General features: G+C 39.5%; 1 protein-coding gene across 1 annotated transcript; it reads right to left on the reverse strand.

Annotated features, from left to right (window-relative positions):
• Positions 1 to 36,507: 36,507 nt before the first annotated feature.
• Plppr4 (phospholipid phosphatase related 4) lies at positions 36,508 to 78,239 on the reverse strand. Its single transcript, NM_177664.5, has 7 exons — positions 77,387 to 78,239; positions 52,769 to 52,954; positions 49,011 to 49,140; positions 45,554 to 45,749; positions 44,048 to 44,105; positions 43,153 to 43,326; positions 36,508 to 40,600 (listed from the first exon to the last, which is right to left on the reverse strand). The coding sequence occupies exons 1-7, from the start codon at positions 77,609 to 77,611 to the stop codon at positions 39,269 to 39,271; spliced, it is 2,301 nt and encodes a 766-aa protein (NP_808332.3). The 5' UTR covers positions 77,612 to 78,239; the 3' UTR covers positions 36,508 to 39,268.
• Between the last annotated feature and the right edge of the window lie 65,940 nt (positions 78,240 to 144,179).

Raw genomic sequence — 144,179 nt, forward strand, 5'->3', positions numbered from 1 at the left:
AGAGCAGCCAGTCAGTGAATTCTGGTAAAGCAAATGGGAGTCTTTGGATCTAAGGCTTTGCCATGCTGCCTGAGCAGTGTCAGAGCAAACTGTGACAGACTGAGAGCTCCAGGGAAGTTCAATCTACAACAGTGACATATTTTTGATGCCTAATTTCTACAACTAACCATTACAGATATTAAGGGTTCTTTTCTCCAGGCTCACAATCCACTCCTTTAGTAATTGCTTTTCGGATAATTTGTTCAAATGAAATACAAGTGTGGGTGGAACACGTTCTGTTCTAGGTGTGTATTCTTGCTTGAACAGGCCAAGAAAGGGAAAGCATCGCTGAGCATTGATTTTTGATGTGATTTTTTTTCTTAATAGTATTGATAACAATTATGTATTTTTTAAATCATTGTTAATTGAAGGCATAACAAATATAGCTGCCTGAGAAAATGATTGTATTTCTTTAGCCTCAGAAATATGTATTTAATTACTAAGCTATCAAGCATCAGGAATAATCACTTCATAATACAGTGTAATTGGATTTTGCCTTTGTTATAACAGAAGACATTTTGATTAGTACAGGACACAATTATTTCAGTTCTTAGGCATTTGATAAGGTCAGCTCATGCTTTTAAATGCAAAGCAGCTTAAATGTCTGGCAGGCATTAAATGCCTGATATACATTTCATTACATGGACTCCTCTGAAAGAAATGCAAAAATGTAATGGAACACAGTACCAAGTGGAATAAAATCAACATACTTTCTTGCACAGTCTTACGTGATTATAAGGATTGTCAAGAAATGTCAAAAAGAGTGAGTAATATAAAGCTAAGCTGGTAGGAATAATTCCTATGCTAACACCCTGTGGGGGATATATAACTGCCTTATCTTTTCATATAAAGAAAACAAAGAATACAATTTATTAATTTGTGCCACGAATCTGCATGTGATGTATAATATCAATAATAGTGGCAATCAGCTTTTCTTTGTTTTCAGTTTTTAATTGAAAATAGAGTCTTCTATCCTACAATGTATCTCATACAGTTTCTCTTCCCTCTGCTCCCCCACCCCCATCCCAGATCCCTCCATTACCTTCCCTCTCTCTGAGATGCAACCCCTCCTTCACTTTAGACAAGAGCAGGCTTCCAAGAGACAACACCAAGGCATGACAAGATACAATAAGACAAGGCGAAAGTTTACTGGGACTGGACAGGGCAGCTCAATAGGAGGAAGAGCATCCCAAGAGCGGGCTGTAGGAGTCTTGTAAATGCCAAGCTCACAGCTAACACACACAGAGAACCTAGTGCAGACCCATACAGGCTGGTGTTTGTACCTCAGCCTTTGTAAGCCCATGTGAGCCCTGCTTAGTTGATTCAGTGAGCCTGTTGAGCTCTGACTCCTATAATCTTTCCTCCCCATCTTCCCATACCTGAACCCAGAGCTCCAAGGGAAAGGACCCAGCAGAGAGCTCCAATTTTGACTCTCTCTCCACAGTCTGGCTGTAGCTTTCTGCATCTGCTCCCTTCTGCTGGTGGATGAAGTCTCTGATGATGACTAGACAAGGCACCAGATAGTAGAATATCATTAGTGATCATTTTATTGATTTTTAAAATTTTTATTATTATTTATTTATTTTTAGTTGTGTTTTGTTCTACTCTAGGTTTCTGAACTGCCTAGTCTCTGCTATTTGGTATTCCAGGTAGTGCAGGCCATAGGCTCCCTCTCATGGTCTGGGCCACATGTTAGACCAGAATACAATCAACTTTCCCAAAGAAGAGAAAAGGGGAACATGTTCAGGTATTGGAGGGTAGGGACCAGGAATGAAGCCCTAAGGGCCAGAAGAATGAATGGAAATATACAACCTTGGGAGGTGGGAGGCAGGGGGACCCTCTAGAATGTGCTAGAGACCCGGGAGGTGAGAGTCTCTCAGGATTTAAAGGGAGGGACCTTAGATGAAATGCCCAACAGTGGGGAGAGGGAACTTGTAGAGTCCACCTCCAGTAGAAAGACAGAGCATTAAGTGGAGGGATGGGATTGCCATCACACAGTCAAGAACTCTGACCCAGAGTTGTTCCCATCTAAAAGAACTGCAGGGACAAAATTGGAGAAGAGACTGAGGGAAAGGAGGTCCAGTGACTGGTCCAAATTTGGACCCATCTCAAGGAGAGGCTTCAAAGCCTGACTCTATTATTGATGCTATGGTGTACTTACAGACAGCAGCCTAGCATGAATGCCCTCTGAGAGTACCAACAAGCAGCTGACTGAGATAGAAGCAGATATTACACCCAGCCAGTGGTCTGAAGTCAGTAACCCCTGTGGATGAATTAGGGAAAGGCTAGAAGAAATTGAGGAGAAGGGCGACCCTACAGGAAGACCAGTGGTCTCAATAAACCTGGACCCCTAAGATCTCTCTCACACTGAGACACCATCCAGGCAGCATACACTAGCTGGTCCAAGGCCCCCAACACATGTACATCAGAGGACTGACTGTTCTGACCTCAATGCCAGAAGACCCACCCAACCCAAACCCTTGAGTGATTTGAGGCCCCAGGGAATGAGGAAGCCTGGCTGGTTGGGGTGTGTGTGTGTGTGTGTGTGTGTGTGTGTGTGTGTGTGTGTGAACATTCTCTTAGAGATGGGGGAAGAGGAATGGGATGAGTAACCATCAGAGGGTGACCCCAGAAGGAGATAACAATTGGACTCTAAAAAAGACTAAAGATTAATAATAGTAATAATAATAAATAATAGTAATAATAAGAGAAGATAAAAGCCCAACTAGTATTCAGATGATGTTGACACTTTATTTCAAAATTTTTTGTAGAAAGTAATTTTTTTTCTGTAATCCTATGTCTGAGACATCCACAGGGATCCCTGGTTCTGCGTATAGTGGAAAAAAATCTACCCTAAATTAAGCAATTGAGTGTGAAAACAGTAAGGTGAGAATCGCGCATAACTTGAGACTGCTGTACATAGGGAAGCAGGCTACCCGGGCCTGATCTGGGGCACAAGTCCCTTCCTCTCGACTCGAGCCCCGGGCTTCCTTGCCAGCAGAGTCTTGCCCAACACCCGCAAGGGCCCACACGGGACTCCCCACGGGATCCTAAGACCTCTGGTGAGTGGAACACAGCGCCTGCCCCAATCCAATCGCGCGGAACTTGAGACTGCTGTACATAGGGAAGCAGGCTACCCGGGCCTGATCTGGGGCACAAGTCCCTTCCGCTCGACTCGAGACTCGAGCCCCGGGCTACCTTGCCAGCAGAGTCTTGCCCAACACCCGCAAGGGCCCACACGGGACTCCCCACGGGACCCTAAGACCTTTGGTGAGTGGAACACAGCGCCTGCCCCAATCCAATCTCGCGGAACTTGAGACTGCTGTACATAGGGAAGCAGGCTACCCGGGCCTGATCTGGGGCACAAGTCCCTTCTGCTCGACTCGAGACTCGAGCCCCGGGCTACCTTGCCAGCAGAGTCTTGCCCAACACCCGCAAGGGCCCACACGGGACTCCCCACGGGACCCTAAGACCTCTGGTGAGTGGAACACAGCGCCTGCCCCAATCCAATCGCGCGGAACTTGAGACTGCTGTACATAGGGAAGCAGGCTACCCGGGCCTGATCTGGGGCACAAGTCCCTTCCGCTCGACTCGAGACTCGAGCCCCGGGCTACCTTGCCAGCAGAGTCTTGCCCAACACCCGCCAGGGCCCACACGGGACTCCCCACGGGACCCTAAGACCTCTGGTGAGTGGAACACAGCGCCTGCCCCAATCCAATCGCGCGGAACTTGAGACTGCGGTACATAGGGAAGCAGGCTACCCGGGCTTGATCTGGGGCACAAACCCCTTCCACTCCACTCGAGCCCCGGGCTACCTTGCCAGCTGAGTCGCCTGACACCCGCAAGGGCCCACACAGGATTCCACACGTGATCCTAAGACCTCTAGTGAGTGGAACACAACTTCTGCCAGGAGTCTGGTTCGAACACCAGATATCTGGGTACCTGCCTTGCAAGAAGAGAGCTTGCCTGCAGAGAATACTCTGCCCACTGAAACTAAGGAGAGCGCTACCCTCCAGGTCTGCTCATAGAGGCTAACAGAGTCACCTGAAGAACAAGCTCTTAACAGTGACAACTAAAACAGCTAGCTTCAGAGATTACCAGATGGCGAAAGGCAAACGTAAGAATCCTACTAACAGAAATCAAGACCACTCACCATCATCAGAACGCAGCACTCCCACCCCACCTAGTCCTGGGCACCCCAACACAACCGAAAGTCTAGACCCAGATTTAAAAACATTTCTCATGATGATGATAGAGGACATCAAGAAGGACTTTCATCAGTCACTTAAAGAATTACAGGAGAGCACTGCTAAAGAGTTACAGGCCCTTAAAGAAAAGCAGGAAAACACAGCCAAACAGGTAGAAATCATTAAAGAAAAACAGGAAAACACATCCAAACAGGTGATGGAAATGAACAAAACCATATTAGAACTAAAAGGGGAAGTAGACACAATAAAGAAAACCCAAAGCGAGGCAACGCTGGAGATAGAAACCCTAGGAAAGAGATCTGGAACCATAGATGCGAGCATCAGCAACAGAATACAAGAAATGGAAGAGAGAATCTCAGGTGCAGAAGATTCCATAGAGAACATCGACACAACAGTCAAAGAAAATACAAAATGCAAAAGGATCCTAACTCAAAACATCCAGGTAATCCAGGACACAATGAGAAGACCAAACCTACGGATAATAGGAATTGATGAGAATGAAGATTTTCAACTTAAAGGGCCAGCTAATATCTTCAACAAAATAATAGAAGAAAACTTCCCAAACATAAAAAAAGAGATGCCCATGATCATACAAGAAGCCTACAGAACTCCAAATAGACTGGACCAGAAAAGAAATTCCTCCCGACACATAATAATCAGAACAACAAATGCACTAAATAAAGATAGAATATTAAAAGCAGTAAGAGAGAAAGGTCAAGTAACATATAAAGGAAGGCCTATCAGAATTACACCAGACTTTTCACCAGAGACTATGAAAGCCAGAAGAGCCTGGACAGATGTTATACAGACACTAAGAGAACACAAATGCCAGCCCAGGCTACTATACCCGGCCAAACTCTCAATTACCATAGATGGAGAAACCAAAGTATTCCACGACAAAAACAAATTCACACAATATCTTTCCACGAATCCAGCCCTTCAAAGGATAATAACAGAAAAGAAGCAATACAAGGACGGAAATCACGCCCTAGAACAACCAAGAAAGTAATCATTCAACAAACCAAAAAGAAGACAGCCACAAGAACAGAATGCCAACTCTAACAACAAAAATAAAAGGGAGCAACAATTACTTCTCCTTAATATCTCTTAATATCAATGGACTCAATTCCCCAATAAAAAGACATAGACTAACAGACTGGCTACACAAACAGGACCCAACATTCTGCTGCTTACAGGAAACCCATCTCAGGGAAAAAGACAGACACTACCTCAGAGTGAAAGGCTGGAAAACAATTTTCCAAGCAAATGGACTGAAGAAACAAGCTGGAGTAGCCATTTTAATATCGGATAAAATCGACTTCCAACCCAAAGTTATCAAAAAAGACAAGGAGGGACACTTCATACTCATCAAAGGTAAAATCCTCCAAGAGGAACTCTCAATTCTGAATATCTACGCACCAAATGCAAGGGCAGCCACATTCATTAGAGACACTTTAGTAAAGCTCAAAGCATACATTGCACCTCACACAATAATAGTGGGAGACTTCAACACACCACTTTCTTCAAAGGACAGATCGTGGAAACAGAAACTAAACAGGGACACAGTGAAACTAACAGAAGTTATGAGACAAATGGACCTGAGAGATATCTACAGAACATTTTATCCTAAAACAAAAGGATATACCTTCTTCTCAGCACCTCACGGGATCTTCTCCAAAATTGACCATATAATTGGTCACAAAACAGGCCTCAATAGATACAAAAATATTGAAATTGTCCCATGTATCCTATCAGACCACCATGGCCTAAGACTGATCTTCAATAACAACATAAATAATGGAAAGCCAACATTCACGTGGAAACTGAATAACACTCTTCTCAATGATACCTTGGTCAAGGAAGGAATAAAGAAAGAAATTAAAGACTTTTTAGAGTTTAATGAAAATGAAGCCACAACGTACCCAAACCTATGGGACACAATGAAAGCATTTCTAAGAGGGAAACTCATAGCTCTGAGTGCCTCCAAGAAGAAACGGGAGACAGCACATACTAGCAGCTTGACAACACATCTAAAAGCCCTAGAAAAAAAGGAAGCAAATTCACCCAAGAGGAGTAGACGGCAGGAAATAATCAAACTCAGGGGTGAAATCAACCAAGTGGAAACAAAAAGAACTATTCAAAGAATTAACCAAACGAGGAGTTGGTTCTTTGAGAAAATCAACAAGATAGATAAACCCTTAGCTAGACTCACTAAAGGGCACAGGGACAAAATCCTAATTAACAAAATCAGAAATGAAAAGGGAGACATAACAACAGATCCTGAAGAAATCCAAAACACCATCAGATCCTTCTACAAAAGGCTATACTCAACAAAACTGGAAAACCTGGACGAAATGGACAAATTTCTGGACAGATACCAGGTACCAAAGTTGAATCAGGATCAAGTTGACCATCTAAACAGTCCCATATCACCAAAAGAAATAGAAGCAGTTATTAATAGTCTCCCAACCAAAAAAAGCCCAGGACCAGATGGGTTTAGTGCAGAGTTCTATCAGACCTTCAAAGAAGATCTAATTCCAATTCTGCACAAACTATTTCACAAAATAGAAGTAGAAGGTACTCTACCCAACTCATTTTATGAAGCCACTATTACTCTGATACCTAAACCACAGAAAGATCCAACAAAGATAGAGAACTTCAGACCAATTTCTCTTATGAATATCGATGCAAAAATCCTCAATAAAATTCTCGCTAACCGAATCCAAGAACACATTAAAGCAATCATCCATCCTGACCAAGTAGGTTTTATTCCAGGGATGCAGGGATGGTTTAATATACGAAAATCCATCAATGTAATCCATTATATAAACAAACTCAAAGACAAAAACCACATGATCATCTCGTTAGATGCAGAAAAAGCATTTGACAAGATCCAACACCCATTCATGATAAAAGTTTTGGAAAGATCAGGAATTCAAGGCCCATACCTAAACATGATAAAAGCAATCTACAGCAAACCAGTAGCCAACATCAAAGTAAATGGAGAGAAGCTGGAAGCAATCCCACTAAAATCAGGGACTAGACAAGGCTGCCCACTTTCTCCCTACCTTTTCAACATAGTACTTGAAGTATTAGCCAGAGCAATTCGACAACAAAAGGAGATCAAGGGGATACAAATTGGAAAGGAGGAAGTCAAAATATCACTTTTTGCAGATGATATGATAGTATATATAAGTGACCCTAAAAATTCTACCAGAGAACTCCTAAACCTGATAAACAGCTTCGGTGAAGTAGCTGGATATAAAATAAACTCAAACAAGTCAATGGCCTTTCTCTATACAAAGAATAAACAGGCTGAGAAAGAAATTAGGGAAACAACACCCTTCTCAATAGTCACAAATAATATAAAATATCTTGGCGTGACTCTAACTAAGGAAGTGAAAGATCTGTATGATAAAAACTTCAAATCTCTGAAGAAAGAAATTAAGGAAGATCTCAGAAGATGGAAAGATCTCCCATGCTCATGGATTGGCAGGATCAACATTGTAAAAATGGCTATCTTGCCAAAAGCAATCTACAGATTCAATGCAATCCCCATCAAAATTCCAACTCAATTCTTCAACGAATTGGAAGGAGCAATTTGCAAATTTGTCTGGAATAACAAAAAACCTAGGATAGCAAAAAGTCTTCTCAAGGATAAAAGAACTTCTGGCGGAATCACCATGCCTGACCTAAAGTTTTACTACAGAGCAATTGTGATAAAAACTGCATGGTACTGGTATAGAGACAGACAAGTAGACCAATGGAATAGAATTGAAGACCCAGAAATGAACCCACACACCTATGGTCACTTGATCTTCGACAAGGGAGCTAAAACCATCCAGTGGAAGAAAGACAGCATTTTCAACAATTGGTGCTGGCACAACTGGTTGTTATCGTGTAGAAGAATGCGAATCGATCCATACTTATCTCCTTGTACTAAGGTCAAATCTAAGTGGATCAAGGAACTTCACATAAAAGCAGAGACACTGAAACTTATAGAGGAGAAAGTGGGGAAAAGCCTTGAAGATATGGGCACAGGGGAAAAATTCCTGAACAGAACAGCAATGGCTTGTGCTGTAAGATGGAGAATTGACAAATGGGACCTAATGAAACTCCAAAGTTTCTGCAAGGCAAAAGACACCGTCAATAAGACAAAAAGACCACCAACAGATTGGGAAAGGATCTTTACCTATCCTAAATCAGATAGGGGACTAATATCCAACATATATAAAGAACTCAAGAAGGTGGACTTCAGAAAATCAAATAACCCCATTAAAAAATGGGGCTCAGAACTGAACAAAGAATTCTCACCTGAGGAATACCGAATGGCAGAGAAGCACTTGAAAAAATGTTCAACATCCTTAATCATCAGGGAAATGCAAATCAAAACAACCCTGAGATTCCACCTCACACCAGTCAGAATGGCTAAGATCAAAAATTCAGGTGACAGCAGATGCTGGCGTGGATGTGGAGAAAGAGGAACACTCCTCCATTGTTGGTGGGAATGCAGGCTTGTACAACCACTCTGGAAATCAGTCTGGCGGTTCCTCAGAAAACTGGACATAGTACTACCGGAGGATCCAGCAATACCTCTCCTGGGCATATATCCAGAAGATGCCCCAACAGGTAAGAAGGACACATGCTCCACTATGTTCATAGCAGCCTTATTTATAATAGCCAGAAGCTGGAAAGAACCTAGATGCCCCTCAACAGAGGAATGGATACAGAAAATGTGGTACATCTACACAATGGAGTACTACTCAGCTATTAAAAAGAATGAATTTATGAAATTCCTAGCCAAATGGATGGACCTGGAGGGCATCATCCTGAGTGAGGTAACACATTCACAAAGAAACTCACACAATATGTATTCACTGATAAGTGGATATTAGCCCCAAACCTAGGATACCCAAGATATATAATTTGCTAAACACATGAAACTCAAGAAGAATGAAGACTGAAGTGTGGACACTATGCCCCTCCTTAGATTTGGGAACAAAACACCCATGGAAGGAGTTACAGAGACAAAGTTTGGAGCTGAGATGAAAGGATGGACCATGTAGAGACTGCCATATCCAGGGATCCACCCCATCATCAGCATCCAAACGCTGACACCATTGCATACACTAGCAAGATTTTATTGAAAGGACCCAGATGTAGCAGTCTCTTGTGAGACTATGCCGGGGCCTAGCAAACACAGAAGTGGATGCTCACAGTCAGCTAATGGATGGATCATAGGGCTCCCAATGGAGGAGCTAGAGAAAGTAGCCAAGGAGCTAAAGGGATCTGCAACCCTATAGGTGGAACAACATTATGAACTAACCAGTACCCCGGAGCTCTTGACTCTAGCTGCATATATATCAAAAGATGGCCTAGTCGGCCATCACTGGGAAGAGAGGCCCATTGGACTTGCAAACTTTATATGCCCCAGTACAGGGGAACACCAGGGCCAAAAAGGGGGAGTGGGTGGGCAGGGGAGTGGGGGTGGGTGGATATGGGGGACTTTTGGTATAGCATTGGAAATGTAAATGAGTTAAATACCTAATAAAAAATGGAAAAAAAAAAGAGCAAAAAAAAAAAAAAAAAAAAAGAAAACAGTAAGGTGAGACATGGCATAGAGTATAGTCATTTCAAACTCGGATAAAATGTCTCAGGCTCCAATGACACAATGAGCTTTTTGTTTGCTAATAAAGTGTGACCTGGGCAGTAAAGGAAAACCAGTGAATCTACTGACCAAGAGGCTCAGTGCTAAAGGCACTTTTTGTCGAGACTGATGCCCTGAGTTCCATTCCTGGGAGCCACATGATGGAAGGAGAGAACTGATTTCTGAAAGCTGTTCTCTGACCTCTACACACATGCTGTGACATGCATGTTCCCAGATACATAATCATACACACAGTAAACAAACAAACAAACAAATATAATACCCTTATATGTAAAGGAGATAAAATGTATATTAGGAAAGACAAGAGTCCTTTAATGTATCTTTGCATAGTGATACTGGACAAGACTAGCAGGGCAGATGGCAAAATGCAAAATAAACATGCCAGTACTGACAGTAATGAATAATCAGTAAACGGGACTGAAAATTTATCATTTATCACTTGTAAAGAAATTACATAATTCTAGACTCTTTATGACACACACACACACAAGATTGCCTGTCATTGTTGAACATAAAACTGAGCATACACCTTCATGTTCCGTGGGAAACCTAATGCTGTATAGACATAAATTGCAAAGCAGACAGTAAGACCGAATACAAGCAGTAATGGAGAGCTAGTGAAACTTTAAGATGGTTTTAATGTTCTTCAGAAGAGCAATTAAACGGAATCCCAATATATTCAGCAAATACATTAAAACATCCTCATTAACTGTTATCAGTGTGGAAATGGGAAAATAAATGAACAGACCGTAACATGGAGTCTAAAAATAAGTCCATGCACACTTGAGACTTAATGTATGGCGAGTAGGAGAAAGCTAAGTGCTGACATCCCACTGAATTTCCATAAAGAGATGTAAGAATAAATTGCAATAGATCTAAAACTCCTTTAGAGGCTAAAGTGAAGTAAAGTCTATCTAAATAAGAGACATAAAATTCGGTGTGAGGATAGCCGTGGGGCACAGAGGAGAAACTGGGCAAGGGGAACAGAGTGGGGTTTGACTGAAACACATGGAATGCATGCACGAAGTTTCCAAAGAGTAAAAATAATAATAAAAGCCCGCAAGCAGCTGAAAGACTTGGATGCAGATATTTACACCCAACCAATGGACAGAGGTTGCTAAACCCTGTGGTTGAGTTAGAAAAAAACTAAAAGAAGCTGAGGAGGAGGCTGACCCCATAGGAGGACCAGAAGTCTCAATTAACTTGGACCCCTGATATCTCTCAGACACTGGGCCACCAACTAGGCAGCATACACCAGCTGATATGAGGCCCAGACACATATAGAGCAGAGGACTGTCGGGTCTGGGTTCAGTCAGAGAAGATGCACCTAACCCTCAAGAGACTGGAGGCCCCAGGGAGTGGGGAGGTCTGGCGGGGTGGGATGTGGGGATTGGGGGGTGGAGGGTGGGGACATCCTAGTGGGGGGAGGGAGGAAGTATGGGATGTGGAACAGTCAGAGGGTGAACTAGGAGGGGAATAAAATCCGAATTGTAAAAAAAAGACTAAATAAAAATTAAAAAACACAACAAACAAACAAACCAAAAAAAACAAATGTAGGCAAACACTATCTAAATTTTGAAGTAGCAGAGGCTTCCTGGGGAAAATATAGACTCAGAAGCTGCAGAGCCAGGACTGACTGATTCAGTTAACTTTGTGAATCCCAAAACTCTGAAATGGGGCTGAGGGGAGGGGGGCTGCGACTCAGTGGTTAAGAGTGCTCGCTGCCCTTCCTGAAGACCTGAGTTCAGTTTCCAGAAGTCATGATATGAAAAAGTTAAAAGATAGGGATGGACTAAGGGAAATCCATATCCCAACTCCAACTCACATAATGTGCCTCTTGAAAGAGGCAGCAGAGATGCACAGCGGGTTGGAGTTTGTATGTAGATAATCAATGCTATTTTAAAAGATTTCACATGCTTTTCAGTGACAGCTAAACTTAAAGCGTGTCCCCACTCCACATTTCTCTTCTTAAAAGCTTCACTTCTCCTTTCTTGGCACATGTGCTTGCAGCCTGCACCTACATGAATTCTCAATCTTACTCTTCTATTTTTACATTCTGACAGGTATAAAATATCTGTTTCTTTAAACCTTGATTCATCTGTTATTTTTTTTTTACAGCAATTTCCCTCCCTATTGCAGAAGGGTGTTTAAAATTGAACTTTCATATGCCTGCTATTATAAAATATCTATTTATAGGTAGGGAACTGGCAGAGTTACCATAGAAACTAAAACAGCAATCAATTCAGAAACCATGCAAGTGTAAGGAAAGATATATTATAAATAGAATGCAACAAAACAAAAAATACCTCATAATTATTAGAAAATGCAAAACTAAGAATATTTTACAAGGTGAAAATGGTAAGAGAGCAGTTGGCAATTATAGGTTATTGAGTAGTACAGACCTGGGTGACTAATAAAATTATGCATGCTCTCTCTAATTGCTGGGGGGGCCACTGCATGATCCTTACTTTAAGAAAACCAGCTAAATATAAAATTCCAGTGTGCTCTGAGACAGTCCTATATGTGAAGGTATATAATCTGCTACTCTTCTCTCTAAGTCCCAAATATCAGATCTCTTTCAAATGCAATGGTCAAATCATTTTAGCTTGTTATAATTATTGACTTGAATTCATTCCTAAAATGATGCAGTGACCACCACCTAGAGTTGGCATTTGAACACACTGAATAAGATGCAGAGAGACTTATCCAAGCTATAGAATCTATGAACGATTAATTGTTGAAGGTGTTGTAGGCTGATTTATTTGGTGCAACAATGCTGTCATTCCTCATGACAGTGTCCTCAACTTGGAAGAATCTAGAATGTCCTGGGAGATTATATCCTTGGATGTCTGTGCAGGATTATATGTTAGTTATATGTTAATTATACATTAATTGATGTGGGAGGAGCCATCTAAATTAGGAGCAGAGTCATGTCCTGCATAGGAGTTCCAGGACGATCTCGGAGACAGAGTGGAGCCCTTGCTTTCTTTCGTCCCTATTTTCTGAGTATGGATGAACTGTGATCTCCAAGCCTTTCCTACCTGCTGCCAAGTTTTCTGCACAATGACAGGCTGTGTCTCCTGAAACTGTAAGCCAAGTTAAGCCTTAAATGAAGTGAGAATAAATTCTGTATGAGAGAACACCCTGCTAGGGTATCCTGCCATGGTGACAAGAAAGTACCTATGCATTCCTGCAATTCATGCTCATCACTGCACAAAGAGTTAAAGCTATTTCTGGTGAGCATAAAAATTAGTTTTCACTTTTAGAAATATGCTTTAAATTATGAAAAGAAAAATGTGTTCTGTTAATAATGCTTTTATGAGTCAGTTCTTTTTATCTATGAATCTTTTGTGCTCTAAGATAGACTTGTGTGGTTGCATGAAAGGAATGTCACCGAGTTGTGTTTCTTGGTTAGTACATTGTATCAGCTATATCTTAAATTCAATGCAACCTGCATTTACTCTATCTAAATCAATGAGTAACTGTGTTTTTTTCAAGCAACAAAGAAAGTTTATAATTACTGTGGAGGACAATGTAATTTATGTTTCTATAAATATTCTCCTGTTTAATTAAAAGCTTCTTGAAAGCTGGCATGCAAGAAAGTGATTGCTTTCATATATTTTTATGAAAGAAAAGAAAAATGATTAGCATGCAAGAGACACATATTAAACATGCCAGGTGTCTGAAATGGTGCAGAATAGAGTTAGAGCTCAATATAGACTTATTCATTTGCAGGAAGCAAAGTCCTCACCTCCCCAGAGAAAGTAGAAGAGGTAACTAGGGAGCTATTACCTTTACTAATTGCCTCTATTCAAGAAAAGGTGACTTACTTTTAGCAGGGGACTTACTTGGGGACGTAAAGTTCTTGTCTGTTTAACACCCCATGAGAACCAACAGAGAACACAAATGATAGAACTCATGGCAGCAAGAAAAAGAACAGTGGATGTCAAGAGCAGCCGATGAAAATCTTTCGATAGTGAATTTAAAAAGCTAAGTTGGAAATAAGGGGAAGCATTTCTTTCATCCTATTTGAAATCTTATTTCGAATGTAACAGTGACTGAAGTGAGAATAAACTCTGCATGGCAGCATGAATCCATATGAAATCAGCCCCCTGCTGTCAGCTGTACAAAGGAAATAAAACCTTGTTAACCTCCTACAAGCTACAATCAGACCCTTTATTGGTCAATAGCCACCGCTCAGGGGTTACATTTATTCTTGTTTGTTAATACCCTGGGATCCTTTGGCTATTGTTTACATTTACATGAGTAAAAGCATGCTAATGCCACAGAAACTATTTCAGGGCTTGCTCCTTTCACTGGATGCTTTGGGGACGCACACTCACCTCTTGCATGTATCTGTTGATCATAGTTATCACTGTATTGTGCCTAATTGTGCTCCGGTCAGTTCATTTTGTTTCCCACAAGTACTACAATTCTGAGTGAGTTGTCAATATATAATGGTAAGGAACACAATATGGAAGTGGGCTGAAGAGTCATAAGGTATATGTACACTCAGCTCCAGCAAGTACAGGAAACAGTTCTACAAAATGGTTGCACACCTCTTGAATGTCCATCAACAGCATGAGAATTCTGGCCAGTCCCCATCCTCGCACCACTTATCTATCTATCTATCTATCTATCTATCTGTCTGTCTGTCTGTCTGTCTGTCTGTCTGTCTGTCTATCTATCTATCTATCTATCTATCTATCTATCTATCTATCTATCTATCTATCTATCTATCTATTGTCTTTTTCATTCAGCCATGGTGGTGAGTATGTATAGTTAATGCTTATTGTAATCTCTATTGAGTAATTTGCAATGAAATTGAGGACTTTCATAAATTTGGTAGATACTTGGATGGAGACATGCAAGATGGAGTATGTACTGAGTATAGTATGTGCCGGATATAGTTATTGCTTCATAAGAAAACACTGTGATACAATCTATGTTTTACTAACTGTACACACACACATTACTTTCAATTTTTAAATAAATTTTGTTCTTTTGACAACTTCACACAATCATATATAATTCATTCCAATTACCCTCTCTCTACCTTTTCTTATCTTCTTTATTCTTGGTAACTTCTCCTCTTTCCTACAAATCTTTTTACCATAATCACATAACTTTTTGTTTTGTTTTATGAGTTTAACCTGTCCTATCTATTGGAACCTGGTGTGCTCACTAGCAGGTATACAAATGGACACTGTGCATACCTCCTAGAATCTGTAAGTTATCAGTATTTCAGCAATAAGTGATAGAACCCCATGGCCCCTCCCCCCTCATCCACCCATAGCTGATTGTGGTTTCTAGTGATGGTTATTCATCTACCCATACAATAACCATTGCTCCAGGCTGTCATCACTATTTGAACAGGAAGTGTGTTGTGGTTAGCACTGCATTTCTAGGGTCTGACGCTGGCTTTGCATATATTCTTTTAAATGTGGATATCTAGCAGAATACATTTCCTTTTTAAATATTGCCTCACTGATTCATGTTAGTTTGAGTGGATTTTATTTTTAATTATCATTTAATAATTGTTTTCTAAGTTCCTTTTCCATTTTTTTTGTTGTTATGATGGTTGTTTCAAAGAAAACTAATTAGGTTTTAAAACACTGTGGCTTTCATAGATATCTTACTGATATTTGAAAAAATGAAGTACAACTGAAACAAGAAAAGATGTGATTCTTTTCCTTTAATGCTTATAAAAAACAGCAAGATGGCTCAGGAGGTAGGGTGCTCATCATATGAGCTGGAGCCCCAAGACTCAGATGGTGGAAGGAGAGAGTTGAGCCCTATAAGCTGTCCTCTGTCCTCCACAGGCATGCTATGGCATGCACATGTGACATCCTCCAAATAAATAAATGTAATAAAAAATTAAGTCACAAAATTTGTTTTAGGACTTAGTAGTTTTTCCTAGTGAGTGTTTCTTCATGTACTTACAAAGAATATATATGTGTAGTGTATAGGTGTGTTAGGTCAAGTTTCCATAGTGTTCATTTAAAAATTTACATCCACTTATGAAGTGTTAACATCTCCATCTTTGAGTTTGCATTGTTAAGGTTTACTTTAAATATTTTGGTGTTCTCTGACTAAGCATACATGTGCACAGAATCATGTCTTCTCAATTCATCTGGTCTCCTTGATCTATTTGTGTTGATATCAGCACCCATAGTTATGATCTCTTATGTTAGTCAAATTTTCTATCATTGATATGGAGAGTGTGAAACCATTTTGACATTGTTCTGACATCCAATATGAGAAATTGCATTTTTAAAATTCAGTCTATATATGGTAGGCTTTTACTGAACTATGGTATGGGCTCCTGTCCCCATCTGTGTTGAGTGCTTTCCAGGGACACACCTTTTACTGTAAAGAGCCCCAGTTGTGGCATCTCAAGGACAAAGACTGTCTTCTTTGGAATTAAAAAGGGCAGTCAAACAGGAAAGAAATCTACTCATTAAAATTGGCAATGTGAATATCTAAGTGCAGGATGGAAGAATATAATTGGTCTAATTACTGGAAATTTCTATGTCTTCTTGAGAAATGTCTTTTTGAGTTTATTGCCTATCTTTAAGTCATGGTTTTGGTCCATTTGTTGTTCCACTGAGACTTTCTGGTTTCCTATGTCTTCTGGATAACAATCTTTTGTCAGATCTATATTGTATAAGCAATTTTATCCATTCTGTAGGATGTCTCTTTAATCCATCCATTACTTTATTTGCTATTTATAAGTGATTTTGTTTTTTATTAAATTTTGACAATGGTGGCAATACAAGCTGGGGAAAGCTGGTGGAGTGATGTGAGGGTTGAACAATGGCTTCTAGGCTATGGCTTGACAGGAATAAGAAGTTCTCGTGTAAGTGCTATTGCCCTACAGGGGACCTTAGATAGTGTAATATAGGTTTCAAAATGCTAGAAGAAAAGTTCTGAATGTTTGCACTATTAAGTAACCATAAGGGGCTCTCGCAATGTATCAGCCAGTAAATTGATTATGACTCAAGCGTGAGATTCTGAATTCAGGTCCCTAGCCTTTAATTAAAAAGCTGAGTACTCTTGAGCTGTGTTTGACTGACATCACTGGGAGGTCTAGTTTTTTTTTTTTTCCTGGGGGGAGGGGGATAGGTTGGGCAGGGTAGATCTAGAGGAGAGAGTAGGTGCCAGGGAACTAGGAGGGATGGAGGGAGGGGAAGGTGTGGTCAGATTGTACTGTATGAGAGAATACATAAAAATTAAAAAGCAAAAGCTGGGCATAGCAGGGTTTGTGTCTTCAATTTCAGCAGCAGGGAAGCAAAAACAGGAGGGTGCCTAGAGGTCACTAGCCAGGGAACTGAGCTGGATTGACAAGGTCCAATGACAGTGAGAGACCTTATCTCACAAAATAACAGGAAAAGAAACAGAAGATGCTTGACATTGAGTATATATACATATGTGTGTGTGTGTATATGCTCACATATATGCGTGTACACCTGTATGTGCGCGCGCGCGCACACACACACACACACACACACACACACAGAACTCTAAACATTTAAAGAGAAAATTACACTTAGTTTAAACATTACCTATATTGTATACATGTATTGAAATATGACATGATGCTCCATAACATTGAATGGTTTTTGTGATGCAGGTTTTTAAACGTCATTCTTCTTTAGAACCCTGTGAGGCAGCCCCCTGGCCAACTAGGTACCCTGAAGAATACTAGGGAGGTCATGAAGAAGGAAGTGACAGAGACAGAGGCTTCTTACAAATTGAACATGGAGAGAGAGAAAAAGAAAAATTCAATTAGCAGAAGTCTAAAATTTACATAAAAGATTCTTCTTCCTAAAATACTTTTCTTTCTTCTTAGCCCTTAAAACAGTACAGATGTGTCTTGCTTCCTTATACTCTCTATGAGAAATTATATGTAAGTTACAAGTGCTAGTCTAGATTGAATTTCTTACTATAATTTATCTATTGATATTAAGGTAACTAATGACAATTATTCTATTTTTTTTAGGTTATCTAAAGTGTTTTACAGTAAGATGGGCTACAGAGTCATTCATTAAGAAAAAAAAACCACCTTGTATTGCATTAATTTTCTCATAGTTTTCATATTTTCTCTGATTTTTCTTTATTCTATTCCAATTGTATCAACCCAAGTTAAAAATAGAATTACCTTTCTCATTCAAAATTTTTTCAAAGCATATATACCCCATACAAGATTTTTTTTACCACTATTACCTATGTTAAGTTTTTTTCAAGATGAGTTTGGAAAATGTAATTAAATTAGGCAAATGCATTACTTTTAACACCACTGTTGTGAGTTCACCTTACCTGGAGGCTGTACTCTAGCCTAGAAGTTTTTTTTTTTTCCATTGCCACCTGAGTTCCCATGGAAACCAGCCTCTTGGCACACACACACTCTCTCTCTTTTCACTTTAGATACAGGTTACAAAGTCAATGTCCAGGAAGAAACATGAAATATTCATAAAGCCATTGCTCAGCAGCTTCAATTTACAGCTGTGTGCCTTCTCTTAAAGATTATGCACACACTCAGAAATCCCCACAGTATGAATTTACATATTTCCCCAAGCCTCCCTCACCAGAGCTGAAGAAAAAAATTCTCCTCAATGATTCAGCGAAGATGATCTGAGCTTGTGTAGAAGTAGATCAGAGAGGTCATCAGAGGTCATAGTAAATGTGTACTCATGAGAACACTGAAGACCTGGGGCAGAGGTCCAACCATGTTCCTGGTATCCGTCAACAAAGTTAAAAAGTCAGTTCAGTGCATTACCTGGCTAATTATGGATTTTAATTAGGTCACCCCACCAAAATACACATTTAAAGGACTCCAAACAAATTAATGTGTTTGTTTATTTTGATTTTTTTTCCTAAATGGGAGAAAATTAATTCTGGTTACCTCTTAAGTTCAAACTAGACTCAGAAAAAGGCCTGTTGCTCAGGGACTAAACCATCAACCAAAGACTGTACCTGGAGGGATCTGTGGCTCCAGATACATATGTAGCAGAGGATGGCCTTATCTGACATCAGTGGGAGGGGAGGTCTTTGGTCCTGTATTGGTTTGATGCCCCAGCAGAGAGGGATGCTAGAGCAGTGAGGCAGGAGTGGGTGAGTGGATGGGGAGCACCATAACAAACCGGAGGGGGGATGGGGTGAGGGGTTTGTGGAGGGGTAACCTGGAAGGGTTATATTAGAAAAAGACAAAGAGAAAGAAAAAGACTCTGTTGATTTGTAAGCCACTTATATGACTATGAGGTAGAACAAGAGGGGTACATGGGATGCCTTAGAGGGAGAAAAGGGAAGATAAGAATGATGTAATTATATATAGTTTATATAACCTCAAAAAAAACCCAAAAGAAATAATTTTGAAAGAACAAATTTGAAACAAAAGAAATGTTAAGGCCCCAAGTGAGGATGTCTCAATCCCACTTGAGAGGGAGAAGAAAGGAATCAGGGTGGGGCTGGGGCAGAGAGGAGATAGGGAGAGGACAAGGGGGAACATGATCAGCTATTGGGCAGGTAAGAAACAGGTAACCTCGGGAGGTAGGAGGTGGGGTGACCCTCTAGGATGTACCAGAGACCTGGGAGGTGAGAAGCTCTCAGGTCTCAAAGGGAGGGACCTTAGATGAAATGCCCAACAGTGGGGAAAGGGAACTTGTAGAGTTCACCTCCAGTAGAAGGATAGGGCATCAAGTGGAGGGATGGGGTTGACATCCCACAGTCAAAAACTCTGACCCAGAATTGTTGCTGTCTAAAAGAACTGCAGGGACAAAAGTGGAGAAGGGAATGAGGGAAAGAAGGTCCAGTGACATGCCCAAATTGTTATCCAGCTCAAGGGGAGGCTCCAAGGCCTGGCACTATTACTGATGCTAAGGTGTGCTTACAGACAGGAGCCTAGCATGGCTGCCCTCTGAGAGGCCCAACAAGCAGCTGAAAGAATCACATGCAGATACTTACACCCAACCAATGGACAAAAGCTGGGGACCCCGGTCAGGGGCGGGGGAAAGGAGGTATGGGATGAGGAATGGACCTGGAGGGGCAGACCTGGAAGGGGATAATGACTGGACCGTAAAAAATGATTAAAGAATAATAATTAAAAATAAATAAATAAGATTGTTTTGACAGTTTGGAAAAAAAAGACATATCACCTCCATTTGGATGGAGGGAGAAACTCAATGGCAGGATGTTAGAAATGAATAAGGACATAAAACAAATGGAATCAAGTGGGTACTTAAGTGTGGCAGTAAACTATCAGTAGGGGTTTTTAAAGTAAGCTACTAATGAGATAAACAACTTGTGTTTTTGTGTTTACTTATTTTGCTGTTGATTAGGAATTTCCCCCCTTCCCATTTCCTCACACAGAAGGTCCCTCCCTCCCTCTGCCCTCTTCTTTCTTCTCCCTCATCCTCACTTGGGTTCTTATTTTCTAAGCAGAATGACTACTGCATTGTTGAGAGGACTAAGTCAAATCTCATGGATGACCTTGGGCTCCTTCAATGCCTGCACCCTATGAAGGACAACAGAAATATTGCAAAGAATGGAACATAGCTCCTGTCCTTATGGTGAGGAGGCAAGGTTGATTTTGGCCAACGGTTTTAGTCATTTGTCACTGTTATTTCTTTGGGCCTGTGGGAACATTGTGCATCTCCATGGGAACACATGGTCAAGCAGGTCATGCTCTCCTTCCTCAAGAAGGGAGGGAGAGCAGGGCAGGGTGTGGGAGAGGGCCAAGTGTCCCAGGATCTTCTTGGAGGTCATGCTTTCAGTGATGTTACTTCTTTCTGTCTGGCCAAAGCTCCTAAATGTTTCACTGCCTCTCAAGAGTACCAGAGGCTTCAGACCAAGCATTTATGAGACATTCAATATCCAAACCAGACTATGCAGAAATGAAAATTCAGATAGCTAGAAGAGAGAAGATTATGCTGGAGGCCAATAGTCAATCTAGGACTTGAATCTCAACCTTCAGACTTTACTTCAAGCTTTTACTGATGCTATCAGATAATCATTAAGTAGGCTTATGCACTGATTTAAAGATATGTACAAACATACTTATACCATTTTCTATAAATTCCATGTTATAATTTTGAAGAATCAAATTATCCAAGCTATTTGAAACCATTACACTAAGTGAAATTAGCTGTAAGAAAAATCTGCATGATCTCACTTATATTTAAAAATTCCTAAAAGATAGAATTTAAATGTTCTGACTTATGAGGGTAGGGGAGTGGGGGTGGGTGGGTATGGGGGACTTTTGGTATAGCATTGGAAATGTAAATGAGCTAAATACCTAATAAAAATGGAAAAAAAGAGAAAAATTCTAAGTAGGAGAGGTTAACCAGCTTGACTGAATAATACAAAATATATTCATGCCAAAATATGAAACTATACCTCCTGGTTAGACACAATAACAAATTTGTTAACTTAAAATAATAAAATATTTAATTAGCTGCTGCTGTGATAAGTGGGGTTCTGTGTACAGCATAGGGGAGGCATTTCTGCTTTCATAATGTCTAGGAAGCTCTTGGTGCCTTTTTCAAGAAAGGAGGAAGGAAAGAAAAAAGAGAGAAGACATAGGATCCAAAGTCACAAGTCTACCAGACTGAAATGTTGAGATAAATGTGGTTGTAACCAAGCCCAGAAATCATGTAGCCCAAATTGGAGCAGGAGGTTGCAGGGTGGTGAGAGAGTTCTTAGGAACAGAACTGCCTGGCTGGATTTGAAATGTCTGATCATTGGGAAGAACAATTGCTGGAAATCTGACAGATATCAGAACATTCGGGGAAAATTACAAATTGGCACTTAAAATAAGTAAGCGAAGAAAAAGAGCATCCATAAAGCTTTGCAACAGTAAAAGGAAAAGTAGGTATGCACATTCCTGATGTCAAGACAAATAGCATTACATTAAGATATAAAGATACGAAACAGTCATAGCCATTGCTCACCCAGAAGTGGAGGAGCCACATTGATGTAAGGCACACCAGAGATACAGCTCCCACCTTGGAACTTGGAGTTACAAACTGGTCAGTCTGGAGTCTGACTGATTTGAGCACTGACTATTGGTCTAACTTCAATTCTTGTTGCAGCATGGTCACCAGAGGCTTTGACCAGGACAGTTTTAGGGGAATGGCAGGGAAGAATCAGTAGGAACAGATCTCAGATTAAATGGAGAGGAATCAGAGTAGGCAAATGTACACAGTCTATCAAGGTGTTCTAGCAAATATTTGTTAAAGTTTGACTAATGATGAGATTATATTTATTAGGGCTCAAATTAATGATTAAGAAAAATTAAAAATAAATTTATATGAAGGATATACTTAAGTTTATCTTTGCATGCTCTTTAAATGTTAACCTAACTGAGACTCAAGAAAGTAAACAAACCTTACAAATTATGAAAAGCAGAAAATTTCAAAGTTCACAAGGACCCTCTCAAGAATATAAAGGCAGCAACCCACTACAGGGGAGGGGAGACACTCTGACCACGATACACGACCATTCTGCCATTGCAGAACCATCTCTTTAAAGTCACAGTTATATTCCACACCTGCAGCATGGTTATCACTAGTTTCTTGCAACTATTCATTGTTCTTAGCTCTGTAATCTTTATCTCATTGAGAATACTGGTATCACCTGAATTGGTTGCCCATTGCAGTAAGATCAGCCCTGAAAATAAATATTTAAAGTAAAAAAAAAAAACCCATACATGTAACATTATACCTACAGAACAGGTTATATTTAAGAATGTGTCTATATGTATACATACCTATGCGCACGCAATAACAATTAGTGAAAACTCAGTCATGAATTGGAAGGAGAGTGGGGTTTGAAGTGGGCAAAGGGAAGGGGGAAGTGTAACTATATTGGAATCTTAAAAGTAAGTAAAATATTGTACAGGAAGATAAAAAATCAAGAGTAGAGATTCAGAAAGATATATACCATGTTTAAATTTCAATTCTGTCTCTTCCTATATGCATGTGAAGTTTTCAGCTGCCTTATTTTTGCCTATAACGAGACAAAATACCCCCAGAACAATTGTTAGAGGGAAAGAATGTAGGGTCAACAAGTGAGCCCTGTCCCATAGAGTAGGAAACAGAATTGGGCAGTTCCTTACTTGAAGACTAAACAAGTAAATTGGATTGTCACAACTTCATTGACCCCACAAGTAGACAGTGAAACATAGTGGGTCTGTAGACAGCATGTTACTTTACTCACAGAGCATCAGCTGGTAACACTTCTTGCCTGCAAGACTCGGAAGGTGAAACAATGGTCTGCAATGGGGCTGCCACTCTAGAACACTCCGTGCACTTTCTAGAAAGCAACAAGAAAGCCATTTCTCTTCTAGTTGGAGGGGGCGCTGCCAGGGTGTCCATGTGCTAGTCACCTTGAACTGCTTGATACCCTGTGTAACAAGATTAGGCAACGTTCTTTTCTATATAATATCTCCTGATTATGGTTTCCCTCCTTTTACTCTTCTCGGTTCCTCCCCACCTCCCCTGCCCTGATACATTAGGAGCCTGCAAAGATGGCTGGTTTCAGAATGTGCTATGAAGTTGTCATAATCCGATCAGGATGACAACCAGCACAAGATTCACACAGCATGTTGAGTACCTCAACTAAATCTATATTGGTAGCTAGGAACACTAGAAAGTATATAAGGAATATATATTTTGATATTGCACTATTTTGCAATTTCTCCCTTTTGCATGATAGCTTAGTGGGTTATGAAATTGTGGGTAGACAATACGTTTACCTATTTATACTTATTTATTTTACTTTAAATATTTATTTTAAATAATATTTTATTATTATTTGATAGTTTTCATATTCTGTATTTTGGCCATAGTCACATCCTTCCCAACTTCTCCCTCTCAGAGCATGCCTTTCTAGCTTTATGTGTTTTTTTGTCCTCTTTTTTTTTTTTTTTTTTTGAATAACCCACTAAGTCCAACTTGTGCTGCCCATATTCTCATGGGTGTGAGGTCCACATGGAACATGGACATATTAAAGAAATGACTCTTCTTTCCCCAGAAGCCATCAATTGCCAGTAGCTTGGATAGGGCTGGATTTCTCTAGGCTGTTCCACCTGCATGGTAGACTATTTACTGCCTTGATCTTGTCTGTGTCCTGTATAACTGCAGCTGCTGTGAGTTCTCAAGTGTCTTTTCCACAAGACCGAAGACACTGCTTTGCTATGGCACTCCCTGACTTCTATTATCACAGTTCTCTGTTCTCTTTGCTCCAATGATTTCAGAGCCACAGTCATCCTTCTGAAGAATTTTCTGTGGAACTGTTTAGTTTTTAAAAGAAAAGTACTTCACTTTCATTCTTGAGTGGGCAAGAGCATTGAGTCAACTAATTGCAGTATTCTGCAACAAAATGTTCACTGTGAAGTAAGACGTTTGAGGGTCAGACTTTAAAATGCCCTTGCTTTGAGTCACATACACTAAATTTATGTCCCACAGTAGTTAACATTCCTATTCAATTTCTTCAAAATGTAGGCACCACCTTCTCCTGGAGAAGGCCTGAGGAGGGCTCATGCACCAAGAGAAATGGTGAGAGAGGAAAGAGAGTAACACACACACTTTCTTCAAGGCCACTTGTGTGACTCCCAGGCCCTCTCAGAGCATCTCCAAGGCATTTGCCTCTCAGGTTTTTCCTTCTCTTTAAGGTCATATTTCTGTGGGCATCTGTGCTTCTTTATTTTGTACCCTAAATATTATTTATATTTATTTATTTTTCTTTCACTTTAAAACATTTATTTTAACCATGGTATTGTTATTAATTCTTTGATACTTTCATAAATGTATTTTGGCCATATTCTCATCTCCTCACCCCATTTTCCCCTCCCAGAGCATGCCCAAGTATAGTACTCTACACTCTCAAATAAAATATTTTCTAAAATAGCCATCTACTGTTACCTTTGCCCACTTTCCATTCCTTTCCATGTAAATATAGGGTTTTTTTTCTTTCCCACAATTTTTTTCTTTTTAGAGTTTGAGAAGGGAGAGGAGTTACACCCATGATTGATGGGTGTATTTAACTTGACATTTTTATATTCAGTTTTAAGTGAAGACATTGAAATAAAGACACAGTGCATATGAACACCGGCTGTATACTGGATGGCAGAATATGAACCTTAGAATCATGGATCTGTGTTGTTGTACACTATGTGATTCACAAGTGCGACTATGGTCGGATGGCTGCTCCTATGGAGAAGAACAGCTTGAGAGCCACACATGGCACGCTCTGAGCATTTGGAGGCCAGAATAACTTGCCAGTTATTTGACATTTAAGCTACATGTTTGCATGTATATATAAAATATGATTCTCCTGGGTGTGCATGCTTAGATGATTGTACTGATTCATAGACCACTGAAAAAGTGAGAGATGAACTGTGATCAAATGATCCAAATTTACTTTTCCTAGCTATTTTTGACATATTTTAGAGTCTCCATGATATAAAGAGTTATTTTAGGGAAAATGAGCTTAATTGCTTACATAGTTTGGTACCAATTTTACACTATAGAATAAGGGTAACATTGTATAGGCTTAGGAAAGAAATGATATTTTGGAGTCTGTAAGGAGGTACAAGCTGCACATCTTTGAATCCAAAGCTTGGGATGCAGAGGTAAAGTTTAGAGATTCAAGGGCCAACTACAACATGGCAAATTTGAAGCTAGCTCAGGGCTACAAGAAACTGTCTCAATACCATCTTCCTGCCACCAAAAATATGTAATTTACAAGCAAAACATATGTTAAACATATATTTCTATAAGAGAAATAATTTCTGATCAAATCAGTTAGCATATGTTGTTATGTTTTTGGTGAGAATTAGGGTTATTTTGAGAACTCTATCAAGTAATGAAATTTGTTACAAAGATTACTATTTCTTAACTGAATAAATTAAAATTACAGAGAAATTACCTCACTGAATCCACAGTTTCATTTGTTATTCTGCACCATAATATATAGACTTTTATGCCTTTGTTACATTGTGTAAGAGTATGTTTTATGTGTGTGAATTTCCTAAGTATCTAAAATATTTTAACTATACACTATCTTATCTAGATCACAAATACTAAACTGTTTATACTATTCATAGAGTTTAAAATCAGAATTCCTAGTTCTTCTGAGGGCTGAAGTAGAAAGGACTTAAATCTTTCTCTTTGGATTGGAGATGACCATTTTCTTTCTGTGTTTTCCACATCATCATCCCCTGAGATATATCTGTGTCCAAATTTTTCATCATTAAACTGTACTAGGCCTCTCTGTAACTCATGTAAATTTACTGTCTTTGCAAAAACTGTCTCCACATATTGTCATATTCTGAAGGTTAAGTCCTCAGCATGTGACCCTTGAAGACACAAAATTCATTTCATAAGAGCTGTTACCAAAATAGCAAACAACACAATATACGGTCAGGATGCTGTGGTTAAAATACATTTTTGGGGGGTTTAAAACAGCAAGGTTGTGAACACATAGGGGCTTGCAGCTGAGTATGAGATAGCTAAACTAAGAAAGAGGAAGGGCAGAGCCCTGAGCATACACAGAAGGTCTTGGCAGGCTCTAGCCTGCTGCTGTGTAATCTTCCCCTACTGCAACCCAGGAACATGTGCAAGGCACTGTTATCCAACCCCCCAGTAAAATCTCAACTTTATGGGTTGTACCTTTATACACATTCTTGAAACCAATTGCAACAATGAATTATGTGTGAGATTGGCTTCCAATAAGGCTTCTGCCTATTCCAGGAAGGAATTCACCCCAAAAGGCTTCAAAGGTTGGCAAAGAGTGGAGAAATGCTGGCCCAAGACTTCTACATCAAGTCCCAGGGACAGTTTCTTGCTGTTGCTGCTAGGCTCGGTGGGCACTTCACTCTGTTGCATGTCCTTCCTTTCCACTTCCCCTTTCTCATCTACTGAAACATCTACTGGTTCACCCACTACCTGCGCCTCAGTTTGAGTCTTCTCCTTTAGTGTATGAGCCACCACTTCTGCAGTTGGGGTTGAAGGGGGTTCAAGAGGAATCTTCTCTCTTCATTCATATCAAGGCAGAGTGGGAAAACCCGTTCATCTCTCTCCCAAGGTGGGGGCTTACTAGATATGCTGCTCTTCTTCCTCCACTATCTGGAGATAACAGCAGCCATTCAACAATACTCAAGTTCACCTTTTTTTTTTTTTTTTTTTTTTTTTTTTTTTTTTTAGAGCATAGCGATTTGCCGCAATATGGCTGCCACTGTGCTGTCCTCTGGCTCCTGGACTGCTAACACTGTTCACACTCCTGTAACTCATCTCTTCAGTTAAATCTTGCATAGATATCATTCATATCCTGATGACACCCTGACTGAATGCACCTGTTCCACCAAACACCTTTAAAATCTATTGGTTTTTTATTTTAGGTTATGTAGATAGTTAAGGGCATCCCCATGTCTGTTCGTCTTGAGTAGATTATTTATACCCAGGTAAAAGTCTATATTAGATTCAGAAGTTTATCTTTGAAAATTGATTTCTGGAAAATTCTGTTAAATTCTAAGTTGAGTTTTCAGTGATATATATATATATATATATATATATATATATATATGCCTTTCTTAATTCCATGTTATCCAGCAATAGTGGAGATTCTGCCCTGGTTGTAGTCACTGGATTAAAGGATAACTTATGATATATTTTCCTAAAACAAGAAGACTAATGAAATTGAAGAGATAATCACATTTGAATATTAAAATGAAATTGCCTTGATTCTATTATTATATAAAAATAGTACCACTTGAGGAGGAGCATGGCCGCACATGCTTTTAATCCCAATTCTTAGGAGGTAGAGGTAGGCAGATTTCTGAGTTCAAGGCCAGCCTGGTCTACAGAGTAAGTTCCAGGACAGCCTGGGAGAAACTTGTTTTGAAGAGCAAACAAACAAGCAAAACCTTTGTCAGCTGAGAGCCAAATTCCTACCTTTTGGGTTCTAAGAGCCAAACCATTCTAAGAGAGGGCAACAGTTTCCGTTCTTTGTGAATCTTATCCATACAAAATGAGCTTTTTTCTTTCCTTATCTCTTACTTCTCTACTCATTCATGAGCTTCCAGGTGTGAAACGGTATCTTATTTATGGTATAACAGTTGGTTGAAAACTGATGATCCCAGGACTGAAGGGGAAGACTAGGGCATATGTCTAATGAGTTTTAGCTCCATTGTGGTGTTAAGGCAATAGAATTTGTGAATGTTTTCCATAAAAATGTAGAATGCAGTTGGGAGGAGAGCTGGTGACTCTGACATGGGTCATTTATAGAGTGAGTTGTGTGAGGTGGCGATGGACCAACTAGAGTGCACTCCTCACCTGGAGTTTAACAGAGGGTGTGGCTGAGATTTGGAGAATGTGGAATTCCAGCAAGTAGGGAGACATTTCCATGACAATGAGAAATAATAACAAGGATTAACCTACTCTAGGATGAGACCTCAGTGTTTCCCTGCAGCCCACTGAAGTAGCAGGTGCTGCCTTACAAAAGATATTGTGAGAGTTCAAAAGAATAGCAAGCCTCCCAGTGTCTTCCAGATTCAGTATGATGATGCATGCATGAATTCATAGATACTGTGGGAGATTGTGCAAGGCTCAGGTTCAAGCCGGATGGGGACCCAGCATTGAGAGTGGGAAGTAGTCACAGACTCCCAGCCCTAGCCAAGAAGCTATGTGCAATTAATACTCACTAGCAAAGGAAAAGTTATCTTCTCCAGTGGAGTCTCACTGGACATACCCACCACACCATGGCAGGCCCCATGCTCAGCAGGTACCTTACCAACACAAAAACAAACTCAATCATATTTTGGTAGACTTTTTGTTTTAATTTGCTTTTAGAGCATTTTTGTCTTACCGGTCTTTTGATTATTCTGAATTTTTTTTGTTTGTGCTCTTTTTGTTTTTGTTTTTGTTTATTTTAGAGAGAGATAGAGAGGATGTAAAATTGGGTGGGGAGAATCTGGGGATGAGAAAGACATGAATAAATTATATCATATAAAACATAATAAAATAAAATAAAGCACTGAAGTACGTCTTAAGTAACCTGCTCCGTCTTACTTTAGCCTCCATAGAAACTGACCAGACTGTGACTTGGGAACCTTGAGTATTCTCAGTCGTGTGGTCTGCTCTCAAGACTGGCTGTCATCTGAATGCATGCAGTTTGCCATGTTCCCACAGCCCACAGGATGCTTATTCTGTTACACAAATAACTGAAAATAATCAATTTTGATATGTTATCTTTTTTTAATTCTCTCCGACACAGTGTGGCTCAAATCCCACAGAGAACAATGTCAACTCTTGATCTGTGCATGCAGGGCAAGGTTAATTTGGGGCCTTCAGGCAGGGTTCAACTGGGGCCTTGTATATGTATCTTGAAGAGCCTACTATGAGCAATCCTACAACTTGTTCATGGGTTAGAAGATGCTTAGTTTGTAAGAAAGTGGATAGCGCTTGCTACATTCACCCTGCCTGGTGACTCCCTCCAGAAGACAACTGAAGGCTTCACAAGATCTCTGACTGGCACTCCTCATCACTGTGATGAGCTAGTGGAAGACTTAACCCTAGGAACATATCTGTACTACGAACACGATGACGATGGGTAGTGTATATTTGTTAATACTGTATGCTTGTTATTTAACTGAGATTGTCTTGGTGTATAACAGGAAAGAGAGCATCCCTGGAATGGAGCTGAGAGAAAAGCGGATAGGACTTCGTCTGGGAGGGGATGGTAGTAGGAACTTTTCCTCAGCAGCTGTGGTGGGTGTGGGATGTTGCTATGACTACGAGCGAAAAACAAATTTGGGCATAGAAGTCAGATCAAGAAGTCTACTTCAAAAGTATGAAATCTGAGATAATTATAGGTATTTAAGCATAGATAGAAACCAACAAGGCAGTTGTATTATTGAGCCTAGGCATCCAGGGAGAGGAGAGGACTAGAGATTTGAAAATCACATAAATGAGGCCGAAGAGATGGCTCAGAGGTCCAGAGCACTTGATTCTATTTCAGAAGACCCTAATTTGGTTCCCATTGCCCACATGGCATCTCACAACTGTCTGTAACTTCAGTTCAATAAGATCCCACACCGTGTTCTGACCTCCACAGTCACCAGACATATGCATATCACACACACATACATTCAGGCATGCACTCACACATATAAAAAAAGAATAAATAAATGTAATTTTTTTCTTTAAAACACGTGTAATGATGGGATTTGGGAGGTGATTCAGTCAATAAAGTCACACATGCACATATGTCACAGATGCACACACACATACACACACACACACACACACACACACACACACACACACACAATGTTAAGTGGAGAATGCTTTTGCCTGTAATTCAAAGACTGGAGAGATAGAGACAGTAGGATCCCTGGGGCTTACGCTTACTAGACAGACAGTCTAACTGAATCAGTAGCCTTCAGGTTAACAAGAAACTCTGTCTCTTTAAAAGTGTGGTGGAAAGTACTTCGGAGGACAGTGGACATCAACTTACGTATTCTCTACCCATACATGCATAAACACTATACATGCATGTCCACCTGTGTGAACACACACCCGTAAATCCATGTGTACACATATATGTGATGTACACACATCTACACACAATAATCCTCACAAAAACAAACTTTAACACTTCGGTTGTATATAATGAAAGCCATGCGACATTGAAAAGGTTTCAGCCATAGTTTTCCATTCCAGTCTCATAACTACCCTAACTACAAGAATTCTGAGCCAAGCCAGACTGGTCTAGTATTTAAGAAATATTAAATGTCAGGACCACCCAATAGACACCCGAAGTATTGAGAAACCAGTAGGTTCTTTCGGCACTTGGCTGTCTAATTTTGAGGGTGAAGAATAGTCTTGGTGGCTTAATTTCAACAGGGTTTCTGAGCCTTCTAGGTCTGGTGTTATACACAGTGGGATGCGAAGGTTTTGTTTACTTCCACTCACCTCCTCCATGAAGCTCACTGTGGAGGTGGGAACATTTGAACAAACAACTGAAGCTAAATCATTAGCACTGTAAGAACACAGCCTGTTCCAAGAACCGATTTATACCATGTAAACACTGTTTTAAAATATACTTCAGATGAGAAAAAAAAAAGAGAGAAAATACAAATAGTTCAAATTCAGCTTCAGGGTTGGAAATGTGATTTTGAAAGGGCTGGAACTAGACAAGCCTTTCTTCTTTTTGAATCTTTATTTTAAATTTATGAGTGTGTGTGTGTGTGTGTGTGTGTGTGTGTGTGTGTGTGTGTGTGTGTGTATGTGATCGTTCTCATGGAGAACAAGAGATGGTGTCAAATTCGCTGGAGCTAGAGTTACAGATGGTCATGAGCCACTTGTTGTAGATGTTGGAAACTGAACACAGGTCCTATGCAAGAGCAGCAAGTGCTCTCAGCCACTGAGGCATCTCTCTCATCTAGCAATCTGTTTCTGTGTTTTAATTTCTCTTTCTTCTACAGATAAAATGATATCATTTACTTATTTTAGTGATGTCTTTATTCACAGTGTTCAACTCAATTATTCTTCTACCTGTTGAAAACCTGTGGCGGGAGAAGCCGCTCCTAAGGACTTCAGTGTGTGATCAAAATTAAATGCTTCTTTCATCAAAATGGTTCATGCTATAAATTATATGATCAAGAAAATACACTGATTTTGTCCAACAGAGATTTGCTAGCATTCTCAAAAAAAGAGATGGTGGATAAGTTCTTTTTAGAAGAAATGTGTTGGTTCTTGTGTTCAAAGATTCAGTCACCCTGATATAGCTGTCTCCTGTGAGGCTATGCCAGTACCTGGCAAATACAGAAGTGGATGCTCACAGTCAGCTATAGGATGGAACACATGGACCCCAATGGAGGAGCTAGAGAAAGTACCCAAGGAGCTGAAGGGGTCTGCAACCCTATAGGTGAAACAACAATATGAACTAACCAGTACCCCCAGAGCTCGTATCTCTAGTTGCATATATAGCAGAAGATGGCCTAGTCGGCCATCAGTGGAAAGAGAGGCCCTTTGGTCTTGCAAACTTTATATGCCCCAGTACAGGGGAACACCAGGGCCAAGAAGTGGGAGGGGGTGCGTAGGGGAGCAGGTTGGGGGGAGGGTATAGGGAACTTTTTGGATAGCCTTTGAAATGTAAATAAAGAAAACATCTAATAAAAAAAAACTCAAAAAAAAAAACCCCATAAAATAGAGTTAAACATGGGGTGGAATTGGGAGAAATAAGGAGATGGGTTGGAATGAATATGATTAAAATACATTGTAAGAATGATCAAACAATTAAGAAAATATTACTTAAAATTCTTTAAAAGAAAGATTCAGTCAAAACAAAGGAAAAAATTCATTGCCCAATGGGTTGAAGTGAGATAATGACCAGAGGGAGACTAAGAAGTGATCAAAAACCATGTCTCTGTCCTCAATGTCCCCATGATACATGACAGTTGTGTAGGTAAATACATTTCTTCCCACATATTCTATCTTCTCACGTGTGCAACATTCATAATTGTAATGGTTGTTCTAAGAATTAAGGATTTCTCAGATCTTAGCAGCTGAGATGGAGAGGTAGCCTTTAAGAGTGAAGATGACTTAAACAGTCCCCAGGACCATTCCTATTGTTCACCTCTTTAGGGAAGACATAGAATTTTACTTCAAGCCAGGCTTCCCAGCTAGAAAACACAGCCATTCACTTTCTTTGCAGAGGGGTGATATAATTATGGCCCATCAGGTAGGTTATGAATGATGACTCTAATATGTAGAATTTTGAAGCCAAAGTCTTTTTCTTGACTTCATTCTTCTGAGAATTTGCAATAGTTAGAGTCATCAAAAGAAGTCACACGTTAAAGATTGTGAATCCTTGCTCTAGATATGGACTTTTAAATATGAAAATTACGTATTTTGTATCATAAAATCATATAATGAGGGATAATTATTTGATGGCTTTTAATGGTTAACTAACTTTTAATGGTTAAACTGCTTTCTGGCTTTGTCTGACTATTTTCTGCATAAGTTTCTGAAGAACCATTCAAGTCACACACACACACACACACACACACACACACACATGTACACAGACACACACAGACACATATTAATTGAAGAATAGTATTTCCCAGGATAGATCTATAACATTTTAATGGCTCATGTAAAAAGACATCTGGGTTGTTCCTTGCCTTTGGCTACTACCAATAAAGCAACTTTGAACAGTCAAGTGCCAGCTTTTTGGTGTGAAAGCACAAGTTTCCACTTCTTTGTGCTAAATTGACAAAATTATAGTTACTAGTCTGTATGGTAAGTATATGTTCAGCTTTAAAAAAAAAAACAAAAAGAAAAGGTCTGTGGTGATATGACTGATAATGGCCCTGGTAAGCTCATACATATGAATTCTTGGTCTTCAGTTATTGGAACTATTTGGGAAGGATTAAGAGATGTGGCCTTGTTGGAGGGGCTATGTCACTGAGGGTCACCTTTAATGCTTCAAAAAACCCACATCATTTTTTTAGCTTTATTTCTGCCTCGTGGTTGTTATCTCAACGGGTGAAGCTCTCAGCTAATACTTCGCTACCATGCCTGCCTGTCTGCTACCATTCTTTGACCATGATAGTCATGGATTCAGCTGGCCAAACTTTAACCAAGCTTCTGATTAAATTCTTTTATAAGTAGCTTTTGTCAGAGCAATAGAAAGTAACTAAGTCATGGCCAAACTGCATTTCAGAATGATTGTATTTCCGCTAGTAATGAATGGATAAGTTTTATTTCCTACATTAATACCAGCAGATAATGTGACCACAGTGTTAATTGTTCTGATAAACATATGGTAGTATTTAATAGAGATTTTAAATGATATTTTCAAATTGCCAATGTCTGGCTATCTCATTTGTCCTCTGTATTTTTTGAAATATTTGTACCTATTTGCCAATGCTTTTATTTTCCATTTATTATTTTCTATTTAGCATGTTATTAGATTTCTTGAATTATTTCTTTATTCTTAATTTGGCATTAAGAGACTGACATACAAATGGAAATGCAAATTGGTCTTTATCAAAATTAAGAAAATTTGCTCAATGAAAATTCTTCTAAAATAGTGGAATGGAAGCTACTGGGGACCAGGGACTAGGAGGGGTGGGTCAAAGGAAAACCTTTTGGTTATGCAAGGTAAGTAAATCCTATAACTTTAGATGTAATGAATAAAGCATTTTGAGTACAGTTAATACTGTATTTATATGCAATATTTGTGACAAGAGAACTTAAACAATCTCACACATGAACCATGGGAAGGCGTTGATGTGCTCATTTGCTTAATGATGTCAACTATTTCACAACATATATGTGTTAATATATCAGACACCCCTGAGTATATCCCATACAGTTTTTATTTGACAATTACATATCAATTATACATTCCTGGGGGTAACTGTAAAAAGAAAGGGCATATGAAAAAGATGAAAAGATAAACTAAAAACTTGGAAAATACATTTCCAGACCAGCCTCCATAAAACCCTTAGATTTAAAGTATTTTCTCCTGTTTTTAATATAAAAGTTATATATGTTATACTTAGGTGTTCAAGCTCTTCTTATAGAATTTTTGCAAAGTCTGTCATTATTAACTTAGTTCCACAGTGGGGAAAATTGACCCCGAAGGAGGAGTAAATTATGTTTTCCCTAAATTCCAAAATGGCATGTATCCAGACACCAAAGGCTAAAAGGTGGATTACTATGCATGGGGAGAAGCCAGGCTTCCTATCTTAGGGAACATCTCAGTTCATAACAAGGGAGTAGCCTTTATTTCCCTACAGGGCACCCTGAAGTAATCAAGGGAAAGGGTTAATTTTGTATGAATCTAATACATTCACAATTTTTTTCTGACTCATTCATTTAAATGTCTGTGGTACTGTTCTATAAGGAGAATTTTAGACTTTTGATAGATTTCCTCACAGCAATGACAGAAGATCTGAAAACAATAGGCGTTGAAAGGAGAAGAAATGGGCACACCATGCTCGTTACATGGAATTAATGCCAGAGCTACGGTTAACCCCAGTTCTCTAGTCTCGGACATTAACTGTCCACGAGGAATGGATCATCACAGTTAGGAACCTCTGACTACATTTTCTGAGTACTGTAGTGGCTCATCTCTTTATTAACCTCTCACTTAGATATTTTCTTGCAACTGGAAAGAGTGGTTACTGAAGAATTCCTGTAAGTACATCTTCATGTTCCTTTGCTCGACAGTGTGGAATGCAACACCATTTTATAATATTTAATGTATCAAAGAAAGAAACGATGTGACAAATTCTTAGGTGTACAGCTCAAAAGCTGCTCATCTGACTCCTCAAAAGGAGGTGTTTGTTCCAGGGATATCTGCACCGGGATCATCTCTGCTGATGTATTATGTGGTAAAATGGTGACACAGGCTCTCAGGATCCTACACTTGCTTATTTCTCTTAACCCCATGGCCAAAGGGAGATAATATTAATTATACATTTTGGTTGAGCAGTTACTTTGTTTCCATACCAGTAGTTTTATTGACTGTGGAAAATGGTGCTGCTAATCCATGGAAACCTACAAAGTGTTTTGAGATAGTCTTCAGAAAGGGTCAAAGAGCTGGGATAGTTGATTTATAAATGAAAAATTCAGGATCAAAGGAGTTTAAAACTGTATTTAAATCATGATGAGACACATTGTGGTCTGCCATTAATGTCTGTAGCACCAGGATATTCCCATAATTTCTCAGGAACATGCAATTGCTATTGTCAAGGCCGCTGGAATGATGTTGCTCCTTGGTATCCATGGCAATGATTCCTACTCCACAGTTGCATAAACGTAGTGGCATTTTTAGATAATTGCCACTTTGTGTTCATGCAGCACAGTACTTAAAGGCCATTGGATTAAAATGTACATTTTCGTTGTAGTCTAAACCTTGTGTTAAGAATAATAAGATACGGATCAGTAGAAGTCAGGGAGTGGGCAGTAATGGCTTGAATGAAAGTAGGGTTAATTGTCAGGCACTCTTTTAAGAAAAGCTGCAACAATCCTTCCCACAATGTCATGAAGGCAATCATTGAGAAGAGTATACTGACTACTTTTCGACATTAAGGCCACATGACTACTTTCCTATTTCATTTTAAAAATTTAGTATAGTATTGAAGTGTGGCAAAGTATGCCTAAATATGGGGAAAGACCTCCCATAAGAAGCATGACATAAAAGTTCTTTTAAAAATTGGTTTATTTTTATTTAACTGCTTGTGTATTTGCATATGCCATATGCATGCAGGTGCTCAAAAAGGCCAGATGAAAGAGTATATTATAAGCAGTTGTGAGCCACCTGTTGTGGGTGCTAGAAACTGAACTCAGGTCCTGTAGGAGAGAAGGAGATTTTGTTATTCACTGAGCAATCTCTCTAGGTTCTTGAAATAAGATTTCCAAACAAGGAAATATGTAGATTGAAAAACATTTTTTATGCAATACTCTTTCTTCTCATTGACTATGAGTTTATGAAACTTGTACTTATAATTTTTTCTTTCTTCCAAGTTATTATCAATTCACATTCTGTCTGAAATAAAAGACCCAAATATTCTAGTTTTGATGAAGAAATCTAATCTTTATTTCTATGATGTTAGCACAATATACTCACACGATAGCTTTGATCTGTACTTAACAAAATACATTTATAGCACTTTACAAACTTTATCAGTTTGGAAAACATTGCATAACATTTTATTAAACACAATACTTTATATATATTATATATTTATAATTTCATTTACTTTAAAAAGATAATTAACTCTCTTTATTCAATACTTGGTTTTATCAATAAAGCACAGCCTAACAGAAGAAGAATTGTTCTCATTAGCAAATAAGATAAATAGAACACTAAGAAGAGATACCACCTGTTAGTCTGATTTATTTTAAATTAAGGTACCTGTGGAATGTAAACAAATTTTTTGTAATTATTTATTTTTTACAAAAGATGTGTTATCAAATATACATGCAGAGGTCTGAATTCTAGTGTCTATCATTATATTTCCTTAACAATGTGGTACAATTTGTTAAGTCATTAAAAACTGTAGCCTTTGGCACTTTTGAGTAGAAAAAGAATATATCAATAGTATGTAAAGAACAAAAATTCAATGAGTAGAGAAGTACTTTAAAATCTTTTTTTGTTAAGAAATAGGAAAGATTAGGAAATATTATACTGCACCTCAAATACTGCAGCTTGGGTTTTCTTCAGAGTACTAAAACCAGTCCACCCTTCCCTCTCGAAACTGGCCAGGCCAGCGGGGACATTGTGACAGGGGTGATGTAAAGAAGTGGGGAAGGCCACATTTTACTCCCACTTCCTTCTCTGAGAAGGAACTTGCCAGAAGGGTTACGATTGAGTCTATATTTTATTGCCAGAGTTTTCAATTCTGCTGGTTTCAGCTCAGTTCCTAATGCCTTAGGAGGTTGAGTTTTCTAAAAAGCTCTGCCCTTTGAATGTAGAAGCTGAGAATGGATGATATGATTCCTTGCTGGACAGCTGTTGTTCTCATTGAAAACTGCACTGAGTTCAGACCAACCAGCTCTGCTGTTGGCTGTTTTCCTCCCCCTCCCCCTCTCTTGGCAATCGTTGAGTGTACATTATAATTCTTAAGACATGGCATGAAAAAAGGTTAATACCAAATTTCAAGAACCAAATCCTTCTCCACACTTTAAACAGCTAGCTTGGAAAACCACTTCAAAAATATGTTGTTATCTTCTTGCTATCAACAGTAAGGTTTCCTTTGATTTAGGCTTAAGGTTCTAGATTCAAGACAGACATCCAAAACTGTTGGTTATACTCTAAGCACGAAAGCTTTACCTGGTCTGACATTTTGAAGATATGCTTTCTAAACTTATACTGTGATACACATCTATTTATCAATTAGCATTTGCCTAGATTCTTACTGTTGGTGTGCAGTTAAAAGTGTGTCAGGAAAGGGAGTCAAACTCACCCCCACTGTGGCTCCAATATGGTGATTATCAAGATAACATGAAAATGAAATGCTCTGGAACAAAATGAAATTTTGGGATTACTTACTGATGTGATAACCTATGCCATCGGATTGGAGACATCTTGACCTTGACCAGCGTATCTGGCATTGGCACGCACAGTTTCAACCTTTGGCTCAGATTTCTAGTGTAGGACCTCACAGCAGTGTATTTTGCACAAAGAATGCAAGTTGTCACTTTTGCTTTCTTAAAATAGAAGAATATGTGTAACCTCAGAAAACTTAATAAACTAAGGTAAAGCCATAAAATGGAAAATGTAATCATAATAATTTCAAAATATTCTCTAAAACAATGTATTTTAAATATGCAAATGCACTCACTAAAACAAAAAACAAAAAACCAGAAAGCAGCATTACCAATACTTAAATAAAAAGAAGAAAAACGATGCAGAGAACTAGTTATTCTGTTTCACTGAAAACATTCCTACAAGCTTTCAGATGTTGAAAAAAAGCATCTTTCAAAGAAATGCTCAAAGCCCTGTCCAATTCATCCAATTCTTTCTTTCTTTCTTTCTTTCTTTCTTTCTTTCTTTCTTTCTTTCTTTCTTTCTTTCTTTCTTTCTTTCTTTCTCTCTTTCTCTCTCTCTCTTTCTTTTTCTTTTTCTTTTCTTTTCTTTTCTTTTCAACTGTGAGAGAGCCACTACAGGGAAGCCAAGAATGGTCTATTCTAACACAAAGTCACTGGCGTCTTCTGAATGAAGTAGCATTTCTCTGACGAGGAGTTGCACACCACTATTTCACAGCTACATAGAGTTTGAGAGTTTAAATGGTAGATGCACTGTGATAATCAGCACCACCCAGTCTGCTCTTCTGGTGCAGAGTCTGCAAAAATGAATAATATATAATACCGCATGGCCTCTGCTGTTGGGAAAACCTATGTGTTTTGGGTTCCCACAGCTAATTATAATGAAAAAAAAAAACTCCATTAAGTTGGCACATTCAGAAAGTTAAATACTATACATCGGAGGAAACCACTTTATCTTAATACTACCTTCTGCAAAGCCTGTGTCTTAAGAACTGTTCTGATGATGAGTTTAGTTCGGGTCTTGCTTTGTGCTTTTCCTTTCCCTTGGTGTAAAATCGCCACGATTTCTGTGGTGGTTCAGTGAGAGTTCCAGGCTGATGGTGAACAATCTAGTTGGACAAGAAGGCTCTCCATATCTTCTAGGGAAAAAAAAAAGGCCCCCAAACAAAACAAAACAAAAAACCCAAAAGAGCACAAGGTACAATAAACGAGTGGTCTTGGGGTGAGGGTGGGGGATGGGGAGGTGGGGGTGTCATCAAAATGATGACAAGAAGGGCCGCCATCTCTCAATCCTTATAAGCCCGCGTGGGGGAGGTTCCTTTGTAGAAGATGTTTCTTGTGTTTTCAGGGCTGTTGCTTCTTTCCGGGATCAAGATGATGTTGCCCTTCCTGCGCAGGGTGGAGTCGCGTGAGGAGGACACGGACAGCGTCTCTGAGCCTATCTCGCTGCCCTCCACCGGGGTCACTCGGATGGTGGTGATGCCGTGGTGGTGGTGCTCATTGCTGTCGATGTTGCTTCTTTTGCGATCTCCAGAACCAAAGCTGTCTTTGAGGGACTCACAGCTTTCTGAGTCCCTGTTGAGGTCGTTGAGCTCATAGGTTTGGCGCAGACTACTTTTCTCCGGAGCTTTCCACTTCCAGGAGCCGCTGCCTTCACCCTCAGTGGACGACGGGATCTGAATGATGGGCCTGTTGTTCTCGGGATGAGCCTCCACTCGCACGATGCCGCTGGGCTCATGGTCAGTCAGGGTTTTGTAGCGGATGGAGCCTGTGCAGGTGACAGTGCTACCTTCGGCATTCTTGGGGCTGCTCTGCAGCACGCCCTGCTGCTTGGACATGGCGATGACCTGCATGATGCGTGGCTGGTTGTTGCTCCGGTTACAGGCCACGGTCTTCTCAGCTGCTTTCAGCCACTTGGCTCGCGCAGAACTGCTCTTGGGCGAGGTGCTTATGTTTTCCTGGGTCTCCTCGGGGATGTGCACCAATTGGGAAGAGCCAGGGCGGGACTGGATGGACACGCGTGGCCCTCCCGGCATACTATTGTTGCACCCGGGGACTGTGCCAGGCTGTATCTTGAGGTACTGATTGCCCGGGACATGGTGATCTCCGTTCACCCCCACCCTCGAGGGCTCTGAGCTGGACCTCATTTCTATGGACCTGGGTGGTGACTGGCCTTCTGGTTCAGTGTCCATAACCTGTAGGGACATCTTACGACTCTCATTCTTGCTCTTCCACTGGGTAAGGAGCTGTTTGGACCGGGCAGAATCCATAGAGGCATGGATGCTCGCATTTCTTCTCACTGGGTCTTCCACGGAGGGGGTGTTGGCCCTGGGCAGCGTGTTGCTGAAGGTCACCATGCTTTCCTTCCCCATGGGGCTCCTAGGAGTGATGATTTCTACGTCAGCGTTGGCCCTCTTGAGATTTGTCAAGGAGCTTGCATCCCTGTGGTTTCGGTTGAGGATACCCTCTGTGTGAGCAATTCCATCACCACTGCTACCATTTTTAGCTGATAAAACCCTGCTGGGGTCTTGATTGAGGTCTGTCAGTGACCTGAGGGCATCTCTGTGCTGAAGCATACTGTCTTCACTAGGCAGAAAATTCCCTACAGCATACAGGCCCTGGGGTTGGAGGAAAAATGACAGGCATCACACACTAGAAGGAACAAGCAATCACGGTTCTCCTAGAATGCCCAAGGGAGCACACAACTGAGGTAGGCACTGTGCATTCGGGTCAAAGACCAATAAAACAATGAAGATGTAATCACTCAGGGGTGGGGTGGGGTAGGGTGGGGGGATAATAGTGGTGTATGTAGCTCTTAACTGTCTGGACCACTAAACTAATCGCTCAGAAATAGGGCGAGTCCTTTCAGTCCCAGCAGATGTGATTGTCACACTGTGTGTATGTTTTGAAAAGGAAAGATAGACAATGAAAGAAATAAAGACTTTTTTTTTTCTGCATTTCAAAGATATTCATTTTTTTTTTCTGGGCTCAAGAGCTTCTTTTTAAGAGACAGCTCAAGACATTTGAATGATTTATCTTCCCCTTTCAATCATACCTCCGGATGGCAAACAGCAGCACTTCAGGGAAATATAGAACAATGGATCATTCATAAAAACCCTGTGTGGTGTTTGGAAATGAGGGCAGGGACATATACATTGTTTCAAATCACACTCTAGCCTTGGTTGTCTGCTTTTAACTTGACCTTCAAGGGAAGTTGGATGAAATGACTACTTTATACCAAATGTGGGCCAAGTTTTACTTAATTTTGTCTTCATATTTAGTCCTTTATTTCTTTTAATAGTTGCATTTCAGTTGTATGTCTGAGGGAAACTTCCACTGAACAGTAAGTTCTGACCCTATTGTATAATATTCAGTGCTCAGAAAGGTAATATAATGATTTAACTCTTATTTTGAAAGAAATGTGAAACAAGCAGTTATTAGTTTTAATTAAATTGTTAACTAATTAATTAATTTTGTGGTACTGGGAACCTAACCAAGGGCTTGTGTTAGGTTATTAGGGCTATAGCTCTAATTCAATTCTATAGGTAAAGGATCAAGTTTCTGAGTGGCTCTGAAGTGTTGAACGTCATACCCATAAACTTTGGTTTGGTTGTAAAGCTCATGTGAATGCCAGGGTACTGAGGTCTTACATGACTGCAACGGGCACACTACACTATAACTACAAGTGGGATCTCTTTTCTCCTTCTCTTGTAGCACTCACTGCTGGTTGGCACTCCATAGCCACCTTGGCTTATGTGCCCTTATTACCCACTGACTTCAATGTGATCCTCCCCTCTCTGCTGAAGAAAGCATGTAGCAGTAAAATTTAGTTTCATCATTGGCCCTAAAGGCAGAATCATTGCATACTTCATAAATATTTTTTACATGATTTTTTTTGTAATTCCATTCTTACAAGCACCAAGATCACATGGCTAAGAGCCATGGCTATAGGCAACCAATGTTTATGTCTGTCAGCCCCTCTTAGTTTCTTTCTTGTTGCCTGTTCCTATTTGTCACCTGCATATTGGTTACCCTTGGCTCTTTTTGACTCTGTGACCTGGCCATTGTGCATGCACTAAATAATTACAATGATACTCCTATAAGTAATGCCCCTGGATTACCAAGTTCTCATGACTTTTCTGTCCTTCAGACACAACTATTTAAGTGCCTGTTGATTCATCATGAGCCCCTCAAATGCTTTTCTCTCTAGCAATCTATTACATTGATTATTTACCTGGTCTACTGAATAGGTCACCATAAGTCTTGTCTTCCAAGATACAAATTTGACCATCATTTCTCATTCCAACATTTCCCTTTCTTTGCAGCTGTTCTTTCACACTTCTGTCTCTTTGTGTGATAATCTCTTCCCCTTGAATGTGATTTATACCTTGTACCTTACCACACCATTTCTAGAAACACTTCCTGATGTTCCATTGGCAATTCCCTATTCCTTAGAACTACATTCTGTCACTAGGCATGTTGTAACCATTTACACTAATGCTTGTATACTATGAGTCTCTGAGGGATGGATCCTTTGTTTTATGATAGATGTCAATGGGAAGACAATGAATATTTAAGATGAATGAAGGGATGCATGCATGCCTACTTTCAATAGGCACTACCAGTTTCCTTATAATGCAGATATTTATCTAGAAGATGTTTAGCATGTTTGAGAGATAAAAGCAATGATAAAAATTCCACTGTTAGTTGGAACATAAATACATTTCAGAAATTGCACATTTATGGTGAGAAAATTACATCAACTTTCTCTAAAACTTCACTATTCATTCTTTTATTTCTCTCCACTTTCCTCATATGTAAAATTTCAATATACATGCTATAGCTCTCTCTCTCTCTCTCTCTCTCTCTCTCTCTCTCCACACACACACACACACACACACACACACACACACACACACACACAGTGCTTACTTTAAGACTGAAATCCAATGATCCTCAACTGATGATCCTCAACTGAATTCTGGCTCACAAGAAGAACTCATTAAATCATTTTATTGGAAATAGAGTATAATTTGGCATAGAATGAAGATGCCTCCTATGATTTTTCTCATAAATATGATACATCATGAGTAATGTGTTATACAAAATATCCCATGAAAGCCTTTCCATCTTAAACTGTACTTTACCAAACAATAATGATGTTATTTACCAAATATAGTGCGATTCCTCCTCCTATTAAAAAGCCACAATAGACATCGACTGGATGGTTCTTATATTGAGTTATCCGTGTTAGTCCGCAGATGATCCCACAGATGATAAATGTGAAGACCAAGAGAGGTTTCAGGAGCTTAGAGGAATCGGTTAATGTGGAATTGAAGTACATCTTTAAAATGAAAGAGGTGAGTTAAGTGTGCGAGAAAGGCCACTGTGTTAGAAAAGTCTAAGCAAACCAAAAGTTTAACTCAAATATCTGACTGATACACTCAATGTAATGTTCACCCTTTCCACTTGCCATGGCCAAGCTCTCAGCTGGCCGAGGAGCGAAATGCATGACACAGTCACAAAATGAACAGCGGGGCTCTCGTGTAATTGCAGGAAAATTTGAAAAATATTGAAGCAGTATTTGGCCTGTGAATCCTCACCTCCTTCTTATATACCACATTGTTTTAGTCCATTTGTATCACAAAAGACTTCACAGGCTATGTCAATCAAACACAAGAGCTCTTCATTGCCTAACACTTATTAAAATGACAGCAACCCAGAATTAAGCATTGTCACATAAATACTGAAAGCAGTGTTCCTGTCTGGTTTTCTGTACATTTAATAAAAGCGCTTTGGTTTTGGTTATTTTCATCTATTTCATAAATATCTTCCCACCAAGTATTACATTAAAATGGTCCAAGGTTAAGCAAATATTATGACTCCCAATGAAAAAATTCTTTGATTTTTATTTATTTTTTTCTAAGTAGCATCTGATAACTGCTTTAGATGCTATTTGTATTAAAGGGAGGCAGAACTAAATTGTAATCAGTCACCTGAAGGAAACATTAACTTCTCAGCTTTCCTAAAGGTCACAATTTAACAATAAGAAACCTAATACTTACGGACACATACACAGCGGCAAAGGCAGCGAGGGTCGCATGTTGGGATGGGAATGACTTTCTGCCAAAGGAAGAGAGCCAAGTTATGCATCTTAGTTTGAGTGTGCTGCCAGCAATCACCTCAAGACTTCTCGGCAAGATGTTCAACTCAAAGCCACAGAGCCTTAATTCATATCTGGTTTACTGAGAGAACCAGAGTGATTTACTACCCTCAGCAGTTTTCTTGGTCACCATTAGCATTAAAGATTAGCAGTGACACACTTTTCAGTAAAAATTAAAGTGAAAGGAAGTAGGAAATACATATCAGGTGGGCAAAGGAACACGCAAGATGAAGTCTGTAATGAGTTGGAAGACGTTAACTACTCTCAGGTTACAACTACAGCAGTTCACCGTGAAAGTTCATAACATGTTGGGCGTGATGTTTTAACCATTTTTTTTGTGCTCCAAGATAGTTTCATTACATTAAATGATAAAGTTATTTTCCTATACCAGTAGGTCTTAATGAATTTTTATGTTCTAAAATTGTATAAGAAAAGTCCAGTTTTAACAAATTGATTCTCTGCTTAGCCCACTGAAATGTGAATATTACCTCTAAAACAACAGATAAGTTTCTTAAATTAAACACCTTAGGGAGCAAGGCTCATTTACATCACTAATCATGGGAGCACACAGAGAAAAGGATACACAGAAAAAGAATCAGAAATTTCTTTCAATGGGAGAAAAACATGGAAAAAGAGTGATGGATATTATTGCTTTTCTAATTATTTGATGGTTGCAATTCAACACAAATGTAGAAGAAATAAGGAAGAATACAGGTTCTCTAATGTAGATACACAATTACTGATTGGTCCATGGACTTTGCGTCTGTGAGAAGTCATTAAATAACAAACACAATTTTCATAATACTTGTTTAGTGTCCTCCATCTCTCTACTTATTTCTGAGTTTCTCAGGAACTTATTCTTGTCTTTAAGTTTATTTTACTTTGTTGATTGAAAAGAATTCAATGTATTAGTAGCTCTTTGAGTTTTGTATTCTTAAGTTTCTGAAATGTAAATTCAGGAGCTAACATTCTTGTATTCATCCAAAGAAAAGAGATGTTACTGTAGATGTTATGCCTTCACAAACTTCAGAAAAGTAAAATCTACCTACTTGTAAAATAAAGGATACAGAAGAGGTAGAACACAAATATTTGGTAATTAACATAAACCAGTCCAACGTACATATTGACTGTTGGCTATAAGGGATCATTGATGTCATAGAATACAAAATATGGGTTCAGTGCAGGAGATCCTGTAGCAAGACTGTGAAACTGAAATTCGGAGACTTTCAGGGAAGGATTCAGAACATGCCACTAGCCCATATCCCTGTTAAAGTCACTGAGGAGATTATTGCATTGAAAACATAAGCAAAATAAAGGTCATTGTGACTGAAAATGGGATGCTTAGACGGTACAAGGGTGACATGACACAAATATCAGGGTGGAATAGTTTTAAAGTTCTGCTTTCAACCTGCCACTGTTGATGACTGTAAGGTCAGATCCTGAACAAATATCTTCCACGATGTAGGAGTTTTCTTTGCAGGATACATTCAGAGAGGTATAGTTTGGCTTGCACACAGTCAGAAAGTATGGTGCCTGATATCCTGTGGAGAGCTGTATGATATCTGTAATGAGAGCTGTGGAGCACAGTCCAAACACATGGACACCTAGAAGTGAATGGAAAACACTGTTACCAAGTCACTGCCTGAAGAGGGGTTTCCATTAGTGTTAACTATGCATATCGTACACTGATATGTGACCTTATAGAGCACTGCCATTTTCTCTAATATAGAAAGTTTTAAAACTACACTGATATGTAAGTGCAACATAACACACTGAGAATTCTGCAAGCAATAAGTATACTGTAGTCACTCTTGTTAATTAGGCTATATCCTTTATATATAAATATTTGTTTTTAATTAGTGTATCTGTGCACCTGTGAGCATTTGTCCCTGCAAAGTACAGAAGAAGGTGTCAGATTTTGAGAGCTGGAGTTACAGGGAGCTGTGAGTGGCCTGATGTGGGTGCTAAAGTTCTGAACCTGGGTCCTCTGCAAGAGCGGTGTGTATATTTAACTCATAAGCCATGTCCCCAGTGCCTAAGGTCAATTCTTAACAGGGTTCACCAAAGGTCACTTGTCATCTACTTGGGGGAAAGTTGAGGAATGATTTGAGAAGGACAGGGTATGAGAAATGCAGTAGAATTAAAATGCTACTACTTTCATTCTCTTTGTTTTGCGATCAACTGAACTTATTTGGGCCATCCATGTGATCATGGGTTTGAAACTGTTCATTGGATTCTGGTGGATGTACAACTAAGGCAACTTCCCCTACTGATCCCCCAGTACTAAAGTTCAGTAATGTGAACAAGAACTTTTAGGGAGGAGGGGAAGTTGACAGGGATAGGAAGGACATAAAAGCAAATGAGGAGGTGAGAATAGTCAGTCTGCATAAAGTACAATGTATAAAATTCACAAAGAAGTAATATAGTAAAAGCCATTTAAATTTGTAATATGATGTATACAACCAATTAAAAAATAACTTAAAACTTCTGAGCATTTTTGGGTAATTTAGCCTCTTTTCTCACCATGGTCTATAACTCCAGGCACAGTTGCTAAACCCTCCAGAATCCTTTGTCTCATTCTCTATGTAGCACTATCCTGCTAAGAGTGCTAATTAAGCAAAGAAGAGGGAAGGCAGGCTTTGTCGTAATAACCAAATAATAGCTACAGCCAGGGAAACAGTGGGAGCTGCCTTATTTGGTGGTGATGTTCAATATCGCCAATCAAAACCCCACTTTAATCTTCTGGGACCAATCATAAATTACGAAGCCTCAAGCCCTATACTTGTTTGAAGTCACTTGCTTGGCTCATCTTGTGAGTAGTTCTCTCTACGATGCAATCTAGCACTTACATTTCCTCCCAGGTTGTCTCGACTCCCACATTCGTTCTGACTCAGATGCTTGACTTCTGATTCATGCGTCACTCACAGCATCATTCTGAGAGGCACCCCATCACCCCCTCCAGACCAGCCTAGCTGACCTGTACACACCATTTTCCATTCTCCTCCTCTAGTGATTGTACTCTAATCAGCACAGCCCCAGTGTCACTGACACTGGGGATTTATGACACAGAAAGCTGATCTCTACATTCTACTTCCTAGAAGCATGAATAAGCTCTATCCTTTTTCAAATATATATAAATTATTGTGTAGGTGTGTCGGGATGTGTAATAGTGTGAGAATGCCCATGGAGACTAGGGAAAGTGTCAGATCCCCCAGGACAGGAGGTACAGGCATTTGTAAGCTGTCTAACGTGGGTTCTAGGAACCAAACTCCTCCAGTCGTCTGGAAGAGCAGCAAGTGATTATAACGGCTGAGCCATCGCTCCAGCTCCCTAGGATTTGTTCTTCACACTGGGAACTATGGATCACTGTGTGTTGAACACAGAGATCAGACAGTGTGGTCTAAGATGTGCATGGCCTGGGTAAAGACCGAATAGAAAGGGAATCAACTTATTGTACCTATGGAGAATGAGACTCTCTGGGCCCAGGGAGGACGAGGATGCTGAGAACATTTCAGAGTTCACACTCCTTTGTCCACAGCATCATTTTCTATTACGGGGACATGTTTCTGGGCTCAGTCTTGGATCTTGGAGTTCCATTTTCTTGCCTCAAACACTGGCTTAGCACTGAACTGTACACCACGTTTTCCATTCTTCCCCCTCTAGTGCTTGTTCCCTAATCAGCACAGCCCAGTGTCATTGACTACTAAGAGGACTACTGGCCTTTTAACTGTATTAATATGATTATAGAAAGATAATTTTAAGGGCAGAGCTTGGGGAATTATTCAGAGCCATTATTCTCTTCATCATGAGAGAGAAGATTTAATTTAATTATTTATGAGATATTATTACATGAAGGCACCAATTTCTTTATGCCGACATGCTAAAGCATATAAGGCAAAAATAATATAAGAAAAACATAATACAAGGTTAAAATAATATAATATATTAATATAATGACATACTATAAAGTAATAATTATATAAGGTAAAAATAACCCTTATTGACTTAGAGGGATAAAACATTTCGTTTGGTGTCTGATATTGTGGATAACTGTTTAAATCAGTGAAAATAAGTCTATGGTTCCAACTACGTCAAGATGGTCCCATACTAATTGTTATTTAGGAATTGGTATGATTCAGAGTCTGCTTAGTCAGGCCTGTAATTTTCTTATAGACTTCATTAAAAATTTTAAGGTGAAGTGGGGGGAGGGACAAGAGACTCTAATCAAGAAAAAAAAATAGCCATGATGCAGCAGTCTCCTGTGACATTTCCAAACACAGTGACTTCAGGATAAAACTGCCAAGAAACAGACTCACTTATGTGAATAAATTAATTTCTTAAGTCTTGTCAATTAATGACAGCTCACTAACACTTTTTCTCCATTAAGAGCAACAAAAAAGGGTAGGGTGCCACACACCCATAATTCCAGAACTTAGGAGGCAAAGTCAGGAGGCTGAGAAGTTCAAGGTCAGCTTCAGCAACATCTTCGCAATTTGATGCCAGCCAGGGCTACATGGACCTCCTCTGGAAAAAAGTAAAGCCTAACATTTACACTCTTTGAAACGATTTTAAAGTACATTTATGCTTCAACCAGAGTTTGGTAAAATGCCCTGAAATGTTATTTTTTTAAAAAATTTATTTCTTTTTGCTAGCTCACGAAACCAGGGCCGTGACTCTAAATAACACATGTTTGAGAGAAAGCTTAGATGCTGTTTTTTTTTAGACCCGTTTCCTGTATAATGTAAAACTCATCACATACGGAACGTATACATCTAAATTACAGCTTTAAGAGCATAATATCTGTAATTAGACACAGCATTTCTCTACAAAAAGCATTTCCATTCTTTTTGGCTCCTCACACCCACCAACGAATCTGACGGCTCTCCTGAGAAAGGAGTTGAAGTTGCAGCCTCCGGCGTTGATGTTAGGCTCCAATCCAGCTCCGTTTCTTCTTTTGGAGAGGCAGCAGTATAGAATCCCTTCACCCACCATGATCTGCAAAGGCCACACAGTATCAGCAAGAATAGCACTATACCTACATGCTAACACATAGAAACTATGCTTCGTTTCCTCACATCACCAGTTCAACAAGGAAACGATATATCTTCAACACTTCAGAAGCCTAAGATAATTTATCCTAGGAATTTAGCAAGCAGTGAAAAATAAGCAAATTGTTCACATTGAAGAGACCTGGCTGGATTTCATCTACTCTCATATATTGACCAAACATGTAAATATATCTCAGAACTTCAATTTGATTATAACAATCAGTCTTTAGCTTTTTGCCCATCACACAGTGATTCAATCAACTACTCAGTGGCTGATTTTGTCCTAGCTTCGAGAATCTTGACATCAATGCCAAGATGCCTTAGAAAAAGTAAGTATAGAGGTGGGATTAGGAACATTTGATAGACAGATTTGGTCAACTAAACAATTTTTAATTTAACAGGAGGAAGAATACATAGAAAGTATGTCTGACTATGAAAATACTATTGATTATAGTCCTTCCACACACATTTCTGAATAGGTAGAAGAACTGCTTGCATTGGCTAATGTGTTAGACACCACTCACAAGTACCTGCCAAAAACTAGACATGTAGGCACTGTGAATGAATTTAAAATTTAATAGTAATAGTGCTATGTTTAAAAACTTTTAAACTCAATATATTTAGACTTGAAAAAGCCACAGGTGAGTGACTATCTTATTGGAGAATGTAGATGACAAGAGAGCCTCCATAAGTGGGGAGTCTTTCTGAGGGATAAACGTTCAGAGTGCATGTTTACAATAAATTAAGAACCACACCGTAATTAGACCAATCAATAGTTAAAGAATGCGTCAAGAGGATTTTAAGATATAAGCAGTGGGACACAGCATAGTCCCATGGTTGCTGTGGGACTTTAAGAAATACAGCGTCAGTGAAGGAATTCAAAGTTATTAAGGTGGCCTTCCACTCAGGGAGTTTTTCCTTTTAGGTCTCTTACTATACCCTAACATGGATTGTATCACCTTCTACGTAGCTCCCTTACTGACCCGTCTTTCTCTTTAGAGTAGATTTATTGAATGCATCACATGCTACTCATTCACTGGACTGCCTCTCCTAGACCAGGACCGTCCAAGGGAAGAGCCACTTCATAGTTATATGCATTTTTAGCATCACACTTGAAAATATGGGATTTGCATTTATTATTTTTATTGTTCTAATTACCCTGGAAATCTGGATTGCTATTTAAAATACAAATAAGATCTGAAATTTTGACTTTTATTTATTGAAAAGACTTCAAATGTTTAAGAGTATTGTCTCCCATAAATTGAAATAGAGTTTCAAGAGATTGACAGTCCCTCAGATACAGACAATCATGCCACTGTAATGATCATGAAATGACTTAGAATTCAATAAAGGTTAGAGCTAGATGTATCTAGGTGAGTTTATAAAATTAAAATCTTTTGTTTTACAAAATGCTTAAAAATTGTAGTACCCTTAGATATATTTAATTGTATAGGTGATGTGGTGTGCATCTTATAGTAATGACTTAATTCATATACAAATATTTCATATAATATTCCTCAAGGAATTCTGACAGTAAATCAAACATAAATGCCTCATGGTATGATAACTCTTTTTTAAAGTCAATGAGTACAGAAATGATAAGGGGGACTTGTCTCTATTACTCAATACCAAATTGACTATGTATAGTTTTCGACTGGTAGTTTCCAACATTGTTATTTCAGATGAGACATGGAAATACACTAAGTTCTCTGTTGTGAATTGGCATGAGTACACACCATCACCCTGGAAGCATGTTTCTTGTCTTTAGGCTAGTAGTGTGGGGGTAGAAGAAATAGCAGCAAGACTTGGATAGTCTTATTTATTAATGGATTTACATAAAAATGTTTTTGTGATAGGTATTAACACATTAAAACAACTATTTTATAAATTAAATACTTAGGAAATAAAGTTGCGAACCAAAAATAGCCAAATGAACTGATAATTTTTATAAGGCAAACATAAACAACCAATAAATATTTTTTAAAGTGCAAAGTATTTCTTGTTGTTAAAAGTATAAAAAATAAAACTATTTTAAGATATTTCCTTCTCTTAGTCAGAATAGCTAACATCAATAAATGTGACAAGAACAGTTGGAAAAGATGTGTAAAGAAGGAAATACTTATTTAATCTTGGTGGAGGCAAAAATTAATACAGCCATAGTGAAAATCAGTTTGGAAATGTCTTAAAAAATTAAAAATCGAACCATATGACTCCAATATTTGACTCTTGGACACATACTCAGAAAATTCCATACCCTATCTTTGATATATTTGCACTCCATTGCTTATTGCCACCTTAGTCACTATAGTAATGAATCAACTTAGCTGTCTATCAACAGAAGAATATATAATGAAAAATTGTATGTATATAAAATGGAATACTATTCTGCTCTAATGAAAAATGCAGTCACAAAATCTGTAGGTAAATACCTGAACTTAGGTTGTACAAAATAAGCAATGTTATACAATCTCAGATAGAAAAAAACTGCTTGCTCTCAGGCATATGCAGTATCTACCCAGTAGTATAAAACATACATAGCCAGAATTCAATAAACAAGTATATATGTGGATACAGTATATCATGTAGAATAAAGAACAAAGAAAGCCAAATATTAGGGAACAAAGATTGGCTGAATATAGCAATGAATATACATCTATTATAAAGGAAGATATAAAACAACTTTTTTTTTAGTTTTAATCTGTCATGGCATTTCCATTTTTGGTTGTAGATAACTGCATAAAAGCATTATTAAATGTATGAAACAAAATGTGAAGCTCCACATCTGTTCTGATTGGCTACTGTAACTATAAGTAGTTCATTGAGTTGTATAGTCTTTGGTTTGGCTAATTTTAGTGTGTGATTTTCAACAATACATGGTTTTAATAATAATTTTTTAAAATAACTTTTAATTTACTTTATTGAGGTGTATATATGTTTTAAAATGTAAAAAAAATGTAAATGCCTACCACGAATCTGAAGTATCTCATTCTGTAATCTACCTATCATATTTGTGTGTGTGTGTGTGTGTGTGTGTGTGTGAGAGAGAGAGAGAGAGAGAGAGAGAGAGATAGAGAGAGAGAGAGAGAGAAAGAGAGAGAGAGAGAGAAATGCCTTACTGCTCACAATCAGCATAAAGTGTTACTAGGTAAAAATGAACCTATAAATATTATCAAAAATCATTTTTGAGGAGAGAGTCTGTTAGGTATATAATTATTTATTTTCAACTTTCTAGAACCCAAATAGCAAACACATGAAAAATACATCATTTATAAGTGTATCAGCAATTTAATAGTATCTATTAAAAATAATTGTGTGATTACAAAACCTTTTTCATAAGATGTATAAATGCAAGCAAACCATTTAATCTTTTTAAATTGTACATGCCAACCATGTTAAGAAATCAACTACATGATAATGTCAATATATATAATCTATTCTACACAAGATCTTCCAGTTGAAGGGTTAGAGTTTACCTTTTCCCTTCTTTGTCACTTCCCTGAACACTTAAACTACACAAACTGTATCATCTTTTGTTCTCTGGAACTGAACAATACAATTTGAGACTCAGTTCTTACCGTAATTGCAGGTCCAGCAAAAGCCAAGCTAAGCAACATAAGGAATGGTATGGCCTCCTGGGTTGGCTCAATGTACGGCATGCTAAGACTCCTATCATAGCAACTGAATCCAGAGTGCACAGGTTTGAAGACATCTGTGAGTTCCAAGAAGTAGAGGCTAACCACTGATGATGCCAATATAGGCAACTGCGGGTGAAAGACACAGGACATGATCTATTTTTGTAAATAGGACAAATAGAATAAGTACATATTGACATTTGAAACTGATGAAATTTCCCCCTTCTCTCATGGGCCTTCTGTGGGCCAGAATAAAACACAGTCATAAAATTCATATGGGATAACAAAAAACCTAGGATAGCAAAAACTCTTCTCAATGATAAAAGACCTCTGATGGAATCACCATGCCTGACCTAAAGCTGTACTGCAGAGCAATTGTGATAAAAACTGCATGGTACGGGTATAGCATCAGACAAGTAGACAAATAGAATAGAATTGAAGACCGAGAAATGAACCCACACACCTATGGCCACTTGATCTTTGACAAGGGAGCTAAAACCATCCAGTGGAAAAAAGACAGCATTTTCAACAAATGATGCTGGCACAACTGGTGGTTATCATGTAGAAGAATGCGAATTGATCCATTTCTATCTCCTTGTACTAAGGTCAAATCTTAGTGGATCAAGGAACTTCATATAAAACCAGAGACACTGAAACTTATAGAGGAGAAAGTGGGGGAAAGCCTTGAAGATATGGGCACAGGGGAAAAGTTCCTGAATAGAACAGCAATGGCTAGTGTTGTAAAATCGAGAATCAACAAATGGGACCTCATAAAATTGCAAAGCTTCTGTAAGGCAAAGGACACTGTCAATAAGACAAAAAGGCCACCAACACATTTGGAAAGTATCTTTACCAATCCTAAATCAGATAGGGGACTAATAGCCAATATATATAAAGAACTCAAGAAAGTGGACTCCAGAAAATCAAATAACCCCATTAAAAATGGGGCTCAGGGCTAAACAAAAAATTTTCACCTGAGGAATACCAAATGGCTGAGAAGCACCTGAAAAAATGTTCAGCATCCTTAATCATCAGGGAAATGCAAATCAAAACAACCCTGAAATTCCACCTCACACCAAATGGCTAAGATCAAAAATTCAGGTGACAGCAGATGCTGGCGAGGATGTGGAGAAAGAAGAACACTCCTCCATTGGTGGGATTGCAAGCTTGTACAACCACTCTGGAAATCAGTCTGGCAGTTCCTCAGAAAATTGGATATAGTACTATTGGAGGATCCAGCAATACCTCTCCTGGGTATATATCCAGAAGATGTTCCAACTTGTAATAAGGACACATGCTCCACTATGTACATAGCAGCCTTATTTATAATAGCCAGAAGCTGGAGAGAACCCAGATGTCCCTCAACAGAGGAATGGATACAGAAAATGTGGTACATTTACACAATGGAGTACTACTCTGTGCTTAAAAAGAACGAATTTATGAAATTCCTAGGCAAATGGATGGACCTGGAGGGTATCATCCTGAGTGAGGTAACCCAACCACAAACGAACTCATAAGATATGTGCTCACTGATAAGTGGATATTAACCCAGAAACTTAGAATACCCAAGTTACAAGTTGCAAAACACATGAAACTCAAGAAGAATGAATACCAAAGTGTGGATACTTTGTTCCTTCTTGGAATTGGGAACAAAACACCCATGGGAGGAGTTACAGAGACAAAGTTTGGAGCTGAGACCAATGGATGGATCATCTAGAGACTGTCGCACCCGGGGATCAATCCCATAATCAGCCTCCAAATTCAGACACCATTGCATATGTCAGCAGGATTTTGCTGAAAGGACCCTGATATAGCTATCTCTTGTGAGGCTATTCACAGAAGTGAATGCTCACAGTCCACTATTGGATGGAACACAGGGAGGAGCTAGAGAAAGTACCCAAGGAGCTAAAGGGATCTGCAACCCTATAGGTGGAACAACAATATGAACTAACCAGTACCCCCAGAGCTCGTGTCTCTAGCTGCTTATGTAGCAGAAGATGGCCTAGTCAGCCATCATTGGAAAGAGAGGCCCCTTGGTCTTGCAAACTTTATATGCCCCAGTACAGGGGAACGCCAGGGCCAAGAAGTGGAAGTGGGTGGGAAGGGGAGTGGGGAGGTAGAGTATGGGGGACTTTTGGGGTAGCATTTGAAATGTAAATAAAGAGAATACCATATATATATATATATATTATATATATTAACGTACCATTAACGTCACATGGAGACTTCTGGGGATTTCCTAGTTCATTTCCCTTCCCACCTTAAGCATCCTGTTGCTTGCCATTCTCACCTTAACCAAATCCAGTCTACCAAGAACAAAATCCAAGTGCTATATCATGGATTTGAACCTTTGTCACTATCCGGACTTGGTCTCAGTCTCTGACTCTTCCAGTGACACACTCCTAGCACTCCTCAACTCTGTGCTGACCACATTCAGATGGTTCTTCATGCTTGCCCTGTGGGAGCCAAATGCACTGCTGCCCAAGGTCCTTTACATCTGTACCTCCTTCCTTTCTTGTCCTCTCCCTAGCTCTTTGCATGAAGGGCATTTCTCTATCAGTAATGGTAGCATCCAGTGTCCTCCAGCTATAGTGGCCTTTGGTCCTCCTCAAAGGATTTTGTTTCTTGATTTTTCTCAATGACACTTATTAATCAAAATAACTTGGCAATTAACATTATGCTAGTAAAATTAATAGTTAACTTATTTAGCTTTCATCTATAAATTATTATTAAAATAAACACTTAAGAAAGTGAGAATTTGCCAATATTATTTATTGTTGAGTCCTTGAAGCATAAAACTATTACTAGCACATTTTAACACCCAATACATCATTTGGTAGTTTTTAATGGCCAAGAACAACTTATCAATAAATGACTAACTGAATAAATGTGCAAGCCTTAATGTATTACAGTAAGTAGATTGCATTATCACATTTAGCAAATAAAAAAAAGCATGCCATCCAGTGAAATAAAAACTTTGGATTGCAGTAGCTTATTTTTATTGTATGAATATCACATGTAATGATTGAGAAATGCACTGGATATTATTCATTGTTTATCTGAAATTTTAATTTCACTGGCTATGTGTTTGGCTACCTTTTGATTAATCACAATGTAGTTCCCAACTGTAGAGAATACCCATTTCAAAAGTAAGACTGAGAATGTCTAAAGAACACACCCATGTCAGTCTCTTGTCTCCACAAACATTTACCTCCCCCGACATAACTGCCCTTTCAGTTTAAGGTTTTGCTGTTTATGGAATATTTACATAACCGAACCATAAAGATTTTTACGAGAATACTATTAACCAGTAATTATTTCCGGTTATTTGTTTAAAATGTAAATACACAAGATGGAAATCAGCACTTTCTATTTCCAAGAAGCCTTTGTATGTAATGAAGTGGGCATCAGGCTTAGTGATGAATGGTGATTAATTTATTTTTGGCTTTCTGGCTTACAAGTGGGTGATTTTCACCAAACAAAACGTTGCATTGAATTATTTATTTCTTTTCTTATCTGTCATCCTTTAGTGACTCCAAATAGCTGGTTATTTCTTCATACTCTTCCGTAGTCTGGTGTTCAGGAAAAGTAACTTTTCATCTTGACCAATAAAACTGCTCTTCCTGGTATGTGTGTATGACTAAAATTCTCATTTCCATCTACATTAATATATTTCATTTTAATTTAGCAAATATATCACTTCTTACATGCCAGATAATTTTGTTTTGGCAATTAATTCATGATTTTTAAATCACTTGATTTAAATAGCATCACAACAGCAATAATAACGGCAAGTGGCCGAGTGAGATTTCTGAACCAAGCTTATTTCAAATCTTATATATTAAACTCTGTTTGATTGTCCTTCCCCAAAATGAAACAGAAACAAACCGTTCATATAATGAAATATGACTAGTGTCAGTTTAAAACATTACTGTTAGCTTGCAGTTTTTCTGTATTTATTACTTAGTTGAAGTATATATTAACTAGTCTTAACTGAGTGGTTTCTATAAAAGTTAAAAGATCTCTTCATTTAAAAAAATTAGTGAATTTTTATACTTTACATCCCAGTCACAGTTTCCTGTCCCTCTTCTCCCAGTCCTTCCCTCTCACCTCACCTCTCCCCATCCCACTTTTCTCAGAAAAGGGGCTACCTCCCATGGATAGCAACCTGCTTTGACTTATCAAGTTGCAGTAGGACTAGATATATCTTCTCCAGATGAGCCTATGTAACATAGCCCACTTAAGGAAAAGGGGCCCAAATGCAATCAACAGAGTTGGAGACAGCTCCTGATTCAGTTGTTAGGGAAACCACATGAAGACCAAGTTGCACATCTGTTACATATGTGTTTGGAGCCTAGATAATACCATGCATGCTCTTTGGTTGGTGGTTCAATCTCTGAGAGCCCCCAGGAGTACAGGCTAGCTGATTCTATAGGTTTACTTGTGGTGTGTTTGAGCCCTCTCCCTCCTTTCAATACTTCCTCTCTCTCATCCACAAGATTCCTCAAGCTCTGCATAATGTTGAATAAAATATTTTATTTTTAACCAGATTTCTTCAACCACTTTTCATTTTTCCTGGAACATTTCTTGAACTTTTTAATATGTATTTTGCACATGGGAGTTGGATTTGAGATCTTCAGTGCCCACCCAGTTAACATTTGATGATTGGGTTTTTTTTTTTTAAAGAGGTCACAGACTTACAAGGTGACTTTAAATTTTATCAATATGAGCAATCTGAAAATAAAGTTGGCCTTCCTTAGCAGAGACACCTTCCTCATTGGACTTCTGTGAATGACTGCTTTACATATAAACTGTGCTCAACTATGATAGTAAAGACACAGCCGAAGTACGAGGCTAATGTTCTCAATGTGTGTGAATGAGAAATGGGAGTGAACGCTAAGAAGTTTGCCAGTAGATGTAGCTGGTGAAAACAAGCTGTTACACCCTGAGCATAGGAGCCAGGTCCTGTGAGGAAAAAGTTCAGAAGCCTTAAAAGCATCATGACATAATAGGCGATGCTAAGCTCAAAGTTTCACCTGGATAATCATGAGGAAACTATTACTGGAGGATACAAACAAAGCAATCAACATAAAAAGATGTCACTAAGCTAAAAGGAGCAAACATATGTGCACAACAAAAACCAACAGGTTTATTAAGCATATTTTGGGTTTCTGGATTGTCAATATTCATATGATCTTTCAGAGAACTTTAATCTTTAGTGGTTTCAGAAATGGCAGAAGACATCTCTGTTGACCTGACCAGAATGATATGTTTTTCTATTTTTACATATTGGAAATAAAATTATGATTTTATGATATGTGAAAAAAAAAAAGAAGTTTGCCAGTGTAGTAGAGCCAGGGCAGGAGTTGATGGCTTTCAAGTGACTGTGAGGTTCTAGTGGCAGTATGTTCACTTCTATCAGAGATGACCTTGAAAGTAATTATACATTTTCAGTTTTCTTATCTATGAAATTAGCTACATTGGGAGCACTCATCACTGCCAGTCAGATGATAAGATGAAATGAGCTATTGCAAACCAGGTAACAGTTTACTTTGGTCCCCTTATATACATTTCTTTATCCTTCCATTAATTTACGTACCTATCACTTTAAAAAAAATTAAGTAGACAAATCAAGGGATAGATTTGTGAAAGGTGACAATAACGTTTATTATAGGACATGATAATTGTCCAAATTTGTTATTAGTGTTGCTAATTACTCACTGTGCCTAATTCCTAAGTTAAACTTTATTATAAGGCTGTGTTCAAAGAAAAATACATATAGGGTTTCTAGAAACAGCTTCTGTTAACCTCAAAACCACCTAAAATGAGTCCTCTGCAAAAAAGGCTGGCCATTATCTAAAACTGTCCAATGTAATCATATAACGTTAGCAGTATACTTCTGATTCTCACCTCAGTTTTCTAGCACCCACTTTCAAGAAATTATTTATTAATGCTGTTTTTGTTTTGTTTTGTTTTGTTTTGTTTGTTTTGTTTTGTTTGTTTTGTTTTGTTTTTGTACTGATCTGCTACGGAATGGGTCCGATGCTTTCCCAAACTAAACATTTTCAGGTTATGGTTTAACCTTTCTATATTGCCAGTCCTGGTTGCTAATATCAGAGTGACTTCCAAATAGATACACACGCATAGACACACAGAGACAATAAGTTGACATGTGAATTAAAATGATTTCTTTTACTAATATTTACATCTTGCTGTCTTCCCCACATTAGATAATTTTTTTTGTAGCTATGTAATAGTTATCTGTGTTTTAGTAAAAGCCTGTTTCAATACCTTTACTTGTTTTCAAAGCAAGGAATGATTTTCTATCCTTTTGATATTAGTGTCTCTATTTTTTTCTTAGAGGTCATTTAGTTTCTGACTTTTGCATCATTGTGTGTGTGTGTGTGTGTGTGTGTGTGTGTGTGTGTGTATCTTACTGTCAAGTGCAGTGAATTAAATTACAGTGCTTTTTATGTCAAACCTGTCTTCAAAAGCATCTTTTCATTTTTGAGGTACGTAGCAACATAAATTTCTTTTGGATTCAGGAAAGTTAATAGGCAAGATGTCCTAATTTGGGCATACATATATAAAATTTTATATGCACATAATAGGTCCAGACTTTGATGGCATTTAAAATGACATTGTGAAGATTTAAAATTGTCTATATATGCAATTATAGATGGTTTATGTCTTGTGATATAGCTAAGAAAAAAAAAAGTGGGAGCCAACCTGCTTCATGCAGCCTTAAAGAGGAGGGAAATTACCCGAAGAATAGAAAAGTTGTTCTCAAAGGGAACAGATTGATTCTTATAATTATCATATACTAAGCAACTTGTGAGTGAAAATGATAGAGCAATTTAAGAGAAAATAAAACATTAACTTTTGGAGTACAGAGCTAAGGGGAAGGAAGGTATTTTAAGAGATCACATTTGCTGGGTAATGCTGATTTTTCTCATATCAGTTTTTAAAAATGCAAATCTATAGTATGTGTCAGTTTTGGTGGCATATTTATGCAATCCACCATGACATCTTATCTCAGACAGGTAGATTACATGCATATAGCATCCTGGTAATAAGAACATGGCTCCTCCCCACTGGGAGCATTCACTTTGATCTCTACCTAGTGGAACACATGTTGGTTCCTGTCTTGGGTCTATTTCATGGCCACAGTGGATTCAGAACCCTAGAAGAACCTAAGGTGGGGACAGCATCTTCATAAAAAGTCACTCAATATATATAGTGCTGTTGGATAATCTGCTTACTCTTTTTTTTTTTTTTTCATAAATCTCTGTTGAGAGCCTGCCTGCTCACAGAAGTCATCGTTCAGGGTTTGATTAAACAGAGACCTTAATCTCATGGATATACTTTCTAGTTGAGGAAGGTGGATAAAAATGAAAAACAAATCTTGGAAAACCTGCAATGTTTAAAGAAGGAGGTATTATTTCAGCTCCTGGATTCTCTATACCTTAGGCAAGACCTAGCTTAGATGCTGTCTAATTTATCCACCTGGAAAAAATTAACCTTTGATAGTTTCAGGGAAGTAGACTTGGCAGGGAATTGGAGTTAAGGGCAGGAGCTGGGATTTTATATAAAGTAAAACTAGAAACATTCAGAGACATGAAATGGAGCTATAACATAACTCAAAATATCTTTTACCAAGGTCTCTTTGGGAATGGGATTGAGGATAGACAGCAGGAGTTCTAAAGTCGAAGCAGAGTAAAAATTTGAGTTCCCTTCAAGACTTAGCAAAACGTGTATTCGTCTGTAACAGATGTAAGACACTTGTTAGGTTTACAGCTCAAACTACATGGGAGAGGGAAGAAGTCTCAAATTGAGGTGACCTGAATTCTAGTGGATACAGGGTAGACCTAGCTGTCCAGCCAAGAGAGGAGATGACTGTTATGGGAAACAGAACTAGAGCTCTAGAGAGTTCAGCGATTATGAGTGTAATTATGGAGACATAACAAAAATTCAGTGGATTGTCACTGAAGAAGAGAAAATAATAAAGATAGAGTTCAGGGACTTGCAATCCAAGGAGGACCAGCCGGGTCATTTCCTGGGAAGAAATGTTGAGAGAAACCTGGATGAGCGTGATCAAAGATTCTATAAAAATAGTTTTATGGCTGTTCAAAGTGAGATGTTTCTTGGCTGTTTGAGTACATCTGTACAGTGAACTCTACTGTGTTATTTGGGGGGTGGGGGGGTGAAACATAGGGAGGAAGGATGCAGCTCCAGGCATAGCCATAGGGGTGTTTAAACATAAGACGCGCCCTCACTTTTGAATAACAATAACATAACTCAAAATATCTATCTACACTTGCACAGAGATTTCAAAGTTATCTTGGTTTTGCTATGAGTAATACAAGGACTCAAAGAATATAATTATGCAAATTGTTCAAAGGAACATTTTTAGATAATAACAAATTTAAAATGGGAAGTCTAAGAGCAATTTTGACATATCCCAAAGTCATATACAATGGGGAATTTAGGGCTGGAGCAATGGCTGAGTTGGCAAAGTGTTTGCTGCAAGTATGAAGGCCTGAGACTGGACTGGTCCCTAACACCCCTGTGAAAGGTAATCATGGGTGGCCTTTGCTGTGATTCCAGGGCTGGGGTGGAGAGAGGAGCAAGGAGTGTGTGCTGCCTTTAGGTGAACTGTCTACCTCAGTGAGAGATTCTGCCTCAAAAACGTAAGGTAGAGAAGCGGGGGATATTGCTCAGCCCTTAAAGCACTTGCCAAGCAAGCATGAGGATCCCAGGCGAGAACCTCTGTCATAGTCATAAAACCACACAGATCCCACACAGAAGAGGATTGTAGTAGCCACACCCAGAATCCCAGTGATCTGATAGAGATGGGAGGCAGAAGCAGGAGAATCTCTAGATGTTCTCAAGCCAGTTAGCCAGTGTCCCACACTCAAGGCTGCGTTTTGACCTTGACACGAGTGCTGTGGCTCATGTGCATCTGCACTCACACACACAGTCACACACAAAGTCACACACACAGTTACACACAAACAGAAAAGGACAAAGGAGCAGAGTAAAGTGGAGACCAAGGAGGGAGTGCGACATAAACGTCTCGCTCCCACATATATGCACACACATGTTCACACACACATGAACACAGGCACCAAATGTAAACTTTCACATAGTAAAACATATATTGAAATGGAATTCAAACTGGGAAAATATGAATAGGTCAAAATAGTTTTATTCAGGTTTGTCCATCAAAAAGGTTGCTGAAAACGTTGCCAACACACTTTCTTCTCCCTATTATACAAACTTTAATGATATTGTTTGACATTTGTGTGTGTGTGTGTAGACGATACAGAAAACATTTCCTCAAAATAGTGACAATAAAATAGTATCACAAATATAGTATGAAGCTTTATGGTTTCTAAAGCCAGCTTGGATGAATAATAATGAACCTTAAAAACGGGTTATAAGAGCAAACCGACATTTTCAGTATCAATAAAGCAATGGCTTAGTATGAGTGTTTACTATCCTAAAACCCAGATATCTGAACTAGTTTTCACATATAAAATGGGATATATAGAGACACATTAAAGCAGGGCAGTGCAGGCACAGGAGACCAGTGTTGGTCTCTGTGCCCGGAGCTTCTGCAGCTTCCAGGCTCTCTCTGGGCAATATCTAAACCTGTTGGGGCTTTAATTTGTTATCAATGAAATGAGGGGGTTTCTTCTATAGTTATCTGATTCTAAAATCTCCCACATGCAACACGGTCGAAGACACATTTCCTCGCACTTCTTTTCAGTCATGGCTAGTCTAAGGAAAAGCATTAAGGTTTCCTGTCTCTTACTTTTTCAGTCTGTTTCTTTCCCCCTCCCCCTACCAGAACTAAGCAGCTGATTTTCATAGAACTACTATCTGACCATGCAACTACCAGCACCCTGCTGATAACAAAGTCTGCGGGGCCTTTCTCAATGGCATTCATGACCTTCCTGATAAATTTTCTGTTTTAAAAATGCTGACTTAAGTCTACATGCCACACACTCTCAAAACACACATCTCAGGCCTCTATCATGCTTATATCTCAAAAGAGACATCCTATAAAACTTTGCATTATGGTGTATTTTTACATTTTTTAAAAAAGCAAACTCTCTTCCACATCTTTCTCTCTCTCTCTCTAATCTTCCTGCCCTCTGTTTAGAAGTGAGGCTCCCAGTATTTACATTTAATATATACTTTCATTAAAAGAGTTGTTCATTTGTCTTTGATTCTAGATATTTATACCTTACCTGTGTCATCCTAAGATCAGGAATCTAAGTAAGATCTTCATATAAACCAGTGTTTTGGATATGTTTACTAAATGTTCGAGGGATTTAACTGAAAGAAATCAGGACGTTGCTATCAAAGGATATAGAAATATAATTTGTTTACAGTAGTCTGTTAGGGCATAGGTATTTATGCCAGGTGCTGTGTTGATCTTAATAGGTTGCTAAATTGAATGTAAACTTTGTGTAGTCTAAGTATTTGTTGGCATCCTCAATGTATGCTTTAAAAACTGCAGTGTGGATAAATTATATAAATTGTACAACCATCATAAAGTCAGTGAGAACTCTAGTCTCTTTGTTTGAGTTGCACCTTGCCCCTCATCCCCAATATGCAACAATGTCTACACTTCCCATCATGGAAATGGACCTCTTAGGTAACTTGTATGGTTTGAAAACACCTACCCCTTTGCTTTTAACTCTTAATCACTTTCTTTACTGCCTTCTTCCTTGTCATCTAATTATGACAAGTATTTCACTTGCTCACATTGATGACTGGTCCTTTCTAGATCACATTGTACTTTGAATAAAAACAGAATTCATCGAGCATAGTCATACTTCAAGAGAGACATGTGGGTGCCGAGTTTTATTTAGATATTTTCACTTACTTGTCTGATTTAATTTCAATTACTTCCTTGGGAATATTATGGTATATTTTAGAATAAAGACTTTGCCCCAGATACTTCAACAATCTACTTGATGTCTGCATGGCCAGGACTATAATTGAATTCTGCTCCACTAAATTCCTGGAATCCTGTGCCCCCATTACATCTTACTGCTGTTCCATCGCATGTTGCCATCTGGCACTTATCTAATGCTTTTCAGGAAAAGATAGCCCCAGGAATCAGTGGCCATGCCAGCTCAGAGGACAGAAGGTTAGAGGGAGCCATGTGTGCAAGGGGCTTGAGCAGCACCAAGAATGAGGGATGTTGGGCATTTCCAAACTGCAGTTCTAGTAATAAGAGTATTTCCAGGTCTTAGTGATTCTTAGAGTAGTTTCTCCAAAACCATCATGTTTTTGTTGATTTTGATGATACCTTAAGAACTTTAAATACTTGGGATGCGAGCTGAGTTTGTCTTCACTTTTACCTTCCTTAGTGAATTGTTTTTAATATATTAGAAATTGGGCACTACCAAGGCTCTGATAAGTTTCTGGCTTTTGGAGTTTTCATGGAGTCCTGCCTCAGGAACACCATAATGTTCCGAGGATGCCTGGATCACAGCATCCTCATTGCTTAGGATAGACATTGCTCTATTACTGATCTCCTTTATTCAAATGACAGACAGGGTCTTTAGAGTTGAAAAAAAAAATTTTTTTTTTTTACTTTTTTACTCCCTATATATCCATAGTCCTCAACATATAATAAGTTAATGCCTATATGGAAGATCTGAGTGGAGATGGCATATGCTTAGGTTGTTTCTGTCATGTAAACACGCACACACACACGAGAGAGAGAGAGAGAAAGAGAGAGAGAGAGAGAGAGAGAGAGAGAGAGAGAGAGAGAGCGTCTTATAGTTTAAAAACCCCACACTTAAAAGTAGTCTCATTTATATCAACCATACACACAGAAATAACTTATTTCCAATTTTTAAAGTTTTGTCAGTGGATTGCTTGAACTCTCACAATTTTGTAAGTGTTCAAGAACACAAGAGATTTAAATTTGGTCCTCCCAATAGTGGTAGAGGTTAATAGGAAATGTTCTTCTATGTCTTTATGCCTGAATATAAACTGTATTTATATTCTAAATAGCTCTAAAAAGACTAATTACAATGTCTCATTGATTTAATAGTAAAGCCTAATATAATACTTAGTGGCTGCTTTATTACCTGAATATTGATCTAGCATGAGGCTTGGGGGTTGGATTTTGTAAGCAGCAGCCTTAACCCCAGACGCTGAAAATTGGCTTCTCATCCATGATTAGACACTGAAGTGTGTGCACTGTCTTGGCAAGAATTTTGTTCTTGAAACCAAATTAGAGATGAAGACCTGAGGCTGGGGACCAGTATTTCATGTGTTGAAAGTAATTGCTTTGTAAATCTTTTCTTATGGGCATAATTTCTCTTTTATGTAACATACAGCTGACTTTCAAAAATATGGTACTAAGAGCAACTTAATGCTCCTGATATTTGACAGGTATTATTTAAAGGATTTTGCATATGTGAGTTCAGGCAATCTCGATGATTCATTTTTTAAGGAAAAGGCTACTATTACAGATGTCTTATGGATAAGAGAACAGAGTGTGGAGACACTACTTGATTTTTGTGACGTTCTTCAGCTTGGTAGCTGGATTGCTAACTCAAGGCATGAGGCTCCTGTGTTCATGTTCGTAACCACTGTGCCTATTGTCCTTTCTTAGAAACGCGACCTACCCCTTCCCCAAATAACTGAGAAACTTTAAAATTAAATATAGTACCATTTTCGTTTGTATACCATCTGCTGGGTGGTGTTGAGCAAACGTTTCTTGATATCTTCTAAAGAAAAGTGAGGCTAGCATATACTGAGATAGAGTGACGTTTTTCATTTCTAATTATAGATTTCATCTCAAAAGAGGATCCATACAGACATATGCCAGATATTCTGGTTTTCTCTCTATCTTAAACAGTCCACTGAATTTTCTCATTAAATGATACAAGAAGTAGAGTTTTAAAATGAGAACTCGTGTGGACAACAGATGTTGACACTAATCTCAAGTCTTTTAATAATTTAAAAGGCAGGGCAGTATTTCTGATATAGTATTCACTCTCATTTCCTTTACAGGTACAAATGTCTCCACAAACTAAATATGAGAGTTACTAAAAATCTATGGGCTGGAGACATAGCTCAGTGTTTGAGCTTTTAGACAAATGTATATGAAACTCTGGGTATGATTTCAGTACTAGGAAAAACAAAAAGAAAAAAAAAACATTTCTACTGTTAGTCTTATTTTACTTCATACATTCATTAAGAGTTTACTGAAAATGGTCTTTCTGGAAGGCGTCTCTCCAGTAATTCTTAGATATTGTTTCCATTCAACTAAGAGGCACATCATAAGCAATTAGTAAATAAGGTATTTAATTGGTAAATAGGTGGTCATGAAATTATAAAATAAATCAACCCCAAAACATTATCTTAGCATTTTTCTTTATCAGAGTATACTGGCCCCATTGGGGTTCTATGCATGAGGAACCAGTATCTGAAGCTACAACCTTCTGAGGTGGAAGTTCACCTGTAATCAGTCTCTAAGCACAGGCTTTTGGTGCCATATTACGGTCTTGACAGTCTGTTCTCATGTATTTTTATTCCCATTTTCAGCAATAGTTGCCTGTAAAGTACACTGATAATTTTTTTTTACTTTTACCAAAATTGCCTTGATTTTAATCACTCGGATTTCTTTTTTCTCCTTAATATGCCTAATGGGTTGGTCAACTTTAAAATGGTCAGAAATCACTTTGTTATAACAAGCAAGCAATTGTCCTTTCCTATGTGATTGGCATCTTTTTCTGCTTTAAAAAACAACCGAGTAAACTGCAATGGACTCACTGCCAGTTGTTTCGGGGTCTAGTTACTCACAGGAAAAAAAAAAAAACAACTAAACATTAACTATGTCATAATTAGCACTTTTGTTCTTGGCATTCAACATTTCTAAACCCACTTGACCAGAAATATATTATTCCATTGCAGTTATCTGTAATTTCATTTCTAACATATTCTAGAAAGTAACTCAGAAGCCTGAGATGCCCATGGCCCTCAAAATTAAGCCAGTTTACAGTTTAAATACAAACTTTGTGTTTCCTAATGATAAGATGCTAGAACAGCACTGGTTGGTTTTCTTTCCTTCTTTTTCAAGTGTGTGTGTGTGTGTGTGTGTGTGTGTGTGTGTGTGGTGTGTGCGTGTATGGTGCATGTAAGCATGTGCATGTGTGCATGTGTGTATGGTGCATGTAAGCATGTGCATGTGTGCATGTGTGTATGGTGCATGTAAGCATGTGCATGTGTGCATGTGTGTATGGTGCATGTAAGCATGTGCATGTGTGCATGTGTGTATATGGTGCATGTAAGCATGTGCATGTGTGTATATGGTGCATGTAAGCATGTGCATGTGTGCATGTGTGTATATGGTGCATGTAAGCATGTGCATGTGTGCATGTGTGTATATGGTGCATGTAAGCATGTGCATGTGTGCATGTGTGTATGGTGCATGTAAGCATGTGCATGTGTGCATGTGTGTATATGGTGCATGTAAGCATGTGCATGTGTGTATATGGTGCATGTAAGCATGTGCATGTGTGCATGTGTGTATATGGTGCATGTAAGCATGTGCATGTGTGTATGGTACATGTAAGCATGTGCATGTGTGTATGGTGCATGTGAGCATGTGCATGTGTGTATGTGTGTATGTGGTGCATGTAAGCATGTGCATGTGTGTATGTGTGTATGTGGTGCATGTACACATGCACATGTGTGTGGATGAACAGAGATATCGGTTGTCATATACAAGCCAGAGATGGATGCTGAGAACCATCTTCTATTGTTCTTGCACCTTGTTCATTGAGACAGGATCTCTCAATCGAACCTAGAACTCACTGGTATGGCAAGTCTTGCTAACCAGCTTTCTCTGGGGGCGGGGAGGGGGGAGTATCCTGAAGGTTGTCCACCATTCCCACCTGATACTTACTTGGGTATTTGAGGGTTCAGTTCTGGTCTTCACACTTGCTGTGACTATGTTTAAACTTCTGGGACATCTCTCTATCCCTTAATAGTTGGGTTTTAATAAAGTCTCTAGACACACCTGTGTCAGTCTATTTAAATTAGAGTTTACTAGTAAATAAGAGTTAATATCTGCTTCTAACCTGTGTTAGAGAATTAGGTGAGTTGACATTATATGAATTAAAAATTATATTAAAGAATGGAAAATTCAGTTATTTTATAAATATTGTTTTATATCACATTATTTTCCTCAGTTTTTTCTTTCCTTTCTGTAAAGATAGTCTATTAATATCAAGTGAAGAAATTGTGAAATTATATGTGAACAGTTTGGCAATCTGATGAGGAAATATAACATTTAGTATTTTCTTCTTTGGATGTATCTGTGCTCCATAATAGAAGGGTGTGAGTGTGTGGGATAATAATTCAGAAAAGGAGCAGGTCCAGTCCTGACTGTCATAACACACTGTTTAGTGTGGTGCTGTGGAAGGTGCTGAGAAGCAGGTGCACACAACAAGCACAGTTCATCCACATGCCAAGTTAGAATGACCTGCGAGAGCTTTGACTCAGACCAGAACATGGAAGCATGTGTTTGCTAGGCCCCGGCATAGTCTCACAAGAGACAGCTACATCTGGGTCCTTTCGATAAAATCTTGCTAGTGTATGCAATGGTGTCAGCGTTTGGATGCTGATTATGGGGTGGATCCCTGGATATGGCAGTCTCTACATGGTCCATCCTTTCATCTCAGCTCCAAACTTTGTCTCTGTAACTCCTTCCAAGGGTGTTTTGTTCCCACTTCTAAGGAGGGGCATAGTGTCCACACTTCAGTCTTCATTCTTCTTGAGTTTCATGTGTTTAGCAAATTGTATCTTATATCTTGGGTATCCTAGGTTTTGGGCTAATATCCACTTATCAGTGAGTACATATTGTGTGAGTTCCTTTGTGAATGTGTTACCTCACTCAGGATGATGCCCTCCAGGTCCATCCATTTGGCTAGGAATTTCATAAATTCATTCTTTTTAATAGCTGAGTAGTACTCCATTGTGTAGATGTACCACATTTTCTGTATCCATTCCTCTGTTGAGGGGCATCTGGGTTCTTTCCAGCTTCTGGCTATTATAAATAAGGCTGCTATGAACATAGTGGAGCATGTGTCCTTCTTACCAGTTGGGGCATCTTCTGGATATATGCCCAGGAGAGGTATTGCTGGATCCTCCGGTAGTACTATGGATCACAGGGCTCCCAATGGAAGAGCTAGAGAAAGTACCCAAGGAACTAAAGGGATCTGCAACCCTATAGATGAAACAACATTATGAACTAACCAGTACCCCGGAGCTCTTGACTCTAGCTGCATATGTATCAAAAGATGGCCTAGTCGGCCATCATTGGAAAGAGAGGCCCATTGGACACGCAAACTTTATATGCCCCAGTACAGGGGAACGCCAGAGCCAAAAAGGGGGAGTGGGTGGGTAGGGGAGTGGGGGTGGGTGGGTATGGGGGACTTTTGGTATAGCATTGGAAATGTAAATGAGCTAAATACCTAATAAAAAATGGGAAAAAAATGGAAGCATGGTGGAAGAGAAGGTGGAAAGACTGGGGAGCCACATGTTGAGGACAGAGGGGACTACTGGGAAATAGTGTCTTCTAGACATTACAGGGCCACTCAGTCATGAGCTCCCAGCAGCTGCTGTTCCCTGCTGATTAAGATCAAGCCTATCAACCAACGTCCCAGCATGAATAGAGGAATTCACAAGCTCCTAGCTGAGGAAGTATTGAATGTTGATGGCCACTAATTGAGGGTTAACCTATTTGCTTCAGGGTTGCAGACCCCTACTCCCTGGACTCAGTATGCTACTTTTTAAAAAGGAGAGATGGTACGAAATTGTTAAGGGGATGTGGAAGATGGCTAGAAGGAGCTAGAGTGAGGAGTAGTGGGGTTGGACATTATCAAAGCTCATTATATTCATTTGTCAAATCCTCAAAATAACAAATGTTTAGGATAAGAATTCTAAAAATCATAAAAACCAGAAAAGAAACCTACGACAGAAGTTAGGAGACCTTTCTCTTGTTATGTATTAAATATATATATATGTATATATATATATATATATATATATATATATATATATACATATATATAGTTAACTTTAACTTTTTAAAACAGTTTTTTTACACACGACAGAACTACATCAGATGTTTTTGGGTTATGTAGCCAATTCTGTAATGAGAGTACTTAATTCTGTAATTTGTACAAGACTGTTTGTGAGAGAGCCCAGGCTTTTGTATGTTATAGCATCTACACACTCCAAGGGGACAATTGTTCTGTAAATGACAATTGATAAACATTTCCAGCATTAAAAACAATCCTTATTTCTCAAATGCAAGTCATCTTAGACAATCTGATGACTAAACAGGCCTCCAAGTCTCGCTCATAGGTTAGATCTCCAGTAAGCTCACATGCACTCACTCCTACCTCCAGTTTTCTTAAGATCTCTCTCCTCTAGCTTCACTGTGTATCGATTTGCTACAAGTCATTTATCCAGCCTTATCTCTTTGTGACCCTGTCCTACCCATGCCACTTCCTTTAAACTCAGCTTGAGGGCTTCCCTTCCATCCTGAGCATAGCTTTTCATGAATTTCCACAGGCACCTGATGAACACCATTTGTTCTGGCTAAAAAAGGACATTTTTGCAAGTGCACAATGACCATGGATTTCAAAATATCCATGCCAGAAGGAAATCACTTACCACCAAACAGGAAATAATAGCAGCAAAATTAAACTCAGTAGTGTAATACACAGAAAAATTTATTCTTCTGCTTTGGCAAACTCTCAACCAGACTTACTTAATCGCATGCCCTCTAGTACCATGAAGCTCGTTGAATCAAAGGCAGGCTCATCTCTTTAATTTACTTCGTCGCTAAATCCAGCATTGTTACTGGAAGTATGCATGGTGTAACATGGTACAGTCATAGCGTGTGAGCAAAACTGGGCCTGATTCAAATCTTGGCTTCATCCTTTTACTCTAATGTCTCTGCAAAGATATTTGTCTCTGAGCTACCATTTTCATATTTAAAATGCAAAGATAATAATGCCTTGTTAGCAGCTAGGCATATTTCTAACACTTGGGAATCCAAGGTCCCAATATGAGGCAAGCTTAGGATAGAAACTGAAATCTGGTTACAAGAAACAAAAACAGAAACAAAAACCACCCAACCAACCAAACAAACAAAAAAACAACAACAACAAAAAAAAACAAAACAAGACAAAACAAAAAACACTCAAGCCAACAAGAACAAACTACCTCCTTTGTGTAATGGTTCTGAGGATGGATGATAATGTAACCAGAGCTTCTGCCACATAAAATACACTTGAAATTTACTAAATTTTATTATTATTATTAAGATCATTGTCACCACCATTATCAACAACACTATCATTATAACTCTCTTTGAAGCCAACAGAAAAGAACTAATACTTTCCTGATATAAAAAATGTAGGACATTTACTCATGGAGAAAAGATAGAGATTGTGCCTTTGAAGAGAGAGAGGAGAAGTCACTAACAGAGAGTTGTGTGCTTGAAACTTGCTGTTGGAGAAGTGTCCTCATTTAACCCTATCTCTAGGACTTGGAAATCTATTCTCTTCTTTCCTACTTTCCTACTTTGCATCAATTTGTGGATTGTAACCAACTGGGGAGGGGTGATTTGCCAGCTCATCGCACTTGGCAGAGTCTAGAAGAGTTTTTTGAGGAGACTATCTCTATCTGGTTTAGAAAAGATGGAAAAAGTCACAGTTACTATTTTGGTACGTGGAAAATCAGTGATGTTGTGATACTATTTTTCTTGCTGATATTAATGTTCATGTAAAATGAAAATAAACTATATTTTACAGAAAGATGAAATAAGCTATGTAAACTTGACAAAACGATGATCTGGAATATGGAAATGTTGTGGATTCATATTAAAGTTAAGATACAAATATCTTGAAAAATTTCTCCAAAGAAATAATTTTATTTACCTTTAGGTTAAAAGGCCTGGGTTATATGTTTCTGACTCTGTTTTATATTTTCTCACACCACCAATGTGTCTGGGTGCAGAGTTTTGAGCGTGTGCATGAATTTACATAAAACAAAAGATTGTGGTCTTATCTTTATATGTATCCCCTTAAAATACATTAAACATTTCTTCCTCTTCTACAGGTAAGCATTATCTCACAGATTGAAAAATATGCTACAAAGCTGAACAATGTTAAAATAAAAAGAAATCTGTTTCTTATTTATTCCCTTATTTCCCTTTCATAATTTCCATTTGGGGACTTTACAAATGGTTTATTATTTACATGACATGTTGAATGACCTTGAAGTACTGTGACTAATGAGAAAAGATTATGTGCCTGAGCATAGGGGGTTGTTATAGGGCTGTGCATAAAGGGGATCCACCCGGACTGCCAGCTTCAGGGGATGTAAGACTCAGTGATTAAGCCTGGACAGCCTTTGGCTGGTGCTAGCTAGCTAGCTATGCTCCCAGCTGCAGTCACCAAAACAGGAGAGACAGGTATCACTTGGAGAAGGCTTTGCAAACTAAAATTCAAGCACATATTAGCCTACTTTTGGTTTAATATAATACTACATTGGATGTCTTCTTGTTTAAGGGTCTGGTCTATCCATAGGCGGTCTTTCTTTTCTCATGTTGAAAAGTGGAAAACTGAATTATCCAATTAATCAATAAAGTAGGGTGCTATTCTAGAAGCCATCTTGCTTTGCAATTTACCACAGGATGTTACTGCCAACCATGAACATTTTTATCAGCAAAACAGAAGACAAAAGAAAACAACAATAACAATGATGACGATGACGATGACGATGACAACAACATCCTTCCCATTAACTTACTGTCAAGCATGATTGTGAACCAGGACAGGTTTGCTTGAACTTAGAAGCTAACCAGTGTGACTTGTGCTCACAGGATTATAGAGGTGCTTTGCCAGAGTAAGTGGGCTGGATCATCTCTGTTCCTTGACTAACCTGGGGACACTAGCTGCTGGCTGGTGAGAGAGTGTGGCGTGTGCACACTGTCTGCTAAGTGTTTGTGCTGAGCGTCTTCCAGCTGAGGACAGCTGAGCTGAGGATGCAGGTCTCTCCCACCTCTGAGAATGTGCTCACACCTTACCGTAGCTTCCTGCTTTGTTGTTGCTGGTTTGTCTGCTTGTTTTCTTTATGAGTCGGGGTCTAAGATATGTTGCTAAGGCTGGCTTCAAACTCCTTGGCCCAAGGGATCACCTCAGCCCATCCTCCGAGGTGCCATCTTCTTGCTCTTAACAGAGAAGAAGCAGAAGGAGTAACTGCCTGTGTGTGTATTCTCTCTGTAAGTGGCATGTACCAGTCTGTGATGCTGAACATGAAGTTTGATTTGGTACCCACTCTGTCTCAAATTTTGCTTTATAAGCTTGGCTATGTTATTTAATTTCTATCTATTTCTTTTTAAAAATCTAGACAACAATGTCCTCTTTTATTGAAAATGACATTTATTTATTTATTCATTGTGTTTGTATGTATGCATGCATGCATGCATGTATGTATATATGTGTGTGCATATGTATGAATGTATGCATTTATGTATATATGCATGTATGTATGTTGTACATTTTGATACAGAGGTAAAAGGGCAACATGTGGGAGTGAGTCTATCCTCTCCTTCTAACCCTCCTACCATGTTGGTGGCAGGTACTGAAGTTAGGTCACTGGGCTTGAGCCACCCCACCGACTCAATGGCTTTTTTTTTTTTTAACTGAAGACTGAGCTAAAAGGTGCATGCTCTTCTAACGGCTTTACAAAGAAAACTCATATTCCCTATACAAAGCCAAGAGCACTCCACTGTCTTTAACCATGACCAATATTACAGACTGTATCCAGGGACCCTGTGAAACTCAAGCATCTTCTAGAAACTTGGGAGGTGACCGCTTCTGGGGAACAGTGTGAGTGAAGAAGTAGAATTTGTTCAACCTGGAAGGGGAAAGAGTCCACCTCAGGTCAAGGGCAATTGTACAAGAGGAAATGAAAGAACACAATGTAGTCATCTTACAGACATGATGCCTGAACCACTGAATGTACTCTGTAGCTAAGCAATAGGCATCTTATTTTCTATCATAGATGAATATATGTATATTCATATTGAGGCTACATGATTTTTATCACATAAAAGGAAATAGACAGCTAGAGAGCTAATGTGGTCAAAATTATGCACAACACGGCACAGGTGATGTTTGAACCAGGTCAATCTATCTTTAAGGTTCATTGTGTTCCCAATCAATCAAATGTTGCTAGACATTGCAGTTGACAGAACTGTATCTAGGTTTATTTTATCCCTCTCTGGTCCATGTGAAATTTTACCAGTTAAGTTCCTTTGTGTAATGGAAAAAAGAAAGCATCTTCAATAAATGATGCCGGTCTAACTGGCAGTCAGTATGTAGAAAAATGAAAAATGACTCATATTTGTCATCTTGCACAAAGTTCAAGTCCATATGGATCAAAGACCTCAACATAAAACCAGGTACACTGAATCTAATAGAAAAGAAAGTGGGAAAGAACCTCAAACTCATGGGCATGGGGGTGGGGTGGGGATTTCCTAAACAGAACTTCAATGGCTCAGGCTCTAAGATCAAGAATTTATAAATGGTACTGAATGAAACTGAAAAGCTTCTGTAAGGCAAAGGACATAGTCAATAGGACAAATCGTCAACCTACAGATTGGGAAACCATATTCTGATAGAGGGCTAATATCCAAAATATATAAAGAACTCAAGAAGCAAAGAACAATCTAAAATGGCCCACACCTTAAAGAAAGACAAGACCTGAAGACTTTTCTCCCCTGAATACTGGCCGTCTCACTGTCTTTATGTTACTTCAGTTATACTCTCTATGCTGATATGTGATGGAAGGAGATTTACTTGAATTTTGTCAATCTATCTTAATCCCCGAGTCATGGGGAACTATGTCCCAAAGTCAAGGGACATTCCTCTAGTGCTTTTAAATTGACATGTTAATTCAAGTTCTGTTTATTCATCTTGCAAAAGAGACTCATCCTGCAGATTCCTCCCACTAGCTTCAAAATGAGTCATTTCTAAGGAGCTGGGTAGTGCTTGCTGCCAACTCCTAAATAGCTGGAAGAATGATGCCTTCTTCCCTCTTCTACAATCTCTTTAGAGGTTCATCGTGCATTCAAGTTTCAGGGAGACAATTTGCCATCCAATTTTGGAGGTCTCTATTAGAAGTCTATTACCACCCCCAAATACAGTGTTATAGATACTCATTTTAATCTCACGAGGCAGGCACAGTGGCCCATGCCTCTCATCCCAGCATGTGCAAAGTACAGTCAGGAGGGTCAGGGATTTAAGGCCAGTCTTGCTACTAGTTAAGTTGAAGCCAGCTTGGGCTCCCTTGGCATCCTATTTCAAAACACAACCAAAAATCAAAATAAGAAAATGCAAACAAAATCTTATAATAAACTCAATGATTTATTTCAAGTCATCTTTCTGTAACTTCTCTGGCTTAATGAATTCATAGAAGGTGTCAGAGTGGGTCAATGTGAAAATAATGATTTCCATTCCTGGAAAATGTATAACATTTGTAAGATTTTTTTTCTCCTAGAGACACAATTCCAATGAATTATAAAACATCTTTACTTTTAAGATCCTAAGTTAAAGGGTATGTAGTCCATGAAAAGTTTCTCAAGAGTCAGTAGCATTCTTTAAGAGAATGATTGAATTTTTTGGTTTGTAGCCTCATTCATTGAGATTACAAACATATACAGCTGTGTTCTGGTGTAGTCAGCTTCCAGCTGACCTCGGATGAGTATCTCTTAGGGACAGACCCCCAAAATCATTAATTTCTCTCCAATAAACATAAAAGATTTAGATATGATTAAAAGTGCTTTAGCAAAAAAAAAAAAAAAAAAAAAAAAGAAAAAAAAGAAAAAAAAAAAACACTACTAAATGGATCAGCAGTGCTACAAGTGGTTTAGCCACTGATGTAGAAGCAGGCAGCTCAGAGTCCCATTCCTTGATTCTGTTCACTGAGCCTTCTGGGCACACATAGCCATAGCCTCAAGATTCCTTGTAAAAAAGGATAATAGATGAAACAATGATTTTAAGCAAACAGGGTCTCTCTCTCTCTTCCCCTCCCCCCCACATCTGCTTCTTTTCTATAGGTCTGAGATGAAGGGAAAGGTTGACAGGTCATTTCTCTGAAACTTATGCAGGTCATATACACCTCTCTTAAAACTTAAATCTTTCAAAAAATATATGGCACATAAAAGAAACTCTGAGATATACAGCAATATCAAAGGAGAGCCTTGACAGAAGATGTCTTCTCCAAGTTTCAACATAGTAGCTCTTCCCCAATCCAGATCAACCTCTCAGTCACCAAACACAGAGTCTGCTGTCTGTGCTTGGAAGTGAGCACCTCCATGTTTGGCTAAAAAGACAAGGAAGGAAGGCTATGTATAATGCAGCAACCGTTTCAGAATTCCCTATTCAACCTGAGATGTAATTACACAAACCACAGTTTTACCCTTGGAACTGTTAGATCTTCTTCCTAAATGTATCCTTGCTTCACCTGTAATTTAAGAAACCCCTTGCTTAAAAATGTCTTCCAAATGCAATGAATCACAGTACATGGAATCCTGTACCTGTCAATCTTTACACCCCTCCCATAAACTGTTCCTCCCTCAAATGCTGCATTAGGTAAGCCAGAGGTTCATTATGAGTGCAACTCCATATTAATTGCTTAACCGAAATATTGCTCAGGTCAGAATAAAAGCACAGATACACACACACACACACACACACACACACACACACACACACACACAAAGTGAACTCAGATGATGTCATACATTTGAAATATATATTCACTCGTTTATGCATATATCTACACTGAGCTATATATATATGTACATGGATATATGTATGTGTCTGTGCACACACCCACACACACCATGGCTAAAGGCCAGTCGATTGTTGACTGACATCTAGAAATGACCCAATTTTAGAAGCAGATGAAGTACCATAGCAACTGTAGTAGGAGACGGGTTTAGGGGGGTTAATAGAAGCCACCGATAATCCTAATACCACATAAACATTTCTGGTCCTACAGTCTAGGCAAAACTGTATGCTTTTGAATTCCCACCAAAAGCTCACAGAGTTCTAGAAATAGTCAGCAAATTGAAAAACACAAATTTCAAAATACAGGCATCATGGCCCCTCTGGGGCACTGATATATGCTGTGCACAACTGGCGCTACAGGGCCAAAAACTAGACCAGTACTCTCACAGGTATCCCTTCCTGGAAGGCCACCCAGCAAGCCGCCCCTAGTGATAACCAGGCGGTGCTGGCAGGTGTCCACAGGCAGACTCAGGGGAGCTCTGGAGAAAAACCTGTGGGAGGAAAGGGAAAGGGTCGAGCATTTAGGAAAGGCAGTGGCTCAAGCCCTTGGTGCTCCGGTGTGGTCACCAATCCCGCCCAGGACCCGAATTAGCTCCGGAGCTGTCCGGAAAGATCTGCATTATGCCAGGGCGCTGGGCCAACTCACCTCAACGAAATAAAAACAGGGCAGGAGGGTGACGCTGTCCTTGATCACTTTGCCCTTTGGCCTCTCCTTCGCCGACATCCCGGCCGCCTGCCGGGCTCCAAGTCCTCCCCCGGGCGAGGTGTGCACCGTGCGGCCACCGAGGCGAGCTGCCTGCTCCAGCCGCAAGCGCCCGGCGCCGCTGATGTCACATTCCCCGCGGGCACCGCTGGAACCAGCGCGCTGCATGCAGCGCCCCCGCCTTTTCCCCGCCCCTCTTTGCAGTAACCCCGCGGATCCCCGAGCCCGAGCCCGCAGGTCTTCTTCAGCCTGGCTTTAGTCCGTGTTTTGCGGGCAAGGGATAGCAGCTCCCTCTCCAAGCTGTTGCTGAGATGGCTTCCCCTCCCTGCCACTCTCCCTGGGCTCTCTCTCCACCGCCCAAGCCGTGAGGCTCCTCTGCTGGCTGGTTGAGCTTGACGTCAAAAATAGGGAAGAGTGGGGGGAAGCACTCCTGGTTTCTGTAGAAGCAAGGCTGAGGAGCCAAGTCACCTGGTCTCACAAGGTCCCCTACCTGGGGTTCCTCTTGCCTTCCTAGAAAACAGAAGCCTGTTTTCTAATGGTAGCACCGTTATCCGCCCTATCCATAGCAAAAGAGACCTCCTACCTGTGCAAAATTAAAACTCGGACTTCATAAGGACAAGTAGGCCACAGAAGGAATTCACTGGGAGCTGGCTGCTACCCAAGCGTGACAGCCCTGCCTGCTGATCTCTAGGGAGGTAACTCCCAGGGAAGCACCTAGAAAAAGCTCCAATCAGCTGGGGAACAGAGTGAAAATTTCCTGCATCTGAAGAGAAAGGGTAAATGGGGCATCATCGCTGGCCCCAAAGCTCAGGAAATATTCTAACCACATTCTTATTCCCTAGTGCACTGTGGGAATCACAGCCGTAACTATGGAAGCATGACTCCAAACACTGGAGTCTAAGCCCAAGCCCTGGTTGTCAGGGTCCGTGGTTGCTCTCACATTTATGATTCTTTTCGCAAACCATCAGTGTCAAGTGCTACAGCAGAAGCACTCAAGGGACACAAAGCAACACATGGGGATATCACCCACTTCTGTCCCTATCTGTTCTAGGTCATTTCTTGCTCTTCCAAAGTTTCCCTGTCAATCACACGACTTTGAATCCCCAGCCTACTTTTCAGCTGGCTTTTTCCATTGCTGCTCCAGTGGGGTTTTGGCAAGCTAGATGCCATATTCATAACATTCACATTTTACTACCCATGCGGCATCTTGCCTCTACTCCTTCTGCCAAGATTAGGTTTCAGAGTCCTGCAGTGCAATTGCTCATGTACCATACTATTCAGTGAAACTCTACCCCAGGTAAATAAGATGTTTATCTGAACAGCTAAATACAGTAGAATAAAACCACAACACGTGACCTTGGGACCATGGCTTAAGTCCCCCCACCTTCCAAACCTAGTGTGTCCTTCTTAGCTGGTCTTGGTTCCATACATATCTTCTCCTAACTTCTCAAAAGCCACACAACCATCTAGCTTTATCTTACTCAGAGAATAGAAGCTATAGAAAAAGACTATATTATCCCATATTATTATTCAAAACAGAGTACTCACCCTCCCTCCCCCCCCCCCCCCACCGCGGGTCACTACCATGTCTTGTTTTGATTGGCAGGAAAAAAAAAAGAGTCCTTACAAATTTTAAGCCATGCCTTACCCCTCACACAGTAGCCCAAAGGTACTTCTGAAAAGCAATTACTGATTTCATTTCTCTGGTTAACCCTTCTAGAAGCTTCCCACTATGTGTAACCCTCACCCCCACCCCCACCTCTTTATTTTACCTGGAATCCTGATGGACATTCTACCTGATGAACTGCACTAGTTTTTCTGATTCTGATGGTGAGGGGACCCAAAACCTTTGTACTTACTATGTCTCTCTGTTGATGAACGCAGTTCTATCAACATTGCACAGTTAATCACTAACATACTTCATGACTCTGCTCAAAATTTAGAAACTCTGTCAAATTTTTCTTGACATACTAAGTAATGGTCACAAATCAAATCTTCAGTTCCCTCCTCTACCTCCTCTGCCTCCTTCTTCTTTTCTTCTTCCTCTTTCCTCCCCCTCCCCTTTCTCCTTCCTTATCCCCCTACTTCTCCTTCTCCTCCTCTCCCTCTTCCCCACTTCCTTTCCCCCTCCTCCCTTCCTCCTCTTCTCCCTCTCTCCTCTTCCTCCTCCTCCCATTTTAAAGGTTTATCCTTTTACTTATATGAGTGCTTTGTCTGTATATATGCTACATACCACACAATGTTATTGGACCCTATATAGATAGTTGTAAGCTACCATGTGATTGCTGAGAAACTGAACTTAGGCTCTCTAGAAGAGCAGAGCAGGCAATGCTTTGAACTGCTTAGCCATCTCTCCAGCCTCTTCTTTTTTCTTTTACAGTATGTTATTTCATTTTTAGAATGCATCATTATTTTAATAGTTTACCAAATATTTCACCCATCTGAAGTTTTTATTTTCAGATAAGGAAACTGAATTGATGAGTTGAGTTAAAGTGTCCTTTCCCACTATTCATGGAGAGCCAATCTCCTCCCATCACTTCCTGCTGTCTGGAACTACCATGCTTCCAAAGCTATATGATGAGTTCTGATGAAGACATTCTCTTTTTGAAAAGGGAATATGTCCTCACATAGTCTGTTCAAGTGCTTCAAGTACTGCTGAATGAAAATTAAATAAACTTGATAAATCGAAGAGAGATAACTACCACACAAACACTCCCAGGAGAATACTTGGCTATGGGCACCCGAAACCAACTTAGAAACAACTTTCTTCTTTGATAGCTGAGAAAGCTGACAGATTGAATAATGATGTCAAGTGTATTTTGGGGCATTTTTTTCCAGGTTATTGGTGCTGTGAAATATTCTGTCTTGAAATGTCAGACAGCTGCTTTTTCAGTGGGTGCCCTTTTTCAATGGAACAAGATTTCCATTGAAAACATCCACACTCTGGGAAGCATATTAAACTGCTTCTTCACTGCAGTTAGCATCCATGTCCTTTCTTGTCCCAGATGTGAATTGTTTACATGGTGACAATGGGTAGAGCGTAGTTCTTAGTTTAAGAATACCTCTTGGTGGCCTCAACGTTGTAGGTGGTTTGTAAAATCTTTTTTTTTTCTACTAAGTTCTATATAGCTGGCCCTAAATTTGTGCTAGTTTGCAGTGAAGTGTTGAGAAACATGGGCACAGATATTGACTATCTTTTTCTTCATTGCTACATTATGCAAAATTTCCCATGTACCTTACAGGAGAGCACTGAAAAGAAGCTAATTAAAGTATTAAATGGCCACATCTGTCAGTCTAAACACTCCATCATTCTTAATTTTTGTCTCTCATACTTAGTCTCTAAATCTTTTGACTTTCCAATAAATGTTGGTCCTTTTCTATTATTTTTGCTATAAACATGAATTGAAACATAGTTTCTGAAAAAATGACAGACAGAACCAGCTGGCATACCAACATGGATCTGGGAAAGTTTTTGAGACTCCACCCCTAGATAAAATGTTACAGTAGATCAATGGCTGCTGAGAGAGGGTAAGATATATATATATATATATATATATATATATATATATATATATATATATGTATGTATGTATTACATATATACATATATGTGTATATATGCTATATATTATATGTATTGTATATATGCCATATATTATATATGTACTACAACATAAGTTATGAGTGAAAGTACTGAGTATATGTATGTTTGTATGTGTAACAAGAATAAAGAGAGTATGTGTTTGAAAGAGACTGGGGACACAGGAAGAGTTGGAGAAGAGGAAGAGGAAAATAGATGTAAATTTATTTCTCATGTATGAAACGAACAAAAAAATACATTAAAATAAAAGTTGTTGGGAATTTTCACCTGAAGTCCAGCTCCAAATTCTTGCAACCTATTTTTGAAGTTCCGCCACTAGATTCCCCTGTCTCAGGCACCTATTGGTGCCTCTCTCTGTATGTGTGTCCCCACTTCAATAAGTTTTTTAAGCCCTGTATGCGCTATGATTATTTTGCTTTTATGAATCCCCATGTGTCATTCTCTCAGAAGTGAACTCAGATGCTATGCATATGAATTCTGTCCACTCTCTGCAGGATCTTGTTGTGCCCTGAGTCCACAGGAAACCTAGACGGACCCAAGAATGATTTCAAAGTCCACTGTAACTTGAAAAAGAGTCTTTTATTATTACAAGTTGGAACTCAAATCACCTGCCTCGCACTCACTGTGTGAATGCTGGCAGTTGACCTTGAGTCCAGAAAACACCGGACAGTATAGTTAGGAATCCCGTGAATGTTCACAGAAAAGGGGAGTAGAGGGCTGTAATCATTTGGTGGAATGGTACTGAAGTGGGAAAGGGGCGTTAATGGGTGTCTGTTCAGGGACTAATTTTATGGCAGTCATAACTGTCTGTGACCTGACCTCTGATCTCCCTTGAGCTTGTTATTTCTCTAAGGTCTCAAGGAGAGGCACCTGAAGAGTACTTCTGCTTTTCAGGAGGAGGATTGGCTTTTGGAAACACAAAGGTGGGGAGGATGTCTAGTGCTGTCTCCTCAAAATGTCCTCATTATGGGTAGTGTTATGGGTAGTGCCATTCTAACACTAGGGGAGGGAGAGGATGAAGGCTTGCTCCCTGCAGGAGGATGAAGCACAGAAACCAGTTTTCTGCATATTGTGCTTGCCTCAGGCTGGAGGGAGGACAGGAGCTTTAATGGGGGAAGGGGATGCAGAGGCAAACTGTCTATGCACAACACCAAAGTCTCTCTAGTATTAGTAATTGGGGGGGGTTACAACACTCTCAGTGACCTCTCTCTCCAAACACCATTCCCCTCCTCAATTGTACAATCTAGAACTTTTTTTTTTTTTTTAATTTTTCGAGACAGGGTTTCTCTGTATAGCCCTGGCTGTCCTGAAACTCACTTTGTAGACCAGACTGGCCTCGAACTCAGAAATCCGCCTGCCTCTGCCTCCCAAGTGCTGGGATCAAAGGTGTGCGCCACCACCGCCCGGCTAGAACTTCATTATGAACAATTTTGTTTTAGCATATATATTCTGATACTTCTAATTAAAAAAAATTATTAGAAAAAATATCAATGGTATTTTTCTTCTACCCAACTCTTCTTTTTCATTCCTTCTCTCACGATTTTTATTTGTCACTGTCTTAGTCAGGATTTCTATTCCTGCACAACATTATGACTAAGAAGCAAGTTGGGGAGGAAAGGGTTTATTCAGCTTACACTTCGCACACTGCTGTTGATCACCAAAGGAAGTCAGGCCTGGAACTCACAGAGGCCAGGAAGCAGGAGCTGATGCAGAGGCCATGGAGGGATGGATGTTGTTTACTGGCTTGCTTCCTCTGGCCTGCTCTGCTTGCTTTCTTATAGAACCCAAGACTACCACCCCAGGGATGGTACCACCCACAAGGAGCCTTTCCCCCTTGATCACTAATTGAGAAAATGCCTTACATTTGGATCTCATGGAGGCATTTCCTTGACTGAAGCTCCTTTCTCTGTGATAACTCCAGCTGTGTCAAGTTGACACAAAACTAGCCAATACAGTCACCATCTCCATGATGTTGTAAGTGCTACTTATTTAATTTATTTCAATAATTTCCTTTTATGATAAATCTTGTATCTTTGCACCAGGAAATTTTTCTTAAGGTCTAGTAATGATTGGGCTGCTCCTTAGTGCAAATGTTTAAGAAGGGGTTGAGGATAAAACCCAGTGGGTAAACTGCTCAATGTTTAAGTCTGAGGAGTTGAGTTCAGATCTTCAGAACCAACAAAGAAGCTAAGCGTGGCAGCACACATTTGTAATCCCAGCCCTGGGAACGCAGAAATAAGCAGATTCCCAGTAGCTCAATGGCCATCCAGTGTAACTAGCCAATCAGTGAGTTGCAGGTTCACTGACAAGATCCTGTTTCAAAAAGTAGGATGAAAAGTGACAAAGTACTGTACTTATTATTGACCATTGGCCCCCACATACATGTGTATAGACAGTATGCATACCTTCATTCACATGGCATCCTGTCACATTACAAACAATCTGTAAGTTAGAAACAAAGAAAATGGGGCTAGAGAGATGGCTCAGTGCTTAAGAGCAGTGATTGCTCTTCTAGAGAGCTTGAGTTCAATTCTCAGAAACCACATGGTGACTCACAACCATCTGTAATGGGATCTGATGCCCTCTTGTGTTGTGTCTGAAGACAGCTACAAATCAAACTAAACCAACCAACCAACCAACCAACCAACCAACCAACCAAACCAGAAACAAACAAAACAATACAAAGAATCGATGAAACCAAGAGCTGGTTCTTTGAGGAAATCAAATCAACAAGATAGATAAACCCTTAGCCAAGCAAACCAAGAGACAGTATTCAAATAGACAAAATCAGAAATGAAAAGGGAGACGTAACAACTGACACAGGAAATTCAAAGAATCTTTAGGTCTCATTTCAAAAGACTGTACTCCACAAAATTGGAAAATCTTAATGAAATGGATAATTTTCTAGACAGATACCACTTACCAGAGTTAAATCAAGATCAGGTAAACTATTAAACAGTCTTATAACCCCTAAAGAAATAGAAGCAGTCATTAAAATCTCCCAACACAAAAAAGCCCAGGGCCAGATGATTTTAGTGCTGAATTCTATCAGACTGTCTAAACTATTCTGCAAAATAGAAACAGAAGGAATACTGCCAAACTCATTTTATGCAGCCACAGTCACCCTGATACCTAAACCACACACAGATTCAACAAAAAAGAGAATTTCAGACCATTTTCCCTTACCAATATTGATGCAAAAATAGTCAATAAAATGCTTGCAAACCAAATCCAGGAACATATCAAAGACATCATCCATCATGATCAAGTAGTCTTCATCCCAGGCATGCAAGGATGGTTTTCTATATGATAATCTATCAATGTAACCCTTCATATATGCAAACTGAAAAAAAATCACACAATCACCTCATTGAATGCTGAAAAAGCCTTTGACATTAAAGGTAGTACAGAAATCAGGGGTATAGGGCATATACCCTATAAACATAATTAAAGCAACATACAGCAAGCCAATAACCAGCATCAAACTAAATGGAGAGAAATTAAAACTATTTCCATTAAAATCAGTGACAAGACAAGGCTGCCCACTCTCTTTCTATTTATTCAATATAGTATTTGAAGTTCTAGCCAGAGTAATAAGACAACTAAAGAAGACCAAGGGGATACAAATTGGAAAGGAAGAAGTCAAAGTATTGCCATTTGCAGATGAAATTACAGTATACATAAGCGATCTCCTAAAATTCTACCAGGGAACTCGTACAGCTGATATACACCTTCAGCAACATGGCTGGATACAAAATTAACTCAAAGAAATCAATGTATACAAATAAAAGATCCTTTATACAAATGATAAAAGGGCTAGAAAAGAGATTAGTGAAATGACATCCTTTACAATAGCTATGAATAATAACATATCTTGGTGTAACTCTAACCAAGCAAGTAAAAGATCTGCATGACTAGAATTTCAAGTCCTTGAAGAACAAAATTGATGAAGCTATCCAAAGATGGAAAGATCCCCCATGCTCATGAATAGGTAGGATTAACATAGTGAAAATGACCGTGTTAGCAAAAGCAATCAACAGATTCAATGCAATACCCATCAAAACCCCCTCCCCCCCCAAATTATAAGACCTTGAAAGAGCAATTCTCAACTTCATATAGTAAAACAAAATAAAACAAAAACAAAAACAAAACCAAGGACAGTTAAAACGATCCTGAATAATAAAAGTACTTTGAAAGGAATCACCATCCCTAAACTCAAATTGTACTACAGAGCAATAGTGATAAAAACCGCACGTTATTGATACAGAAACAGGCACAATGGTCAATGGAATTGAATAGAAGATATAAACCCATGTATCTTTAACACTTTATTTTTGATAAAGGAGCCAAAACCATACAATGGGAAAATGAAAGGATCTTCAACAAATGGTCCTGGACTAACTGGATCTCTACATGGAGAGGCATGAAAATAGATTCATACTTATTACCCTGCACAAAACTCAAGTCCAAGTGAATCAAGGACCTCAACATAAAGCCAGATACACTAAATCTTATAGAAGAGAAAGAAGAAAATACCCAGGAAACCATTGGTACAGAAGAAAATTTCATGAACAGAACACCAATGGCTCAGGCTCTAAGATGAACAACTGATAAGTGGGACCTTATGAAATTGCAAAGCTTCTTCTGTAAGGCGAAGGACACTATCAATAGGACAAATCTGTAGTCCACAGATTGAAAAAGTATCTTCACCAATCCTACATCTGACAGAAGTCTAATACCCAAAATTTACAGAGAACTCAAGAAGTTAGACACCAACAACCCAAACAACCAAATTAAAAATGGGGGGGGGGGGATGTACAGAAGTAAACAAAATTCTCAACAGAGAAATCTCAGATGGCTAAGAAACACTAATATTCAAAGTCCTTAGTTATCAGGGAAATGCAAATCAAAAGATATATGAGGTTCAATCTTACAGCCACCAGAATAGCTAAGATCCAAAACTCAAGAGATAACACATGCTGTTGAGGATGTGGAGAAAGCGGAACATGCCTACATTGCTTGTGGGATTGCAAGCTGATACAACCACTTCCAAAATCAATTTGGCAGTTTTTCCAAAAACTCGGAATAGTTCTACCTCATGACCAAGCTATACCACTCCTGGGCATATACCCGAAGGATACTCCAACTTACTTCAAAGACACTTGTTCAACTATGTTCATAGCAGCTTTATTTGTAATAGCCAGAAATTAGATACAACCTGGATGTACCTTGATTGAAGAATGGATAAAGAAAATGTGGTACATCTACACAATGGAATAATATTTAGCTATTAAAAACTAAGATATTATGAAATTTTCAGGCAAACGGATGGAACTTGAGAATATCATCCTGAGTGAGGTGACCCAATCCCAAAAGGACATGAATGGTGTGTACTCACTTAAAAGTTAGTATTAGCCATTAAATACAGGTACCATGTTACACTTCACAGAGCTAAACCAGCAGAAAGGCTCAAGGGAGGAAGCTTGAATCTCACTTAGAAGGAGGAATAAAATAGTCATAAAAGGCAAATGGAGGGAGGTTACTGGCAGGAAGGGGAATTGGGAGGGGAATGGAGGGTTCAGGATCAGGTATGAGGAAGGACAGAAGAGATGGCTAGGTGGCCATGAAAATGAATGGAAATCTGCAAGTGATGGGGGTGAGGAGATGGGGGTGCATGTCCAGGACAGGACAGAGACCTGGGATAAGGGAGGCACCCAGGAATCAAAGAAAGTGACCTGGGCTGTGACTCACTACACTGGGGATATGGAACCTGAAGAGGCCACTTCCTCAGGCAAAGGCAAGGCAGGAACCTCACTGGAGCCATAGAAGACCAACTCACTCAGAGAACTTTCAACCCAAAATTTATCCCGAGCAGAAGAAATGCAGGCATGGGGGATGAATCAGTGACTGAGGGAATGGCCAACTAATAACTGGTCAAACTTGAGACCCATCCCATGGGCAATCACCAATTCCTAACACTATTAATGACACTATTATGCTTGCAGACAGGAGCATGTTATTCTCTGAGAGGCTCTACCCAGCAGCTGACTCAGATAGATACAGACACCCACAGTCAAATGGTGGATGGAGCTTAGGAACTCTTATGGAAGAGTAGAAGAAAGGGTTGTTAGCCCTGAAGGGGATAGGAACTTCACGGAAGACCAACAGAATCAACAAACCTGGACCTTTGGGGCTCTGACCATCAACCAAAGAATATACATAGGCTGGACCTAAGCCTCCCTGAACATATGTAGCAGATATGCAACTTGGCCTTCATGATAGTCCCAAACAACTGAAATTGAGGCTGTCCCAAAATCTGTTGCCTGTGTGTGGAATATGTTCTGCTAGCTTGCTTTGTCTTGCATTAGTGGGAGAGGAATCACCTAGCCTTGCAGAGACTTGAAGTGCCAGGGTGGGGGGATGATACAGGGGTCGGTGTGTTTCACCCTCTCAGATAAGAAGGGGAAGGGAGCATGGAGAAAGGATTGTGTGTTGGAGAGGGTGGCTGGGAGGGGGGCAGTGAGCAGGATGTAAAGTGAATAGATGCAAAAATTAAGTTAAATTAAAAAAAATTAATATGAAAAATGTTTAGTTCATTTTTTTCCTTCTTAACCATTAGCATAATGTTTTATATGTGTCTGGGTTTTTGTTTTTGAATCTTCATTGAATATAAGTCCCTTCATTTCCATCCTCTAGTAATGTCTTAAATCCTTTAGGCACTATGAGAAGATCCTGTTCTTTTACAAAGGTGTTGGGCGTCATGTATAACTATGGTAGGTGCATTTGACCATGTGCCAGAGGGTTGTAATGCTTCATTTGTCACTGTGATTGGTATAACATAGGAATAACAGAATAATTCTGAAGGAACAGCCATTGGTTAACTTAGGGTATCATAATTTTTTATTCTCCTAGGATAAATACCACTACCTCTCATTCTTCATGAGCATTTTCAACTCTCACAAGAAGTGTTAAGAGAGCTGGACATCTGCCACTGATAAATCATTTTAATTAGCTCAGGGTGGCTCCTGTTCTCTCCATCTCTCAGTAATTATCCATGGGTTGGTAGTTAGAAGTTGGGTTATAATTAGTCCGACATGAAAGTTCTGAGCTGCTCTTTGGAGCTGCTGAGAAATATGTTGTAATAAAAATGTGTCTGAAACCTCTTTTCACTTCCCAGTGTCTAGCCATCACATCTTCTCTTAAATGTTGTTTTGAAAATTATCCTAACTTCTTCTGCAGACTCACTTGACCTATGAAAATTCCCAGGTTTGTCTTCAGACTATGAAAATTTAAATAAGTTCTACACCATACTTGCCATCTATCTCCTTTAATCCACGTGTATCCATGTGTACACGTAGCCTTTCCAAACATCTTCTCACCTGTAGGTTACTTAGCTCTGTGTCTCTTTTGTGAGCTGGAACTATTATTTTATTTCCATAATAAGTTATAATTTATGTGGTTATTTTACTTGACTGTCATGGTGCTAATAAACAGTTCTTAGAAAAAGCAGGGAAGGAATCTCACTGTTATTTTGAAAGGAATTAATAAAATATCCTTATGGTAATGACACTGTGTGGAATGCAAGGCTTCTTAAGCTTCACTGAGTTTTCTCTTCTTGTTCTGTGCTATTTAATAGAAGGCCTTGTGAGCCAACAAGGAGTATTCAGGGCAGTATGGCCACAGACTGGAAGGCCCTGTGAAAGCAGCTGAAGCAATATCATTCTTAATTTTAGAGTATCACTCGATTTCACAATAAAATAGAATTATGGTTTAATAATAGAATGTATTAAATACTTAAAACTGTACTCTTACAATATTTATCTGTAATTATTTCACTGATAGGTATCTCTTAGTAGCTGGAAGGAAACCATGTTCATGCAGAGTTTACCTTGATGGACCAAAGTTCCACCAATTCGACTTGATGGAGACAGTGGAGTCACACCCGTTGGGATCTCCTGTACACCTCTGCCAGTGTGGAGGTGGTGCTTACTCACAACACCCACACAGAACTGTGTATGGTTACTATGTAACCAAGTAAGCTTTTAGTTGTAAAATCTTTTGATTTGCAGAACTTACCCCTAAATATTGATTGATATGTGGTCCCAGAAAATGGAAACATTGTCTGATTCACAGAGCTAATAAGACCGAACGTTGAATTGAATGAGACTTCTAATAAGACTCCCAATATCCAGTCGGCATTGGCCTTGTTCAGAGATGGCTACAAAGTCAGTGGGAGTCTATCAGAGTGGCCTCTCACAAGCTTCCTAGATAGGTAGTATCAGAAAGAAAGAACATTGTTTTGATGACAAGGCTATACAAGTGTTACGGGGGCGGGGGTGGGGTGGGGTGGGGTGGGGGTGTGCCCTGGCCTTTAGGTCCAGGTGAGTTGGACACAGTATCAGATGAAGGTCAAAGACTGATTATCTCTGGCCTTGTAACTCTCTGTATTACTTTGTGCTAATAAGCACTGGTTTCTTTTCTCTCTTACTGTTCTGTGCTAATAAGTGCTGGTTTCTTACAGTTCTGTAGCTGATTTCTAGTAATAAACTTCTGCTGGCTGCAACAAGGAATTAAGAAGAAAACAGGGTTAACTACTAGGGCTCTTTTCTCTCCAGCTCGAGTGTCCCTCGATGGCCAGGAAAGAGGCTTGGAACACATTAAGTCTTTGTGAACCAGAGAGTAAGGCAAAGGAAAGAAGAGAAAATAAAAAGAAAAGAAAAGAAAAGAAAAGAAAAGAAAAGAAAAGAAAAGAAAAGAAAAATAAACGAAAAGGAAAAGAAAAGAAAAAGAAAAAGAAGAAAAGAAAAGAAAGAGAAAAAGAAGAAGAAAAGAAAAGGAAAGGAAAGGAAAGGAAAGGAAAGGAAAGGAAAGGAAAGGAAAGGAAAGGAAAGGAAAGGAAAGGAAAGGAAAGGAAAAAGAGAGAGCAGGTAAACAAGAATTACCCATTACATAGAAAACACTCCCAGAATTACCCTATTACATAGAAAACACTCCCACATTCTGGATGAAGCAGAGGAAGAAAAGCTCCAACTATCCTTTATTCACACATGCAGGAAAAATACACATCTGGATGAAGCTAAAGAAGGTTACATCTACTTTACATACATACATACATACATACATACATACATACATGCATGTAAATACATACATATGTACACACATGCAAATACACATTTAGTAGATGGAGTAAAGCTCCAATAACTTTGCACATACACATACACACTTATGCTTGGTGGATTGAGGTACACTCCATACTGCTTTTTTTTTGTTTGTTTCTCTGTATATCTGCTGTCTCTAAACAATTACCTCATGCAACTATCAGCCAGAACTGTTACAGTAGGATAATTGATTACATGGAATTCTAGATACTTTTACTTTCCAATAAGTTCAGGTAATTTTAAGGGACTAACTGATGCCATATATCAATACAGAGTTTAAAGAGTTACAACAGTATTGTTTACAGGTCTTTCCATTAAGACTAGCATGTCATTAAACATCCATTATCTGTTACTAGCCCCCCATAAGTTCATTATAAGTTTGAAGCAATAATTTTTATGTCACAGGTTAGCACAGTTTTATCAAGACACACATCTGTCTTGTGTCTTATTAGTTTTGAAGTTGTATATAGATAAACAGTTAATGTTTTATTTTCTGTCCTTGCACCTACAATAAATTGCCCATTCCCAGTTATGGTGTTTAGATATCAGATAACAGTGTCACACCTAACCTAGAAGGAATGTTTTCCTTCATCATAAATTTGTTTACAAGCCTGCTTTCTTGTCCTAGTAAAATTAGCCTGTGACACATGAAGGTTTACAGAACCCTATTTGCAGCTTTCATACTACAGGGGACTGAAAATTACTTGCATAAATTTATGAATTCTATAAATCCATTATTAGGAATTATGAAACCATTAACTTGTCTACACAGTTTTACTACATGATAGAACATCTTTAGGTTGATCTATAGAAAATCTGTCCAAATAGGATAGGCCAATGCCCAGGAATCATTAAGCCATCTAATAGTGACAGGAAAAGGCATACCGGCAGCAAGAAGCAATCCTATAATGAAGTCCTTGGGACTTTACCTCAGAGCTCACCCATTTTAGGCCATGCAAGTTGGTGGCCATCTCCAGAAAATTCACTTACATGCTCTTAGCCTTTCCTAGATAGTTTCTGACAAGGTGGAACAACTAAGTTGCATGTTAGTAATATTTCCCTGATCAAAAGAAGAAAGTCTGTAATGGAGAAGAAGAAAAGGGAAAGTCAGAAATCTGGAAGGACAGATAAGAGATATGTGATACCTCAAGTTTTTGCTCCTAAATTAAATTATTTACAAGCAGAGCTTCATCATAATTACCCTGAGGCTCAGTTCTGTTTATCAGTAAATTCTTCCCTCAATCATTTTTTATGCATTACATTTCCTTGAATTCCTGTCATCAAGAATGACTGGCCTGTGACTGTATGCCATATAAAATGCACTAATGTAGATAGCAGTAACAATTGTGTGTGTGTGTGTGCGTGTGCGTGTGCGTGTGCGTGTGCGTGTGCGTGTGGTGTTTCTATGGGAGTAAGATATGGGGTGCTAGCAGTTTGTGCTATCTGATTTCCAGTCACAACCTATTCTGTGATGTTCCATCTTAGACTGTAAATTAAGTCTTAATGCAAATGACTATCAATGCTTAATGTGGTGCCACCCACAGATTGCAGGCAGGAGTGATGACAAGGACATCCACCAACCCATGTCTATAGTGACTCTGAAGCTATATAGGTGGCAAGAACTCATCTTGCCTATGCGCACAATTCATTGGTGATAATTGGAGGTAGCATGTTTTATTGGTTAATTGTATATGTTGTGTGTTGGGTCAGCACATAGTTTGTGTCAAGTTGACAAAAAAATCTAACCAGCAAAATGACCCTAGTCCAAAGACGGAGGATCTGAGCAGTCATGAAAGGGTTAACTATACAAAAACGTATAACAGATGAAAGCTTCTCTGCACTTAGGCCCCCAGCGTGGCATGTGTTGAGAATGAATATAATTGCTATTCCATGGCCTCTACCATCCTCAGGGAAGGATGTCACATAGCATTGGTTCCAAAGAAATTGTTTATCTCTGTTTTCTCTATATGTGGAATGATGAAATGACAAGAGTTCTGAGTTAATAGATGAGAAATTCTTGCTGCTACAGATCATGCTACCTTACAAGTCATTGAGCCTTGGGTCAACTTGTATTGGGCCATGAAGAATCAGGATATGCCTAAAAAATGACCCAAAATTGCCACAATGTGCATGTGTGTGTAGGGTGGGGTGGGGGGGGAGGGGGGAGGGTCTTTCTGATACTTTTTTTCCTTGTTTTAGAAGTGAAGCACTTTAAGCCACAAGTATGCCTTCCTGGACTTGGGGTCTTATTGAGCAGTGTTTAGAGCAACAGACCAACAGACAATGTGTCTGTCTCAATAGGGAGCAGTAGTGTGCTTATACTTTCCTGGGCTGTTCATGGCTGTTTTAGTGTTAATGACAAAGTCAGTTAGCTATGACACAGATCACAAGGCTCACAAGAATTAGAATACCCACTCTCACACCCTCGCTAATTCTGAATTTTAGCCTGAATTCAAGCTGCACCCCATATGGGTGATCATACTGTCTCTAGAATAAATCCTCACCTTTTCCTCATATTCAGTTTCTAAGAAATCTGTCGTGACTGAATTGTTCTACAACATTTAATTACACCATGGTATCTAGATCTTGGCCCTTCTTGTCACATTATATAGCCACGAATTCATAGCCCAGTGAATCCCTGACACTACTTCAGACATATGGAAATAGCATGGACACAAAATACAGTCTAAGTTATTTTTATCAAAGTTGATAGAAATAAAAGTTATTTTCTAATACGCTGTAAAGTGAGGGGAATGATATGTTTAATGTGACATTTAAATTTCAGGCAACTATTTGCCTTTGCAAATATTATTCAGAGAGACTCTTTAATCCTTAAAATGTCATAAAATGGCAAAAGCCACGTTATACAAATATTTTTAATTTGTGCAATCTGTGCTGAGTTCTTTGAAAGTTAAGTAAAACTGGCATATTAATCAGAGTAAATTAAGTAATACTTCAGGGAAAGCAGATGGCACCTTGGTCTTAATGTCATTCGAACACTGAAACCAACTGCTATATTGATCAGAGAGAAGGGGATTTGATTTGGTGAAAATAAAAATGTTTTTGCTCTTGGCCCTTATTATGTAACTTTCAAATTAGAATTTTTGATATGTATGCACATATATTCAAACATAAATATACAGCCATACATAAGAAAGAGGTACCTACATTCCAGTGTTTATAAATCTGTGTATGTTTAGTGAAATTTAGGAAAAAGTGTTTTAAAGAAGTTTGAAACATTAAAATTTTAAAGATTTATTTATCTTATTTTGTGTATATGACTTTTTTTTGCATATGTGTATGTGCACCATGTGTGTGCCTAATATACAGGCGGTCAGTAGTGGGCACTGTATCCCTGGACCTAAAGTTATAGATGGTTATGAGCCTCCAGGTGAGTGCTGGCTTTATAATCAGTAGAAGAAAGCACCATTCAGGATGGTACAAGAGCTCATGTATTCCTGACACTCACTGCTGAGGCAGACTGATAGGGAGTTAGTTCAGGGCAATCTGGTTTAATTAGGAAGAACCTATGTCTAAAGCAAGCAAGCAAGCAAGCAAGCAAGCAAGCAAGCAAGCAAGCAAGCAGACAAACAAAACCCAAAGAAAATAAAGAAAAAACAATATAATGAAAAACCCTTAACCTTGTGATATGGACTGAGCAAGCATCTTGGGTTATATGCCCAGGAGTGGCATAGCTGGGTCTCCAGGTAGAACTATTTGCAATTTACTGAGGAACTGCCAGACTGATTTCTAGAGAAGTTGTACCAGTTTGCAATCCCACCAGGAAAGAAGGAGTGTTCTCTCTTCACATCCTTGGCAGCATCTGCCTTTGCCTGCGTTTTTGATCTCAGTGATTCTGGTTACTGTAAGGTGGAATCTCAGGGTCATTTTGATTTCTATTTCCCTGATGAGTAAGGATGTTAAACATTTCTTTAAGTGCTTCTGGGCCATTAGAGAGTCCTCAGTTGAGAACTTTCTGTACCCCCTTTTAAAATTAGGTTGTTTGTTTGTTTTGTTTTTTTTTTTTTGGAATTTAACTTCTTGAGTTCTTTGTATATTTTGTATATTAGCTCTCTACTGGATGAAGGGCTAGTGAAGATCCTTTTCCAATTTATAGGTGCGCCCTTCCCCCAGCCTTGAGCAGGATGGCTCAGACCTGGCTTCCCACAGCTGGCCAGCCCACCTAGGGTGGAGTCTTCTGACCTAGGTAAAGTCTATTGTCCTGCCACACCTGAGGCTTTCCTTCAAGACACCACTACCCGCTGAGAGGCTGAACCTGTTTTCCTGGCAAAGCAGAGATCCTGACAGAGCAATGTGGTGGGGGATGGGTTCCCCCCTTCTTAAGCTCAGACTCATAATTAAACATTGACCTTGATCAGAGAACTTTGTCTTGATTTCTCTCACCAACTTTCCCATGAAAACCCCATCTTTTCTTTTAGGAAACCAGTAACCCGTGGCCACTGGTGGCTACATATAGGTTGCCATTTTGTGTTATTGACAGTGTCCTTTGCCTTACAGAAGCTTTTCAGTTTCATGAGGACCCATTTGTCATTGTTAATCTTAGAGAGCCTAAGCTGTTTGTGTTCTGTTCAGGAAATTTTCCCCTATGCCAATGTGTTTGAGGATCTTTCCCACTTTCTCTTCTATTAGATTCAGTGTATCTGGTTTTATATGGAGGTCCTTGATCCATTTGGACTTGAGCTTTGTACAAGAAGATAAGAATGGACCAATTTGCACCCTTCTACATGCAGATAGCCAGTTAGACCATTTGTTGATGATACTTTCTGTTTTCCACTGTATGATTTTGGCTTCTTGGTCAAAGCTCGAGTATCCATAAGTGTATGGATTTATTTCTGAATCTCCACTATGTTTATAGCAGCCTGATCTGTAATAGCAAGAAGTTGGAAAAAAAACCCAGATGTTCCTCAGCTGAAGAATAGACACAGAAAATATGGTTCATTTGCACAATGGAATACTACTCAGCTATTATCATGAATTTTGCAGGCAAATGGATAAAACTATAGTACCTTGAGTGAGGTGACACAGACACAAAAGGGCATACATGATATATACTCATTGATAAATGGATATTAACCTAAATGTTTAGAATATCCATTATACAACCCACAGACTATATGAAGCTTAACAAGAAGGCCCAACGTATGAATACTTCAATCCTGCTTAGTAGGGGCAATAAAATAATCATGAAAGGCAGAGGGAGGAAGAGATAGGAAGGGAGCAGTGTGGGAGAGGGGAGGGGAAAGGAGAAGGGGAGAAGGATTATGTGTGTATGGGGAGACAGAGGAGAAGCCCAGAGAGTCAGGAAAATGAGTGGAAATATGGAATGGAGGGGTCTGGGAGCACTTCTAGAAAGTCCCAGACAACTGGGGTATGAGAGGTTCCCAGGACTCAATAGGGATGACCAACAGTGGGGAGATGGAACCTGAAGAGACAACCTCCAGTAGATAGACAGGGACCCCAGTGGAAGGGTGGGGCCACCCACCTTCCTTCAAAATTTTTGACTCAGAATTGTTCCTGTCTAAGAGAAATATGGGGCCAAAGATAGAGCAGAGATTGGCCCAATTTAAAATCCATACAATACCCAGGCACCAAACTGTGACACTATTACTGAGGCCAAGTTGTGCTTGCCTGGCATGGCTGTCCTCTGAGAGGCTCTACCAATAGTTGACTGAGACAGATGCAGATACTTATAGCCAGTCATTGGACTAAGGTCCGGGACCCCTAGGGAAGAGTTAGGGGAAGATTTGAAGGAGCTGATGTGGATGACAATCTCATGGGAAGACCATCAGTATCAACTAACCTGAACCCCTGGGAGCTCCCAGAGACTAATCCACCAACCAAGAGCAACAATGGGCTGGTCTGTGGCCCCTGTGACATATGTAGCAGAGGACTGCCTTGTCTGAGCTTACTCCTGTAGAAACTTAATGCCCCAGGGAAGGGGGATGCTAGCAGGGTGAGGTGGATGGGGGAGCACCCTTTCAAAAGCAAAGGGGAGGAGAATAGGGTGAAGAAATCATGAAGGGAAGACTTGGAAGGGGGGCAACATTTGGAATGTAAATGAATAAAATAATAAAAAAAAATCCCTTAACCTTCCTCCAACAACAACAACAAACTAAAATAAAAGCAATACATAAATTCATTCTTCTTTTTAAAAACATCATGTATAAAGAACAGAAAAAAATGTGTTTTGTGCACATTTTTTCTATACACATGCATAGGCACAAACAAGCTCACACAAACACACACCTGGGGGTCATTGTCTTTATAACTTGCCAGTAATTTTCTTTATATTTTCAGAGAATAATTGTTGGGAGCCGCACCCACATTCGCCGTTACAAGATGGCGCTGACAGCTGTGTTCTAAGTGGTAAACAAATAATCTGCGCATGTGCCAAGGGTATCTTATGACTACTTGTGCTCTGCCTTCCCCGTGACGTCAACTCGGCCGATGGGCTGCAGCCAATCAGGGAGTGACACGTCCGAGGCGAAGGAGAATTCTCCTTAAGAGGGACGGGGTTTCGTTTTCTCTCTCTCTTGCTTCTTGCTCTCTTGCTTCTTACACGCTTGCTCCTGAAGATGTAAGAAATAAAGCTTTGCCGCAGAAGATTCTGGTCTGTGGTGTTCTTCCTGGCCGGTCGTGAGAACGCGTCTAATAACAATTGGTGCCGAATTCCGGGACGAGAAAAAACTCGGGACTGGCGCAAGGAAGATCCCTCATTCCAGAACCAGAACTGCGGGTCGCGGTAATAAAGGTTCCCGTAAAGCAGACTGTTAAGAAGGATTCAACTGTATGAATTCAGAACTTTTCAGCTGGGGAACGAGAGTACCAGTGAGTACAGCTTTACGAGGTAAGTCTGATCTTGAACTTTCTAAGGAAATTCAAGACAGTCTATCAGAAGTAAAGTGGAATATGTTTGGCCTTGAATTCTTTCTGGTGTTAGGAGCCCTTTTGTTCCTTTTCACATGTTATCAAGTGATTAAGATAGGGCTGAAAATTCTAGAGGAAATTCAGGACAAGCTATCAGAAGTAAAGCGGGGAGAGAGAGTAGGAGCAAAGAGGAAATATGGTACACAAAATAAGTATACAGGCCTTTCCAAGGGTCTTGAACCCGAGGAAAAGTTAAGGTTAGGTAGGAATACCTGGAGAGAGATTAGAAGAAAAAGAGGAAAAAGGGAAAAGAAGAAAGATCAATTAGCGGAGGTCTCTAGGAAAAGGAGCCTGTGCTCATCGCTGGATGGGCTCGGGGAGCCAGCTCTTAGTAGCTCTGAAGCAGGTGAAGAATCCTCCTCTGAGGAAACAGACTGGGAGGAAGAAGCAGCCCATTACCAGCCAGCTAATTGGTCAAGAAAAAAGCCAAAAGCGGCTGGCGAAGGCCAGTTTGCTGATTGGCCTCAGGGCAGTCGGCTTCAAGGTCCGCCCTATGCGGAGTCCCCGCCCTGCGTAGTGCGTCAGCAATGCGCAGAGAGGCAGTGCGCAGAGAGGCAGTGCGCAGACTCATTCATTCCCAGAGAGGAACAAAGGAAAATACAACAGGCATTTCCGGTCTTTGAAGGAGCCGAGGGTGGGCGTGTCCACGCTCCGGTAGAATACTTACAAATTAAAGAAATTGCCGAGTCGGTTCGTAAATACGGAACCAATGCTAATTTTACCTTGGTGCAGTTAGACAGGCTCGCTGGCATGGCACTAACTCCTGCTGACTGGCAAACGGTTGTAAAAGCCGCTCTCCCTAGTATGGGCAAATATATGGAATGGAGAGCGCTTTGGCACGAAGCTGCACAAGCGCAGGCCCGAGCAAACGCAGCTGCTTTGACTCCAGAGCAGAGAGATTGGACTTTTGACTTGTTAACGGGTCAGGGAGCTTATTCTGCTGATCAGACAAACTACCATTGGGGAGCTTATGCCCAGATTTCTTCCACGGCTATTAGGGCCTGGAAGGCGCTCTCTCGAGCAGGTGAAACCACTGGTCAGTTAACAAAGATAATCCAGGGACCTCAGGAATCCTTCTCAGATTTTGTGGCCAGAATGACAGAGGCAGCAGAGCGTATTTTTGGAGAGTCAGAGCAAGCTGCGCCTCTGATAGAACAGCTAATCTATGAGCAAGCCACAAAGGAGTGCCGAGCGGCCATAGCCCCAAGAAAGAACAAAGGCTTACAAGACTGGCTCAGGGTCTGTCGAGAGCTTGGGGGACCTCTCACCAATGCAGGCTTAGCGGCCGCCATCCTCCAATCTCAGAACCGCTCCATGAGCAGAAATGATCAGAGGACATGTTTTAATTGCGGAAAGCCTGGGCATTTTAAGAAAGATTGCAGAGCTCCAGATAAACAGGGAGGGACTCTCACTCTTTGCTCTAAGTGTGGCAAGGGTTATCATAGAGCTGACCAGTGTCGCTCTGTGAGGGATATAAAGGGCAGAGTCCTTCCCCCACCTGATAGTCAATCAACTGATGTGCCAAAAAACGGGTCATCGGGCCCTCGGTCCCAGGGCCCTCAAAGATATGGGAACCGGTTTGTCAGGACCCAGGAAGCAGTCAGAGAGGCGACCCAGGAAGACCCACAAGGGTGGACCTGCGTGCCGCCTCCGACTTCCTACTAATGCCTCAAATGAGTATTCAGCCGGTGCCAGTGGAGCCTATACCATCCTTGCCCCCGGGAACCATGGGCCTTATTCTCGGCCGGGGTTCACTCACCTTGCAGGGCTTAGTAGTCCACCCTGGAGTTATGGATTGTCAACATTCCCCTGAAATACAGGTCCTGTGCTCAAGCCCTAAAGGCGTTTTTTCTATTAGTAAAGGAGATAGGATAGCTCAGCTGCTGCTCCTCCCTGATAATACCAGGGAAAAATCTGCAGGACCTGAGATAAAGAAAATGGGCTCCTCAGGAAATGATTCTGCCTATTTGGTTGTATCTTTAAATGATAGACCTAAGCTCCGCCTTAAGATCAACGGAAAAGAGTTTGAAGGCATCCTTGATACCGGAGCAGATAAAAGTATAATTTCTACACATTGGTGGCCCAAAGCATGGCCCACCACAGAGTCATCTCATTCATTACAGGGCCTAGGATATCAATCATGTCCCACTATAAGCTCCATTGCCTTGACGTGGGAATCCTCTGAAGGGCAGCAAGGGAAATTCATACCTTATGTGCTCCCACTCCCGGTTAACCTCTGGGGAAGGGATATTATGCAGCATTTGGGCCTTATTTTGTCCAATGAAAACGCCCCATCAGGAGGGTATTCAGCTAAAGCAAAAAATATCATGGCAAAGATGGGTTATAAAGAAGGAAAAGGGTTAGGACATCAAGAACAGGGAAGGATAGAGCCCATCTCACCTAATGGAAACCAAGACAGACAGGGTCTGGGTTTTCCTTAGCGGCCATTGGGGCAGCACGACCCATACCATGGAAAACAGGGGACCCAGTGTGGGTTCCTCAATGGCACCTATCCTCTGAAAAACTAGAAGCTGTGATTCAACTGGTAGAGGAACAATTAAAACTAGGCCATATTGAACCCTCTACCTCACCTTGGAATACTCCAATTTTTGTAATTAAGAAAAAGTCAGGAAAGTGGAGACTGCTCCATGACCTCAGAGCCATTAATGAGCAAATGAACTTATTTGGCCCAGTACAGAGGGGTCTCCCTGTACTTTCCGCCTTACCACGTGGCTGGAATTTAATTATTATAGATATTAAAGATTGTTTCTTTTCTATACCTTTGTGTCCAAGGGATAGGCCCAGATTTGCCTTTACCATCCCCTCTATTAATCACATGGAACCTGATAAGAGGTATCAATGGAAGGTCTTACCACAGGGAATGTCCAATAGTCCTACAATGTGCCAACTTTATGTGCAAGAAGCTCTTTTGCCAGTGAGGGAACAATTCCCCTCTTTAATTTTGCTCCTTTACATGGATGACATCCTCCTGTGCCATAAAGACCTTACCATGCTACAAAAGGCATATCCTTTTCTACTTAAAACTTTAAGTCAGTGGGGTTTACAGATAGCCACAGAAAAGGTCCAAATTTCTGATACAGGACAATTCTTGGGCTCTGTGGTGTCCCCAGATAAGATTGTGCCCCAAAAGGTAGAGATAAGAAGAGATCACCTCCATACCTTAAATGATTTTCAAAAGCTGTTGGGAGATATTAATTGGCTTAGACCTTTTTTAAAGATTCCTTCCGCTGAGTTAAGGCCTTTGTTTAGTATTTTAGAAGGAGATCCTCATATCTCCTCCCCTAGGACTCTTACTCTAGCTGCTAACCAGGCCTTACAAAAGGTGGAAAAAGCCTTACAGAATGCACAATTACAACGTATTGAGGATTCGCAGCCTTTCAGTTTGTGTGTCTTTAAGACAGCACAATTGCCAACTGCAGTTTTGTGGCAGAATGGGCCATTGTTGTGGATCCATCCAAACGTATCCCCAGCTAAAATAATAGATTGGTATCCTGATGCAATTGCACAGCTTGCCCTTAAAGGTCTAAAAGCAGCAATCACCCACTTTGGGCAAAGTCCATATCTTTTAATTGTACCTTATACCGCTGCACAGGTTCAAACCTTGGCAGCCGCATCTAATGATTGGGCAGTTTTAGTTACCTCCTTTTCAGGAAAAATAGATAACCATTATCCAAAACATCCAATCTTACAGTTTGCCCAAAATCAATCTGTTGTGTTTCCACAAATAACAGTAAGAAACCCACTTAAAAATGGGATTGTGGTATATACTGATGGATCAAAAACTGGCATAGGTGCCTATGTGGCTAATGGTAAAGTGGTATCCAAACAATATAATGAAAATTCACCTCAAGTGGTAGAATGTTTAGTGGTCTTAGAAGTTTTAAAAACCTTTTTAGAACCCCTTAATATTGTGTCAGATTCCTGTTATGTGGTCAATGCAGTAAATCTTTTAGAAGTGGCTGGAGTGATTAAGCCTTCCAGTAGAGTTGCCAATATTTTTCAGCAGATACAATTAGTTTTGTTATCTAGAAGATCTCCTGTTTATATTACTCATGTTAGAGCCCATTCAGGCCTACCTGGCCCCATGGCTCTGGGAAATGATTTGGCAGATAAGGCCACTAAAGTGGTGGCTGCTGCCCTATCATCCCCGGTAGAGGCTGCAAGAAATTTTCATAACAATTTTCATGTGACGGCTGAAACATTACGCAGTCGTTTCTCCTTGACAAGAAAAGAAGCCCGTGACATTGTTACTCAATGTCAAAGCTGCTGTGAGTTCTTGCCAGTTCCTCATGTGGGAATTAACCCACGCGGTATTCGACCTCTACAGGTCTGGCAAATGGATGTTACACATGTTTCTTCCTTTGGAAAACTTCAATATCTCCATGTGTCCATTGACACATGTTCTGGCATCATGTTTGCCTCTCCGTTAACCGGAGAAAAAGCCTCACATGTGATTCAACATTGTCTTGAGGCATGGAGTGCTTGGGGGAAACCCAGACTCCTTAAGACTGATAATGGACCAGCTTATACGTCTCAAAAATTCCAACAGTTCTGCCGTCAGATGGACGTAACCCACCTGACTGGACTTCCATACAACCCTCAAGGACAGGGTATTGTTGAGCGTGCGCATCGCACCCTCAAAGCCTATCTTATAAAACAGAAGAGGGGAACTTTTGAGGAGACTGTACCCCGAGCACCAAGAGTGTCGGTGTCTATGGCACTCTTTACACTCAATTTTTTAAATATTGATGCTCATGGCCATACTGCGGCTGAACGTCATTGTTCAGAGCCAGATAGGCCCAATGAGATGGTTAAATGGAAAAATGTCCTTGATAATAAATGGTATGGCCCGGATCCTATTTTGATAAGATCCAGGGGAGCTATCTGTGTTTTCCCACAGAATGAAGACAACCCATTTTGGTTACCAGAAAGACTCACCCGAAAAATCCAGACTGACCAAGGGAATACTAATGTCCCTCGTCTTGGTGATGTCCAGGGCGTCAATAATAAAGAGAGAGCAGCGTTGGGGGATAATGTCGACATTTCCACTCCCAATGACGGTGATGTATAATGCTCAAGTATTCTCCTGCTTTTTTACCACTAACTAGGAACTGGGTTTGGCCTTAATTCAGACAGCCTTGGCTCTGTCTGGACAGGTCCAGACAACTGACACCATTAACACTTTGTCAGCCTCAGTGACTACAGTCATAGATGAACAGGCCTCAGCTAATGTCAAGATACAGGGAGGTCTCATGCTGGTTAATCAACTCATAGATCTTGTCCAGATACAACTAGATGTATTATGACAAATAACTCAGCAGGGATGTGAACAAAAGTTTCCGGGATTGTGTGTTATTTCCATTCAGTATGTTAAATTTACTAGGACAGCTAATTTGTCAAAAAGTCTTTTTCAGTATATGTTACAGAATTGGATGGCTGAATTTGAACAGATCCTTCGGGAATTGAGACTTCAGGTCAACTCCACGCGCTTGGACCTGTCCCTGACCAAAGGATTACCCAATTGGATCTCCTCAGCATTTTCTTTCTTTAAAAAATGGGTGGGATTAATATTATTTGGAGATACACTTTGCTGTGGATTAGTGTTGCTTCTTTGATTGGTCTGTAAGCTTAAGGCCTAAACTAGGAGAGACAAGGTGGTTATTGCCCAGGCGCTTGCAGGACTAGAACATGGAGCTTCCCCTGATATATCTATGCTTAGGCAATAGGTCGCTGGCCACTCAGCTCTTATATCCCATGAGGCTAGACTCATTGCACGGGATAGAGTGAGTGTGCTTCAGCAGCCCGAGAGAGTTGCACGGCTAAGCACTGCAATGGAAAGGCTCTGCGGCATATATGAGCCTATTCTAGGGAGACATGTCATCTTTCATGAAGGTTCAGTGTCCTAGTTCCCTTCCCCCAGGCAAAACGACACGGGAGCAGGTCAGGGTTGCTCTGGGTAAAAGCTTGTGAGCCTAAGAGCTAATCCTGTACATGGCTCCTTTACCTACACACTGGGGATTTGACCTCTATCTCCACTCTCATTAATATGGGTGGCCTATTTGCTCTTATTAAAAGGATAGGGGGAGATGTTGGGAGCCGCGCCCACATTCGCCGTTACAAGATGGCGCTGACAGCTGTGTTCTAAGTGGTAAACAAATAATCTGCGCATGTGCCAAGGGTATCTTATGACTACTTGTGCTCTGCCTTCCCCGTGACGTCAACTCGGCCGATGGGCTGCAGCCAATCAGGGAGTGACACGTCCGAGGCGAAGGAGAATTCTCCTTAAGAGGGACGGGGTTTCGTTTTCTCTCTCTCTTGCTTCTTGCTCTCTTGCTTCTTACACGCTTGCTCCTGAAGATGTAAGAAATAAAGCTTTGCCGCAGAAGATTCTGGTCTGTGGTGTTCTTCCTGGCCGGTCGTGAGAACGCGTCTAATAACAAATAATGACAGTTTTATTTCTTTAATTCATTTTATTTTATATTTACTTCTTTAAATCTGAAAATATAGATGCTTTATAGTCTTCCTCCAATAATTCCATCATTTGAAATCCTACAGGAATTTCTGTTGTTTGTGTTGGTCTTGCCTTCAACTTCCACAGAGATGAGTGTTTTTCAGTTTTTTGGTCACTGTGATGGCGACACTGGTGTTTTTGAAATACATGTGGAAGTCAGCCACGTGCAAGTACAGTTCTTCCTCCTGCGGGGCCCTGCACTGCTCAAAATCACCTCAGCTGTATTACCAGTTGAGATTTCTTAGTCAGGCAATTAATTTAAAATAGGTCTACAATGGTGAGCAAGGGCATTCTATTTCTGGTTCAACTTTCCCCAGGGAACGTGGTCTCCTGTAGCTTAGATTTGGGGTAAAGAGGGTTGGAAGGCTCACTGGATGTCACACATCGGATTTGCTGCCCATGGACTTTCAGCAGATAGGTCTGAATTCTGCTCTCAGACCATGTCCTAAAACTACCGTGGTGCTCTTGGTCTAGTAATTAATCTGTAACACTCCAGCAGCTCTTCAATAATCCTAAAAGTGTATTCAGGACAGACACAAACACACACACACACACACACACACACACACACACACACACACACACTATAAATACATATGTTAGTCGTGATTTCTTACCTTGAGTTGGTTTAGTCACTAGCTTCCCCCTCTGAAAACAGGGCAAAGGCCCAGCTACAGTGGGAATGAGGTAATGTTCAATGTTCTCAAGGGGAGTACTTTGCCTTATCCCCCCAAAATTCACAACTCTGATAACTTATAACTGCTTGGCTATTTTCACCAAGTGTTTTTGTAGGTAATATCTGTGAACTCTTAAGAAACAAGTAAATACTTGTATGGACAATTTTTTTTTTTTTTTGAAACAGAGGTTTTTTTTTTTTTTTTTTTTTGCATAGCCCAAGGCTGGCTGACAATTCATTTTGCAAGGCATATTGGCCTCAAATTCTTGATTCCTCCTTGGACTCTGAGTCTCTTGAGTGCTGGCATCGCAGATCTATACCACCATAGCCAGCTAGCAGTCTTTATTTATATTCTCATTTTTATTTGATACACACACACACATAGTAATGGACCCTCTGTATTTTTCATCCACCTAAAGAACTCTAAAGAAGTCTTCCTTCTCTTTCTTGGTCCCCTTTCTAGTTTTGTGACCTACATCAGACACACATACAAATGCACACACATGTGCATGTATATGTATATAGTTTTAGATGCATATAATTTTAATTATGAGTTCTGCACATAAGAAAAAAGATGCAGAAGCTCTTTTTTTTTTCTGAGTCTGGCTTATGTATTTGTATAATGGTCTCCAGTCTCACCCATTTTCTTGCAAATGACATCATTTCATCATTTTATGGTGTATAAAACTCCATTGGATCTGCACCCCACACTTTCTTTATCCGGTTTTGTACTCACTGATATTGATTGCATAGCTTGACCACTACAGCAGAAAACATGGATGGATGATTCTGATATACATACACAACTCTGCCCTCAAAGCTCATAAGAGATGGTTTATTCTAGAGCCAAATATGAGTGACCACAGCCCAGGAATGCAGATTCAGTTTTCCCAAAATTACACATTTAAACATGGCAAGAAATTGACAGAAGTCTTATAGAAACATAACCAAGAAAGTTGTAAATCAATTTACTTTTAAATACATGGGCAGAAATACCAATAATAGTGAATTACAGCAAGACCAGGAAATCACAGCGGTAGGTCTCAGACGCACTAAACATTTTAATTGGCAGAAGACAGGATTTTGTTAGTTAATACATTTTAAGTTTAAAGGTTATTCACAAGGATGCTAACTCAGAATGGAGATGGGCAAGGAAGAGCTATTTAGAGAGGGGAGCTAGAAATAGCTCAATATAAATTGTAATTAGGATTCGAGTCTGCAGTATTTCAACCTCACCATGATCACTGAAGTTGTGTGAGCTGAGGGCAGCCTCAGAGAAGGTTCAAAGTAAGAATGTAAGGTACAGTGCAGTACAGTAAGGTTCTGCACAGGAGCTGTCACTCACATCAGGGACCTGTGCTATGCTGATTAACATGTCCTTGAGTGGCAGATACTGAGAAGTAATAGTGTAGGATCATTTAGTTCTATTTTCAGTTTTCTAGTAATTCCCAAAATGATTTTTATAGAGGCCGCCCCAGTTCACATCCCTATCAGAACTCAGTAAAAGCTCTTCTTTCTTCATATATTTGCCAACATTTCTTGTCAAGGGAAATGATTACTTTATTTTTTCAGGCAATATGACTTTAATAAAAGTTTTTAAGGAAATCCAAAAGTAAGCAAAATATCACATGGTCTAAAACAGTATCCTTTGGCTACCAACTATCTCAGTAACAGCAGACAATTAAAATTATTCACTATCTTATTTATTATTTATTAAGCAAGTTATTATATTGTACTCTTTAGAGTAATTAAGTCAACTAAATTCTAAATAGTATTGACCTTTCAGAATAATTCATCAAAGCAAGCCAGTGAATCAAAATCCTCTAGATCTACCAATTTGTTATATAAATATTTATTTTAATTTTTTATTGATTAAGTTATTGATTCACTTTACACCTCTATTGAAGTTTCCCCTCCATCCTCTCCCAATATCTCCCTCTTCCCTCTCCTCCCTCCCACCCCACTCCTCCTCTACTTCTCAGAAAAGGGGAGGCCTCGCACGGATATCAATCAGCCTTGGTATATCAAGTTGCAGTAAGATGAGATGTATTTTCTTTTGTTGAGGCTAGACAAGGCAGCCAAGTTTGGGGAAGAGGATCCAAAGGCAGACAGTGTAGCCAGAGACAGGCCCTGCTCCTGCTTTAGAAGTCCCACATGAAGACCAGATGCACATCTGTTACATGTATGCAGGGGGTCTAGGTCTATCACATTCATGCTCTTTGGTTGGCAGTTCAGTCTCTATGATGCCCTGTGGGATCATGTTAGTTGATTCTGGAGGTTTTCTTGTGGTTTCCTTAACCCTCTGGCTCCTTCAGCCTTTCCTTCCCCTCTTCCACAGGGCTCTTCAAGCTCAATTTAGTGTTTGTCTATGGATCTCTACACCTCTTTTCATCAGTTGCTGTCTGAGGCCTCTCTGATGACATTTATGCTAAGCATGTAGAGCAGAATATCATTAATAGTGTAAGGGGTGAGATCCCTCTCATGGCATAGATCTCAAGCTGGATGAGTCATTTGTTGGCCCTTCCCTCAAATTCTGCTCCATCTTGAATCCCTGCACATCTTGTAAACAGGAATACTTGTGGGTCTAAAGTTTTGTGGGCATTTCAGGTTCCATATCCCCCACTGCTATGAGTCTTAGTTAAGGTCACCCTCATAGATCCTAGGAGTTTCCATTGTCCTAGATTTCTACTCATTCCAGAGATGCCCCCCACCCCCAATCCAGTTGTCTCTCCAATCTTCCCCTCACCTCATCTCTCCTGTTCTCATCCTTGCCCCATCCCCCCCAGTCTGCTTCTTCCATTCATTCCTGATGTCTAATCTAGTTCCCCTTCTTAATGAGACTCAAGTGCCCTCCCTTGGGTCGCCCTTGTTCCTTAGCTTCTTTAGGCCTGTGGTTCATAGCATGGTTATCCTGTACTTTATGACTAACATCCACTTATGAGTACATATCATATTTGACTTAATGGGTTTGGGTTACCTCACTCAGGATAATCTTTTCTAGTTCTGCCCATTAACTATATTTTCTTTGATAGGTTTTCAGGATCATTACTCTGAATACTATTTAAAAATTGATAGAAAATCTATCTAGGACTAAGATGCATTTTTTGTTCCTTTAAGCTTGTGGGCAGATTGTAAGAGCGTCTGCATATGTTTTTTTCAGACTTCCAGATTAAAAAGGTCTGGATAATCGATGATATATAGCTGATCATATTTTCCACAAAGCATACCTGTGAAAATGAAAAAAAGATATGTGCTAATATAATGCAAATATTCGAAACCAAAAACTACAACTGATTTTTATAAACATCGAGGCGACTTTTTATTAATTTGAGAAGCAGCCAATATCTTTACCAATACTTTATCATTCTACTTGTAAAAAGCTGAAAAATTATAAATTCCTGCTCCTCAGATTGGTTCCTGACTCAAGCTATAGTCTTGTATCAACAGGAAATGGAGGGGCTTTTTTTTTTTTTTTTTTTATAAAATCCTGGTGTTTCTACCTATATTTTATTCAGAGTATACAGTTCCCAAAATGTCACAGGGAGAGACTTACAATGTAGTGTTGCCTTGAATTCTGGGAAATTATTTCCTCAAAGTGAAATACTGTGAGCAGAAACAAAGGAAAGCTGAAAAACTAGATAAGCAGGCCCACTGAGCACTGCAGTTTCCTTGGGCTACTTCAGGTTACAACAGGAAACAATCAAAGAACTTGAGAGCATCGGACCTGCATAAGACATGCGCTCTGTGCATGATGCAAACAGCAAGGAAGCTGTGCACTCACCTAGCTCTTCACTGTTCATCCAATAATTATTGACTGTTTCCTGCATGTAAGAACCGTCTCAGCACGGGCTGTTAGCAATTGTAAAAACAAGTAAATCTGTCCTTCAAGGACGCAAAGGGAAGAGTATAAAGGTGAAGACATTCTAGGTATTGAAGATAATGGAAGAAAAACTAGTCTAAAGGGAGTGTGTGGAGTGCACGGAGAAGGGACTGCTGTAATTGGGGAGGACAAGGAGAAGTGATTTGGTAAGGTATGGTTAATACAATTTACCGAATTGCAGCAGTCCCTGTCCGATTTTATCCTGAGAATGGCACTGACTGGGTTGGCTCTATTGCACATCCTCTTCCCCAAGCTGCCTCCATGGTGTGTCTTTTTCATTTCCTTAAGTTTTCAGGAAGAAAAATCAGACACCCACACCCACACACACCCACACACACACACCCACACACACACCCACACACACAGAGAGAGAGAGAGAGAGAGAGAGAGAGAGAGAGAGAGAGAGAGAGAGAGAGGATTGGAGATGATACACACTTCAGGAAGCAGAGAGTGCCCATGGCGGGAGTCTGGAGGACTTTGCATTTCCCAAGCCAGCTCATATACTGATAACTTCATCTCCAGCATGATGACATTTAGAGATGTGAGCTTTGAGAAGTGGTCTTGTCATGAAGTGAAGGTCTTCATGCATAAGACTAGTGCCTTTATAAAAGAGGTCAAAGGGATTTGTCTCTTCTACCATGTGAATAAGAAGAACATGAGATGAAACAGGAAAAAGTCTCTCAGCAGACATAAGACATGACTGTATGTACTTTTATACTATCTGATCTTCAGAACAAGAGAAATTAATTTCTGGCATGCATTTATATGATGTGTGTGTGTGCGTGTGTGTGTGTGTGTGTGTGTGTGTGTACCTGTATGAATCAGTGCACTCATTTGTGTGTGCAAACAAGTAGACTAGAAATTCATGTTTCCCTTTGTCATTTTCCACATTGTTGTTATTATTATTGCTTATTACTGAGACAGGCACTTTCATTGAACCTAGAATTTGTTATTTGAATGAGAATGGCCCCCATAGGCTCAGTATTTGAATATTTGGTCTTCATTTGTTGATCCTGTTTTGGGAAGGGTTAGGAGGTATGGTTGTGTTGGAGGAGGTGTGTTATTAGGGGAGAGGTGGGCTTTGAGCCTTCCAAAGCCTATGGTGTGCTCATTCTCTCTGTCTGCCTAGTACCTATGGAGCATATGTAAACTCTCATTACTGTTCCAGCATCGTGCTGGCCTGCTGACAGGCTCCCTGGCATGATGATTATGAACTAATCCTCTAAGACTATAGAACTCGATTACAATTAAATGTTCTCTTTTATAAGTTGCATTGGTCATGGTGTCTTTATAGAGCAATAGATAAGTAAATAAATAGACAAGCAAAACCAAGCACATATATCCTGATGGCAATTAGAAAGTGATGCTCCTCATTGGCCATTGTAGGAAAGTCCAATGCCGATAATTACCAGGCAGTTTGACAGCTTGTTCAATATTTTTTTCATATTGTATCTACATCCACAATAGCACCTACCTATGTCTTTGTTATACAGCTGCTTATTTGCATATTGGTATCTTTCATTAGGTTATAATCTACTTAGATAGAAGACATATAAACTATTAGTCATTTCTTCCTTAGTCTAACATCAACACTGTCTAATAAGAGAACCTACACATTTTAACAAGGTAGAAATTTTAACCTATATTTTTTGAGTATCTGTGTTATTCTTCTCATGTATTTCTAGGTCTGCCTAAGGTATGCCAGAAAACCATTTAGCATCCATTGTTGGAACAACTTCACAACAGGTTTCTCCTCTTTACACCTTTCTCCACCTATTTACAACTCTCTCCACTTGCTTACAGCATGCTCCTTACATTTGGGTTTGGTAGCCATTCTTTTATGAGAAGTCAGCATGATAACCATGACTTCACGTCTGGCTGGACACAACAGTCCAGTACCTTGCTGAAGTCAAGGAAAAACTTCCAAACTCCTTGCCAGATCCTTCAAAGTAGATGGCTAAAAGGTAGCTTCCCAGTCTAGCCTCGCAGAGACTTGAAGTGCCAGAGTTGGGGGGACACTGAGAGGGCACCCTCTTAGAGGAGAATGGGAAGAGGGATGGATGGGGAAGGAGTGTGGGAGGCTGTGACTGGTAGGGACATTGAGGTGGATGTAAAAATGAATAAGTAAAAATAATAAAATTAAATTTAAAAGAGTAGCTTCACCATTTTCTCTCTTATCCCTTTCTTCTTTCCAACAAGCCCCTTATTCTTCCCAAATCCTCCTTGTTTCTTTGTGTCATTTATTTCTGGTTAACTATAGTTAATTAGGGTCACACAGAAGAACTACTGTGATAAGGGATATTTACTTGAGCAAGGGCAACTAACCTTTGCATGCTTAGTCGTCAACAGGATATCTCTATAATGTCTTCTCCAAGGCTTGGGGAAGAGTTTTCCATGTTTGTTTCCATAGAACACTGAACTTAAAGTTGGGCTTCCAACCAAGGTGTTCTGTGTTATAGGAGTCTATGGCTTTGTCAAAACTCAGTGGAGATCAATTAATTACCAAACAAAAGATCACAAGTAAATATGTGATGGGTTATATATATGCACATATAAAATGTAGATAGAACTCAGGAATTTGATAGAAGAACATCCATTTAGCTAAACTCTTGGAGACTTAATGAATGAAAAAAGGAACTGGGTGGAATTCAACACTAACCAGAAAAGAATGGTTTGGCAAAGAGAGCTACTTGGGGAAGATAAAGCCCAAGGGAGAAAACCGGGAAGGGGGAAGCAAACATTTGTTTGCAAGAATTACAACAATGGATTTAGTCAAAATAAAAATCCATCTTTTATAAATGTGTGGTTAAAAAAATGATGTGTTTATAGTCTAGTGCCTGGTATGTGGGTAAAATAGACCTGATAGGTCTATTTAATAGCTAGATGGGTACGTTGATACAAATCTTTGCTTACTTGAGGACTGCCAACACCATTCCAAAGTAAACTAGAGTCCAGACTTAAGCTTAAGGAAAATAAAATGGATATTATAAAGCTAGAGTTTTGGAGACTGTTCACTTAAATGATTATATATATATTTATATTGTCTGTCTGGAATATATTCTCACAGGTTTATGGGTTGCTATCTACAATTAAACTGTCTATTTTCTTTTTCTGAAGGAGACATAATATGGAAATTCTAACAATTTGCCCAAGGACAAGCAGATAGGATATCATGTCCTTTATAATCCAAACTTCATGCTCAAAATGACACATTTGCTGGTTGGTTTGTTATTTTAAATCTCATCAAATGCCTCTTTTCATTATCTTGAGGAGTTGTTTTTCCTTTTATATTCTTCTGAAAATTACTTAACCCTTAATTTCTGGATTCCACACCAAGTCCAAGTCTCAGTGGGCAGAAGACACTATGCCTACTCAGAGGAACCTGGCAGGTGGGAGGCAGGAGGTGAGTGCCCAGGTAAATCATTGCCTTTTATCTTCAGGAAAAGGATGTGCTAACAATTAAGTACATGTACTGAGTTAGGGCTGGTGTGAGCTAGAGAAGTGACGACATGAGGGAGAAGAGGGAGTCTAGTTCTGCAAAACGATAGGTCAGTGACAAACCTGAACTTGTTTCTAAGCAGAAGTGAGAGGCAAACTTTTGAGAAGAAGTTGTGGCTGGCTTTTGAGTGTTTCCCGTAAAGTATGAGGGGAGGGCAGGCAGCAGTATAGGGAAATTAATAGTTTAAATTAAGGAATGCTTGAAATGAGAAAGCAGATTTCCTTAGAGTAATAAAATCAAATGTCATAGGGCTGAAGCTTCTAATGTGGTAAGAAATGTGCTACTTTTGAAAGAAGCCTTACACACTAATGGTTGGACTCAGCTTTCAGTCTACCGTGTAATGAATGCACTTGAACTTGAACTTGTCCCTATTGCTCATTAAACCAGCCCTCTTACCATATTACCTAAATGATAGAGCTTCAGTGTTTGTTAGCACCTAGACTTCTTCAATATAAACATATTCTATTTTAAATCATAAACTTCTTTTTCTCCCCAACTGCTTTTTAATGTAATATCAGCACTTTCACATAATCCTTCAGAATGTCAGTTTTTTTTCTTTTTTTTCGAACGAACATCTTCCATCAAAGCATAGGTTCTAGATTTCTCAGTTGATCTGAATACCACATCACATCTCCAAATATTGCATATTAGTCAGCAAGTAGATGTTAGACTCAGAAACTGAAGGATCTCTGTTTCCCACTAGCTGTGCTCCTCTAAAAAAATAACCCTTTCAGACTTTTCTTTTCCAATCTGAAAACTCTTAGTGTATCTATGTAGGACTAAGGATTGGATTTCATCTATCTCAGTAATTGCTCTTATTATTAATAACCTAGTGGACTGTAGCAGTGTCGCCGTATTAGCTTGTATTGGCTTTATGTCTACTTTAAATCCAAGATTTTTCTTATGAATTGTTTCCAAGCTAGAGTCTTCACATCTTGCACTTTCATAATTGATTTTTTTAATTTCTAAAACCAGGAATTTACAAGTTTCCCAGCTCTATTTTAGTTTTGGCAGTTAAATTCACATTTACACTCTGTCTAAAAGTGTGTGGATATTGATTTATCGTTTTCTAAATTGGCTATTCTTGGAAGCATTCTGAAGTCTTCAAATGTCTTTTTTAAATGTGCATATGTGGAATTTCTTCCATGTGTCAAGTAGTAAAATTGCATCTGAGACTCATGATCTAGAAAAGCAGAATTTAAAATAAAGCCATTTTTATAAATGATGTAAATATTCTATTAACTCAATAAATATTAATCAATTTACTCTGCACCCAGAACTGTATTGAAGATCTTCAAAACATCCTCTCCTTTAATCTTTACTCCACCTTATCAGGCTACAATTATTATTATGTATAATTTGAAATAAGTAAAAGGGAGACTTCAAGACTGAATCTAAAATGCTTTTCCTTAATCATAAAATCTTAAGGTATTTGAGTTCTGCTGTTCTGAGGGAAACTGGAAAATGAATTGAGTTTTTATTGTTCGATTAGAGTGGCAACATCATATCTGGTGTGATGGCTACCCTCAATTGTTAACTTGAAAAGATCTAGAATCACCTGGGTGATAGGCCCCCCGAGCATGCCTATTAGAAATTGTCTTGATTAAACAAGGCTAAGTGAAATGCGAAGGCCTGCCCACTGTGAGTGGTATCATTCCCTGGGCTGAGATCTTGGACTGTAAAAAGTGACAAAAGTGAGCTGAGCATAAATGTTTCTCTGCTTACTGCCTGCACAAACAACGGGCCAGCTGCCACAGCTCCTATTGCTGTAACTTCTGCAACAAGTGAACTGTAACTTTGAACTGGGAGCCAAATGAACCCCTTAGTCCTTTTTATTCCTTTGTCATGGTATTTTGGCACAGCATTGGGAGATTGGTTAAAATGTTTTTCATTATGTTTCAATTTTTTCCCCCTAGATTGAAGTAATGCTTTCATGTGTTAGTATAGCTATTTTAAACCATGTTAAAGTCATATTTGGAATACAAGAAAAGAATACTATTACAGCTTTTTGAGTAATCCATGCTAGGCCAAGAAAATTACCTTATTAGACATGAGTGACTTCTTTGGTTGATATAAACACATTTCCTTGATTATTATTATATTACATCCATAGCATTCTGTAAATTTCTTCTTTATCAGGCATTTTTCTTTCTTTAGTTTTAGTTCCCTGAAATCAATCATGGTCCAAAAATATTAATTATAAAATTTTAGTAATAGAGGCTTGAGAGGCAATCAGCTGATAAAGTGCTTGCCTTGTATGAGCAACTGAGTTTGATCTCCAGAACCCACGTGACAAAATCTGGCTACAGTGCTGCAGACACATCGCACCAGTGCTGGGAAGTTGACAGAGGCAGATCGCTGCTGTTCAGTGAACACAAACCCTTGTTGCCTGGCAAGTTCTAGAACAATGAGAGGCCCTGCCTCGAAAAAATGGTGGATAGAGTTGTTCTCTAACTTCTACACACGTGTTCCTGCCTGCACATGTCTGCACATTCACATGCACACGTGGGAACTTTCATATATTCATATATATGTGCATGCACACACAAAAATTCCAGAATATTTGTTCTCTAAGTAACATCATGAAATCTTGTGCTGCCCAGTTTTGTTCTGCCTAGAACATGATTCATCTATACTCTATATTCACTATACACTTGTTAATCACTCAGTCCTGGTATCAGGTTGACTGCTGAAGTATCACAGCATTGATGTTCAAGTAACCTCACATATGACCCTAAATCTATATCACAGTGCTTATATCATTTTCTTCACTTTGTATCAACATGTAGGCATTCTATCATCTCATATTATTACAAGGTATCATCTCATATTATTACAAGGAGAATGGTGGCTGTAGTACCACATGGTATTTTTAGATACATACAGGACACAGAGAGACAGAAAGACAGAAAGAGAATATATTTACACAACTTCTTTTACTGTATATTGTTTTAATTGACCCATTCTCTTGTTAATTACGAATTTCAGACTCTTATGCTTAATTTATAAATGAAAGTTTATTAATTAGTATACAAATATTGAAAGGAATAAAGAATTTGCAGGGTTTGGTATTATCTGTGTTAACCAGCATCCATTGTGGTTCTCAGAGCTTATGAAGATCATACTGTCATTTATTCTTACTCTTTCCATTAGTTATTATAAAAGAACACCTGATAATTGAGCTACTGAGATAGTCCAATGGGCAAAGACCCTGGCCACCAACACTTGGCAACTTGAGTTCAATCCCCAGGCCCCACATGGTGGAAGTTCAGAACAAGTTCCTACATGTTGTTCCTGACCTGAACACATACACCGTGGCATGCATAAACCATGGGATGCATATACTACACACACAGTGGCATGCATGGGTCCTCTCACTGTGTACACAAAAGACTTAAAACATAAATTATTTAGGGCTGGGAAAAAAGAATGCTTAATGTTTGTTGAAATGGAGGGATCTTTGAACGTCAGCATCCCCTCATCAAGACTTAGCTCCTATTTCAGAGGAGACAAGAGAGGAGAGCGGTGGTAGACTGCCTACTATTTATTCCACCTAGAAAACAAGCTCTCACAAGCTACTCTCCTTGTTTCTAAGTTACCCAGACCATCTGTCTATGTTTCAGGATATTTTTCTGAATCATTTGTTTGAAGTATGGTATTCTTATTTTCAAAATAAATGGCATTTTGTGCTTCTTTGAGTACAATGAACCAGATTGTTTTTTTGCTATCAAGTTTCCCTGGAGGACTGAAAGGGAACTTTGGGAAGCTCTACTATTTCCTATTGCCTATTAGGGCACCATTTCAGGAACTGCTTCTCAAATGCTGGGGAATAAATTAAGAACTCATATATGGTGCCTCAGTGATCTTAACTTGCAGGTGGGGCACAGAGTGTCTTCCAGTTTCCTGTCTAGGAGGGATTTCTAGAATGGCTGCCGCTATTAACTGTGCATGTGGCTGCCGACAAATTGTCAACTTTCCCAGTTTTGTTTTTGAATCTAAAGTGTAGGAGTATTGGATCACGCTGACCCCTAAAGTCCATTCCCTGTTCCCCAAAGCCACGGTTCACAATACGACAGCTTCAATATGCAGGAAAATCAAAGGATATATAGAATACTGTGCTTTTGTGCATAACTTGCATGTATTCTAAAAAGATTATCATAGATAAAGTTTCTGAAAGACTGCTATTTCATTGTATCTGCCACAATATACCTCTGTGAATTTATTGTGTATTTCTTGCTAATATAAAAATTCTTTTTATATTTATAAAGTCCAGAGCTATTTGACTCTGGTTGATTAAAGAAGCCCCTAGGCGCATGACTTTGAAACAGCATTGATTATTGATTTTCTGTTAAACTGTCAAAACAGTATAATAGCAGGCTGTTGCCAAAGTGAGCCAATGATGTTGCCCAGGACCAGAGAGATAGAGCATGGGATGCCATAAATCCACAAGCAAAAGTAGAGAAAAAAGAGCAGGCAATTGGAAACCACTCAAGGTTTCAATGAGTGGCTGTTAAGTCAAAGAAACTGGGTCCTGTGTCAGAGGGATGCCTGCCTGATGAATTGAGATTCTCTGTGAACTTTATTCCTGAGAGCTTCAAAGAAAGTCATGCTGAACAGAAAACAATCTCTAGACAGAAGCAAAATCCATCATACTGTTTATTAAGACCCTAGTGTTCCTGCTTCAAAGTTCAAAGGGAGACAACTGAAGAGCATTATCTTCCCATGCAGCTGCCAAACCCAAATAATTATTACTGCAGTTGTCTCCCCGCTCTCCAACATAAATCATGGTGAAGACCAGGAACACACATAAAGCAAAAACCAAAACAAAAGGAAATCCGGGAAAGCTGCAAGCAACCATAACAGATGCACAAAGCACAACAGAGAAACACAAAACCTATGAGATACCACTCTTCTGTGACAGCTCAACACCAAAAATTAAAAAATAGAAAAAATAAAATAAAATAAAATAAAATAAAACAAATGAAAATAAAAATGACAAAGATCATGAGATAATGGAGATGCCAGAAAAGGTTCTGGAGACCATGCTTAAGAAGGTTCAGAGGGCTCATATCCAATGTATACAAAGAATTCAAGAAGTTAGACTAGACTCCAAGGAGCCAAATAACCCTAGTAAAAATGGGCTACAGAGCTAAACAAAGAATTCTCAATTGAGGAATATTGAATGACCCAGAAGCCACTAAAGAAATGTTCAACATCATTAGTTACCAGGGAAATGCAAATCAAAACAACCCTGAGGTTCCATCTCACAATGGTCAGAATGGTTATGATCCAAAAACTCAGGTGACAGCTGATGCTGGTGAGGATGTGGAGAAAGGGGAACACTCCTCCATTGCTGGTGGGATTGTAAGCTGGTACAACCACTCTGGAAATCTGTCTGGGGGCTCTTCAGAAAGTTGGAAACTATTCTACCTGAGGATCCAGCTATACTACTTTTGGGCATATACCCAAAAGATGCTCCAACAAGGACACATGCTCCACTGTGCACATAGAAGCCTTATTTATAATAGCCAGAAGCTGGAAAGAACTCAGATGTTCCTCAACAGAGGAATGGATACAGAAAATGTATATTTACATAATGGATAATGTAAATGTTCAGGTATTAAAAACAATGACTGCATGAAATTCTTAAGCGAATGGATGGAACTTGAAATTATCATCCTGAGTGAGGTAACCCAGTCACAAAAGAACACATATGGTATGTACTCTCTGATAAGTGGATCTTAGCCAAAAAGAAGCTCAGAATACCTACGAAACAACTCATTGACCACATGAAACCCAAGTAGAAGGAAGACCAAAGTGTGGATGCTTCAGTCTTTCTTAGAAGGGGGAACAAAATAAGGGAGGTAGAGGATGGGAGGGACTTGAGAGGAAGAAAGGAGAGGGAGAGAGGAAAAGGAGGGGGCAGAATTAGGTCTGTGGGGAGACAGGGATGATTTACAGAGGGTCAAGAATTTGAACAGAGGTATGTAGCAATGGCGAATAGGAAACTGGGAGTAGCTATCAGTAAATCCCACATGCTAGGAATGCAAGAGGCTCCCAGGACCCAAGGCGGATGAAATTAGCTGAAATGCTCAACAAAGGAGAAGGAGAGCCTGTAGAGACCATATCCAGTGGTTAGGAAATGCCCCTAGTTGGGGGAACTGGCCATTTACTCATCTCCAAGTTTTTAAACCAGAATTGCTCCTGTCCAAAGGAAATACGAAGACAAAGTTTGGAGCAGAGACGGAAGGAAAGGTCATCCAGAGAATGCCCCACCTGGGAATCCATCCAATATACAGTCACCAAACCCAGACTCTAATTTGGATGCCAAGAAGTGCTTACTGATAGGAGCTGTCTCCTGAGTGGCTGTGCCAGAGCCTGACAAATAGAGAGGTTCACAGTCAACAGTTGGACTGCACAGGGTCCCCAATGGAGGAGTTAGAGAAATGACTGAAGGAGCTGAAGGGGCTTGCAACCCCATAGGAAGAACAACAATGTCAACCAACCAGACCTCTTTCCTCCAGAGCTCCAGGAACTAAACCACCAACCAAAAAGTACACATGGAGGAACACATGACTCCAGCTGCATATGTAGCAGAGGATGGTCTTGGGCATCAGTGGGAGGAGAGGCCCTTGGTACTGTGAAGGCTCACTGAGCTAGTGTAGGGGAATGCAGGGCAGGGAGGCAGGAGTGGGTGGGTGAATGGAGGAGCACCCTCATAGAAGCAGGAGGACAAGGGATAGAATATAGGGGTTTTTGGGGGGACTGGGAAAGGGGATAACATTTGAAATGTAAATATGGAAAATATCCAATTTTTCAAAAACAGAAGGTTCAAAGATCAAGTAGATAACTCAAAACAAAAAGTAAGGAATTTAATCCAAATCATGGAAATAGGCTTACAAGGCAATTCAGACAGACAAGAATGTTGCCAAAGTGGGAAAAAAATTAGTACCTTGGAGGGGAAATTTTAAACTATGAAAGAAGTCGATAGGAAATAGATACACTGGGAGATAACTGAATAAAAACTCTGAAAATGAAGCAACCATTCCAATAAATGAGACAACAGAAAGCAACATCAACAGACAGACATAAGCAAAAGCAAAGAAGCAATGAATAGAACACCAAACTCCAAGAAATCTGGGATATACTTACAACAAAAACTAAGAATTCATGGGACAGAGGAATGAACTCCAATGAAAGGTAATAGCCTAAATAAGCCATTTATACTTGGAAATTTGGCAAACCTAGAAAATTATAGGGACACATAAACATAAACATCTACAACTTAAAACACACACGGCCAGAAAGGAAGAAGCCTTTCTTGACATCAAAATGCCAGAAACACAGAGAAATAACACCAAGAGCTGTAAAGGGAAAACACCCAAAAAGCTTAGAGAGGCAGAAGTATCAGAATAAGAGCAGATCTATCATCAACAGCCACAAAAGCTAGGGAAGTGTGAAATGATATATTCTTAGTCTTGGAAGCAAATAGCTGCCAACCAAGACTGCAATACCCAATGAAATTATCTATTAAAACAAAAGGATCATTAAAACTGAGCCTCAATTAAAACCAGAAACACTCAAGGTGCTAAGGGAAACAGGGGTTACATTTCTGGACACAGGTACAGGCAATAAACACAGCCCTGAACAGAACCAGAATGGCACAGAAGTCAAGCACAAGAGTTAGCAAATGGGACAACGTAAAATTTAAAATCTTCTTCACAGCACAAGAAACTGAACAGAACAAACTGACAGCCTGCAGAGTAGGAGAAAGTCTTTTACATCTGTACATGGGCTACTATCTTGAATATACAAAGAACTGTGCAAGTTAAACAGCAAAGAGACAAACTGATAATCAATAAATACACAGTAAAGTTTCAGTAGAGTTTTCAAAAAAGTGCTCTGAAAAAAATAGAAGAAAAGAAAAATAAAAGAAAAAGAAGTAAAAATGATCTACTTTTTCTTTAGTGCTCAATATCTCTAGCTAGCAGACAAATCCACATTCAAATTTTGTTAAGAGTCTATACTAGCCTCATGAGAATAGAAACCCTCAAGACAGCAAGTTCTGGCGAGGACATTGGGAAAGAAGGATCCTTGCACACTGTTAGGAGTGTATTCAACTTTAACCTAGAGAGGATTTCCTAACTTCTGAGACCTCAGATGAACATTCTGAAAAGATCTCCAACAATTCCACTGATATCACAATTCTCTTTAGGCTGCTCCCTCTTGGATGTTGCATATGATGGAGCTTAAATCATATCTATCTATCTATCTATCTATCTATCTATCTATCTATCTATCTATCTATCTATCTATCTACCTACCTACCTACCTACCTACCTACCTACCTACCTACCTACCTATCTATCTATCTATCCATCCATCCATCCATCCATCCATCCATCCATCCATCCATCCATCTATCTATCTATCTATCTATCTATCTATCTATCTATCTATCTATACTCAGAGGCTCTATTATGTGCCTCTGTGGTATTGTGCACAATGTGTGAGTTTATATGCTTGCTGCTCCACCACCTTCCTCCCTTAGATTTTTGCTTAGTAGGATGACCTTGGCCTGCAAAGACTCTGGAAGCATAGGCAACATTGGAGTTCATTGTTTAAATTGTTGAAGGTTTCTTTCGGCAGCACTGGATTGGTTATCTCTTTCTGTCATCTTCAACACTGGACTAGGTATCAGGGAATGCACTAGCCAGAAAGGCTGCTAAAAACCCCTTTCTCAAGGGGATACCCAATGAACTGAGTCAGCACAGATTTACAGAGAGTCTCTTGGCTGTGGAGATTCTCATAAAATCTCATAAATTATTAATACTTCACATAAATTCACTTTGTGGATTTCAAAGTGTGTGGACAAGTGAATAGAATGATGTCTACATTAAAAAGCATCAAGAATGGCTTAGTAAGGATTTATCAAAGAAACTATAATAGTACCACACTCTAACTTATAATTTGGATTTTCAGATTTCAGTTATCTTTGTTATTTTAATATTTATAGATGCCAACCGTACACTGTTTCAGCAATGGATAAACTCTATTATAGGAATTCACACTAGATTGTTCCCTGAGAAAAGAACATACACACTACATTTGTTTCCAACTTAGGTTCAAAGAACTGTATATTCTTGTATGGATTAAATAAAAAGTAATTATTTACAACTTTGATTATAATTCTACATTATAATTATAAGTGAAGCTACCAAATAAGAATAGAATTTTAACAAGAGACTTGTTGATCAAGAACGTTAAGTGAAATTTATGGTACATTGCGAGTATTTGAAGCGATGACATACATTAATAAGTTTCAGAAGCAGTATGAATTATACAGATCTGGCCTTCCTTTTGTGTCAAGCAGATTTTTTTTATTAAGTGTTGTCTTCATAATCCTATTATTAATAGAAAGCACAAGAAAGGTACACTTGATCAAAACCAGCATCCTGATAATCCCAATTAAGTGTTAGTTGCTCAGCTACAGTGAAAGTTGGCAAGTGTTAGATTGCTGGCATTGAGTTAACTCTGTAATAGCACTGGCTAGGGCACAGTTTAAGAGAAATTGTGGAGTGGAATCTGTTGGCAGGATTCTGGAGTAGGAGGAGGAAATGTGTCTAACACACTATGTGCTTCCATGTCCATCTGGCATTCTCCGATGGGAAGATCTGGGGAGGTCCACAAAATGTGATTGATGGGGCGTTTGAGAAGGAAATCGAGATAATCCATACTCATACTTTCCTTCTATCACAGTACCTATTAGCAAGGGTAGTGGATTGAGCAGGCTATAGCTGTAGTGTATGTAAAATGAAATTCAGTGACATGATCCTTCTCATTTGATGAAATCATGCGTGGCATTTTCATATTTTTTCTTATATCTTTTACTCAAACCTTCTATTGCATTTTTATGTTTTAACAAGAAACACAACTTGAATAATAACCTTCAGAGTGCCAAAGGACCATTTTTCAGTTTCAGAATGCAGATATTTATCCCACCCCCTGCCAATGCATGATTCACTATGCACTGATTCATTTTGTTAAATTATTTATGTATACAACATTTTGATATGATATCCTTGATGCAACAACAAAAATAACTTGAAAATGGAAAATCATGAAGGCAAAAATACCTTTTCTCTTACTTCCAAAAATATACTAAGTATTTTGATGAGTCCTTTCATCCACATATACATTTACATATTCAAATTAACACTTTCCTCTCAAATTATTTTTTACATATTACCTTGTAGTCTGTTCTTTCATTTGTAAAATATCACCAATATTTTTTAAATTTTTCTAATAATGTTTTAATTAATTTGTGTTTGTGTGTGTGTGTGTGTGTATGTATATGCATGTATGACTATATGTCTGTAGGTACCTGAGTGCTACAGAAATCATATAGAGGTCAAAGGACAACTTGCAGGGGTAGCTTTTCTCCTTCCATCCTGTGGGTCTCAGGGGTTAAACTCAGGATCATAACCATGCTATGCCTATATATATAAACATATATACATATACACATATATTTAACTATAGATGTTGTGTCAATTATGTTTAGGAATAAACCTAGGATACCCAAGATATAAGATACAATTTGCTAAACACATGAAACTCAAGAAGAATGAAGACTGAAGTGTGGACACTATGCCCCTCCTTAGAATTGGGAACAAAACACCCATGGAAGGAGTAACAGAGACAAAGTTTGGAGCTGAGACGAAAGGATGGACCATCTAGAGACTGTCATATCCAGGGATCCACCCCAGAATCAGCTTCCAAACGCTGACACCATTGCATACACTAGCAAGATTTTATCGAAAGGACCCAGATGTAGCTGTCTCTTGTGAGACTATGCTGGGGCCTAGCAAACACAGAAGTGGATGCTCACAGTCAGCTATTGGATGGATCACAGGGCTCCCAATGGAGGAGCTAGAGAAAGTACCCAAGGAGCTAAAGGGATCTGCAACCCTATAGGTGGAACAACATTATGAACTAACCAGTACCCCGGAGCTCTTGACTCTAGCTGCATATGTATCAAAAGATGGCATAGTCTGCCATCACTGGAGAGGTCCATTGCACACGCAAACTGTATATGCCCCAGTACAGGGGAACGCCAGGGCCAAAAAAATGGGAATGGGTGGGTAGGGAAGTGGTGGGGAGGGTATGGGGGACTTTTGGGATAGCATCGGAAATGTAATTGAGGAAAATATGTAATAAAAATAAATAAATAAATAAATAAATTAAATAAATAAATAAATAAGAAATTCACTAACTAGATTCTACTAGCAGTTGTCAACCTGTGGGTTCTGACACCTTTAGGGGTTACATATCAGATGTCCTGCATATCCTGAATATTTACATTAAAACTGATAACAGTAGCAAATTATAGTTTATGAAGTAGCAATGAAATAATTATATGGTTGGAGGTCACCACAACATGAGCGGTACTAAAAGGGAAGCATCATTAGGAAGGTTGAGACCATTGCTCATGCAGTTGTATTTGAAAGACCATCAATCCTGTCACAGCATGAAACCACACTGTTCCCTCTTCGGGGATAACAGACATGCTACACCTGATGCACACAGACTGCATCTGCTTACTACTAACTTATTGGCAGCATTTGGGCTAAGACCTCATCAGGTACTGTTTCCTGGGATTGGATCCAAGATGATTGGGCTGTACCCAAATGCAGAGCAAGGCATTAAAGGTGTCAAATCAGTAGTGGGAACTTTGCTTGTGTCAGGGCTGCTGGATTTCAAGCTAGGGAACTCAAGAGTGCATGGCCAACACCAAGCTAACCTGATTGAGCATGAGCATAACTTTGGGCAAAAATAACAATATTTCACAAACATTCCTGCTATAGTCTGAACATTTTTGTTCCCTTCAATTGATATATTGAAATTCTAACTTCCGAGGACATGGTGTCAGATATAAAAGCCTATGGAAGGTGATTAAGTTTCAATGGTGGTGTCACTATGAATGAAACCAATGTCCTTATAAAATAAAACATTGCAGGGATGTCCATCCTTTTGACCCTGGGACACATCACTGTCATGTAGTTTGTGCTCCAGTATCACACAATGTAGTTTCAAAAAACATGTGTGTGTGTGTGTGTGTGTGTGTTTAGAAAGCATCATGATGGTTTAAGCAAGGTTATGCTTTTGTGTGGAGATTTATTCATTAAAGTAGCCCCTGTTCCTTTAGTGAATAGGGACTGTAATGGGTACTGTAGTGTCTCTCAGCATATCTATGATTTAATATGGGAGATGCCAGACAGAAAGTGTTCTCCATGAAGAGGAAAGCAGCCCTCACCAAACGCGGCTCGTTAGCATCATGGGCTCTGCAAGTTTCAGACTGTGGAAATGTTTCTGCTGTTCATTTGCTACTTGAGTTATGGTGTTTTGTTGTACAAACCCAAATTGACTCGGAAAAATGTGTCTGCTGGAAGTGGCTGTCACTCACAGTACACCCCTACTGAGCAAGTCAGGAGCCTCCATACTTGCTGTCCCAGAGCTTTGGCTCCATTTTGATGTCCGTTCCCTCATGCCCTAGGCCCACACACATACCACAGGCAGTTTTCCGGTTGGCCCAGCATCTCCAGACACAGGGGAAGGCAGATTCTTTCTTTCAACCCTTCCAAGGTCTTACTGAAATACACGTTGTTGCTCAAGAGCATATTTTAGGTCTTTGCTTAATCCTTCTTCTTTGCAAATCACTCCAATAATCCCCTTCCCTTTCCATTCATCTGAGATTAAAGTTTTCCATTAGGATCAAGTAGAGTGACTCACTCAGCAGCACACAGACACATGCTTGTGGTACCAATATTCAAAGAAACAGAGGTGAAAACAATGTCTTAAAACAATGAATTTCAACTGATGTCATATGAGGCTTTTGCATGCAGGCAGTTTTTTCCCCCCTGAAACCTCTCAAATCTGGCAGGGAGCTTTCTGTCTTGCAGTTGCATAAATTCTGAGTATCTCAGTGTTACCAGACTGGACAGAGACCCAAAGTTTATCAGCCTACTTAAGAAAACAATGCCACCATCCTGATGCTCTTGAACCTCAGTGAGAACCCTAGGTTTTCCTTACTGTCACTTTCTGCCCATGTTCATTGAGGTGACATGAAATCTCAAGTCACTGCTTGTTTCAGGAAGCCTGAAAGTTGGCTTCTCAACTCTTAATAACACAGAAGGGTTTTTAATGCAAATCAAAAAGGAATGCGTACTTCCTTCCCCAATTAACCCTTTCTCCAAATTCTAGATCAAATGACTGGAGGATCATATCTTCTCTCTGGTAGATGTTGTTATACCCAAAGTTGTCCACACCCATTAACTTGCCATTTATCAAGTGTGTAAAGTCTGATGTTTTAATTTATATGTGGGTATTCTCTAGCCATTTTTATGTGTGTATTATATCTTTTAAAAATAATGTTTTAATTTTTTAAAATTAAAATATGATTACATCATTTTCCCCTTTCCTCTTCTACCTCTAACCTTTCTCATGTGGCTCACCCTTGTTCTCTCTCAAATTCATGAGCTCCTTTTTCTTTCATTGTTGTTATCTTAGTGTGTTTTTTTTTTTTTTTCACTTGCTCCTGGAAAAATACCTAATACATATGGTAAGTTAAATTACCTGGTGCTTGTCTGTTGTCTTCTACATAAAAGGTATCAATGCTTCTACTAAAGAAAATACAGCTGCCTTTCCTTTTGTTAGAGTTCTTATTGAACAAAGGTTTTTCTCCTGCTGGTACAATTGCTCTCTCCTTTCAACAGTAATTATTCTGTTCGAAAGTAAACATTGTGACATCCTTTAATAAAAGTTACCACTCTACATTCTTTAAATAAAACCAACATCACTATATGGATTCTCCTAAGCTTTAGAGAATATTTGACCGTTCTTTATCCCTTTCCTGCCTTTCCGATGTCATTCTTCTACCTGTACAGTGTGAGACCTGTATCACCATCTATCTTGTCTCTTGTTTCTTTTCAGATAAGGTCTCACAAGATGGCCCATGCTGGCTTCACACTTGTCACCTCCTGCCTCAATGCCTGAGGACTGGCATTACAGGCATATGACAGCGCAGGTGGCTTTAAAATTTTAAAGCATCAATTAGAAATTCTACACATGGAATGGACTTTAAGATATAATAAGATACCAAAGGGTTACCCTGCTGCTCCTGGGTAGGTGAGCTCACTATAGTCAAAGACTTAGTCCCTATGGCAGTGCTACTGGGAAACCTTTGGAGACTGGATCTAGTGGAATGACTTGAGGATGTGAAGTGTTACTCAGAGGACCTCTGATAATCTGAGTAAGAACAATGCTCTAAGCCCAATGCCCGTTCTGTTCTCTTATTCTCTGCTTATGCTCAACACATGACCACAGACACACATTCTCACCATCATGTGTCTCCACCAGGCATCGCTGTGTCTAAGCAAATACCTCTGACATCTGCTCTGCAAGTAAGAACACCAAGAGGCTGGATAAACAAACCTTTATTTTTACACAGTATCATAGCTCACTGCAGAGCTGGCTGATTCGCCACCTTAATGTATAATCCTAGGTCTCAAATGACGACAAGCAAACCCAGAAAAGGTAAGTAGCTGAGCACTCTCACAGACCAAATAGATAATGCCGACTGAGCCAGGACTGTAGAAAAAAATTTTTAAATGCAGAAAACAGGATTGAAGAGATTGTGCAGTGCTTTAAAGCCCTTACTGCTCTTTCAGAGCACGTCTGGTTCCCAGCACCCATGTCAGGTGGGTCACAACCTAATGTAACTCCAGCTCCAAGGGATCGGATACTGTCTTCTGGTTTAAAGGCATCTGCACTAATGTGTACACCATCTACCCCCAAATGCATAATTAAAAAAAATGTGTAAAGATAATTTAGAGAAAAAAATAAAACAAGGATAAGAAGCTGGGGGGTGGGGGAGGGAAGAGAAAGAGAAGGAAGGGACAAGGGACAGAGGGAGAAAGGAGGGAGAGATTTCTTTAATTCATCTCTACAGTCAGAAATAAAACAATGTGCAAGGAAAAAGAAGCAGGAGAGCTACACTAACATACGGCAGTCCAGTTCTTGCGGGAGCCATGGCCCATGTCTTAAACAGCACCGCCATCATGGTGGATCGACAGGAATAACACAAAGCAGATGGCTTTGAGAGAAGGCGCTTTTCCTTCCTTTCAGGCATTGATAAGTTGTTAGTGGTACCCCTGGGTAAAGAGCAGCCCTACCTGTGGCCAAATCTAACCCAACTGGTACCTGGCTTATTTATCATTAACATTCTTGTGAGTTATTTATAAATGCCTTCAAACAAGAAAACAGCATTGCTTTACGTTTTGATCTAGTAAAAAAAAAGTGCCTTCTTTAATTACAAATGTACTATCTTAACAGCGTGGAAAATATTGTTTTATTACTTAACCTGCTGTTATATTACATGATACATTTAAATTTTAAATAAATATGAAACTAATTATGAATAAGCATTTCTGGGTAATAAATTAAAGGAATATTTTCCGATTTGATGCTGACACTCAAATAATATGCTCACATGAGAGTTTATATGCAATTTCCTAGCAGTCTATTCAAGCTGATTAGAGGAACTTGTATGAAATTATGAAGGTTTTCACAATAAAGCAGTTAACTTTTTAGAGTTTTACTTTGTTTTTATTGTGATCATGTGTGTGTGTGTGTGTGTGTGTGTGTATACAGATCATGTGTGTATGTGTGTGTGCATACATGAGTGCAGATGCCCTCAGAGGCCAGAAAAGAATATCAGATCCCACAGAGCTAGAGTCCTGAGCCTCCTAACATGGATGCTAGAGACTGAATTCAGGTTCTCTGTAAGAGTTATAAACACTCCTAACCTCTGAACCATCTGTCAATTCCATTGCGCTTTTATTTTAAATAACAAACGTTGAACTAAGCCTTAGCTTCAATATAGCTCTGAGAACACTCTTTCGGAATGGATAGCACTGATCTCAGATATGTTTCAGTTCAAAGATCTCTCTCTCTCTCTAATCAATAAGTAGGAAAGCAAAACATAAAAATACCCACACAAGCAGAAAAATAATATTTACAATATAGCTACTGTCATCAGATTCTTTTATTCTAATGTATTGTGTGTTTGGGAATATTTTTCACAGTAATAATCTGTTCTTATGGCTTCCTTCTAGAATAATTATAGACTAATACTCTTTGTGTACAGTTACATCTGCTCTCAGGAAACACAAATGAACAGAGAAATCTGAAATTAGTTGCAAATTTGGGAACTCATGGCTAAGAGCAAGTTAACGGTAGATAAAATTCTTCTCCTTTTAGTAGATTTCAGATGCTGGCAATACATAAATTTGCATCAAGCCAAAACTATTATAATTTTGGACCCCAGATGGAGGTTGTTTATGAAAAACTAGGGAACATGCACTTTATTTATAGCACAGAAATCACTAACACTTGAAAAACAAAAAGGCAATTACTGTATCTCCAACCATGTAATGACAATGTTAGATAGAAGAGCCACGCATTTAACTGCATCATTCTTAAATCGAAAGCTGAGTAGTGGAGATTGTGACTGCCTTTGGAAAATTAGAGAAAAATAACACTTTTAGAATTATAACACAAAAGACAATTAAAGTTGTTACTCTAGTCCCCAGAACAATAAAGTCCCACTTAGGAAAAAAGAGAAACAAGGCATCAGAGAAATATTAAAATAAAATCAATTAGATATGTCTTCTCTTCTCTTCTCTTCTCTTCTCTTCTCTTCTCTTCTCTTCTCTTCTCTTCTCTTCTCTTCTCTTCTCTTCTCTTCTCTCTCTCTCTCTCTCTCTCTCTCTCTCTCTCTCTCTCTCTCTCTCTGTATGTGTGCATGTGTGTGAGTGTTTGCATATATTTATTCTATGGTGAATATCTTTTCAGACTTTTCTTCCAGTTCCCTTCTTTGTTCTGAGTCCTAACATTTCCATTCCTTTAAAAGTATGTCTTTCCGACTCCTTGTTATCAGATGACCTTCCACCATACTTTGTTTGCCATTGTTGTGACATTAGAAAAACCTGATGGCCCTGTCAGGTTAAGCTACTCATCCTCAATACTTTTATTAGGAGACAGGTGATTATGAAGAACAAAGTATGATCTAGTCAAGGTGGCCACATTAGGAAGAGGGACAAAGGTCCAGGGACCCCTGCTCTAAGCCCAGAAGCTGGAACCTGAAATGAAGGAATGAAGTTTAGGTTTAAATAGAAGGCAAGGGGTATGTGCAACCAAGCAGTTCTGTCCAGATAGGTCTCACCCATCACTCCACCATTGACCCACTGTTTTGTCCCCAACGTCTACTATAATGAAAATTATTATTTTTTTGCCCCACACCCACCCTGGGAGACAAGTTTCTTCTTTTGCTGAGACCAAGCTTCAGGTTTTTCCTTTTCCAGTATGAGACTAGCTGAGAAAGTTGAATTTCTTAAGGTCCATTGTTTCAATTGTCCTTGAGCCAAAGGGAGGGACACACACGTTTCTTTCAATATCTCCATTTCTGCCAGGATGTTACACTGTCCCAGGGTCCCTTCCTTTCTGCTTGTTTCTTTTTTGTTTATTTTTCTCCCTCTGTTATTATAAATGAACTCTAACAAAAGCATTTTCAGCTCTAAAGAATGAAGAAGCTTCGTTGTCTGATCGTTATATAAAATAACCACAAATAATTTTTCTGACAATGAACCCTTTGTGTCAAGATGAGCAAGGCGAAAATGAGGCTACTTTCCTTAAAAAGCTGAACGTGACATCTTAGACTGCAATGCATGGCCCCACATTCGTTCTCAGTGCTAGCCCAGTATGCCTTCATTCCTAATTTTGTACCACCACTGATCCTGGATTTTCACATACCATGCCATTCAGCACTCTTTACGAAATAAATGATCATTCATCTTTGCTTCTCTCTGTTTAGAAAAGTAAAAACAAAACAAAACACAACAACAACAACAAAACCACCACCACCACTAACAACAAAAGACCTTCCTCCAAGATTTGACTTTATATGAATTTGTTCCCATCACTCAACATATTTATGTTCCGACTTTTATTTTTATTATTAAACTTCTCTTTCTGTTCTTTTATTCCTTTCCCCTAAGATGCTTATTTCTTCCTGCCCTGCCATCCTTCTTTTCACTTGCCCCCTTTTCTATATTTTTCTTTTATTCCATAGCCCAACCTTCTACCCTTTCTCCTTCCTCCTGTCATTCCTCTTCTTGTCCAGAAAAGGGTTGCCAGGCCTTGTCACTCATCCTCAAAGCCCAGAGACAATTAGTCATTGGAGAAAGAAAGTGGATACTTTCTGGCCTCTTTCTGCAAAGATTGCTTCTCAGTCCTTGCTCTGTCCTCACCCCCTCCTACCATGCCCCTTTTCCCATTTAAATATTGATGCCCCTCACTGGCTGCCTACTAAAGTAACCCTGTCTGGCACTCTGCAGAGGCAAGAGGAGCTGCAGCCTGGCGGCAGGTAAGAGACGTTAGGCATATTCTCCTCTTGTTACCTGCTCTTCTGTCGTTCCCAGGCTCCAAGTTTGCCAAGGACTGAAAACCCCATGTGCGTATCAGTAGATTTGCTGCCCTGAAAGAAGCTCCACTTCCCTTCAGCTGCCAACTTTCTGGTGCTGTATCAACAGCTACTCTGAAGCAAAAGGAAAAGGCAGCCCGGTTTCTTCAAGTGGGACAATGGCTAAAGGCACAGTGGAAATTCTAGTTACTCACAGCTCAGTGGTTTTGTGCTGAGGACAAAAGAGTGGTTTGGGTCTTCCTCAGTTGTGTAGTCTCAGCTTATCCAGAGAGGCTGTACATGTAGCTACCTTGTGCAGTGGTCTGCACACTTTACTCTGGGAAGTGGACAAGTGGCTACCTTGTCCACTGGTCTGATGGTTCCAGAATCAAGACTGTAGTTTCTGAATGTCAGTGTCACAGCAAGAGTTCCCAGAGACTGATGAAGCTTCTGAGTGCTCCAGCGTGTACCACTTAATTATGTGCCCTGTGTAATTTCAGAACAGTTCTATTTTTAGAGAGACTTTATTTTTAAAAAGCTTATATTTTAGAGTAGGAGGAGATGCAAATCATTTTAGGCCTTGTAATGAGCCTTAAAATGCCACTCCACAGAGCTGTAAAATTGGTCTGCACTTCAAATGGGTCACATTTAGATCAAGATGACAGTAATGGCAGGGTTTAAAAATGTGAGATGCCATGCATGTTTGAGTGGATAGGTCTGATATGTGGTGTGTGTGTGTGTGTGTGTGTGTGTGTGTGTGTGTGTGTGTGTGTCTTATGTAGAGGTAGTTGCTTATTACTAGTTAAAGAAGTCAAGGACATTTAGGACATCTTATAGCAATTCAGACTAGATGCAAATGTTTAACAAGGTCAGGTTGCATGTGACATATATTCCCCAAATGGGGAAGATACAAGAATTAAAACGTGAGCAGTAGCAGAAAGCTGGCAGGAAGGGTGTGACACTGACTGTGCTGTCAGCCTTGAAATAGCATCTGGGAAGAGCCTTAGTATGTGCATGGATTTCTTCTGTGTGAACATGAGCTCTGTCTGTGTGTCTGTGTGGGCCTGAGTGTGTTGGGTAGAGGAGAGACAAACAGGCTACTGGAGGAGAACCAATGTCTCTTAAGAGCACAACTCCTAGCTTCCCTGCTTTGATTACGGTCTAAAGAATTTTTAATTTGTGTTTTTATTTTTTATCTTTAATACTTTTATTTGTCTCTTGAAATTTTATAAATGTGGACAATGTCTTGATCAAATTCACCTTCTTTTTCCCTTTCCTACTTTTACTAGGCACCTTCTAATACATCTGTCTCAATTTCATAAACTCGAAATTTATGTGTTTGTGTGTGTGTGTGTGTGTGTGTGTGTGTGTGTGTACATATGCAATAGACATTTACATTGATTCCACTGAGTCCAGTTAGTGCTGCCCACATGATCATGGATATAGGGCCATCAATGGGGCATAGACAATCTATCATTACCACACCCTTAAGGATAAACAACTCACTCTCCCTCACCAACAATCAATGACCAATAGCTTCTCAGTTCCAGACAGGACTTCGGGAGCCCCTCTCCTGTCAGTGTTGGAATTTAAATGTCTTAATCTTGTGCCAGTCTTATCCAGGTAAGCATAACTTCTGATAGTTCATGTGTGTAAAAGCTATGTCATTTCTAGAAGCCGGAGTTCCCATGTCATCCTCTGAATTTCACATTCTTTTTACTTTTTCTTCTTTCTTTCTTTCTTTCTTTCTTTCTTTCTTTCTTTCTTTCTTTCTTTCTTTCTTTCTTTCTTTCTTTCTTCTTTTTCCTTCCTCCTCCTCCTCCTCCTCCTCCTCCTCCTCCTCTTCCTCCTCTTCCTCCTCCTCCTCCTCCTCCTCCTCCTCCTCCTCCTCCTCCTCCTCCTCCTCCTCCTCCTCCTCTTCTTCTTCTTCTTCTTCTTCTTCTTCTTCTTCTTCTTCTTCTTCTTCTTCTTCTTCTTCTTTGGTACAAAATTAAGTGTATGGGACACAGGAAGGGATCGGCAGAAGGGAATAGGGGCAAAGAAAGAAGAGGGACAGAGGACAGAAGGAAAAGAGAGAGAAGAAGAGAGAGAGATAGAAAGAGAAAAAACAGAAGAAGAGAAGGAGAGGGAGAAAGGGAGGGAGGAAGGGAGGGAAGGAGGAAGGTAGGGAAGGAGGAAGGGATGGAAGGAGGAAGGGAGGGAGAGGGTCCTTGAATTCTTTTCACAGCCTTTCACATTCTTTCTATCTCTTCTTCTAGGTAGTTCCCTGGGCCTTGTGGGTGGGGTCGGTATCCCCAAAATCACATGGGTTTGTCCGAAGAGTGAGTCAGCTTTGCACCACCTTGTGTGATATAACCATTTTTTTTCCTCTCTCTTGCACTCACCCTATACTTCTCCCACCATGATTCAGACCAACCTTTGCTAAAGGGTATCCAGAGATGATGCAGAGTTTCAGAGTTGGCGCTACATCCACCTAGCTGCCCGACTCCAGTACCAGATCTCTGGGGGCAGTCATGGTCACGCTCATCCCTGAGCACAGTGGGGAAGCAGGATAATCAGTTGGCTGAATGTTTCTATTTTCTGGGCCTGATTGTTCCATTGTGGAGATACAGCTGCATCGTCTCTGCTCCTTTCTTAGCTGCCCCTCCTTGTACCTATTTCCAGCTCAGTTTTCCAGCTACATCAGTCTTAACCCTTACACCTACCTCTAGGCAGATGCCTATTTCCCAACATTCAACTGTAGCTCCCACACCCAACCTATGTTCTCTCCCAATCCTTTAGCTGGTCACCTTCACTCTGGGTCCTACACTCATGTTTGCTGATATAAACACAGATCATATAAGCTCACAGAGACTGAAGCAGCAAGCACAAGGCTTACATGGGTGTGCACCAGGTCCTCTGCAAACGTATTGTGACTATTGGCTTAGTATTTTTATGGAAGCCCTGAGTGAGAGAGCAAAGTGGGTCTCTGACTCTTGTGCTTATTCTTGGGTCTCTCCTGTTGGGTTGCCATGTCTGACTTTTGATATGATATTTTTTGCTTCATCTTATTACATTTTATTTTTAAAAAGAAAATAAATGTCTTGAAACTAAACAATAGTGAAGAGAGTAAATACATTTTCAAGTTCCAGGACATATTCTATTTGAAAAGAACAGTGAAAACAATGGATTTAATCATAGGATTCAAAGCAACATTACTTTTTGAAATTCATTTTTTAAAGTGGATGCTCTTAAGGAGTAGTGAGATGGTCCCATGGGGAGGGGAACTTGCTATGCAAGCCTAGTGTTGTGAGCCAAATTCCTAAATCCAAAGTCTGGTGGATGGTGGATACCAACTCCAATGAGCTGTCCTCTGACTCCCACATATGCACTGTTGAATGTCAACCACATATTCATGCTAATTTATACTAAAACAGAAAAAATTTAAGTTATTTTCTTTAGATATGATTCTAAGACCTCTAGTAATCCACTGAAAATTGTCTAAAACAAAACTATGGCTCATGTAATTAGTTTCCTATTGTTTAAATTTTATTATTATTCTTTAATCTTTTTTTTTTTTTTGACAGTGCAGTCTTCTTTCCCGTCCTGGCCTGCCCTCTGATTGTTCCTCATCCCATTCCTCCTCCCCCTTCTCCAAGAGGATGCCCACTCCCACCCCACCAGGCCTCCTCACTCCCTAGGGCCTCAAGTCTCTCAAGAGTTAGGTGCCTCTTCCCTCACTGAGACAGACCAGGCAGTCCTCTGCTGTATATGTGTCCGGAGTCTCATCAGCTGATGTGTGCTGCCTGGTTGGTCGTTCAGTGTATGAGAGATCTCAGGGGTCCAGGTTAGTTGTGATTGCTGGTCTTCCTATGGTCACCCTCTTCCTCAACTTCTTCCAGCTTTTCCCTAATTCAACCTCATGGGTCCCAACTTCTGCCCATTGGTTAGGTGTAAGTATCTGCATCTGACTCTTTCATCTGCTTGTTGGGCCTCTCAAGGAGCAGGCATGCTAGGCTCATGTCTGTAAGCACACCATAATATTAGTAACAATGTCAGGCCTTCAAGCCTCCCTTTGAGCTGGATCCCAGTTTGGGTCTGTCACTGGAACATATTTCCCTCAGGCTCTTCTCCAGTTTTGTCCCTGCTGTTCTTTTAGACAGGAACAATTCTGGGTCTAACAACAAAGACTATGAGTCTAAGTAGTAGTTTATAAATTAGACCACTGTTTCCCAACCTTCCTAATAGTGTGACCCTGTAATACAGTTCCTCATGTGATGACCCCAATTATAAAATTGTTCTTGTTGTTACTTTATAACTGTAAGTTTGCTACTGTATGAGATGTACTATAAATATCTGTGCTTTCCAATGGCCTTAGGCAACCCCTGTGAAAAGGTCACTGAATCCCCAAAGAGGTCATGAGCCACAGATCGAAAATCACTGAATTCGTTTATTATCTTATCATTATCAGCAATAAATAAGATGGTAGTAAGAAGAATTACTGGTAACAATTCTGTGGCATTTTATTTGTTAAAGTGGTATAGATTCTGAGAAGAATGTGTTTAATGGGTGTAGAGTAAGCATTTGTAGTATGCTAAATGCTTACACCTGTGTGCTTTATTGATCCTCCCCACAACTAAAGGGTTCTACCTTACTGTCTAGTGCTTGTCTCCATCTTTCACTTGCATGATGCTACAGCAGGTAGGCAGGTGAGAGGTGAATATTAGTACTCCGTGGTTATGTGATTAGCAGGGTGGGTTAATCTTTGCTTTGTGGATTCAGAACATACATTGACTTGACTATCATACACATAGGGCTTGACTATCAACTGGCCTGTCACAACTTTCTATGAAAGGGGACATCCTCTCCACGAAGGTAAACAGACAAAAGGTCAGAAGTGGCTGCTTTTGAGAGTCCAGGTTCTCTTCAAAATGCCTATGCATCTTAGAATGCCTTTGAACTCCTGACCTTCTGCCTCCACCTTCCAAATGTTGAAATTACATGTGTCCCCATCCAGTTTGGACTAAGGTTAAATATTTTAAGTTAAACTGTTGTGGCCCGGTGCCAAATTTGGGAGTTTACAATTGGCAAGACTCCTGTTTAGAGATTGTTGGAAATGTAACTTTGTGTATGATTAGAATATTTTTGGAGGACTGAGGTTGAAACAGTAATAGATGAGAAGACTTCTATGTAAGGATCACAATTTACAACTCAGCCATCCACATTCAAATCATTGTTTCTTCTCACCACAAGTTGTTGGGACACTATTTGCCATTTCTGATGGTGCATGCTCATCTGGTTTTAAAGTCATCCAAGCTAGTGTTTTGTTCTGACCTTTGGTATCGGGAGTTGTGCATGCTAAAGGGATGCTGTTATATCATTGTGCATTTCTGTTTTCCTTCAGAGCATTCCCAGGGCAATGGTGGTATACCAGCATTAGCAATACCTGGGGCTTGATGCATAAATTGCATCTCTGAACCCTGTTGTCATCAGTAAATTTGAGATATTAAGTTGTCTGCCCATTTTGGACTTAAAGATGAAGAAACAGTGTAGACACTGTATAAAGTAAAATAACTAGATGTGAGGCTGTTGGTAGTTACTGAGTCTACCGAAGAGGTCATGATAGACAATCTATGTTAAATAGGCTTACAATCAAAAGATGATTGAAAAATCTTTTGAGGAGGAAAGATGCTTGCCTACTTCATCATGAAATTATTATAGAAATGTCCTCTTCAAAGACATCTATGTTTCTTTGTCATGACCCAGACTAAAGATTTTTTTTTCTGTGAAGTCCTTTTTCAAATACCACCATCAGTATCATTGCATGATCACTGGAAGAACACCAAAGAGCTCCCTTCTTCAGTATCCACTGTCCCTGAAGAAAGAAAAGAGAGAGAAGAAACTACATAAGGAAAAGCAGAGTTTAGGTTGATCATATTATTGATGTCTGTGCTACCATGCAAGGTTGACTATGCTTCTAGAAGTTAACTCTTGTCAGATAACCTTTATCTTTGCTCCTGAGATGTGGTAGGATCTTTTCTGACTCAGCTATGATAACTCTTTGTTCAAGAAATTGGGGCATAAATTAAAAGAAAGAAAGAAAATGGGACACCTTGTGTGATGTGATATGCAACATAACTGAATTAAGAACTTTCTTCTTTAAATTCTTGCTCCAGACTCACAGATATCTTCATTCCCTGCATCTCACTGGACTTGGTCATTGAGTTTTCTTAGTTCTTTCTCTTCCTATGATGCTAATTTTATATCATTGTAGTGAAACACTTGAGAAATTCAACTGAAAACTCATGTTTTCATAGATGTTAAGTCTGTGGTTGGCAGTATTCACTGTTTATAGCCCTGAGGTGAGGCAGGAGAGTAGCATGGAAAAGCTGCTCACCTCCTGGAGCTTGGGATGCAGGGAGAGACTAAAGAAGGTGCTGGAGAGGATACATACTCTTGTCCCCTTATCCTAAAGTTCTACTAACTCCCAGTACAGGCATCAATTCTGAATGAATCACTGAAGAAATGCACTAATAAGGTCTGAGCTTTCATGATCCATTTACCTTTCAAATACCCCTGACCTGAGCTCTGCTGCTAGGAAGCCAGCCTTTGACACAGGAGTTAGAGGGTAATGAGTCAGATCCACATCACAGCAAGCATTTTCCTTAAATTCTGCATTTCTCAGTTGCGTCTCAGTCACAATTTGCCCCTGGTTTTCCAATTCACATCAAACTTATCCACCTAACCTGCTTTACTTACACCATCTGGAGACACTTTCTCATCTATTTATAGCTGCGAAGTAATTGAATTAGCACGGAACTCTGATCAGTACTAAACAGGCTAAGTGTATGTTTAAATATTTAGTTTAACTGGCAAAGAGGGTGGCAGTACATGCCACTTGGAGGGGATAAAGTATCTTTCTTTGTTCTTTCAGTCCTGTAAGATAGCTTTCAGTCTATAAGTTTTCTATTGCCTTGGGTAAGTTTATTTCTGAATCATTGTGAGTGAGAATATTTCTAGATTGTGGAGTGAATGGGCACCCTTGTTTTCTTCCTGAGCTTCTTCATGGAGTGTGTTCATGTGTGTGCAGGAACAGGTATGTGCACACACATGTGAGACCAGAGCATAATCGTGACAGTTGTGTCTTAGTCTTGGTCCATCTTGATTTGGGGGGCAAAGTCTCAAAATAAACAGAAAATAAATAAAGATGCCCACTATTAAAATCACAACTGAATGTTGGTGAATTGATGTGGAGAAGGAAAAGCCATGCAGTTCGTGTGAAACCAGTAGGAAGGCTCCTCTGAAGCTTCACATTAGACGTATCCTCATACAACCCTCATATTTATAACCCCCAAACCAAAGACAAGGACCCAAAGATATTTCCATCTCTGTGTTTGTGGAAGTATTATCCACAAGCGTCAGAAGTAGAGTAGGTATGGGGTCAGCACTTTGCATTGCGGGACACTGGGTCAACTAAAGAGGGACTATTTCAGTCACGTAGACAGTCAAGCTGGGTTCTGGAATGCAGGTGAGCCTGGTTTCTTTCCCTTAGCAATCAGCTCTACCTCTTTAAAGGAGACTTTTGGGATGCCAATATTGTGTCATGAGCAAGCACCTAGTTGTGTTAAATTTTAATTAATAAATAATTATTTGGGTGTATGTGTGGATAACTGAGAATATGGGTTCTTTCTACCACCTTGTAACATTTGATGTGTGTGTGTTTTAAAGTAACATGCCCTTTCTTTCAAAAGGACTAGGTTTGACCATTATCTAAAAGCCAGCTCCATAAATTATTTTTCCCTCAAAAGTTTAATTTCTTCTACCAACTGTTTTTTTTTTTCCTTCTAAATGTAAGGTAACCAAATAGCTGAGTCCTAACCAGGCAGTTTCCAAATCATCTTTTATGCAACCAGAGTCTCTTCTTTTGTTTAATCAGTCTGCCAGAACAAGCGAGCCAGAATTTGAAATGGAGGCATGTAGCAACTTTGCCCCTGTTCTTTCTTGTTACCTGATACCCTACCACCAGATCAGTTCCTCTGCGGCAGCATTTAACCCAGAGCAGGTGATAACTGTAATAGCAGGAGTGGGTATCATAAGACAAGATCAAGTTACATTGCCCCATCTACAAACTCTGCTTTACTTTGGCTGCCATGACTCATGGTTCTTGATTTTCCACAGATCAAATGAAGGTGAGTAGAGTTGTGTTGTAATTGTCCCTCCACTGCCATGCACAAAGCTCTGAATCACCACAAGATGCCGGGAAAGAGATGCTGTTGGCTTGTTTTACTCATATAGGAATTAAAAGTTTCCCCAACTACTCTATTCTATGGTGGATCAAGCTTGTACAACAAATGCTTTAAGTAATAAGCAGATATTTAGTTACCAACAATATCTAAGAAAATATTACAATTCTAAATTGATTTAACTTTGGCATCAGAGAAGTAATTTTTATGTTCTTTACATTATGTTCCAAGTGGATCCCTTCCATTCTAATTCATGTATATAGTTTACCAAAATCTTACTTTGTAACTTTTTTTTTTTTTGGTTCTTTTCCATTAATTCTCTTTCCTTGATTATGGTTTGTGACACTATTGTTAGGAAGATGTGAACACATGTCAACTCATCCCAAATAAGCAACCAGCTACAGACCACAGCAAGGATACCTCCAAAGTCCAACTGGTGAGCCAAAGAGTTTTATATACAGGAGTATGATTGAAGGGTTACTTACAGGAATGAAAATGACTGCACCACAAAATCCACCTAAGTATGAGTTATGGCTCACAAAAACTAGAAACCTACAATGTATTGCACAACCTGAAGATAGCTCAATACACTGCCCACTGTCTCTCACTCAGCCTTGCTACTTATATTAGCTTATATTATAACAAGAAGCTTAGTGAATTTGGTCAGTTTCAGGGACTTCCTGAAACAGTTGAGTTGGTCACTTTCTGAGTCTGAAAGAACTTCTGTAAAGGTTGGAATTTTTCATTTTGAGTTCAAAAATAATGAATCTTAACAAGTTTCTAAAGTGGAATGTTTTGCCTTAGGAATAACTATCTAATGAATATGAGTTTGTTTTAGTCGAGATACTTTTTATTTCTCATGCAGTTGAAGAAACCTTTTTTTTTGTATTTGCCTGATAAAGGGGATAATAATTTTTAATCAATGAGATATTAATTTGATAATTCTCAGACAGAAAATAGAATCAGTACAGGTGTTTTTCCATGTTATTTACCACTAGACAGAACTTGCATTTCCTGAGAAAGAATGTATGGTGGGGTATTTATCTCTAATAGCAACTAAAAAAGTACTTATATCTATCCTTTGGCCCAAAAGAAATTAAACTTTAGTTAATGCAATAATAAAAATACTCCTGCCTAGCCCTTATAAAAAGAAAATTACTTCAAAATATTAAGAAGATTCTAATTACAATTTGAGATAATTCATTGACATATATTCAGTAAACTCATTGCTATAAGTTTCCACTCATTCTGCCATTAGCATAGCAACTCTATTGAACATAACTGTTGTTTAGCTTTCTGCAAAGGGCAGAGAAAGGAAGAGAATCCCCAGGAATATCTGAATGTGAGGAAGGTGGCAAATGGTTTTTAACTGTGTGTTTGCAATAGAATACAGTTGACTGAAATATTTATATGTCTTTCACTACTGAATCCAATTTTTTAGATGACAATTGGATTTTGTATCTTTTTTTGGGGGGGGGGTTCGAGACAGGGTTTCTCTGTATAGCCCTGGCTGTCCTGGAACTCACTTTGTAGACCAGGCTGGCCTGGAACTCAGAAATCCGCCTGCCTCTGCCTCCCGAGTGCTAGGATTAATTCTATCTGTTTTATTTTGTTTAGTTTTATATTGGAATAAGAGTGGAATGATCAATTGGGGTTGAAAAATTTGGTATCTATTACATTGTTAGTGTAACAGAGGAGCTAGTTTCTCCTTTCACATTTCTATATCAGAGGCATTAAAATCAGTATTTGTATGAATTTTTTTTTAAACCTGAGAAAAGAATTGTATCTATGAGCCCCCTTGGCTTTGAGAAGTTAAAGACATTGGCTTACCCTGTTTGGGAGAAATTAAATGATTAATGATTTTTCTGAGGCCTCTCTAATGCTAATCATATAAAACTATAATTATTTTATTTGTAATTACTTTGTGTGCTTACATGCACAGAATGGCACATTGTTAGAAGTCAGAAACCAACATGGAGAAGTCAGTTGTCTCTTTCCATTATGTGGCTTTCAAGGGTCAAACTTAGGTCATCAGGCTTGGCCACAAATGTTTTACCTACGGAGCCATCTCATCTACCCCGAATATAAATATGGTTCTATCATTATTAAGCTGAATGTTTTTTTTTTCCTTTTCCATTTTTATTAGGTATTTAGCTCATTTACATTTCCAATGCTATACCAAAAGTCCCCCATACCCACCCACCCCCACTCCCCTACCCACCCACTCCCCCTTTTTGGCCCTGGCGTTCCCCTGTACTGGGGCATATAAAGTTTGCGAGTCTAATGGGCCTCTCTTTCCGGTGATGGCCGACTAGGCCATCTTTTGATACATATGCTAAGCTGAATGTTTAAAGTTGATGTCTTAATTATTTTAGCTACTTTTCTATTGCTGGGATAAGATACTTTGGCCAAAGAAACTTATAGGAAATTTTAAAAGCAGTTTATTGGGGGCTTATAGTTTCAGAGAATGAGTCCATTATTGTGGTGGGGAACACATACGTGGGAAGGCAGATGTGGTACTGGACCAGTAACTGGGAGCTTATATTTTGACCCATAAGTACCCAGTAGAGAGAAGGACACTGGAAATGATATGGACTTTTGAAACCTCAGAGCCCACCCTAGTGATACAGCCCCTCTAACAAAGCCACATCTTCGAATCCTCAAACAGTTCTACAAAATGAAGATCAAATATTTATATATAAGCCTATGGGGGACATTCTCATTTAAATCATGATGTATATTAACATTAAGAAGCCTTTGGTTCTCATACATGGGTATTTTCCTATGTGAATTATTCTTACTTGCTCAAGCAGATGTCATGCTAGCATGAGTTAACTAGATACTCTAGTAATAAACTGAAAAATTGAGCTGTTAGGTTAACCGTTCAGATTACAAGCATTTCTAAAGAATATTTAGGGACAAGAGTTACCTTTAGCTAGCCTGGTTTCTAGTACCACATATTCTACTTTAGTTTGCTAATTTTGGAATTTGGGGCCATTAATAAAATTGAATTTTGTAAAATAGAATTTCATTTTAGGATTGGTTTTTAATTCAGAGTCAGAATCCATAGGCTTCAGCAAAAATTCAGTTTATATGACTCTGTAAGTTCAGAGAAGCATAGTACAGTCTTTGGTCAAAGTTTGAAATGCTGAGTTCAGGCTTAATTCATTCTCCTGGCTTTAAACTGAATTCTTAAAATTTGCATGAAAAATAATGAGCTTTATTTTGGCATTTTAATAATACATTTTAGCTCTCTCTCTCTCCCTCTCCCTTTCCCTCTCCCCCTCCCTCTCCCTCTCCCTCTTCCTCTCCCTCTCTCCCCTCCCTCTCCCTTCCCCTGCCCCCCTCTCTTTCTCTCGCTGTGCGTGTTCCCTTATCCTTCTGCCCCCTTTTGTGATCCCCTTCTTCTCACTGTATAGCTCCTACTGTGTTTGAATGTCATGTGTCCTTTGGATATACTCTGAAGCCATGTTAACCTTAACAACAATATCAGGCATCCTGAAGAAAGAGTAATGGCCAGTTTCAGCTGCCATGCCACACTGCCATATGAACAGTCATCATAAGTGTCCTCTTGGCAAGACACAGAAGCCTCAGACAGTAATCAGAGAGCCATCTGTGAAGGGGTCTGTCCTTTCAGTCAGAATTCCCAGTGACTCCATCCCTAGCCAACAACCTGAAAGGACCTTTAAAGGGACCACAGAGCCAAAATTCCCCAGCCGAGCTGCTTCTGAACAGAAAGAGAAAGATTGTAAATATTTATTGTCAGAATTTGCTAAGTATAAAACTAAGTATTTTGCCACAATAAATAATTCAGTGCCAAAGTACACGTGAACATGTGGTGTTTGTATGTGTGTTCTCTTTCCTGTGGTGGATATCTTCACTGTTCTCTGAATATTTAAAGGTTAAATATTGCTGTATTGGTGGGTAATGTGGTAGTACTGGGTGGCCAGTATCAGAAAGAGTAAAAAGAAATAAACTTAAACACAAATTACCATTCAGAAATTATCCCTGAAGAAGGGGAAGAATATTAAATCTTAAATTTAATATTAATGATACTTCTAGTTCATTCTTCATTCTGCTTGTGCCCATATGCAAATAAATACCTAGGAAGGCACATAAAACATTTGGTATGGGAAGACTTGTTGCAAAGTCTTTATTACCTCTCTTCTGTCTCACTAACGTGGTTGTTAGTAACAGATATTGTTTGAGAACAGATTTTGTTCGGTTAGCATTTAGAAACAGCCATAAGGATTTTCTGAGCATTTTGCATTTAAGAATTCCCACTGTATGTCTGTAGTTTATATCTTATGTCAGAAGAACCCATGAAGGGTAAGACCTTATAATATATTTTTGTATTTATTAAAATCAGTGTAAAGCTCGTCTATTTAGACTCACCGGTTGAATGCAGGAGAGTCATCCGGAGTCTCAGCCGTCCCTGCTGGGTTGAGCAGATGTTTACACAGGAGTCTGTTCAACCTTGAAGCAGGATATGGCACAGCACAATGCAAACACAAAGTATTGTTACGACTTTCATTAAATTATTAATGGAATATTATCTCAATCTTCAATGTTTTGAGCACTAATCAATTTCCAGATTTTATGACCTGTTCTATAGCTTCCAAGTCCTGAAAACAATTCAAAATGTTTTGATGTCCTACTGTGTAGCGAGAATCTCTTAATAAGCATCACCTGTATATAAAACAGCTGGTGGCCAATGAGTTGAGGTGGTAAATAGGAGGAGGGACACAGGCAGGAAGAGAGAGGATTCTGGGAAATATCACTAAAGACAAAGGACAGATGGACCAGAGAGACAGACAGACTGAGGAGATGTATGTAGACTAGCAGTTAGATAAACTCAAGGGAGACACTGAAGAGACATGAAGGGACAAGTAGGCCAGGTCTGAAAGAGAGGTAACTAACCGAATGATAGACATAGGCTAGTTTAAATGGGTTAAATAAGTTATGAGCTAGTCAGGGAATGAGCCAAAGCTTATGGGCTAGGCATTTAATCATAAATAATTGGTCATCATTCTGGTAGCTGAGGCTTCATTCTGGTAGCTGAGACTGGGAAGGGAAGACTTGGAATTTAAACTACTGAAGTTGGAAACAGGTTTTTTTTTTTTTTTTCAGTAAAGTGTTGTTGCCTGCCCTAATTAATTTACGTCTATCAACATGATACAAACTAAATTCACCCAAGAGGAGGAGAGCCCCAGTTGAGGCATTCCTTAGAGCACATTAATCTACACGTATGTCTGTAGGGGACTCTCTTGATTGTTAGTTGACATAGGAGGGCTCAGGAACTGTGGGTGGGACCAGTTTCTGTGCAGGTGGTCCTGGGCTATACATTGAAGGCATCTGAACATGCCTGTCAAGGTACATCCTCTATACCTTCTGTACTTTCTGATGTTTTTTTCTCGTCTGTCAGCAAGTTATGTGGTTAGATGTATTCTCTGTGGAATAGCAAGCAGGCCTGCCTGCAGATTCCTGCTCTGAGGTCAGCTTGACAGCACACTGTGACCTAGAAGTATAAGCCAAATAAACCTTTTCCTCCTCTGTTTTTTTTGTTTGTTTGTTTTTGTTTTTGTTTGTTTGTTTGCTGCTGCTGTTGTTGGTATTGCACATAGCAACAACATAAAGTTAGAACATCACCATCTTACAAAAAACCATGGAGGGGACAGACATGGAACTGAATCCTGA

Source organism: Mus musculus, chromosome 3 (genome assembly GCF_000001635.26).
Source record: "Mus musculus strain C57BL/6J chromosome 3, GRCm38.p6 C57BL/6J".
In the NCBI taxonomy this organism is placed as follows: domain Eukaryota; kingdom Metazoa; phylum Chordata; class Mammalia; order Rodentia; family Muridae; genus Mus; species Mus musculus.

What these genes read in the sequence shown, in the direction of transcription:
- Plppr4 (NM_177664.5), bottom strand. Translation starts at nt 77,611, where the DNA reads ATGCAGCGCGCTGGTTCCAGCGGTGCCCGCGGGGAATGTGACATCAGC. An exon ending in ACAGTCATCAACAGTGGCAG is followed by an intron (nt 44,106 to 45,553) that starts GTTGAAAGCAGA and finishes TTCCTTTGGCAG; the next exon opens with AAAGTCATTCCCATCCCAAC. An exon ending in TTGCCGCTGTGTATGTGTCC is followed by an intron (nt 43,327 to 44,047) that starts GTAAGTATTAGG and finishes TTCATTTTAAAG; the next exon opens with ATGTACTTCAATTCCACATT.